At 37.5% G+C, this 144,179-nt stretch overlaps 8 protein-coding genes across 9 annotated transcripts in view; 1 reads left to right on the top strand and 7 right to left on the bottom strand.

The window, feature by feature from the left end:
* The window catches only part of arid3b (AT-rich interactive domain 3B), a 34,470-nt gene extending 27,688 nt beyond the window's left edge, over positions 1–6,782 (bottom strand). Inside the window, exons 1-2 of the mRNA XM_081355547.1 lie at positions 6,509–6,782; positions 4,238–4,918 (exon numbers count right to left, since the gene is read on the bottom strand). Coding sequence (XP_081211673.1) covers positions 4,238–4,918; positions 6,509–6,544 — 717 coding nt within the window. The 5' untranslated portion in view covers positions 6,545–6,782. The remainder of the gene's footprint in view (positions 1–4,237; positions 4,919–6,508) is intronic.
* A 1,265-nt stretch (positions 6,783–8,047) lies between these two features.
* On the bottom strand, positions 8,048–11,059 carry cox5aa (cytochrome c oxidase subunit 5Aa). The gene is made up of 5 exons (XM_081355774.1): positions 10,752–11,059; positions 9,609–9,725; positions 8,591–8,712; positions 8,307–8,435; positions 8,048–8,205 (listed from the first exon to the last, which is right to left on the bottom strand). Exons 1-4 carry the CDS (start codon positions 10,945–10,947, stop codon positions 8,322–8,324), a joined length of 549 nt encoding a protein of 182 aa, XP_081211900.1. The 5' UTR covers positions 10,948–11,059; the 3' UTR covers positions 8,048–8,205; positions 8,307–8,321.
* A 7,086-nt stretch (positions 11,060–18,145) lies between these two features.
* rpp25a (ribonuclease P/MRP subunit p25, a) lies at positions 18,146–18,832 on the bottom strand (the record flags this gene model as incomplete). Its single annotated transcript, XM_081355859.1, has 1 exon — positions 18,146–18,832. The coding sequence occupies one exon, from the start codon at positions 18,830–18,832 to the stop codon at positions 18,146–18,148; it is 687 nt and encodes a 228-aa protein (XP_081211985.1).
* A 7,385-nt stretch (positions 18,833–26,217) lies between these two features.
* Positions 26,218–40,227, bottom strand: parp6b (poly (ADP-ribose) polymerase family, member 6b). Of its 2 annotated transcripts, none has more exons than XR_014029438.1 (23): positions 39,986–40,227; positions 39,369–39,545; positions 39,050–39,127; positions 37,790–37,884; positions 37,328–37,388; positions 36,236–36,326; positions 36,092–36,158; positions 35,849–35,998; positions 35,351–35,489; positions 33,767–33,898; positions 33,511–33,606; positions 33,328–33,420; positions 32,278–32,403; positions 32,119–32,184; positions 31,789–31,856; positions 31,668–31,716; positions 31,465–31,577; positions 31,279–31,351; positions 31,108–31,177; positions 27,863–28,015; positions 27,634–27,697; positions 27,438–27,522; positions 26,218–26,970 (listed from the first exon to the last, which is right to left on the bottom strand). XR_014029438.1 is itself a non-coding variant. In XM_081356908.1 (23 exons), the coding sequence occupies exons 2-23, from the start codon at positions 39,411–39,413 to the stop codon at positions 26,874–26,876; spliced, it is 1,938 nt and encodes a 645-aa protein (XP_081213034.1). In that variant the 5' UTR covers positions 39,414–39,545; positions 39,986–40,227; the 3' UTR covers positions 26,218–26,873. The 2 variants fall into 2 exon arrangements, 1 of the variants encoding a protein (XP_081213034.1); XM_081356908.1 differs by having other exon boundaries at positions 27,936–28,015.
* A 6,828-nt stretch (positions 40,228–47,055) lies between these two features.
* Positions 47,056–65,009, top strand: pkmb (pyruvate kinase M1/2b). The gene is made up of 11 exons (XM_081355681.1): positions 47,056–47,157; positions 48,599–48,777; positions 48,869–48,960; positions 50,695–50,826; positions 50,923–51,109; positions 51,223–51,493; positions 56,289–56,439; positions 56,538–56,690; positions 59,569–59,735; positions 63,308–63,489; positions 64,490–65,009. The coding sequence occupies exons 2-11, from the start codon at positions 48,627–48,629 to the stop codon at positions 64,594–64,596; spliced, it is 1,593 nt and encodes a 530-aa protein (XP_081211807.1). The 5' UTR covers positions 47,056–47,157; positions 48,599–48,626; the 3' UTR covers positions 64,597–65,009.
* Positions 65,010–71,527: 6,518 nt separating this feature from the next.
* Positions 71,528–100,396, bottom strand: hcn4l (hyperpolarization activated cyclic nucleotide-gated potassium channel 4l). The gene is made up of 8 exons (XM_081355706.1): positions 99,804–100,396; positions 89,988–90,411; positions 87,803–87,964; positions 85,840–86,058; positions 80,638–80,784; positions 80,285–80,525; positions 73,830–73,994; positions 71,528–73,210 (listed from the first exon to the last, which is right to left on the bottom strand). Exons 1-8 carry the CDS (start codon positions 100,379–100,381, stop codon positions 71,643–71,645), a joined length of 3,504 nt encoding a protein of 1,167 aa, XP_081211832.1. The 5' UTR covers positions 100,382–100,396; the 3' UTR covers positions 71,528–71,642.
* Positions 100,397–103,804: 3,408 nt separating this feature from the next.
* On the bottom strand, positions 103,805–126,788 carry nptna (neuroplastin a). Its single transcript, XM_081355552.1, has 8 exons — positions 126,492–126,788; positions 120,672–120,846; positions 119,253–119,347; positions 114,568–114,701; positions 113,452–113,725; positions 107,489–107,510; positions 107,228–107,303; positions 103,805–104,741 (listed from the first exon to the last, which is right to left on the bottom strand). Exons 1-7 carry the CDS (start codon positions 126,562–126,564, stop codon positions 107,243–107,245), a joined length of 834 nt encoding a protein of 277 aa, XP_081211678.1. The 5' UTR covers positions 126,565–126,788; the 3' UTR covers positions 103,805–104,741; positions 107,228–107,242.
* Positions 126,789–136,440: 9,652 nt separating this feature from the next.
* On the bottom strand, positions 136,441–138,411 carry ugt5a5 (UDP glucuronosyltransferase 5 family, polypeptide A5). The gene has a single exon (XM_081356384.1). It carries the CDS (start codon positions 138,404–138,406, stop codon positions 136,829–136,831), a length of 1,578 nt encoding a protein of 525 aa, XP_081212510.1. The 5' UTR covers positions 138,407–138,411; the 3' UTR covers positions 136,441–136,828.
* Positions 138,412–144,179: the final 5,768 nt, after the last annotated feature.

The raw sequence follows: 144,179 nt of genomic DNA, 5'->3' as shown, positions 1-144,179 counted from the left end.
CCGCGAGCACCAGAGAAAGATTGGCAGACCTCGCGAGCGCATTAATGCCCGTAACGCGTTAGAGAAATAAGCTATGCCGTGCTAATAATGTACACCAGATGTACGTGCTAACATTTAGAGGGAACGTACAAGTGTGAGGCCATCAGGTCATTGAGAATTTATATGGAAAATCATTCCACTGCGACAGCAATATAATAAGAATTGATTGCAACCGGCTGGGTTGTATCTCGAGCGTGGGGGTGACATGTTGTCAAGGTGACGCTGACAGTTAAATAATGCAACAGTTCGACAAACAAGATTGTCCCCCGAACCCAAGGACAAATTTCCTGTTGTTAGTTTAGAAACACGCTTTTGGGGGAAGGGAAAACGTCAAGAGTGTGCAATCTAAAGCACTGCTGTCTTTTTGTTTATCCATACACATCACTTTTACCATAGTAAACCCAAGGAAGACAATGTATCCCAGTACATGTTGGGGAGCGAAAATGCAATTGGAAGCTTCAAAGTAAGGCTTGGAAGGGAATATTTCGGCCCCTAAAATAATAAACAGGTACTTGGTTAAAAGATTTTGCTAATTGCTGCCATATATTTCTCCTGACAAACGCAGAATCAAAGTAGCGGGGGTGTTTCTATTGACCCGATGCCTTTGATATGGTCATCATACTCACCAAATGGGAGGCCGTAACTCAAGGCACATGCGCGCTCCGACGTCAACTGAGCCTGATTAAAACTCCATTAATCACCCAAGATTACCATGCCGAGCTCCCTAAAAGGGGCATTGTGTCAGCTACCGCTAAAAACGCTAGGTTTAAAGGGCGCCGAGCTATCTGGACTAGCCTCAGCCATGTGTTCAATGAAAAGTTTAATGGCAGCCATTTGACCCCCTCACTGACTTGGAGATGATTTATTGAATTCAACGCTAGTAAACCTGAAAAACAAATAGGCAACAACAAAGCGCAGGAAGTAGAAATTACGATAGTAACATCCACAAGCTTCCCTCAAAAACCTGCAAAGTCCTTCCTCTTTGGAGATATTAAACAAAGCTGGCGTGAACTTCCCTTATCTACAAACTGCCAATTAACTCCCCCGTTTGCTAAGATTATGAGTAAACGCTGCTGCCAACTTTACACCCGACTACTGCGCTTTTATTAAAGGTGTTTACTGATTGACTAAGGCTTATCCATTTAAGTGTGAAAAGCTTCAAAAAGACAACCCCCCACCCTCATTTAGAAACGCCATTTGTGGCATCTGTTCTCTTTTGTGTAGTCAGTGCCATCAAACCAGTCTCTTCACATCCCCCCCACCATGCAATCTGATACTGTTACCACAGAGAGCATCATTAAATACTAAAGGACAGAAATAAAGACGGGTGGGACCAAAAAAAGAGGGTGGGGATGGGATTGAAGCCCTCAAGGTCTAAAACAGTTCTTATTAAATAAGCTCTTTTTTGCGTGCACTAAAATGTGACCAAAAATGTCTGGGTCGTCTCAAAAACATATGAGTAAAAAAAGAATTTATACTTAATTATTAGAATATATACTTAACAGTACATTAAACTTAAGGAGACAACGGACACATGTAGGATCAATAATTATTTTTTTAGGACAAATTTCTCATTACCGTAATGCATTTGACATTTTACTTTTACTATTTACATTATTTTTATTGATGTTTCTCATTACCACAATGTAGTATTTAAAAATAAATAAATTAGCATAAATTAAGAGCTATATAACAAATATTACCATCATTTATACATATACAATTCTAAAAATATTAAATTCTTTACATTACGGTAATGAAAATACAAAAACAATTTTATTTATGCATAACAGTAATGAGAATTTAGCGAGAACTGCTTAATTTTTATAGAAATAATGTAATAATGCAAAAAATCTTAATGGTTGTTAAAAGATCTTTATATTAAAGAAAAAATAAAATCATTTCTAGATGCTAACTTTTGATTTTGGAGTGACCTGGACATTTTCTTGACCGATTTCTTTGTGAAAACCCTTAAAACTGCACTAAACATGAAGTGACTCTATAAGCTCATTCACTAAACCCTTCCCTCTTAGTAATGAGGTATAAGTCCAACCATCAGCCTTTTCAGAGCACTGAATCTCCTATTGTTTCCTATACATGTGGACAAGCCTATATTTGAAAAGCAGTGTACAAGCCCTCAGACCACTACCCTCTATAAATACATATATAATGACATGGGTGTGATGAAAACATCACAGAGCTGCCTGTCAACACACAACCTTCCCAACCATCACTATAGTTTTACCAACTTGTGCTTCTTGTTACTGATATACCGCAAATAAAACCGCTTTGAACGTCAGTAACTGTCAATAAAACCATGTTGGATGTTTAGCGTAAAAACCCACGGTCATAACATCAAAGATAGCAACACTTACATAATTAAAATGGATGTACTACTACTAAATGCTGCTTTGGGGATTTCGATATATATAAATATATATGTTATTCAACGTAGTATAATAAAGAAGGGTAAATGGGCTTTGATTGAAAGCATGCCAAATATCAAGGGCTCAAGAAGCCATAAGAGTGAGCGTCTGAAATTAGAGCAATCCATTTTTCCCTGATTGATCGATCACTCAAGCGCAGCTGAGCAAACAAAGAGCTCAGACCTGAGGCCACTAAAATGGATGACAGCACTACAGGGAAATGTCTCACTCCATATTAAACCCACCGAGACAGTCTTCTGAAAGACGGCTTCATCCTATCATGATTGACGCGAGTGCTTTAAAAGCATAAAATTACGTTTACGAAAATTACGTCACACAATCATGAAAATGCCAAAGTAGTCTCATGTAGTTCCAAACCTGTATGACTTACTTTCTTCTGTGGAACAAAAAAGGATATTTTGAAGAATGTCCAATGTCCAACTTTGGACCCCATTGACTTTCATTGTATGGGCAAAAAGACATTTCTAAAATACCCATGTTCATCATAGGTTTGGAACAACATGAAGGTGAGTAAATGACGTCTGATTTTTATTTTATTTCTGATGAATAATCTCTTTAAATGCACTTATTAAGAGTCCCACATGCAATTGTCTAGTTTAGAAGATCTAAATCCTGCAAAATCTACACGTGTTAACTGTCAGGGCGGCTCTCCAACAGCATGCGCCTCTCTGACATTCTCCCACTTGTATTGCAACTTGACAGCGTGCCTCTCTGGTCACAGGCCAAGACAGCATCACTGCCAAGAGCTTGTTCTCAAGAAACACCAGCGGTAGGGGGAATGACAGAGGAAAGTGAGACGGCAAGAAGTGAGAGAGAATGAAAGCGCTCTCCTGTTGGGCCGCCTGCCAGAACGCCACACTTCAGGGATATCCAGGGACAAAAGCCTTATGTCAGGACAGAATTCCCTAAAGACTCGGGCTGAACAAACGGAGAAATTAACTGACAGGGTCGAAGGACCATGTCTGAGGGTACAGCTTGGCTCACAGCAGGACACTATTGACGATAAGGGAAGAGGAAGACAATAGCTTCAGAAAGAAGGAGAACGCAACAAGAAGAGCGAAAAGAGGCACAATTTCTTTTGTACACTTGGGAGAATGCATGTTCCTTTTGCGTTCAAGAAAACTGGAATTGGAATTGAATCTCAATTCTCATTACCATAATGCATTTGATATTTTCTTTTAATATTTCCAATGATGATTCCCATTATCACTGATTTTTAATGAATTTTTTTACTTAAATTGTATTAAAATTAGCATAAATTAAGGGCAGTATACCAAAGTACAACCAATTGTTTATAACTTGATTTAATAACATTACGGCAATAAAAATTCTGAAAAACTAGACTTTTTTATTTAACAAAATGTATTTCTTCTGACATTTTCTTGACTGATTTTGTGAAAATCTCCTCCCTAAATTACACTCAACATTGTTGTATGACGCTATAATCTTTCACTAAACCCTTACCTCTAAGTAACAGACAAATTCTTTTGTACACTTTCAGAACACACATTCCTGATGTGCTCAAGAAAACTTGATTAAATGTCCTATTCAGAGCCGAAAACATTTCAGTTGATTTTAGTGGTTTCACAGTTTTTGAACATGTAAAGACTCTTTACAATTCATCTTATGATCCGACTCTCCTCAAATAATGCAGTGCTGAATGAAAATATGCTGTATTGCTGCTTTTGTAGGTCAATGGTGAAAGAGTGAGAGAGAACACAATGACAAGAGATAGAAATATAAACGCAAACCTGTTTCAATGAGTCATCGAGGCTCCAATCGCCCAGTCCGTTTGGTGTGTTGAACGATTGTTGGTCGTTGAGGGAGTCTTCGGGTTCATCTTTCACCTTAGTGGTTGGTGACAGGGCACGTTTTTTAGCAGCGGAGGGCGAGGCGGCGTAGACGGCGTACGGATATGGAGGGACTCCGACAGCCGCTTGCTGAAGAGCAAGGCTTTGCCTCCTGAGGAACTCCAAGCCTTCGCTTTCCTCTTCTTCACTGCCGTCTTCTCCATCCATCATCATCTCGTCATCGTCATCTTCGTCCCCCTCGGAGCCTCTTCCCCTGTCCATCTCATCAGCGGCGTCCTCCTCGTGTACTAGGTCAGAGCTGGTTTTTATGGGCCCCCTGGCAGCTGGAGGCCCCTGGCCGCCTTTCAGCGCTCTGTCTCTGGAGTTTTTGCTGTAAAAATCAGGGGTTAATGGGGTGCCCTGGGCCCTAGCGGAGGCCATGATGGCTTGCTGTGCAGCCAGCTGTTGGGCGTACAGAATGTGGGCTTCCCTGAATTGTCTCTCCTTGCGCTCCATCTCCAGTTTAGCTTGTTGTTGTCTCTGGAGCTGCTCCATAACTGCCTCCAGTTTGACGCCAGCCGCACTTCCGAAAGCCGCCTGGGAAAATGCACTAGCCAGACTGCTGTCTTGAGACAAGCTGGGCTGGATTGTGGACAGAAGAAAATAAGTAAATTCATTCATTCTGTACACAAATTCTTTGTCAATTTCTTTGTCAACCCCAACCAACCAACCAACCAACCAAAAAAAAAAATAAAATTATATATAATATTTCTATTTTAAATAAATGCTGTAATTTTTTATTCATCAAAGAATCTTTAAAAAAGTATCACAGATTGTTAAGAAAAATTAAGCAGCACAATTGTTTCCAACATTGATAATAAATCAGCATATTAGAATGATTTCTGAAGAATCATGTGACACTGAAGACTGATGAAAATTCAGCTTTGCATCCCAGAAATAAATTATACTTGAAAGTATATTCAAATAGAAAACCATTATTTTTAATTGTAATAATATTTCACAATATTTCTGTTTTTTAATCAAATAAATGCAAGCTTGATGAGCATAAGAGGCTTCTTTCAAAAACATTAAAAATAGTTGTTTCCAAAGTTTGACCAGTACTGTAATTTAACTCAAATATATAATAATAAACACTAACTCACTTTCAAACGTTCAGTCACGTAACACAACTAATTTGTAAACAATCATATTCTACTTTTTTTTTTGCAACTTAAATTCTTTTAATTCGAATTAACAATATTTGCTTAATAGAAACGCATTAGAGTTCGAATTAAGGACAAATAAATACGCATTAAGAGCCGTAACGGGGTTGGCTAATAAATTCGATTAAAAAAAATGCGTAAACAAATAAGCAAAAACGACAGTACCCTAAAAAGGAATTCAATTTAATTTAATTTAATTTAAATGGAACATATACGTGTAAGCAAATCTTCACAACGAACGTGGCCCGGTCAGCCTTCGAAATTTCGAATTAATGTTTACAAGTATTTTAATTAGTGTTAACAGTATTCATGTCACAAAAGGATTAAAGTCGCATTCCGCAGCTCGCCTATTGCCCAGTAGGCCAACCTACCTTTGACCCCCCCCCAATACAGGCGACCAGTCTAGATTGTGGAACGACCGGATGTCCGGCCAAAACGGCGTCTCGCTTTACACTTTGTTAAATAAGTAATATTTATCCAAATCCAGTCGAGTTATGCTTTTACTTTATAACTAATCAAAGCATAGTTTGATAAGTGCGCGCAGTTACAGAAGATATTCAGAGCACAGTCGAATCATGGTTGCCAAAAAAGTATGGCGCTCTTCCAAAAACAATTAAGCTATTAAAAGAGAGTAGCCTACGAACACACGACGCAACAAAGTATCGCGTTCTAATGGAAACAAACGGAGATGTTTTTGACGAATTCGAATTCGGCAGCGCGCGAACTGAAACTTTAAAAACAAATAAACAGCACGAGTAGTAGTCTATCATCCCAAAAAAAAAAAAATCCTGATATCATGACGTGTACAATGTGGATTTTCGCTACATTTAATAGCTTGATCACTCACACGAAGGTAATTTAAATAAATATTGATTCATTGCGACTATGTTAGAAAATCTTAAATGCATACATGATACAATATTTTATTCGCTCGAGATCGGCTGATGAAATATTACAGTAGCTTATCAATACATTCAACAGGGCTCTGTGCCAACAGGACGGAACTCACCACTTGCGCTTTGCTGCTACTGGAATTGTCCACCATCACTCTTTTCCTAGATGAACCACTGTGCGTGTTTTGCTCAGCGCACCGAGTACGTGTGCATCCACCCGGACGTTTAATATCCCCTCTGATAAATCGGTAATAAACCTCTCGGTGTTCGCAGAGGGAGGGAAAAAAACACTCGACACTGGGGCCAGCCAAAGGGGAAACGCCTGACCTCACCTCCCGAACTGCGCGCTCAGGGACTCCCACAGTCCCCTCGACTTTTCCTCCTCCAGCCGGAGCCAATCCCCCCGCACATTCACGCACATTTAAATCCCGCCCCACTGGCTCGTGCAACAAGTTACTCTACGTTCTTACGTTTCCCTTATGCAAGCAGCCAAGTAAAATATTTATAGCACAAAACCGATAGGACTTAACATACACTTACGTGGCTATTTCATGGATCTAATATTAGGCTGTCATTTTTAATTTTAGACTCGAAATTCTGACCCCATCTTAGCTACGCATGAGCATACTATTTATTGAAGACCAAAATAAAAATAAATTCTCCGATGGAAAAAGTACGTTATACCTAAAGGCTTTTTGTGTATAGGCTACACCACAAGTTTTAATTGTAATTTTGACTTTTGATATATGATTTAAAGTTGAAAGCATACCTGCCGCGCCCTCTACCGATTCAAAACTGCTATAACGTTTACTATATAATTATAGTCTATGGTGATGGTGTCAAGCAGAAAAACAAAAATTGCTTACTAGTCACCTTATTTTTAACGTAAGGGCGCGTTCATGTTTACCTCGAATGTGCGAGGCTTCCGGTATCGGCCGCTTCCTGTTATTTTTTGGTACGAATTGTTCGTTATGCTGATTGTTGTTGGAAACTGGTACTTTTTTTATAATATTATTTTAAATGTATTATCATATGATATTCATAAACACTGGTTTGTAGCGCAAATTGTTTGACCGTTTACTGTTGTTTACCTATGGCGGCTAATGAATCGTAAGTCTTGCACATTCACCGGAAATAAGTTGCTTTCATTAAATTTAAAAATTCAGTAACATTTAACAGACTTGTGGATAGATTTTTCACTTTTGTGATTGATTATAACGATTTAAAGACACAAACAAACAAAACTACACTTTTAAAGGGATAGTGCACCCAAAAATGAATATTCTGTCATTTACTTACCCTCATGTTGTTCCAAACCTGTATGAGTTTCTGTTATGTGGAGCATAAAAGACGATATTTTGAAGAATGTTTATTACCAAACAGTTGATGGCCCCATTGACTTCCATAGTATTTTTTTTCCTTCATACTATAGTAAATGTAATGAAGTAAATGCCACAACTTTTGGCAACTGACATTCTTTAAAATGTCTTTTGTGTTCAGCATAAGAAAGAAATTCATACAGGTTTGGAACAACTTGAGGGTGAGTAAATGACAATTTTAATTTTTGGGCGAACTGTCCCTTTAAGTTAACAGTTAATACAGCAAGTCTGGAGCAAAGTCTGTGAGGCATCAGATAAAAACACAACAAGATCGAGTAAAGATAAATCTCCCTTTATTAGGTCCATCAATATTTTACAAGCAAAAGAACGTAATAAAGGCCAATTAAATATAACACAAACACCATTACACGAGGCAAAGACTTCAAGTACAGTGGTCTACTCGGTCCAGACAAGAGCAGCAGTCCTCTGGAAGACTGTAGGTGAAAAGGAAAGATACAATGGACATGTTCAATCAAATAAGGAAACACCTTGCACTTTCATAGAGGAACAATACATCCTGCATGCTAATACTCACCACAATCGCAGACATCTATGCTTTGTCAATGCCAAGTTCCTCTGGTGTAGGGATACCAAGCTCACTGAGGGTAGGCTGCAGCTCTTGGAGAACATAGGGGTAGATCTCTTTGTGTGGCCCAGATTTGTCCTGTGTAAAAGAAAAAGTAATGCATATGAGTACAATTTTACTTAAATTTGTAAAAGTATTTTTTTGTATTTTCAGAAAATCATGTTAAACACAATAATAAGAGTGAATAATGTCTCTGTGGTGTATTTTGCAGTTGTTCAGAGAGACTGAATGACCTTGACTGCCTCGAGAATGCGGATGGCACTGGCTAAATCGTCGAGCCTCCGACAGGCTTTCAGGGCTGCCTCCAGGATCTTTGGCTCAGGTACCAAGTCGTAACCGATCAAAGTGTTCATTCCTGAGGCAAAAAAATAACATTTTCAGACATTTACTCCACAGACACCAGATGGGTGTCATTCTGTTGACATTGTCTTCCTTACAACTTACACTTCCTTGTTCCAAAGATTTTCTAGGTTAAAGATAAATAGACGGTCGTAAATTTTTTATACTAACGGATCAAACTAAACCAGCTTTACAGGTTAGTAAACATTAAAAAGCAAACAAAAATGACAGGCTGTAACAACATAGATCCATTTGTTATGTGTAATTACGGAAACCTACTTGTATAATGGTGCATTATAGTTACAGAGTGATACAGCATTTATTCAAAAGAGAAATCTTTTCAAAAAGTATTAATTTCTTTCCAAAAAAAATATATATATATATATATAAAATACTAACCCCAAATGGCTGAATGGTAGTGCATATTGTTACAAAAGACTTCTATTTAAAATAAATGCTGTTCTTTTTATTTATAAAAGAATCCTGAAAAAAGTATCACAGGTTATAAAAAAATATTAAGCAACACAACTTTTTCCAACACTGATAATAAATCAGCATATTAGAATGATTTTTGAAGGACCATGTGACACTGAAGTCTGGATTAATGATGCTGAAAATACAGCTTTGCATCACAGGAATAAATGATGTTTTAAAGTATATTCAAACAGAAAACCATTATTTTATGTTGTAATAATATTTCACATTATTAGATTTTTTTCTGTATTTTTGATTAAAGAAATGCAGGCTTGATGAGCATAAAGACTTTTCAAAAACAGTAATGTTTCCACACTTTTGACCGGTACTGTGTGTGTGTGTGTGTGTGTGGATTTTAGATTGAACTTAAGGCCATTAAAAAATGTTCATGAGAGTAAATCCTCGCTTTAATGAGGTCGAAGCGCCTCAGTCACCCACCTTTCCTCAGCTCCCAAGCATCGATGTCCGGCTTGCTGAAGTAAGTGACCCAGCGGGCATCGAACTCTTCATCGGTCTCCTGTTTGCCATGGGAATAAGAACGAGCAGCTACCGAAGCTGTGAAAGTAAAACACCAGAGACGATCAGATCAGAAGAGACTTGATACACTAAATAAGTTAGAGAATGACATCCAGACAATAAAAACATTGCCGTCATGACCAATGGACGGTGTAGGTGTAAAAGGGCCATAATTCTCATAATAATGCTCTAAAAATTTAGTCTATGTATCAATGATTAAGAGCAACTTTTAATAGGGCAGTGAGATTTTGCATACAGGCCTTGTTCCAGCTGGAACTGGTCCAGTTCTCGTTTGACCTATGTTACCTTGTCCGATGGGGAAGTATGACAGTCCTAACTGTTTGCTAAAGAATGTCATGCAATAAATCCAACTGATATGCTAAAAATGAAATGCAAACTAGATGTTGTATGATGTGGTCTATATTCTGATGATACTATACTAGCATCGATTATGATCTGAGGTGTGGGCTCACATAGAGGTCAGTGTATTGTATCTAATAGAAAGTGCGGTTTTCACTGACGCAAGGTGAATGTATGCGTAACGTTATTCTTCATCTTAAGATGCAAGTCTTGCACGTAGCCACTGATATGATTAAACTGCTTCAAAGCAAAAAGTATAAACCACACAGCCTGTTTGCTATGTTTAAAACGCAGAGTGATCTTTCAAACTTCAAGTATTTAGCTATTAGACTTCCTGTTTCAACGAAAGCTCAGAATAATGTGTCAATCTAGGAAGCTTTCAGTTTGAGTGTGGCGTTTCCTCCGCGCGCTGGGCCGAAGCCTTGCTCTAGTGGGTCATTACAAGGACACTGTGAGAAAACATCTACAGGATTTAATAAATTACAGGGAAAAACACGATTATGAAATGGAAATGCTTTAATAAAAGCGATAAATGAGCGCGTGATAATAACCTCTAAAAGGTATAACCTTTCAAGCAAGGCACCGGTGCGGCTTCGGTTAGCTCATATGCTAAGCTACTTTCAAGGTGTTTCAGTTAACTCTGCCTCTTATATAGTTTTTTTCTATTAAAGATTTCATAAGTAATACGGCAAAATCTGCATTTACCTGTATATTGTGGCCGTGCCCTTGTTAAACTCCGAGCACCGGAGACTGAGGCTCGAAGGGCGGCTCTGAACATTGTGCGGAACACCGGCAAGCGCTGCACGAACTTGAAGAACGATACACGGGCTCGCGCTGCTGAGGCTACTTCAGATAGCAGACCTGCTAACACCATGCACGCGACTGTCACGTCACTGCGCATGCGCACTTCTTTGGCAATAAAGCAACGTATGGACTCTGTTCATGGTGAGGGGGTTAGCTAAAGAGGATTATAAAAAAGCATGAAGGACAAAAGATACATTTCTGTGTACAGTGACCACGCCTCTCTATGAGCTGTATCCAGTATAAACACAGTAATAAATTTAAACTCATGTCTTGTGCAGTATGAAAGCAATGTTTGATTCAATAAATGTATATTATTTTGTTATTTAATATGTTTATTCATATTTTAATTCATATTGAATAATGGATAACACAAAAAACATCTAAATTAAACAAAAACGTACAGCAGCTGCAATATTTTGCATTTATTGCATATATATAGAAGCAGTTTTTCATTACATATTTATAATTTAAATGATATTATATGCCGTCATTTGTAAACTTTTTTGTGCTATATTATGGCATTATTATCAAAGATTTTTTTTTTTTTTTTTGATCAACATAGTTAAGTTTCATTACATTTATAGATTTTACATTATAGAAGCATCTGTGTTTCCAAAATAGTTGTTCTCATCAGCAGGGGGCAGTATTACATTTCAGAACGTAAAACCCAGGTATAGTTAAAACTAAACTATAGGTAAAAACATTATTGTTACTTAATATATATATATACTTGCTGTTGGGTGAGCATCAAAATAAAGTGTTATCAGAAATTCATACAGGTTTTGAAAAACTTGAAGGTTAGTTAATTATGACAAAATGTTTGGGTGAACTATATACTGAATTATATACAAGAAACTTGATTAACAAATTAGTAAGTAATAGCGCTTAGTTGAATGTGCCAGTTAAGCTAATTAATAACTACATACCTCCCAGAGCATTACTAAGAACTAGTATATACAGGTTCATAATTAATGTGAATAATGCATAATGTATAATTAATTCTAAACTGAAGATCATGGTAACCCACTAGTAATTAATGACTCAAGTATTACCAAATCTTTCAGAAGGAATGACTAATTATTTGGAACAGTATTCTAAAGTGAAAAGCATAATGACTGAAGTCATATGCTTTTGAGTTTTTTGTAAGATTTTGGATAGTAATTCTTTCTGACGGATTTGGAAATCCTTGAGTCATGGTCAAGTCAAGTCAGTCAAGTCAAGTTTATTTATATAGCGCTTTTCACAACACAGGTTGTATCAAAGCAGCTTCACAGTAATAAATTAGAACAATACATCAATGTTTGTTTCTAGTGGAACGTCTACGTTTGGTAATGCTGATCAATAGTATCGTTGATTGATTAATTCAATTAAATATCCCCAAATATCCCCAACTGAGCAAGCCAAAGGCAACAGTGGCAAGGAACCGAAAAACTCCATCAGGTGACCTAATGGAGAAAAAAAAAAAAAACCTTGGGAGAACCCAGGCTCAGTCGGGGGCCAGTTCTCCTCTGGCGTTTATGAACTAGAGGTCGGATTTAACTGTAGGATTAAAAGTATTATATGAATGCCTGGCTGAAGAGATGCGTCTTTAATCTAGTTTTAAACTGGGAGAGCGAGTCTGAGCAACGAACAGTATCCGGAAGACTATTCCAGAGTTTTGGTGCTAAATGTGAAAATGCTCTCCCTCCTTTGGTGGACCTAGATATCCTAGGTATGACCAAAAGCCTCGAATTTAGTGACCTTAAAGAGCGCGATGGATTATAGGGCGATAGAAGATCCGTTAAATAGACTGGAGCTAAGCCGTTTAGGGCTTTATAAGTCAGTAGCAATACCTTGTAATTAATACGGGACTTTATAGGTAACCAATGTAGAGATGATAAAATCGGTGTTATATGATCATATTTTCTTGATCTAGTTAGAACTCTAGCGGCGGCATTTTGGACTAACTGTAGCTTGTTTATTGAGGATGCAGGACAACCGGCTAATAACGCATTACAGTAATCTAGTCTCGAGGTCATGAATGCATGAACTAACTTTTCTGCATCAGAAACAGATAGCATATTACGTAGCTTAGCAATGTTTCTAAGGTGGAAAAAGGCTGTTCTTGTAACATATGAAATATGATTTTCAAAAGACAGGTTGCAGTCTAATATAACACCCAGGTCTTTTACTGTAGAGGATGAAGTAACAGGACATCCTACTATGTTAAAGTTGTATTGTGAGAGGTTTTGTGGGTGGTTTTTTGAACCGATAAGTAGTACCTCTGTCTTGTCTGGATTTAATAAAAGAAAATTATGCGTCATCCAATCTTTTATATCTTTAACACACTCTGTCAATTTGGATAATTTTGCGTTTTCATCTGGCCGTGATGAAATATAGATTTGAGTGTCATCAGCATAACAATGGAAACTAATTCCATGTTTCCTTATAATATTTCCAAGTGGCAGCATATATATTGAGAATAATAGAGGGCCTAACACAGATCCCTGCGGCACTCCATAGTTTACTGGAGTTATGATAGATTTTTCTCCATTTAAATAAACAAAATGGTAGCGGTCAGATAAATACGATCTAAACCAGCTTAATGCTTGTCCTTGAACACCAGTATAATTTTGTAGTCGATCTAAGAGTATTGTATGATCTATAGTATCGAACGCAGCACTAAGATCAAGTAAAACTAATATTGAGATACAGCCTTGGTCAGAAGCTAAAAGTAAATCATTTGTGATTTTAACGAGTGCAGTTTCAGTGCTATGATGCGGCCTGAACCCAGACTGAAACTTTTCATAGGTGTCATTTTCTTGTAAAAAAGAGCCCAGTTGAACGGACACAATTTTTTCTAGTATTTTAGACATAAAAGGTAGATTTGAAATGGGTCTATAATTTACTAGATTATTCGGATCTAATTGTGGTTTCTTAATGAGAGGTTTTATAACTGCCAGTTTAAATGTTTTTGGAACATAACCTAAAGATAAAGACGAGTTAATAATATTGAGGAGAGGCTCTTCCACTACAGGTAACACTTCTTTCAATAATTTAGTTGGTATAGGATCTAGTAAACATGTTGTTGTTTTAGATGAAGTAAAAAGTTTATTTAACTCTTTTTGTTCTATAGTTGTAAAGCACTGTAATTGTTCTTGCGGGGTGATAATTGAGGCTGAATTATAAGGCGACGTTTACAATTGTGGTTCTGATGTTTTCTATTTTCTCAGTGAAGAACTTCATGAAATCATTACTACTAAACTGTAATGGAATATTTTGTTCAGGAGACATCTGTTTATTTGTTAGTCTCGCCACGGTGTTAAATAAGAACTTAGGATTGTTATGGTTGTTTTCTATTAGTTTGCGTAGATGCTCAGCCCTGGCCGCTTTTAGGGCCTTTTTATAACGTGACATACTGTCTTTCCATGCGATTCTAAAGACCTCTAAGTTGGTTTGTTTCCATTTACGCTCTAAATTACGGGTTTCTCTCTTTAGAACACGCGTAGTATTGTTGTACCATGGTGCTTTACTTTTCTCTCTGACCTTTTTTAATCTAATGGGCGCAACAATATCCAATGATCCAGAGAGAATGGTGCTCATAGTGCTAGTTAATTCCTCAAGTTCATCTGTTTGTTTGGGTTCACTGAGCAGCTGAGACAGATCCGATAAGCTGTTTGAAAAATGATCTATGGTGGATGGAAGGATTGTTCTGCCTAATCGATAACGCGGCGCAGCATGATATATTACAGGAGTACGTAATATGCAAGTTACCATGTAATGGTCAGTGACATCGTCACTTTGTGGAATGATATCTATATCGGTTGGATCGGTTCCATGTGATATAATTAAATCGAGTGTATGATTAAATCGATGAGTCGGTCCGGTAATGTTTTGCTTGACCCCAAAGGAGTTTAATAAATCAGTAAACGCAGCCCCTAACGCATCATTTTGATTATCTACATGGATATTAAAGTCTCCAATAATTAATGCTTTATCGAAGTTAACTAATAGGTCTGAGAGAAAATCTGCAAACTCTTTTAGGAAATCAGCGTAAGGCCCAGGCGGTCTATATACGGTAGCCAAGGCTAGAGATAATAGGGATGTTTTTCGAACATCTAAGAGCGTAACATTTAGTACAAGTACTTCAAATGAAATAAACTTATAACCCGTTTTCTGAGTAACATTGAGAAAATCTCTATAGATTGTTGCAACACCGCCGCCACGACCATTCAGACGGGGCTCATGCTTATAGGAGTATCCTGATGGAGTAGACTCATTTAGACCGAAATAATCATTTGGTTTAAGCCAGGTTTCAGTAAGGCAAAGTACATCGAAGCTATTATCTGTGACTATTTCATTTACAATAACTGCCTTAGGTGTGAGTGATCTAATGTTTAGAAGACCTAGCTTTAAAAATTGTTTTTGATTACCAATAGCAACATTTTCTGGTTTAATAACAATTAGATTTTTTCTAGATCCTGCAGTAGATTTATGATTTGATCTCACTAAACGAGGAATAGACACAGTTTCTATGCAATGTTCTACACTATTTATATCAGTTAAATTGGTGCAGCAGAGACTATGATTTGGACTTTTGGTTACTAGTCAAAAGGTATTTAACATTTTGGCGATGTTATCTGACAGAAGATCCGATCCGAATCTGCTTGGGTGTAAGCCATCAGCACGGTAAAGCCTAGGACGCTCCCAAAACAGATTCCAATTATTTACAAAGAGCAGTTTCTGCTCAGTGCACCATGACATTAACCATTCATTTAGCGCGAATAATCTACTAAACTTTTCATGACCTAGTCGGTACGTGGGAAGCGGTCCTGACACAATAATCGTTATATCAGGCGATGTGCCGCGTACCGTATCGATCAGATTCCTGAAGTCTTTCTTCAGAACCTCCGTCTGGCGCAGTCTGATGTCGGCCCCTCCCGCGTGCAGGACAACGGTTCCGACGCGCTCGTTCAGAATCTCGGGAACGTGAGCAGCGATTTCAGAAACACGAGCACCAGGAAAGCAGTGACTATGCACCTTACTTTTATTTAACGTAACGTGTACGTGTCGAACGATGGAATCGCCGATGATCACAGCATCGCGTTCTGTTTCGCGAAGAGGGGAGAAGCGGTTTTGTGTGGATATCTCGAAAACCGGGAGGGTCGGAGAGAGTTTTCTTGGTCTAGACCTGTCTCGCGTCTTCCGCTGCGGAAAAATCCAGGCTTCGTGATGGCATGTTGGAGCCGGAGTGAACGAGACCATGGCTGATCGCGACCTCGACGTTCGGGACCGATGTTGAGGAACGCACGGAGTAGACGAGGTCGGAGTCAGCGGGTTAGTAACGTTAATCTCTGATTTGTGTGCCTCGGCACGTGATGTTTCAAGAGCTAACCGCCGGTCTATCAGCTCGGCTTTTCTTACTAAAAGGTCGTGGATCTGTTTCTCAACAGCTTCCAGCTCAGACTGCACCGCGTGCAGCTCAAATGTGTCCTCACCTGCACCAAAAGGTAGACTACTTACATTTGATATATTCGCCATTTTAACAGATGGACAGTAAGTTAAGTTAGCAACGACGCTACCAGTGGTGCTATCAATATTAATACTAATTTATGGCTTAAGTCTTGGATATAATCCGTCTTTTCAGTGGTACGGGTGTAGAGTAGACGCACGATAGGCGAAAAAATGTTTGTTTGTAAATGAGTGCGGAGAAGACGCGTTCAGCCGTGATCCACGGACGTAACCTATAAGAGTATCCAGCGTTGGATCACTAGGCTTGAGACGCGTCTGCTCAACAATCCGCGTTATAACCATGAGGTGAGGAAAAGTAGAAAATGTTCGTTGTAAGTGAGTTTAAAGAGAAATCAAGAATTATAAATCAATCGATGGAGCTCCAAAGACAACAACGCGCTCAAACGCGACGCGATCATGGTAACCATGATCTTCACTCTAGCATACTAATTTGTGATTCCCAGTGTTGGGGGAAGTTACTTTTAAAAGTAATACATTACAAATTTGCGTTACTCCCTAAAAGAAGTAATCTGTTACGTTACTTTTGTGTTACTGTTTTCTCACCTGCTGGGCTTGCTTGTTTGTTTATAACAAAAATTAAATTTTTTGGCAAATATAAAGGCCCTTTCAGACCAAAAGTGAAACGAATAAGCCTCAGGCTGAAGATATGAATATGAACACTGATGTCTAAGATAGCGATCAAAATCAGCTTTTGATAGAAACTTGGTGCTTAAAATAACGCATTTATCGATTAGGCCTACATTGTTTCGCCACTAAGTGGCGACAAGTGACTGTTAAAAAATGTATTTGTTATTGAACCATTTATTCAAGAGAATGTAGTAGCCTAATGTATGATACTTCTGAAATAAAAGTCTGAAAGATGTGATGATTTGTTTTTGTAAATATGACTCATCTTATACATCATGTAGTCTGTATGTGTATGATTTAACTTTTCCCGATGGTCTAGTGTTAAAATTAATTGCAATATATTGCAAAATCGAATCGCAATACATATCGGCACCCAAGTATTGTGATAATATCGAATCGGGAGATAGGTGTATCGTCTCAGCCCTTGGATCATTGGAAGGTCAGCAACAAAGACAGAAGTAAAGTGAGATTAAATAGTGTATTTGTGTTAACATATTTATTGCAGGTTTGTGTAATATTATGAGTTTGCATTTCACTGTTTTCATTCATTTTGAGGAATGCTGAATGTATTTGTTCAAGTGAGATGAGAAAAGGCATGCTCATATTTAGTCTAGAACTACAATAACATCATGTTCACAGCGAACACAACGCTTCAGCACTTACCTATGATTTCTCTCAACATGTGGACAGGAGAGCTGTCAGTTTATAAATGGGAAAACAAAGTAACTTGCGTTACTTATTTGAAAAAGTAACTCAAGATATTTTGTTGTAAATTTATAAGTAATGAGTTACTTTAATAGTTATTTGAAAAAAAGTAATCAGATTATGTAACTCACGTTACTTGTAATGTGTTACCCCCGGTTACTCATTTAGAAGGATGTCGTAGCCTAACATTTGAGTCATTATGCAAAACCTTACACTGTCTTCAGTCATTACTAGAGTAAGAGTAAGAGTAAGAGTAAGAGAACTAGCCAATAAATTATTTGGTTTTATATTTTGGATGTAATTTAAACACAGACCATGTGGTAAAACTAACAAAATTACTTCATGCATTTTATCATTCAAATTACACATTCATATTTATTGCATCCTGATATGGCCAAGTTGTATGACAGTTATAAGCATGTAGCAAGTTATACACAAAATATACTTTTATATTAACATTTTTTAACTGGTTCCAAAGCTGCAATTTTGTCCTGTTCCAGAGCAGCTCTTTTAAGACTGGGAAGATCATGAGAACAAGGACTCGGTGGTCTTTTTTCTGGCTTTCCATTCCCTTGCGGTCCATCTGCCCATTTGCTTTCCTCTGAGAGAGTCTCGACTGGAGGCTGATATCCCGGCTCCTGCTGGTCCAGCGGTTCTTTGGACAGAAGAATACAAATGGAAGGAAGCGTTCTGCGTATGGTCATCTGAACCGGGTCGCTCTCCTGGCTCTCCCAAACCTCAGTCACTGTCCTGTACTGGAGCTTTGACACCTGGTGTAAGCCCTGCACTTTCCGTTTCATAATCTCCGCACAGGTGATGGTTTTGGTCACAGCCCGTCCCGTCCCACTGAACAGAACCTGCGACGTTGGAGACGCGTGCCCGTCGCCTTGAAACCGAGACATGGCAAAACCCAAAAGGTTCCTGATCTTGCTTCCTTCCTTCACACGCATTTCCAGCACCTCAGACGACAGTCCTGGGATTGGACATGGGATTGGTTCTCCAGTGGAACAGACCTTCCTGAATCCTTCTTGCTTTGGTTTGTTAGGAGATCCAGTAAAGTTTGTGGGATTCAGTTTAGAGGGTTGGATAGATGTGGTACAGGTAGATTGTGTGTTATCATGAAGCTCTCTGCCCGGCATAAACATATTTATAGGTTATTTATATGTTCTTGAGGCTGCAAAATTTAGTACCACTTGATAATATTTCCCAGAACTGAGTCCTAGCACTATTCTGTTCCAACATAAAAGAAATTGCACAAGCGTGAGGGAAAACAAATTATATGAAATGCTAATGTTCTGTTATTCCCAAAGCTCTGAACTGAATGACAAGGCAGTTGACTTGAAGAAAAGAAAAAAATCTGTTCTGTAAATCGAGAAAATTCATCAAAGCTGAAAGTGCTGAGTATCAGCAATTTCTCAGTCACTACCTTTGAAGCATATTTCAGTCTCTGTTAGAGGGGAGCTGTAACCAAACAAGGGGAAAACATGATGAATTCAGAGGCAAAACCACATTTAACATTTAACTAGCTCTATTTTGGGTATAATGTAATTTTTATCCAAACTTTCAAATATTGCATCAAAATTTTCAGCTTGTAGTTTATGGATGATTGATACCATGGACAGTATAAACAAATGTATTCAAAATAAATGTATTACACAAATAAAATAATCATTTTAAATAAAATAAAATTGCAAATAATAATTCTAAAATAAGAATCTAAGACAAAATCTGCTGAGTAGTAATAATGGAACAACAGTTTTAAAAAGTGATTTTCCACTATTATTTGCAACAGGATCTGCAGGATATAATCAAATATTTTTGTTATCAGAGACAATAGAAACAACTGTGCATCAAAACCACTCCTTTCCTGGTTAAAAAATGAACTTGATTTTCACAAGTCAACGAATTTGCGACAGCTGAATGTAACACTTTTGACAAGCCAAACATGTCAGAGTTACATGTAATTTAAGCTATACAAAATAAACTTTATTTCATAAAATAAGTATAAGTTATTATAAGTATATGTAAGTATAAGTATATGTAAGTATATTTAAGTATATATATATTTATAAGTTATTATTATAAGTTATTATAAGTATAAGTATAAATTTCTCGTCCAGGCCCTGGTCATTTCTAGGCTTGACTACTGCAATGCTCTTCTGGCTGGACTTCCATCATGTGCAACCAAACCTCTACAGATGATCCAGAACGCTGCAGCTCGTCTTGTCTTCAACAAGCCCAAGAGGGCACACGTCACTCCTCTGTTCATCTCTCTGCACTGGCTACCTCTCGCTGCTCGCATCAAGTTCAAGGCATTGACGCTTGCTTACAGATCTATCACAGGCTCAGCTCCCTCCTACTTTCACTCACTACTACGAGCCTACATCCCTACCAGAAGCCTACGCTCGGTCAACGAGCGACGTCTCGTGGTTCCATCACAGAAAGCCACAAAATCACTTTCCAGAACATTCACATTCACAGTTCCATGCTGGTGGAATGCTCTCCCCACCCTCATCCGGAATGCAGAATCCCTGACAACATTCAAAAGACAGCTGAAAACCCATCTCTTCCGTGAGCACTTAACCGCATAAAAAATAAATAAATAAAAATAAAAAAAAACTCCCCTTTCCCTCTAAAACCTCACTTATCGGGCCTATGCTACTCTGTATAATGCCTGAACTTCGTATCTTGAGCACTTCTTGCGTTGTTTTTGTTTTTTTGCCTCTTCATGATGACTCGCTTATTCTAGTCCTAATTTGTAAGTCGCCTTGGATAAAAGCGTCTGCTAAATGACTAAATGTGTAAATGTATAATGAACTACACAGAACGTCTCCAGTACATTTTAGAATTGCCCAAAAATCAAACATAGTTCAACCCTTATGCACGTTATCACGTCTGTCAAAAACTTAGGTTGGCTGTTGGAATATTGGAACTAAAAACATCGACATAAACACTCATGGGCATCAATCACTTCACCGAATACTTGCTGGCTAATAAATTAATAATTATTACCATAGGATCCATAATTTTTTTTTCATCCACATAATTTGAATATCACAACATCGAAGTCTGTCAAAAAATAACATGCACAAGACACTAGTATTTACGAGAAGCAGAAGTCCAGCGTGTACACGCATTTCCTGGAAAACCCACACTACCGGATGTTTTGAGTGTCATTGCTTTCTGAGAAGAGGAAGAAAATGGCGGCCTGAGTGACTTTCGGGCTGCATCCTAAATTTCACACTTCTCTACTATATAGTAGGTGAAAACAGTATGTGACAAAAGAAATATGTCCGAATTTACAGAACTCATAAAAGAGTAGGCAAAAAGTACCCGGATGACCTACTACTTCCAGTGAGATTCTGAAGTGTGCATACGATAGACACTTTAATATCCCATGAGGCCACAGGAGATTATTTGTGAATGGCAGTGAAGCGATGTAACTGATGCTGGTAGGTCACATGATAATGACAACATGGCGAATATAGTACATCCAGATTAAATTCATATTATATAGAACATACTTTTTCAGCAGTCATGAAGTAATTACTTATTCAAAGTGAGTACCTACTCAAGAGAGTATGCGATTTCGGACCCAGCCGCTGTCTGTCAGAGATGGTAACGTACGTAATTCATAACGCACACAAGTATAAATTTGAATGATCAGGGAAGTGAATGAAATACTTCCCACCATGCTAAAGAGAATAAATGCCAATCCAATTGAAAAACCTCACCGGGTTTGTGAACATCATCCAACACGTTGATCTTGAAATGAGTCCCTGTAGTCTTCCAATTTGACTCTCATATGCTGATGTAATATAATTTTGATTTGATTGAAATTTTTATAAAATGTAGTTTGATCACTATCCTCTCAGTTGTTAAAAAGATTAAGGCAATAATCAAAGTTTGATCAAATGTTGTTTAATATTCCAATAAAAGATGATACATTTTGAAATTTGTTACATTAAATTACCCCTTAGCAGATTTTGACTCATATAAGAAATAAAAAGAAATAATAATAATAAAGGCAATTGTATTTAGATATACAATTACACGCAATTAAACTAAAATGTGTATATAATACAAATTTAATTTAATAAATAAAATAATAATAATATAAAAGTCAAGCGTATTTAAACATGCAATTACACACAAATACAATAACTTTATGGAACAAGAACAAATTAACGTTGAATTGATTTAGAAGAAAACATCTAGTGATGCATTTACCTTTTTGCTCTTAGAACTCTCATAAACGTCCACTGTAAGGTGAAGTTCTGCATCTGTCACCGCGTTTCACCCTTGACGCCTGGTCATAATCTGAGACCTTTCGCATATTTACTCTTAAGTGGTGACTGCCACACTCCAGAATGTACTGAAGACCCAATCTGAGAGGTTGTGAGGGACATAGAGAGGGAGGAGGGCGGAGAGGCAAAAGATCTCTTAAAGACACAGTAACTGAGTCTGGCAAGTGCTCCGTGTAGAATTGAAAATTTCATCCTGGCAAATGCTTCCCCGAGTTCCCCGTTTAAAATCCTCAGTGTTTATGAAGTCCTGTCAATCAGCGCGTGTCTGTGGCTGATTAACATGTGTGACTGATTAAGACTGAGAGTTTTAAACACATCCTCCCATGCATGACGGCACAATCCAGCCAGTAAACAATTATCTATATAAGCACAGTTGACTTATGCCAGGAATCTGCTTTTAAATGTGGCTTTGGGCCAACTACTTATTGATGAAATTATGTTTGTATATAAAAAAACTAATGCTAAATTGATATAGCAACAACAAACTGCCATTTACCAAGTGAGGATTCATGGTGAACGTTAATGTCCGAAGGTGGCTGTTTCGTCGGTTCCATTTCATCGGTTCCATTTCTGCATCTATTCCCACTGTGGCTGCTGAACGCTCTCAAAGTGTTAGAGCCCCGAGGCTGTGATTTCAATCAGAGAAGAGGGCCACACGGTTCTGCTTGACAAAATACACAGTCTGTATCCTGAAGGGGAGCATCCAACATTCTAGAAACTGGGTTGACAGAAGGAAAGGCAAGCTTTCTGCTCAATGAGACGAGAAAGAGTAAAAAGCACAATTATACACTGTAAAATGTACAGTAAAATATATTTTATATGCAGTTAGATTGATGGAGGGTCTTAAAGTTTATCATAAGTTGCTTTTCCTGTAACTATATAGACAAGGTACAAAAACAAAACACCAACACTAAAATAATGCAGTAAAAATTCATGTAAAATCAAACAACATTAAACACTCCATTGCACATAACCGACAACAAAAATAATAAGAAATATAACTATAAAGAATTCGATACAAATGTGATTGTTCATGCAGTGATGTGTTTCTCCATAATTAAAAAAAATACAATTTCAAAAATATTGTGCTATAATGGTAAATATACTGTATTTTTAAAATATTATATTTTCATATGAAATATTATTTTTTTTTTCTTGAAAGAAACTGTTTTAACAATATTACACAGAGAAATTACTTGACAGGTTTTTTTTTTTATTAATAATTGAATATGTAGGCTATTAAATTATTAAAATATTGCTTATTAATATGCTACTTTACATTACAACATTAAACAGTAAAATGTACATAATAATAGCAATAATAATAAGGGAAAAACCCTTTAAAAAATCAATACAAATGTGATGGTTGATGCAGGGATGTTTTACTCTAAAATTATAATGCGATTTATAATTAAAAAAATATATTTTAAGAAGTATTTTACTTTAAAAGTATATATATATATATTGAATTTTAAAATATAACACAATTTCATATAGAATTATTTATGTTTACTTGTAAGAAACTGTTTTATCAATATTCTATAGCAAAATTACTACAACAGGTTATTATTAATAACAATATTTATTAAAAATATGTTACTAAATATACTTTACCATTTAGAGTTAAATATAAGGTTTTAAAAGATGATAAATTAAATAAAAGGATACATTTTGTCTTTTACAAAGCACAAATTATGAATTACTTATTATAATTTATACTTATATATATATATATATATATATATATATAATGTTTTTGTTTTTATAATTTTATTTCATTTGTGTGTGAGTTTTTTTTTTTTTTTTACAATTAAATAAATGTTTATCTTGCATATTTGGTTAGGTAAATATTTTTGCTGTAGCATTTTTACATTGTTTCCCACCAAATGAATGCTATTTTACAGTGTAAAAGGGTGGAAACATTTCAGTGAGTGTCTTTAAAGATGCTATAGGACCAGTTACAGATATGCTGGTGGTAAAACTGGGCCTTTCAAGTGCACTGCCAACCAGACGGTCTTATTTTAGTAAGCTCCCAGAACAGATAAAAGCGAACATGTTGACAATTACTGTTTCAATTACTTTATCAATCTCCATAGACGACACACACTCACAGCCGTTATCTGCCCGACAACAGAAACCAAGCCGCAGGGCCTCTCTAGCGGATTTCTTTGGAAGTCTTACTAATTTAATTAAAGGGAAATTAGGTCTCAAAGAGGAGCACTGCAGATTGCAACACCCCCAGGGAAATGAAGTCAGAATGAAGTTTGTTTAATGGTGTGAGGCGACTGAGTGGGGCTTCAGTGAGAACTTTGGTTAAAGAGGCAATCTCTTTTACAAAGGGATGAGAGGAATATTAAAGATTCGCTTTTTACTTCACGTCCGCTGGTGTGGAAGGAGAAATTGGGCGCCAGTCAAGAGCGTTTCAAAAACAAACTGTAACAGCAAGTTCCTCTGTAGCGAGAAATATGCAAGCTTGAAAACTGCCCGGGTAATTTTCTCGCTGATGAAAAAATGGAAAAGGGCTCCTTCATGCCTCACTTCCATTCTGGAACAGTTCTCCCTCACGGCTCAGTCCAAGTGCTTTCTGAACACGTTTTGCTGAGGGTGTCAGAACTACTCGAGCTGGATTGTATCGAGGTGTGTTCAGCCGTGATCTGCACTTGTACAACATTTGCGAGGGTCAAAGCATTCAAATGTGTCCCGAGAAAGATAATAACCACACACAGTGAAAAAGGGGAACAGAAGGACTAACAGAATAAAAAGTGGATCATTTAAACTAACATCGGGATGTGTCAGTAGTGATGTCTGCACTGGGAAAAAATAGTTGTTTCAACTTAAAAAAGTAAGTGTTCGTGCTGGCTTAAAAATTTTAAGTTTAGTCAACTCAAATATCCAAGTTGTCACTTAGTACAACTTCACATTTCAAGTCGACTAAACGTAAAATTTTAAGGCAGCACGAACACTTACTTTTAAGTGGAAACAACATTTATTTTACAGTGTAATTTAATGAAAGATGTGCCTAACATCAATCCATTTTGCACTGGTCCTGTCTACTAAAAGAAAACTTTAGAGTAAATGATAAAGAAAAATCATGTGCACATTATCATACAAAGCAGTTTTCGGAAGCCTACAAAGAAGAGGCAATTTAGTCAAAGTGGATAGGACAAATTAAAGCAAGTGACAAAAACAAGATGTTCCACTGCCTTTTTCAATGTTGTTATTCTAAAATAAGAAGAGAGAACAATTGTGTTTTATATGACATAGGCATCTTCAAAATAGAGAGATTGTGTTGGTTAATATATAAAATGACTGTTTTATATATCATTTTATATATTAACCAACACAATCTGGCCTATAACATTTTTGTATAGGACCTTAATGTAACCTATTCCTACAACGTAAAATACATACTTTAATATAATAACAATAATAATTTTTAATAATTGCACATTATAATTTTTCTAAATGCATTTTAATATGGGATGAATATTAAACAGTAAAGTTAACTTAATATTATATTATTATTAATATGTTGTATCACTTTTTTATTTATATAATAAATCATATATAAATAAAATAAAATAAAATACATAATTATAAGTAAATCTCTCTCTCTCTCTCTCTCTCTCTCTCTCTCTCTCACACACACACACACACACACACACGTATAATATACTTTGGGTATGGGGTCTCGGAGCAGATGCGGGGCTCATGTGGATGTAGTGCACTGTTATGAATTATTATGTGTTTCTGCTTCAGAGGAGAACAGACCCGCTGGCTAAACCGAGAAGTCAAAATGTCCTTTGGGACTTTGGCGCGATGCAACACACTATTAATTTTTTTAGGGGTCGTGACTCACAACAGATAACAGTATGACAACAGACCTAGCCTATTTATTTCTACCATTATGGGGACTTTCCATTGACATCTATGTTTTTAAAAAGTTATATGTATAGACTGTACACCAACAGTTTGCAGAAACGTTTTAGTTTAGACGTTATTCAGACCGTTTATAAACCGTTTTCATTGTTAGGGAATTTGAGAGGTCTTAAAGGGATAGTTCACCCAAAAATGTAATCACCATCATGTTGTTTTAAACCTGTATGAGTTTCTGAAATACAAAAATGGGCCGTTTGAAAAAGCATGACCCTCAGTCAGATTAGGTTAGCGTCTTCTCAAGTTTGACATCGACCAAAAATCATACCTTTCTCGTCTGTAATGTGTCATTACGTGTAGTTTATTGTCAGTCTTCTCCACTCGAAGCTCTCTGAAGAGTGAATGAGAACACGATGCCTTTATAGTGCACAGCACCAAACGTGAACATTTCATGTAAGAGGTTTAAGATCCATATAACAAGTGGCATCACAACATTCTCATGAAAATAAACTCAATCAACTGACGGATATGCTGCATTTCACTAGTAAACATACATTAAACAGGACCTGTAATCTCTAGTCTAGTGTTAGATGTAAATAGATGTAAACACTTCAAAATGGCAGGTTTATAGAATTAGAAGCCTTTCCTATTTCATTTCCAAGTTATTTTTATGCTTCTCTTTAGGCAATAGAGACCCCCAGTGGGCAAAATGGGAATTCATTTTTTTTTTTTCAACTGCTGTAAATTCAACAGCACTTCTCATTATGTAGAAAAAATGTAAAGCGAACATGACATAAATAGAGACTAAATTAAAAATCAAGAAAATGTTTTATCAAAAAAGTTACAAAAGGGGTTTCCGTTCTTTCCATGTAAAGACAAACTTGACTGGAGGTTAGCGTCATCAAAAACACCTAGTTTGAGGTAATTCTTTCCCATTTTCAGTTGATATGTTCCCTTGTAGAGTTTCTCAAAGCGTCACAGTGGTGAAACGGGTCAGTCAGGTCGATTGTCCTCCAATCACCCGCAATATCTCCTTCTGTATCCGGACGTCCTGTGTGTTTATGTTAGCATCTCCTACCTGACCGTCCTCGTACCTGAGGAATGAGACAAAGAACATGCTAAAGCGTAGACCCAGCAAACATAAATATGTTTTATGATTGTTTTGTTAATGTTCACATTAATATTTAAAAACGTTATATCTGAATGTTCTCTGAACGTTAAAAATATCCACATATTTAAATGTTTTAAAAACGCTTTTTCCCCCCTTCATTTTCTTCTTCTTTCTTCACTTTTATCGTTTATGGGATTGTTACTTTTTAATGTTCTCTGAACTTTCTTAAACAAGTAGTAACATTTCAGAAATGTCCAACAAAACGTTTCAGGTAAAAACGTTCCATGAATGTTCTATAAATTATGTTTCTTTGTGCTAATGTTTTGAGAAGTTTAATAAGACCAGATAACTTTGAACAAATGTTTTATTAAAAGGCGGCATGAAATCAAAATGGACAATTTGGTTTGACCATAAAAGTTAACCTCCCCTGTTAGCGGGGAAGATACTCACACAAAAAAGAACCGTGTGCAGACATGATCAGAAATCGGGCAGACCCAAATATTTCCATGTTTCTGTAGATCTTTGGATGTTATTACTGTTGAACAAAAATTAATAAGGCACTTTTAAAATGTTTACTATTAGTAAAAAATCTCTACAATGATTTGAATGACATAATTTGTATTTCCAGGTATTATAAACATCATACCCTCACACAGAGCAACGCAGTTCAGATTCCGACTCTGAAGAAACCTTGAATGTACGGGTCGACACTGCAAAAGAAAAATGACACATTTAACAGTGATACATACAATACAAGAAAGTAAGAAGTGTCTTTCTTGTAGCTGATAAACTAGCGATGTGAGTGCAATCCCAAAAGTGAACAAATAACACTTATATGACTCTGCTTATATTGTTTCCAATCAGGTTCGACTCACCTAATACGATTAACTACAGATTGCACCTGTAATACATCCGTATCAGTCCAATCTCCACAGATAGAGTTAATACCTGTAAGACAGTGTTGACCCGGTTGTAGTGCTGTACTAATTCCTCTTTAGTAGGCATGTGGTGCTGTCCTTTTCCCATTCCTGCACACAAATACAGCAGCATTAATTAACACTGCAGTAAAACATTCAAAATTATTTCAAATACTTCAGAAAAGTTTCCTCAAAAACATAATCTGGCAGTGGTATTGATGGTACTCGGATATAAAATCATAGTACAGAATGATTATCATGGGTGTTTGTTTCAGTTTTTGATGCCAAGGACCCTCAAAACGTATGATACCTTTGCGAGGGGCCTCCTCCTTAGAATATAAAGGCAGCTGTATATTTTAATACATGAAGATACATTTATGTGAGAAAACCATTTATTATGATACTATAAAGTGTCTATAATACAAAAAAACATGTTGTTTTCTAAATGACTTCAATCCCAAATTAATATAAATTATTTATAATTACTTTCTCTGACCTGTTTAAAAAATAAAAATAAGTTATTAATTTACATTTATTGTGATTAATCTCATAATCTGACCAGTTTCTATAGAAAATACAAATAATTTACATTTATTGTGAATAATCTCATAATCTGACCAGTTTCTACAGAAAATACAAATAAATGATATTTATTGTGATTAACCCTCAGACGGTCCTCGGTCATTTCTGACCGAAACATTTTCTGTTTTGAATTTCTAAAAATCACAGCTTCATCGGAATGTTATGAAACTTGGTGACTTTTATGGCATTAGGTATGTGAATACAAAAAAAAATTGAGGTCATGATCCGAGGATGCTAAGTGGTCGTAAAAAAAATAGTGACGATTTTGGTCTTCGGTCAAAAATGACCGACCCATAGGAAATGAATGGGAAATTGACAAAAAAAAAAAAATTATCCGAATTTTTGTGTGTACAATCTACAAATCGGCCTCAATCCTAAAAAAAAGTACACTGCTGTAAAGGGGTGACACTCTACAACATCAAGAGTACAAAAAAGACACACCCACCCACACACACAAACATACACACACACTTTTATACACATAAACACCAATAAATTTTGATTACAAAAAATCTGTTTTGAATTTTTAAAAATCACAGCTTCATTGGAATGTTACGAAACTTGGTGACTTATATGGGATTAGGTATGTGCACACACAAAAAAATTGAGGTCATGATTCGAGCATGCTAAGTGGTCGTAAAAAAAATAGTCACACTTGTGGTCTTCGGTCAAAAATGACCCCTATAGAAAATGAATGGGAAATTGAAAAATAAATAAAAAATAAATAAAAAAATAAATTAAAATTAATATTATTTTACAAAAAGTGTTATAATTGAATGAATTGCATTTTTTGTTACAAATTCTGTAAAAAAAAAAAAAGTAAATGTGTCCATAAACAGCTGGGGAATTCACATGCCTCTCCATAGAGAACTGTATAGATGCCATCTAGTGGTTACACCATGCTTCTACGCTTTCTCTCCATACTCTCACCAGATGGTGCTAATCTGCTTCAAACATTTTTTTTTGAAGGCCTAGACTCTATATTAAACTAAAATACTGCATAAATAAAAAATAAAAAAATACATATATTTATATAAATTTTTTTATTAATTTCAATGGCAAAAATAGACCATAAATATTGCATAAATATGAATAAATTCAATAAAATGATCTAAAATACAAAATTAAAAAGAATAAATATTATAGAACAAAAATAAATTGCATTGGTTTTACTGGGATGGAGGAAGTTTCATTTTTAGGCCTCCGGTCACTTCTGACCGGGAAGGCCCAGGATGTGACTCCGAAACGAACACCGTCTGAGGGTTAAGCTCATAATCGGACCAGTTTCTAAAGAAAATACAAATAAATTATATTTATTGTGAATAATCTCATAATCGGACCAGTTTCTAAAGAAAATACAACTAAATTATATTTATTGTGATTAATCTCATAATGTCTGACCAGTTTTTAAATTCTTAATATATATATATATATATATATATATATATATATATATATATATATATATATATATATATATATAATTGTTAATTTATATTTGTTTTGATTAAAGGGTTAGTTCACCCAAAAATGAAAATTATGTCATTAATGACTCACCCTCATGTTGTTCCAACCCCGTAAGACCTTCGTTCATCTTCGGAACACAGTTTAAGATATTTCAGATTTAGTCCGAGAGCTTTCTGTTCCTCCATTGAAAGTCAATGGACGGCATACTGTTGACGTCCAGAAAGGCAATACAGACATCATCAAAGTAGTCCATGTGACATCAGTGGCTCAATCTTAAGTTTATCAAGCGGCGAGAATACTTTTTGTGCGCAAAAAGTAAACAAAAATAACGACTTTATTCCACTATTCATTTCCTTCTCTCTGGGCCTCGAGCTATTTCAGGTAGTGTAACTGCGTAGCGCGTCTATGTTGTACGTCACACGTAGGCTCACTATTGGCCGACGCTGGTCATGTGTGATGCGTGTGACCTACAACACAGACGCGCTACGCAAAAACACTCCGTGAAATAGCTCGCGACAGTATGCCGTCCATTGACTTTCAATGGAGGAACAGAAAGCTCTCGGACTAAATCTAAAATATCTTAAACTGTGTTCCGAAGATGAACGGAGGTCTTACGGGCTTGGAACAACATGAGGGTGAGTCATTAATGACATAATTTTCATTTTTGGGTGAACTAACCCTTTAATCTCAATCTGATTTGTTTTTAGGAAAACAAAATTGTAGATATATTGTGATTAAACTAAAATAATAATAATAATAATATTAGTATAAATAATTTATATTTATGGTAATTAATCTGACCTATAATATCTGACCAGTTTTTTAGAAAATGATCAGTCGAAAATGTTAAATTATTGCATTATACATATTTAATTAGTATCTTAAGTTAACAATAACCTTGAAATATGTTTTTATTTCTCTCAAATTTTCTGTGGACCGCCTTGCAGCCCTGAAAAGTTCCTGGATCCTAGTTTGAAAATCCCCGAAGACCTAACTGGTATTATCATGGTGCATGTCTAGAAAATCAGGGTATTACCATGGTCCCTGTCCCAAATTGTCAAAATATGTCCAAAATGTCTCTGTCTCTCAAAATGTCCAAAACGATTAACTTTTCGATGCATATTTAAAAAAAATGTAGCACCAAAGACTCATACCTGAGTATCCAAATGAGATGCTGGAGATGGGGCTGAGGTAGATGCCCTTCCCATAGGCCGCCCCATGCAGCTTGTGTCAAAGAGAACAGGAAGAAATATTGGCCAAGGCCCAATATGCTAAGCAGGAAATCTGTGGTAGGGTAACACACTACATTGGGGTAACCGTGGTACCTGTAGTTTCGTGTAAGAGGCGTTTACAAGTCCATTTCGTAGAATGGAGTGCCAGTTTTCAATATGAGAACCACTGAAGATAAAAAAAAAACAGGGATTAGTCACAGAAAGTCAAGATTTTCATGTTGCTCCAGGCTGGTTTATGTTAGTGATCATGATATGATCTCATGCTAAACTGAAGCTCACTGAAAAGCGAACGTGCTGCCGTGGAGTTTTCGGGCGGTGCGAAAGCGGGCCTCTTTGGCAGGAGGACTGCTGAGGAGCAGGAACTGATGGGAGGTGTGCATGAACTTCAGTTGCTGGAAGCACAAAAACGGAGGAGTGAGACAGAGGACATAAAGGTTTAGTCACGCTGTTATTTGAGAGAAAATGTGATCAAACGCCCTTACCCTGCTGGAGGGGAGCTTGACAAAGTGAGACCTGTTGCTGGATATAATCCTGAGAAGAAAAAGAAGATTAAGGGTCATTACAATGACAGGAAAATGTCTGAGGAAACACAGCTTCACTCACCACTGTAGCAGAGGATGTGCAAGCGAGTCCATTTTGTCCATCTGTTTCTTTATTTCAACATAAGGGCCCTGTAAAATATTAGTTTAGGTGTCACTCATTTCCTTAACAAGGACTATGAACGGTCTATAAAATGTGAATGTTGATGTAGCAATTGTGAGTCACAGTCATAGCGCCAACAACTGGCAGAAGGAAGTGTGTCATAACAACAGGCTTTGAAATTGTCTTCTTATATTCACAGAATTGTTTCGAACTTGGTTAGAATAATGCCAAGACATGGATAATGTAAAATTACGTGTCTCAAATAGTGTTTGCATTTTACAAATGACTCACTTGTGTTATTTCTCGGATTGACGTGATGCTGTCTAATGCTCTCTGCAGCCGCTCGTAACTTCTTTTCTATAAGCGGGAAATGAACACAGTCATTCTAAACAGGAAATTCCCGAATTCTAAAAATGAAATTAGAAACGTTTTGTCTGGTAAAGAAGCTACCTTCGGATTGAAGGCCAGAGACTTGGGGTCATGAGGGTCAACGACAGAGGGGTAAGGGTCAAAGATAATGCTTTTACGGGCAGATTCAAGTGCAGCACGACACATTGCCACCAGCAGGTCCACTACCTGTATAAAACAGTAATATTGTGAAATATTATTAGATTTCAGAATAACTATTTTCTATTTACTGGTAAATATACGAGATGGTCCTCAATGCAGAGCATAAAATCCAGGGGGAGGAGTTGGATAAAATCCAACTCCTCCCACCTTACATATACCTAAACCTACCCGTCTCCACCCCCTGATCCCTAAACCCACCCCTAAACCTACCCATCTCCACCCCTAAACCTACCAATCTCCACCCCTTATATAAGATCCGACTCCTCCCCTCGGATCTTGTGTACTGCATTGAGGTGCTACTGAAATATACACTAAACGTAATTTATTCCTGTGATCAAAGCTGAATTTTCAGCATCATTACTCCAGTCTTCAGTGTCACATGATCCTTCAGAAATCATTCTAATTGCTGATTTGGTGCTCAGTTTTTAATAATTGTTCTTATTATTATGATTGTTGAAAACAGTGCTGCTTAATATTTTTGTGGAAACCGTGATACTTTTGAAAATTCAAAAGAACATTTATTTTAAATAGAAATCTTTTGTAACATTATAAATGTCTTTACTGTCACCTTTGATAAATGTAATGAATCCTTGCTGAATAAAATGATTAATTTCTTATTTAAAAAAAATTCTGAATGATCATGTGACACTAAAGACTGGAGTAATGATGCTGAAAATTCAGCTTTGACATCAAAAGAATAAACAACATTTTAAAATCTACTCAAATAGAAAATAGTTATTTTAAACTGTAATAATATTTGACAGTATCACTGTTTTCCTGTATTTTGATCAAATACTGTAAATGCAGACTTCTTTCAACAACATAAAAAACTTTTGACATAAAATTTGATATAAACCCATCTTATATAACAACAATAGAAGTCTATGGTATGGTATGGTTTGATTTAGCTAAGTGAAGTGTGTGTGATACCTCAGCTCCTGTGGCTACATCTTCTGCAGCTCCTGACATGACGCCCAGAGTGTTGAAGGAGAACACGCACAGTTCTCTCGTACAAACAGCAGGCTGAACGACACAATGAGAAAATAGATTGTGATGATAGTGATATGGACGTACCGGTGCATTTCAATGGAGATTTCCAAGTATGTGTTGTACCTTGAGCATGGAGCCGTTCTGAAAGACATGCTGTTCATCACAGACCACGCAATAATCGTTCAGAGTTGGGATCCTTTGTTCTGAGTACTTCAAAACCTAGAGGACAAAAGGTAAGTTGGATAATCAGGTTAAATAGTTTCATGAATAAAACAGCATGAACGAATACAAGAAATAAGACCAATTGCAATTCATTATGCAAATATTAGAAGTGTTATACATTTTAACGTAGCATGCATTGAATAATGTTGAGGTTTACCTGAACGAGGAAGCCGTACTCCAGGGTCGGGATGCTCTTGCAGTGCATGAGCGCTTGTGAGGAGAAGAAGAGTTGAATGAGCTGCCTGGTGGTGATGTGCACCGTGGATCTTGAGCCTGGGACGGCCACAGTCTGTTAAAAAAGCACTGCGTCAATCATTTGAGAGACAGTGTGTGTGTAGATATATATATACATACACACTTATATTCATATATATACCGGTATATATATATATATATATATATATATATGGGGTCAGAGAGAAAGTGATACTTTTATTCGGCAAGGATGCATTAAGTTGGACAAAAGTGACGACAATATAATAGATTTTAGTTCAAATAAATGCTTTTCTTTTGAACTTTCTATTGATCAAAGAATCCTGAAGTAAATGCATCACAGTTTCCATAAAAATATTAAGTATTAATTAGGGCTGTCAATCGATTATTTTTTTTTTAATCGCGATTAATCGCATGATTGTCATGAGTTAACTCGCGATTAATCGCACATTTTTTTTTTTTTTTAATGTACCTTAAATTAATACTTTTTAAGTTTGTAATACTCTAATCAACTGGGCATGGATAAATATGGATGCTTTATGCAAATGTATGTTTATTATTGAAACCATAATCAACATAGAGCATGAAGACGAGACATGTTTCAAAGGTCATATGTTTTTCAAAGAACTTGTTCATGTCTATTAGACACATGTAGAAAGAACAAAGAAATATCAGGTTCCCATTACTTCTCTTTCTTTGCACTGAGCAATTTACTAACACAAACATGTTTAGATTTTTGCATGACAGGGCAGCTCTTCTGAAAATGCTACAAGTACATTTATTATTTATTATTACATTATAGTTTGTCTCTCTCTGTGCCCATTTTGATGAAGCTAAATTCTCAATAAAACAGTTTTCATTGGTATATTTTACTGTTTCTGTTGTCAAACAACGAAATGAATTTGAAATAGTGAATGAAAAGCGAACCATTAAGACATAACCAGCTCTCCCTTCCAAGATGTTAATCTGCACAAAAATCCTGATAATCGAGCCGTCGTCTGATGAAATCAAATACACATAAAATAAAGACAATATCTGTGCTCTGATTTCGGCTATACTTGCAAGTAAAATTAGAGAAGCAACATAATATATGTGTTTAACTGAATTAAAGTATCCTCTCTCCAGAGAGAGCGAGAGAGAGAGAGGCGCGCGCGCGTGCTGGGAGAGCAGTACCGGCGGTACCGGTAGATTCTCAGAAACTAAATAAGGTTTGGGCGCTTTGTTGAAGGAAAAAAAAACGCTAAATGGTTCTGCAATGTCGCTAAGTTAGCAACACTGTGTATCTCCATTTCTCCAACTAGGTTTTAGGCCACGGGTCAAACAGAAAATACGCGCTGCGTTAATCGAGCGTTAAAAAAATTAGTGCCGTTAATATGATTTTGCGTTAACTCGTTAACACGCTAACTTTGACAGCCCTAGTATTAATATTAACATTTGTTTTCAAAATTGATAATATTAAGAAATGTTTCTGAAGGACATCAGGATACATATAGATTACATTATTATATGTAGGCATATTTAAACGCACTTGTCCAATTGGGTTGGAGGTGTGCAGATCTCCTTTGGTGCAGGACATAGAGCGGCTCATCAAGCGGGTCACTCTTAACTCTTGTCCTGCTGGCCTTGCTTTCACCCCAGGGCCCTGAATTAGAGGAACACTGGAGCACCTGGGGGGAAAAATAGCCGTTAACATGTAACACTGTTAATATTCCTATTAGGATATTTGGCACATATTTTTTACTCTCTGGATCAGTGGTTCTCAACCTTTTTTACTCCAAGGTCCCCCTTCTTCTCCAAATCAATACTGCAAGCGGTTCTATGAATATGCAAATTAGTCCCGCCTCCACTCACTCACACCAGCTCAGAGATCCGCTCTTTGTTGATCACACGTTGACTTGATTGGTTACAAGGTAACTTGTGAACTTTTTTTTTTAAATATTATCTCGCGGTTCCTCTTGGATGATCACTGAGGCTAGTGAGCCGAGCCCCCTCGGGTTGAGAACCACTAGATTGGATCTTATCTTACTTGGTTATTGGTGAGAAGATGCTGAGTCCAGCTCTGAACTTCTTGATGGTTCCTCCAGCCTTAAACCAGCTGTGTCTCTTCCTCTGTTGTGCGTTCAGGAACTCGTTGCTGAGATGTCTCCATTGATTAGATACAAAAGTGCTGAGAATTCTGGGAGAAGACATCAATATTTGTTGGTGTAATCATTACCGAGGCATATGCAGTATGTCAGTTTGGACAAAACAGAATAGAAACACAGCTCACCTTTTAAGCTGCACCCCAAGGCAGAAACCATCTTTACAAGTTGGCTGGAACACCTCCACAGTGGGTTCTTAAAGAGGTGGAGATGCTGTCAGCGGATTTAAGTTGAGTCACTTCCAGTCTTTTGTAACTAAAATAGTTACTCACCTGGTCCATCCAGATACTGGGAGAGGGAGAAACGAAGGCGTAAAATGATTGGCTCTGTTCTACTGACCTTCCATGCTGATGCCACCTCCTCCTGCAGAATGCAAACATTATTTTAGTAGCATTGAGATACTATTAAAGATTTTTTTATATGTTGAATTTTGTATTTTAATTTTTGAATTTTCCATTTTCATTTTGAGTTAAAATTTTAGTATTTTAGTATAGTGTTTTTTATTTATTGATTATTATTTCAGTTTTAATTTGAATTATTTTAGTATATCAAGCTAAGCTCAATGAAAATGTTGAATTGGGAACTAGCTGTAATGAAATAAGTTTTTTATATTTTATTTTTGTTAATGTTTATTTTATTTCAAGTAACAAAAGTAATTTTTATGGTTTTAGTTTTAGTTAAAGTTAACTATAATAGCCCTGAGTAGGGGATGTGAACTTTTTCCTACAGTGCTATGCATAAGTTTAGACACCCATGCTAAAGTTGACTAAAAAGAGGAATAAAAAATCATCTTTTGGAAATTGAACTTAATGCCTTAATTAAAAAAATTAGGAAAAATCCAACCTTTAAGGACACCAATGCAAATCAAACCAGCTATTAGGCTAACTGAAATAAAACCATGCCAATCTCTAGGTATGGTGAAGGCTATGTGATGATGTGGGGCTATTTTAATTCCAAAGGCCAAGGGAACTTTATCAGGATGCATAGTATCCTGGATCCATGAAGTAACTGGCCTTTAAAAATAAAAATCTGCCTGCCTCTATGGGAATTTAACATAGGGGTGTCCAGACTTATGCACCCTGTATTTTAAGGAAGAACATTTATTTATTTACGATACATTATTCATTCACAAAGAAAATTGGTGTCCTTAAAGGTTTGATTTTTCCTATTTTTTTTTTAATTAAGGCATTAAGTTCAATTTCCAAAACATGATTTTTTATTCCTCTTTTTAGTCAACTTTAGCATGGGTGTCTAAACTTATGCATAGCACTGTACGTGATGGTGCATTTCTGCCCTTTTTCAAATGGCTCATTTGGAATATGTTAAATATGGAAATTATTAAAGTAAGTTCCAAAAGCTCTTACATCCAGGAAGCTGACATTAATGTGGAGGTCAATGTCCACATCGTCAATGGTCTCATACTCCCTGAAATAAAGAGAGCACGTAAAAACTCCACAGTTACATTTGATGGTGAACATTTTGTGGACAGAGGCTTCCCAAACCAAGCACTGTAAAAAATGTGGCTGCAATTAGTTATAACAACTTAAAATTTGTTGAGATAACTTAAATATCCAACTTAACTAAACTAAACTAAAGTTAACTAAACTTAATATTTTTAGTCAAGCATGAACACAGACTTTTTAAAGTTGAAACAACGCATTATTTCTTAATCACAGCAATCAATTTTTACAGTGTAATAATATAATAAAATGACCTCAAACACAGTAGAAATGACATGATCCTCATATACAAGCTTAGTTGATTTCCTTTTATTCCCATGTTAGCAGTTCATGGGACTTGTTGAAGCTTCGTGGGTCAAAATGTACCTGACAAAAACGGCACTTTCAGAATAGATGTCCTTCACTGCACCAACATCGATGTCCAGCTGCGGGTGTCGACTCAGGTCAGTGGCATAATGACCCTGCATAGAAACTTGTGTTAGCATAAGAGTCATCTACAATGTACAAGGATACATTTCATGTCTATTGATGATAATAAATATAAGTAATACAAATAAAAAGTTTTATTTTATGACAATAACCCTGTACTAAACGAAAAACTGTTATTTTAAATGCATTATTTTAAGAGCCCTCTTGTTTTATTCCAATAATGTATCTAAAATAACGTCATGTCAAGGAGTATATTAATAAACTATCAACTATGTTGGGTACATTGTTATGGTTTGCGATATATATTTATGTTATATATATTTATTTCAGTTCAAATATATGTTCAAATGACGTTAACCTGACCAAGAAAATAGCATGTGGTTGGCCAGACAAGGCCTGCAATTGAAATTATGAGTCAAAATGGTGAAATTGTCAACTATGCGACCTATAAACCTGTAGAGCCAATTCTTATATAACATATACTGTCCTGGCTCTATGTGATTATGTCCACTGTTGATAATGAATTGTTTGCCATAAATTGGTTTTTATTATTACATTATCCACACAGGTTGGAGTTTTGCATAACATTACCGAAATCATCTTTAAGGCATATTTATGATGAAAAAAAGTTCCTGTCCTTAATGACTGTGCTGCGGATATCACATGAATATTTGCAAAAAAAAAAAAAAAATCCAAAGTGTAGCACTTAATCAGAGTGTGTAGTCTACAGCTAGATCTGACAGGGAAACCATTCTTTCATTTGTAATATCAAAATTATGTTGGCTTGCAGTTATGTTACATTGATGCTGAACTAAAAAACCAATAGTCATTTTACTGTTTTAGGAGCTCAACCAAGTGAAAATAATGTCCCGAACAATACGTTCATTTGTTATTCATTAAGAGAGGACAGTTACTGAAAAACTGGAGCCATCTGCTGCTCCTCATACTAGGGAGCCGCCTTTAAACCTACACTAATCCCCTGAAAACCCCACAATGCACTTTGGTAACACCAATGCACTCTACATTCAGCCACTGACGAATGTAGATGAGCAAAATGAACAAATTATAGATAAAATACATGTAGATAGATCTATAAATACATGAATAAATGAACAAAACTAGCTTTGTTGACTAATTTAGCTAATTAGCTTCAGATTTAGCATGAGTTTCTAATAGATTGTTTGGTAATATGCTAACCTGGGCGCCGTAGATGAAATCCTCACCATCGCTGTCACCATCCGAGTCCTCGTCGCTCCAGAATTGCTCACCGATGCTCTGAAAAAGTTATCAGGGGTCAATCACAGCTAATTTCCCCTGTGAAGCACTAATTCATTACCCATCCCCCATTCATTAGACACTGAATAGCCCTTATCAGTCAGTCAGTAATCTACTCAACGAGGTGAGTGTGTCAGTAGGGCAGCCTACATCTTAGATCATCCGCTTGGTCTGGTTAAGTCAAGGCATGTTATTTGCGTACAGTGCGTTAGATAATGGTTAGCATGTTTGTTTTCCCTACCATGCTGTTCATAGATGCTGCTCTAGTGAGTTTCCTCTGCCACATTCATCCATTCCAGCTAAGTGTGGTTTGGCTAGGCTGGGATTTGTTTGGGAAGTCAACGCAGGTTGAACAAAGCCGACTGAAGGGCTGTGCTCATTTATTGGGGTCCATTAGCAAAGTCATCTCCATGGCAGTCTGTGACAGCACAATTCAAGAGTGGTAATTCATTAAACATCCATTTAGAGTTAATTTGTGTCACCACACATTGACTTATGTGTGGTGCACATTACAAAACACTTAAAATGTGATTGCATGCACGTATTTTATATGGAGGATTACATTTATTGATTTATTTTTAATATATTTTTTATATCGAATACAGTATTTTTAAATAAAGTAATTCTAATAATCAATAATGTAGACACTGTAAAAGTCCATTGTTTCTGTTCTTTACAGACGTCTTGTGTTTGTTAATTATCCTGTACACCTGTTGGATGTTCTGATGTTTTCTTTAAACAATAAATGAATGAACTAAAATATGAATGAATACAACATAATATGAGCACAATCCATAAAATATTAAACATATTACATTTGCAGTAGTTCTGCACTGTAAAAGAAAATTCCAGTCTTACCTCTTGAAGACAAGGCAGATGCTTTAAACCAGGTTTGTATGGCATAACCTTAACAAAACATCCCAAAATGCTCTACACCAGGAAGCGTGTGTATATATAGTGAGTTGGCTGACACAAAGAGTCTTAATTAGAAATGAGTACCCCTATTGTCTAGCGTTACTGTCTCTCATCTGGCTCCACTCATGGCTTGTTTTCTCGCTGTCTCCGCTGTCTGCTTTCTCCCTGACAACACACGACAGCTCGGGCATGCTCAGTGTGTGCCGTCCGGGTCATGAGACCGGCAGCTGACAGCCAGTGTGTAGTAGCAGGAGAGGAGGGGAGGGGGTGAGCTGAAAAGACATGGCTGGTAGATCATGGAACGGAAGATCAAATACAACCCCCTGCGTGCCCATGACCTTATATTTTCATCTCTTAATGCATGCTGTGTTATACACACACGTGTGAGTGTGTGTCATTCATTTAACAAAGGGCAGATCTGTTGCTTTTATTCTGTTCTATTCTATTGTGCTGAGTTGTTTTCTATTCTAAATTCTATTCTATTTGGTTCTATTCTATTGTATTATTCTATTCAGTTTTTTATGGCATGTTAAGTTCTATTCTTTATGGCAAGTTAAATTCAATTTTGTGCTCTGTTATATTTTGTTATTTTCTGGTGTGTTGAGTTCTATTCTATTGTGTTTTATTGTATTTAATTCATTCTATTCCTTTTCTTATAAATTCGTTTTGTTTCTTTTGTGGTGTGTTGAGTTCTGTTGTATTGTGTTAAGTTTAATTCTATCCTATCATACTCATTTGAGTTTTGTTCTAATCTGTGCTTGTGTGTTGAGTTCTGTTGTGTTGACTTGTGGTATCTCTGTTCTATTTTATTTTTTCTGTGCTGTTCTTGAAGTTGAGTTCTATTTAATTGTGTTCTTTTCTAGTTAGTTATTTTATGGTGTGGTAAATTCTGTTCTATAATGTTTTATTATATTTAGTTCATTTGTGTGTTAAGTTGCGTGCTATTGTGTTCTATTTTATTGTGTTGTTTTATTCTATTCCATTATTTTGTAGTTAAATTCAATTTTGCATTCTGCTCTTTTTGTGGTGTGTTGGGATCTACTCTATTGTTTTTATTATATTCTGTTCTTTTATTGAGTGATATGTTCTATTATGTTGTGTTCTAGTCTATTGTGTTGTGTTTCATTCTATGCTATTTTTTGTGCTCCATTTTGTGCTTTGTTATATTTTGTTCTTTTCTGGTGTGTTGAGTTATATTCTATTGCTTTTTTTCTATTCTGTTTTATGGCTTGTTAAGTTCTATTCTATTGTGTTCTATTCTAGTGTGTTGAGTTGTATTTTATTCTATTCTTTCCTCTGTGGTGAGGTAAATTCTATTCTCTGTTCTGTTTTGTTGTTTTGTGGTGTTTTGAGTTGAGTTCTATCGTATTGTGTTCAGTTTAATTCTCCTGTCCTATTCAATTGAGTTGTGTTTTTATCTGTTATTCTGTGGTGTGTTGAGTTATATTGTGTTGACTTGTGTCTATTCTATTGGTTTTTTTTTTGTTGGTATGTCGAGATCTGTTCTATTTTTTCTGTTCTGTTTTTCTGTGAAGAGTTGAGTTCTATTTGATTCTGTGTTCTTTTCTTGTCTGTTCCTTTACTGTGTGGTAAAAAAATTCTATTTTGTTTTATTACATTGTTGAATTCTATTCTATGTTCTTTTTTGGTCTTCTGTGGTGAGTTATATTCTTTTTTATTTTGTTGTGTTCTCTTCTATTTTGTTGAGTTGTGTTTTATTTTTTAAGTTGGCAGTTTTTATTATATTCCAAAATATTGAGAAACACAGGAACTCATGAAGGGATAACAGCGAACCACATAAATCATAAACGAGAACCGCCAAGGGACTAAAATAAACAGGGAGTATAAATACAAGGCGAACATAATGAGAGACAGGTGCAAATCATAAGTAACCATAGAAACAAACAACCATATAATCAGTAATCAAAGCGGAGAGACAGTAACTAATGGAAAAAAAAACAGAATATCAAAGAAAGGGTCAATAACGTAAACTTTATTTTTTATTCTATTAAATTCCATTCTGTTTTATGTTCTATTCTATTCTATTGTGTTATGTTGTATTTGAATCTGTTGAGTTGTGTTCAATTCTATTTGTTCTATTATGTTGTGTTTTGTTTGTTGTTCAATTGAATTCTATGGCATATCACTGGGCATTAGTATTACACTTAAAATGAATAGGCTGCCAAAACTATTGTACATGGACAAGCGCTACATTTTACAGCAATCATGTTTGGAAGATTATGAATTATAAAAGATTATAAAATATTTAGATGAATTATCCTTGAGGGCCTCAACCCTCAACAAATCATACCTTCCTGTTCCAGGTATGTTAAGCTGCTCAACAAAGTCATTTTCATAATTTATAATTTTAACAAGAACTTTGAGTGGATAAAAATAGGTTACTTCATGACAGTACCTCATCATTTAGTCATTATGGCGGGTGGGGAACAACACAGGAGATCTGAAGGAGATGGATGGCGGTGGAGACATGCGAGAGAGATGGAGAGAGGCCCAAATAACTGTAGAGAGCAAACTGTGCAAAAGAGATCATGACACACAAACACTTAATCTGTCAACAGTCTGACCCGTCCCATTTGTATCATGTTCACGTTACACTAGGGGTGTTTTCCGTTGACATACATCTGTAGCTACAGATGGTATCACAATCATTGCTTTGCAAAAAAAAAAAGTAAAAAAAAAAAAAAAAGTAAAAATATTTTACAGTTTATGTCATATATTTTGTAACTATTGCAGCCTACTATAGCAATTACAATATCGAGGTAACATGGTTTGTGTGTTTTACCCATCTCAGACACAACATCCTGACCTTAATCTGTAATTATCGTCTCAGACACCTGGTAATGTTGGTCTTAAAGCAGGTACTGCAGAAATAACATTAACAACTGCATAGTCGCTGTGGACACTACAGACACACCACAAAGTAGTCTATTTGGATACTTTTAAGTCACAATTAAAATGTTAAAGGGGCTATATGTAAGAATTTTCATGTTTTACTCACTTTTTTATTGTCAACCTGTGAACAGCTTAAACAACAATACATTCCTCGACTTCCTAGGTTGCCTATGAGGCTGATTTTTTGTGTGTGGAGGACTCGTCGGGGTGTTTTTGCCAGGAAAATCAAAAGGATGTGACGTTTACGCGCGCAACCGAGCTTCCCTGTTTGTTCTGACACATAAAATGAAATCTTATGAAGGTAATATGATGTCGTAAAGAATCACATGTGCAGGGTAAGATTTGTGAAAGTGTACAAGATTGCAAGTGTAAATACAATTTCAATCCAATAACGTTAACGCCAGCTCGAAATTCAGTATTAACTCATATAGTCAGCCTAATGGTGCACAGCTTATTAATCATGATTTATTTATTTATGTACCATGTATGTGTGCATTAAAAATTTCGGCAACAAGAACGATGCTGAGCCAAATTAAGATAAAGATGTGTTCTGGCGACTGGCATGTTTATTGACCCAATCAGATAAGAGTAAACCGAGAGTCAGCGAGAAGCTCATTTGATTGGCTACATGATGAAGGTGGACCCGCCCTCCTCTTCGTTCTTGCAAAACTCAGTGAGTGAGAGAATCATGCCAAATCTGTAAGTGCAGGTAAAAGAAAGAAGCAACTGTACAAATCTGGTTATTTCGCGAACCTTTTTTGCGGGAAAAATGGAAGTCAGAAGAATACAGATCATATTTATTTTGCGTAAACATGAAGCTGCAGTTTCGCAATACATGCATTACACTTACGAATAACAGTAAAGTGCTGCAAATATTTTTTTTCTTACACTTGAAAGGCAATATACACCTTTACAAAACTTCTCTTGCACACGCAAATTTTATTTATGCTTGCAATCTTATGTACACTTTCACAAATCTTACCCTGCACATGTGATTATTTATGGCATCATATTACCTTCATACCTTTAAATGTTTAATCCGACTCTTTCTGGTCAGAAAGTCTGTTTTTCAAATAAATGCCACATGGTTTTATATTTTAGGATATTTTAATGCAATGTCATTTCTATATTTTAAGTGTGGCTTATACTTGTATTAGCCAATGTACTGCATGTGAATGTTCTGGTTGTGCATATGTATTTTATTATCTATTTATTATCACATAAAGTTTAACCAATATATTTGATTTTCTGTTACACAATTAACAATAGGATTAAGAAGCAGTAATACTATTTAAAATCCTAAAAATGTTCCAGAAAATTTTATATATTAAATAACTAAATGTTATTACTATAAATAATTAAATACAAAAATAATTACAGTAATAATATAAATAAAATAATTGCATTAAAATTAACTGGATGCCTCAACAGTTCTCACCAGCAATTTGTCTTGTGTCAAGACTGCTTTATGTTGAATGAAACAGCACATACATACGTCACTGCGCATGCACTAAAACGAGGACAACAAACCTTATTTCCCAACGTCTGGGGATACTAAAGAATAAAGCTGTGTAGAAACAGAGTATAGAGAAAATAACTACAGGACAAACTGTTCCACAAGAGCAGTGCTGACTGCTGTAGATGAGACTGTGTAAGTATGGGTGTGCCTTGCGTGCAGGATGTTTAAATATGACCTAATAGAGACAGGAGACACTTTTCCATGGAGTTAGCCTGATGGTTTTTATATTGTCCACTAGAGGGAGGTATGTTCAGACTCATTTGGTCTCTAATAAAAATAATATAAAAGAAAAGAAAAATCAGATTACACATTTGACCACAGAATGTTCTCAAAGAAAGCAAATCTTTCTGACAATTAGTATACATATATATATATTTATTACATGGCTTGGCTGAATTCCAATATAGAATGCGGTCTGTTATTTCTTTATAACAGACCGCTGCGAAGTATAACAGACCGTTGCCATGAAAAACAGCGCGTTGCTATGGACGCGGAACGGACTATTTTCTTTAGCGGAAGCAATACAATCGTTTTTAAATCAATAACCCCTTTTTAAATCAATAATTCGCGGCAAATTATTTATTTATTTTGTAGGTAGCCATGTAATAAGCGGGATAATGTATAGTGAGCCGGTTGTTATAGTGAATAACAACCCCTTCAGGCTGATTCAAGATCCCTCCGCTTCGCGTCGGGATCCCGTTCAGCCTGTCGGGGTTGTTATTCACTATAACAACCGGCTCACTATACATTATCCCTTACATATATTTTATAGAAAATATTTATTTTGTATATTGGCCCATTAATATCCCTCACTTTCCAATGAATTTGACAGTTATGTTAATAATAATAATTTTCAATAATTAATTATTGACTGAATTGAATTTAAAGGTACACTATGTAACTATAATATAATATAGTCACATATAATATAAACACTTATAATAGGCTTACCATACTGAATCAGGGTAAGACAAAATCACGTTTTAGAAGAAGGATTGATGATGTGTTGACTCATTATTTAAATGTTGTCAATTTTGAACAAAAAATGTTACATGGTGTAAGTTTAAATGATATTTACAATTTTAAATATATACCTCAATAAGTAATGTTCATGCTCAGATGCTAAATGTCTTCTAATACAGCGCAAAATCACCAGTACGCGGTGCTTGTTAAGTCCATATGAAACTGCAAACCTAATTTAGACCAAAGTGCAAACCTAAAGAAATCCCATACCTATAGTTGTACATTCCTTATATGCATTTTTGGATCGGTCGATGGACCGTTCAAAGATTTTCGAATGCCAATGGTAAAGGGTTTCCTTGAGAAATGTTCTCCCTATGACAGGGAGAACATGTTGTACCAGTGAACAGAATTGGACTGTGCATGATTGCTAAGATGTTTGGTTGCCTTGAAGCTGTAATTTTGGCTTTAAAGTTGATTTGTTGTATTCCAGTTCTGATGTTAGTTGATGTCATGCATACTGTAAGTGTAAACAAAACAAATATTCACATTTAGAATTTAGTACTACAATATCTCTCACATGCATCCGTCTGTGCTTGCAGTTACAGCCTTCTTTAGGAGTGAATAAAAAGATAGACAATTGTAGAAAACATGATTTTGCATAAAACCAAAACAAAGAACATTTGGTAAAGTTGGCATGAAACGGAAGGTGCGATAGTGTTTTTTTTCCCTATTGTGATGTATACCTGAGTGAAACGTAAGTGATTTTGATTAAAGATGAGGGCACATGAATAAATAATGATGTGCACGGATAAATATTTATAATAAATCATACAAAATAAGAATTGTCAATTTTGATTTAACGGTGACTTTAAAGCAGGTAGAATTAGTTACACCTGAACTAATTTTAGACAGGAAGTTATGGATTTTTAAAGGTCACCCATAGGCCTAGTGTTACCATCTATCCATCAACTTGAAGGGTAAGTATGTGTAGTGAATTTAATGACAGAGTAATTATGACAATACACACAATATTTGGATATAATATATGCAAAACTTCAGATGATCTGACCTTTCCTGATCTGTGGAAATGGCAAACAGAGTGATGAGCAAGCCTTTCTATCATTGGCATCAAAGTTTCAGCTGTAGGCCTTGAGCTATTATTAGCACTCCAGATGCCAGTAATGGCTGGTATTTATGAAATGACATGAAGGAGTGGTGAGGGTGTTGGGGGACAGTCATGTCTACTGTTCTTTTCATTGAGTGAAACACGATCATACAATACTTAAAACAGCAATTCAAAATCAAAATGGCATGCAAAATTAAAATTTTACAATATGGGAATTTGAATTCATGCGATAATGTGCTTTTTGTTCGTTAAATCCCAAAATGAAAACATCAAACTTACTTCTTCAGATGACGGTCTCAAGTTCATTCCTGTTAACTTGCAGGTGGCGTCTGATTAACTAAATTCGCTCAAGATGAAATAACACCTAATACATAACAGAAGTATATATATAAAAAATATATATCGTATTATTAATATTATTAATGAAATCATATGCGCTACATTGAAAATACCGAACTATAATATCCATCCGATCCTGTCGGAAGAACACGCAGAGCTGTGGGAAGTAGTGCCGGTCAGTTCAGACTGGATAAGTTCAGACAGTGACTGTGATAGAAATCAGAAGTTCTGACCTGCAGGCGTTCATCTTCTGAGGTAGGAGGACAGAGGATTTAAACAGCGAAGATCAAACTCACTAGATGCTTATTACGACCTGAAAACACGCTTTAAATAAACGGAGACGTTTTAGCCTCTAAAATAAACATTTATTTGAACCATTCCATAAATATAATTAGAAATAAATATATTTTTTACACGTAATTACAGGCTCATTTGGGAGATATGGTTATTCATTGACAAATTACGCACTTAGTTCATTGATTTATAAAATATGTTTAGTCAAAACTTTAGCATATTCTGATTTTGATTGATATTTGATGTTTATTTTAGGCTATATATTTTAAAAATATATATTTTTTATATTAGGCTATTTCAATATATTATTGGCTGGTTATTGTACATTATAACATTATTTAATATGTAAGTCCATTAACAATAATGATAATGATGATTATGATTATTTTTTAATTTGACAAGTTGTCTTTTTTTCCATGAGATCACTGTTTGCTGGAATGTGTGTGCAGTCTTGCATTTAAACCCACTCTTCCTTTTTGGCTCAGGCAGAGCTGCCAGTGGCTCTCATTTACTCTTCGTGTAACTTGTGGGTTAAACATAAGAGAAACATATAACACCAAATACAAGTAAAGTTGATTAGTAAAATAGGGTTTGTGTTCTCCTGTAGACTGGTTGACTGATCTTTTCTTCAACTAACCTGCTACAGAAGTTATAAAACCAAATCATATGATAGCTATGTGCAAGGATCAGAATTATATTTGTCATTATTATCTGAAAATCTTGCTTTTCAAACTCCTAATTGTAGTGATTGTGCATTTGTAGTGAAATTAAAATCTTAAAAGTATATTTTTTTTAATAAACTTTACTTGCAGATAATATAAATGAAATAAAATTGTTGATGTTGACTAACATACTAAAGCACATGTACATTTTACGTGAAACATTTCAAATGTACTGAACTGCAACTTCATCAATACAGATGTGTAATGTAATACATGGCATACAAGTTTCAATAGAAATGACATTAAGTATATTTTAGAATACAATTAGAATTATAAAATTCCATATGAAGATGTACTTAAGTCCTACTTAAGTGGGTCTAAAAAGCACTCTTAAGTTCAACTAATGTCATTTTATATAAATGTACACTTTAATACATTTGCATTTAATTACAATTAGCATGCAACTAAGTGTCAAAAACAAACATTCACACAAGTATATTCTTTTAATGTATATTATTTTTGTAATAAGTTCTTAAAAGTATTCTAAAGTGTACTTCTTTTTCACAAGGGCAATCTTGTTTGAAATTGTGGTGGGAAATTGTTGCAGCTTGGACATCTTGTCCTTTTGTGTTCCACAGAAAAAAGAAAGTCAAAGTGGTTTCGAGGGATAATAAAAAGCTCAATATAATCAGTGTCTTTACATAAGCCACCCAAACATGCTTTGTCCATGTTTCTTCCAGGACTTTCCAAGCAGTTGCAGCTCCAGCCATGTCTCAGACGAAGACTACGGGCTCCGCCTTCATTCAGCAGCAGCAGATGCACGCTGCTATGGCAGAAACCTTCCTGGAGCACCTGTGCCTGCTGGACATCGACTCTGAAGCTACAGTGTCTCGCAACACAGGCATCGTCTGCACCATCGGTTAGAGGACCACATTAGGAAGTTCTTAATGCAAATTGTCCCTCAAAATGTTAAGGAAAAGTTTCCAATATTTTGTTTTTTCTTAATGCAGGACCTGCTTCCCGATCTGTGGAGACACTAAGGGAGATGATCAAGACCGGCATGAACATTGCACGTATGAACTTCTCCCACGGAACTCACGAGGTACATGATCGCAGTCTATTAATCTTGTAATAAGCAGTCTATTAATCTTAATTATTAATATATTAATAAGATTTCTTCAAAAGTCTCTCATCCCCTTTACGTCCGTACCATCGTAGATCCTCTGTTATTGTGGCATTTCCCACGTGCCTCTTCAAATGTCAGAAGTTGTAAGCTGATCTTGTCAGCCGCTCTGTCTGTCTGCTAAGTACATTGAGTAGAGTCATGTTGGGCTCAAGCCAGAGCATGAGTTTAGACTGCTCTGACCTCTCCCTTTTAAAAGTCATGGCTTTTTACCTTTTTCTGCATGGCACCTTTACTACAGATTACTATATCATCAAGTGATGCAGTAGATATTTCCATCTCAGGGCTTCAGAGGGTCAGAAGCTCTTGTTGCTTTTTATAAAGTTGCTTCTAGTATATGACAGGTAAGTGTGAGCGCACAGTTCATTGAAAGGTCCAATTCACAAAAGTCTAACCTTTCACTGTAAACAAGTAAAACAATTGTAAGTGGGGGGAAATCTCATTATGAAATAAATGTTCTTCTCTTATACACATTGGCCACAATTAATGGGATCTTTTATTCAATATTTTTACACTCTCCTCTTCAGTCTTCTATAGGGTTCAGGTCCTTAATTTTGTGCTCAGTGACACATTTTTGTGTTGATTTTTGTATTGGTTCATTGTCCTGATGGAAGATCCAAAAATGGTCCATTATACGATTTCTAGCAGAGGTATTTGCTAGAATCCATGATGCCATGGATCTGAACATGATGTCCAGGAACTCCGGCAAAAAAAAAGGCCCACAATATTAAATATCCAGCATTTTATATAACTGTGGGCAAGGGGTACACACGATTAGTTTTAATATTTGTTAATATCAAATTTTGGACCTGAGGTCTCTGTAAATTTAACAAATTTAACCTGAGATCACTGTAAATTATTTCAAATTCATAAACTATAGCAATACGAAACTGTCCTTGTTTTATTGAACTCTGTATTGCATTTGTTACTCATTGAAATAATAACTTTTTGTTGTTAATATAATGTTGTTATATAGCATTGTTACAGTTAGCCATAAGTGACTGTCTTGTTTTTTGCCTACACACATTCTGTAATGAAAGGGATCGCAACCAAAATATTGACTGAACTATCAATAAAGCTGTCAGACCATTCATATTTATTCACTGAGTTCAGAAGCAGTCAAATGTTTCTGTGGGGTCCTTGGAAACATAACCTGTCTCTCCCTGATTCTATATATACCTCTCTGTCTCTGCGATTGGACAGACAGGACAGAGACTATCATGGCGATTAAATGGTAGACTTTACTGCAAAGACATGTTCACTTTGTTCTTTTTATTTTGCATTCGGTAGAGTTCTACGGTTCTCAGAGCTCATGCTGTCAATCGATAAAAGCAAGAATAAAAATGTAAAAAACTAAATATCCGTCCTCCTGGACGTCAAGTTGAAGTTGGTAAATGTTTTTAAATGTTTCTAAAGGAGTGTTCGTGAACAAAACATGGTCTCATATATAGATCAGGTCACCTGGATGGCATGATGAAGAAGTGCTGGCTTGAGAATATAGAGTATTATATATTTTTTTAACTTAACCAAATTGGCCACTATTGTATGTTCTTCTTGTTAATGCTTATAAATTACCTCTCTTATGCTAACTTAAAGTTAATATTTAAAACCCTTGACACTTAATTTGACAGTACATAACGTTTTTTCATGCAGTACCATGCTGAAACCATCAAGAATGTCCGTGAAGCCACTGAGAGTTTTGGAGCTGGTAGCATTGAGTACAGACCTGTGGCCATTGCCCTAGATACCAAAGGCCCTGAGATCAGGACCGGACTCATTAAGGGCGTAAGTATAGCGTCTCATTTTATGATGTCCTTTTCAATATTAGAAACTCTGTAATAGATCTATAGGTCTAATTTATCATGTATGTGGTTTCTTCAGAGTGGCACTGAGGAGGTCAAGCTTGATAAAGGTAACATCATTAAGCTCACTCTGGATGACAAGTTCATGAACAACTGCGATGAGAAAACCCTGTGGTTGGACTACAAGAACATCACAAAGGTGGTGGAGATGGGCAGCCATATTTTTGTAGATGATGGTCTTATTTCACTCAAGGTTAAGGAAATTGGTGAGTTCCAATTCGAAGCTGACTTCAAGTTCAAACCTTTAGCACATAATAAAAGTGATACATCATGGGAGGACTGCCAAATTTCAATGTGTTAACATAGTTAAATGTTCCAGGTTCTGATTTCCTGAACTGCGAGATTGAGAACGGAGGCATGTTGGGCAGCAAGAAAGGCGTGAACCTGCCCGGGGCCAGTGTTGACCTGCCCGCAGTGTCTGAGAAGGACATTCAGGACCTTCAGTTTGGTGTGGAGCAGGGCGTCGACATGGTTTTTGCCTCCTTCATCCGCAAGGCTGCTGACGTGCAAGCTGTCAGGAAGGTGCTCGGAGAGAAAGGCAAGGATATCAGGATCATCAGCAAGCTGGAGAACCATGAGGGTGTACGCAAGTGAGTGATAATATAAATAATATTAAATAATAAAAATAAATAAATAAATTACATATATATATATATATATATATATATATATATTAGGGATGCACCGATATGAAAATGTTGTCCGATACGATAATCGATAATTCTTTATATTTGAAAGCCGATAACCGATTATAAAAAAAATGTATATTATTTTTGAGAGCATGATTACAAAAACAAAAGTTTCATCATTAAAATCCCTGTCCCAAGCACACAATTATAATGTTCTCATTATAATTTTATGTATCCGATATGATAGCACATGTTGCACTTAAAGGGATACTTCACCACTGGAAAGATGCATGTGTATTTAAAATAGGTCATTTATGCAGAAGAAATGTGAAATCATTTTTGAATTTGGAGCTTTCTAGACTAAGAAAAGCCAGAAAATGTATTTTTGGCTTATGTGGATGAAAAACAACAACTCCCAGAATGCACTTGCTTCGCTGCCCTACGAGGCCACTCCCAAGCCACGCCTACCAGTAAGAGAGGGCATTTGAAAACAACAAAGCTAAGCTACTAGCGAGTCTCCTTGATGAGTTTGCCCTGGATTTCGAGATCGCCCAAAATGTCCGGGATTTGGCTTTTGCGTTTTACAGTCGCCATTCATCATGTTTACTGTGGCGAGCAGGACAAGGCTGAGGGGCGCGGGAGAACGGCGCGAGGCCGGTGGCGTCATTACTGAGACGCACCGGTCTCGCATCTCTCACGGAGGAGTGGGAATTTTCTTAGCAATGTTAAAACGCACATCAACCGATCACTTGTTTAGCGTTCATGTAAACACTACATTCAGATTCACCAATCGGAATGAATTCAGCTAGATTGAAACAAAAGGTGTGCATGTAAACAATGAATGGCGAAAAGCAAAAGCCGAATCCCGGACATTTTGGACGATCTCGACGGCTGGACATGTCCGGGAAAAAGAGGATGGCATTGAAAATCAAACGCACTGGCACTGATCTGTGATAGGTCTGTTAGCGCATTAGGTCCAACCCCCTATGGGCGGGTTTGAAAGGGTGGGAACTAGTGCTTGTAGTCTCAACAGAAATCCGCCCCTCTTACACTTCCTCCGACAATGACGCAAAATTACGATTTTTGCGTCATTGTGGGAGGAAGTGTAAGAGGTAAATACGGATTTCTCCCGTCTCACGGGAAAATGAGAGAGTGTTGCACGACCATTCAATAGTATGACTGGGTTTCTAACAATGCAAAGCTTAATGCAAATGGGTGGAGTGTTCGTTTAACTGTATCTTCCTTTTTTGAAGTGATTCCAATCATATTTCAAGCAATTCAAAACTATCATGGCGAACAGTCCGCATCAGAAGTGTCTCATCCGAAGCTTTTATATATCGGCCAAATTTTCTTATCAGGCCAATAATGATAACATTAAAAATCAATGCATCAAAGAATGCAGAAAGAAAATATATCCTGGTTTTCACAAAAATATAAAGCAGCACAACCGTTTTCAACATTGATAATAACTAGATGTACCGCATCGCGGTACAAAATATGACCGCCGCTCAGGCCTGCACTGGCTTTCCACAAAAATAAATGACGTGGAGTAATTTGGCTGTATTGCGTGTTTATGTATATACCTAAAAAAAGTAATAGTATGTGCATGTCTGTCTGTGTGTGTGTGTGTGTGTGTGTGTGTGTGTATGTGTGTGTCTGTGTGTGTGTGTGTGTGTGTGTGTGTCTGTGCGTGTATGTATGTGTGCGTACATGTGTGCGCGTGTGTGTTTGTGTGTGTGTGTCTGTGCATGTGGATTTGTATGTGTGTGTATGGGTGTGTGTCTGTGCGTGTGGATGTCAGTGTGTGTGCATGCTTGCGTTTGTTTGTATTCCTGCATGTGTGTGTGTGACAGTATCATCCTAAACCAGCAACCCTTCGCTCAACACCACCATCTACAGGCCGATGAGTGTACAGTCACTAAATGTGCACATAAATGAATTTATTTTATACCCCCCCCATGGATGAAATTCTACAAAACTATACCCCCAGAGGATGTCAAGTTAATCATACACATGAAATATGGTGCAGTTCTGAACATCTCCACTGAAGATAGGGGCGATTAAAGCAGAATAATATTGCATTTTCATTTTTTATGGGAGGGGCGCAAATCACAAATGAGTGATTATGGGCTAGGTTGATGTGGGCCCTTAAGAGCAACATACCATAACAATTACAAATGTTTACAATTACAAATTACAAAGCAATAACAAATGCATTTTTTTTGGGTTTGGGGGGGCCCAGCGCGGGGGGGGGGGGGGGGAGTGGCCCCCGGGAACCAAACGAAATTTTTCCGTAGAAGTCTAGTGGGGCTACATGCTCACCAAATTTCATGTTCCCCGGTGTTTCGGTGTCCCTGGTATCGTTGACGAAAAATTTACGGGGGCCCCAGCGCAGGGGGGGGGGGGAAGTGGCCCCCGGGGACCAAACGAAATTTTTCCATAAAAGTCTAGTAGACCAACATACCATAAAAATTTCTTCATCCTCGGTGCCACGGTTCAGGTAGTTATTTAGGAAAAACTGCATTTTTTGGGGTTTGGGGGGGCGCGGGGGGGGAGTGGCCCCCGGGGACCAAACGAAATTTTTCCGTAGAAGTGTAGTGGGGCTACATGCCCACCAAATTTCATATTCCCCGGTGCTTCGGTGTCCCTGGTATCGTTGACGAAAAATTTACGGGGGCCCCAGCGCGGGGGGGGGAAGTGGCCCCCGGGGACCAAACAAAAATTTTCCGTAAAAGTCTAGTAGACCAACATACCATAAAAATTTCTTCATCGTCGGTGCCACGGTTCAGGTAGTTATTTAGGAAAAACTGCATTTTTTTGGTTTTGGGGGGGCCCAGCGCGGGGGGGGAGTGGCCCCCGGGGACCAAACGAAATTTTTCCGTAGAAGTCTAGTGGGGCTACATGCCCACCAAATTTCATGTTCCCCGGTGTTTCGGTGTCCCTGGTATCGTTGACGAAAAATTTACGGGGGCCCCAGCGCGGAGGGGGAATTGGCCTCCGGGGACCAAACGAAATTTTTCCGTAAAAGTCTAGTAGACCAACATACCATAAAAATTTCTTCATCCTCGGTGCCACGGTTCAGGTAGTTATTTAGGAAAAACTGCATTTTTTTGGTTTTGGGGGGGGCCAGCGCGGGGGGGGAGTGGCCCCCGGGGACCAAACGAAATTTTTCCGTAGAAGTCTAGTGGGGCTACATGCCCACCAAATTTCATGTTCCCCGGTGCTTCGGTGTCCCTGGTATCGTTGACGAAAAATTTACGGGGGCCCCAGCGCGGGGGGGGGGGAGTGGCCCCCGGGGACCAAACGAAATTTTTCCGTAAAAGTCTAGTAGACAAACATACCATAAAAATTTCTTCATCCTCGGTGCCACGGTTCAGGTAGTTATTTAGGAAAAACTGCATTTTTTTTGGGTTAAGGGGGGCCCAGCGCGGGGGGGGGAGTGGCCCCCGGGGACCAAACGAAATTTTTCCGTAGAAGTCTAGTGGGGCTACATGCCCACCAAATTTCATGTTCCCCGGTGCTTCGGTGTCCCTGGTATCGTTGACGAAAAATTTACGGGGGCCCCAGCGCAGGGGGGGGGAGTGGCCCCCGGGGACCAAACGAAATTTTTCCGTAAAAGTCTAGTAGACCAACATACCATAAAAATTTCTTCATCCTCGGTGCCACGGTTCAGGTAGTTATTTAGGAAAAACTGCATTTTTTTTGGGTTAAGGGGGGCCCAGCGCGGGGGGGGGGGGGGGAGTGGCCCCCGGGGACCAAACGAAATTTTTCCTTAGAAGTCTAGTGGGGCTACATGCCCACCAAATTTCATGTTCCCCGGTGTTTCGGTGTCCCTGGTATCGTTGACGAAAAATTTAAGGGGGCCCCAGCGCGGGGGGGGGGAAGTGGCCCCCGGGGACCAAACGAAATTTTTCCGTAAAAGTCTAGTAGACCAACATACCATAAAAATTTCTTCATTCTCGGTGCCACGGTTCAGGTAGTTATTTAGGAAAAACTGCATTTTTTGGGGTTTGGGGGGGCCCAGCGCGGGGGGGGAATGGCCCCCGGGGACCAAACGAAATTTTTCCTTAGAAGTCTAGTGGGGCTACATGCCCACCAAATTTCATGTTCCCCGGTGCTTCGGTGTCCCTGGTATCGTTGACGAAAAATTCAGTAAGGTGACGGGAAAAAAAAAAAAAAAAAACTTTGACAATCCCTATATGACCGCTTTCGCTAGCTACGCTAGCGGCGGTCATAATAAGAAATGTTTCTTGAGCAGCAAACCAGCATAGGATCATGTGACACTGAAGACTGGAGTGATGATATTGAAAATTCAGCTTTGCATCACGGGAATAAATTACATTTTAAAATATATTCACATAGAAAACAGTTATTGTAAATATATTCACAATATGTTAATTGGAATTTATTTGATTACAAAAAGTGCAAGAAAACAAACAAACCTCAATTTAAGTGAGTGTAACGGTAATGATTTGTTCTATTTTGGTTTCATTTTACTCTGTTTGCTTGTGTTCATTATCAGTAGTTAATCATCCCACACCTCTTTCTGTTGTTCCAATTAGCTCCCTGTTATTTAAACCCTGAGTTCTCTATAGTGCTTTGTCCTGGATTGTTTGTGTTATGTTGATATGCTACCTGTTCCCTGAGCCAGTTTGCTCTATGAATCCTGATCTTTGTGCGTTTCGCTACAACCACCCATGCAAGGTTACAGTGAGTTTGTTGCTCTGATTATTTCTTTATATCTTTATTTGTGTAGGTTTGATGAGATCCTGGAGGCTAGCGATGGTATCATGGTTGCCCGTGGAGATCTGGGTATTGAGATCCCTACTGAAAAGGTGTTCCTGGCTCAGAAGATGATGATTGGTCGTTGCAACAGGATTGGGAAACCAATCATATGCGCCACACAGGTTAGGACTGATACCATGCAGAAGCAAGTTAGCCGGCTCAGTTCAGCGAGCATGAATTGACGAGTTGTTCATCCACCGATTTTCTCTTCGACTGACAGATGCTTGAGAGCATGATAAAGAAGCCCCGACCCACCCGCGCCGAGAGCAGCGATGTGGCCAATGCCGTGCTCGACGGTGCCGACTGTATCATGCTGAGTGGAGAGACCGCAAAGGGACAATACCCAATTGAGTCTGTGCACATACAGCATCAGGTATGATCAAGAGCGCCCCCTTCTGGCTGTGCCCTGACTGGTGCCTAATAAGTGTGGCAATGCTAATATTCTGATAACATACTGTAAGTTTAGCATGCTAAGCAAAACATTCATGTAGTCTTACCCCAAACCTCTTAACTCTAGAAGCACAGCTAGCAAAACTAAACAGTAGCTTAATGCTATTGCTGTAACTGTACTGACTACATGTGCAATTAACAATTACTCTTATGAAAAAGAAATACAGTTTAACATACTTTTTAAGTTCTTGTTATTATGGAAATAATATGCTTTAAAAGAATATACTTAAGTTCACCCAAAAATGAAAATTCTGTCATTAATTACTCGCCCTCATGTCGTTCCAAACCCATAAGACTTTTTTTCATCTTCTGAACACAAATGAAGATATTTTTGACGAAATCCGAGAGCTTTCTGACCCCGCTATATACAGCAATGTTGTTACCACTTTCAAGGACCAGAAAGGTAGTAAAGACATTGTTAAAATAGTCCACGTGACTACAGTGGTTCAACCTTAATGTTATGAAGCGACGAGAATACTTTTTGTGTGCAATTATCATTATCAAAATTATAATCAAGTACTTTAAATGTGCTTTAGTATGTTAGTCATCACATCAAAATAAGTGTTTAACACAATGATTTAAAATGTTTTAAAGTAAAACGTTTCATTTGACATCATCACAAAGTGCACTTTTTAAAAGTGTACTTGAGTGTGATAAGAAACAGTCATGAAAGTGTGCTCTCACACTTAAGTGGCCTTTTATTTCATTAATATTACATTACCTGCAAGTACCGTTTTTTTAAAAATATACTTTTTAGATTTGAAGTACACTACAAGGGCACAATTAAGTGCACTTTTTTTTCCGCAAGAGTATGTTAGCCTACCAGGATTTGTGCTTTGACCAGTGGCGTTTTCTTGCGGAGGCCAAGGGAAGCCAGGCTTCCTCACTTTTTCAGAATATAATCGTCATTTAATAAACACTTTTGTTTTCACAGTTTACGTAATCCTTCTGTCATCTCCTCATCGTCTCTCTTCATTCATTACTGAGTGTTTTATGATGTGTAAAACAGCGCCCCTATAAAAGTGACATGGTGAATGAGCGTTGAAAACATGGTACTGCACCCTGTGTCTGTGAGGAGGCCAGGCTGAGTTGGCATCCCTTGATAGAAAAAAAAAAGAATGATTAACCAATCAGGTGACGCTATTGTCACGACACTGCTCCCCTGTGATTGGTCAGGACAGTGTCAAGGGAAGCCATGAACTTGTTGGCATCAGGCCAATCACATCACGTTATCATCGTCAATGAATGAATGAATGAAATAGCGGAAGATTTGTGGTTTTGTGCCCATCTTTTTAATTCCTTTATTTATTGACCATACACTCAAAACAAAACAAAGACACATTTAAATGTAAGCCTTACAAACAACCTTTTCACACGTAAGTTTTTCAAGGCGACCGTTATTGATCGTAGTATCACTTTATGGTTCCCATGGAGACGCGTCTTTCATTGCTTGTCACACCGCAGGCACAATAGCGCTGAATGATCAGCTTTTATTTCCTTTTTTTATTCAAAATTTCACAAATTTATTAGCTATAGCAGGATATATCTGATATTCCGATTGTCAAATATGTGCAAGAGGATGTGTTTTGTTGTTCAAACACCTTTATAACAATCGCGTTAGTTGAGCTGTATGCGCAACATATTTTAGGTATCTACGTGCTCAAAGTGTTGGATTGTAACAAGCGTAAGTCCCGGTAAGATGATGCTGGGCGCTCTAATAGTTCATCCAAATAGCAACATATAAATGCTGGTAACGTATGATTTTCTGCCCCCACCCCTTAAAACACACAGCTTAGAGGTTGTGTCTTAATTGGCTTCCTCAGAAATTTTCCCCACGCCACGCCACTGGCTTTGACATGCTTGTTTCTGTGCCATTTGTAGTTATAAGGATCTGCAACACGCTAGACAGTTCCAGCTTCTTCGTTCACTATCAAAAGTTCCTTATCAAATTTACCAGCTATCAACGTTTTAATCATTATCAAACGGATTACATTTCCATCAACAAAAGTATTCTGGTGGTATCATGATACCAATGAGGGTATCAGATGCTAATACTGTGATCTATACTATGACAGAACACTAAGGACAAGATTTACGCAAGGCGTGGACAGGGTTATTTTTGCAGCTGATCTTATTACATATGCATTTGTAGGAGTTTCCCATTCAGACGAAAAATGTATGGGAGGAGAGTATTTAAATGAATCATGCAAGGTGATTCACTAAAGTTTGCTCTCGTTAATTTACTAGTATTTGCGGCATTATTTAACGGCCAAAAAAAGCACATGGAGTTTTTCCACTCCCAATGGCTCTTTTGTGGAATTGCGCTCTAACGCTAATTTAGCCTGTTTAGTAAATCTGGCCCTAAAGGTCTAGCCACATTTACGAAATTTGGGCGACAAAGACGTCCATTGTCTGTTATTCTAGTCATGCACGAAACACCACTCACATGGAAGTCAAATTCAAACCAACCAGCTCTCTGTTACGCGTTGAATTTGCATGAAAAACATGAATCCGAATGCGAAATCTGCGTGGGTATATCTTTCTCTTTCACTTGAAATTCCTGATTAAGTGTATTCCAGTTAAAATGACTATTAAAATGTATTCATTTATTTTATCCATTTTCAAAATTCCAAAATTTAACCATATTATGAATGTGAAATCTATTAAATTCCTATTAAATTACTGGATTTCACTGAACAACAGTAACATGACCACACCTATAGTCAGAGCTGCATTAGCTTGACAATAGAATAATATGGTTCTTGTATCCTCATTTGTGTCCTCATTTTTTGTTGCGTCAGATCGCCCGTGAAGCAGAGGGCGCTATGTTCCACAGGCAGTTGTTCGAAGAGCTTCGTCGTACTTCCCATCTGACCCGTGACCCCACAGAGTCCGTGGCCATTGGTGCAGTGGAAGCCTCCTTCAAGTGCTGTGCCAGTGCCATCATCGTCCTCACCAAGACTGGCAGGTCAGAGACACACTTTAAAACCCTAAAGTCTTACAGTGGCATTTACACACACACACATGGATCTAATATTAGGTATGGTAACCTCAACTCAGTGTTGTGCACATGAGCTAAAGAATGTAAAACGTATGAATGCAAATGCTTTGTAGTATGCACCTCTTCTTATGCCATTTTAAGAGAGATTTTGCTTCCTCTTAAAACACATAACTTCATTTGAACAGTTGTGTAGAGTTAGTTAGCCACATTAAAGAGTCTCTGTCTCTTTGTCATTCTCATACATTATCCGATTTGCCTTGTGGCTGATCGAAATGCATCTCGTTGCGCTAAGCGAGACAGTCTGACCTTTGCAGGCCTGAACCTTGACATTTCATAGGCTAATTTAAACTCCTTATTCACTTGTCCCGCAGTAGGTTGCAGAGAGGCAAAAGTGCACACACTCACTGGGGCTTTTATACAGGAGTACGTGTTTTAGTCAGACTCCAACCAGAGGAGATTCAATTTCAAACAAGCATTTGAATTATATCTATTTATTGCACGGCTATCTGGAATATTTGATTCTGATTGGTCAGTTGCATCATGTTGTCTAGTATTTTGTATAATAGTTGCTAAACTGTATAATTGACAGTGGTACACTTCAGGTTTATAGGGTTAATGCTACTATTTAATATTGTCACATGTATGTTCTTCTGGTTTGGTTTATTTCTAATTCCTGTACCTGTTTTCTGTTTCTGTGGTTATTAATGGTTACTGATGAGTTACTCACCTGTTCGCTGTTACGTTGATTAGCCTCCCTTGTGTATTTAAGTAGCCTAGAAATCTAGACGCACCCTAGCGGCAGCAAATGTAATTTGCAGCCAGGGTCGTCTTGCAACTCTCCGTTGGCTTGTGAGCTAGAAAAAACAAACTCTAGTCAGGCCAATCACATCGTGTATAGAGTCGGTGGGCGGGCTTAACATAATGAAAGCATATTTGCAACGGTTCCATGTGAATTCCCTGCTACTTGAAAACAAAGAAGATGGCTGCTGCTGCTGGCGAACAGCAGTCTTTCAAATCGGCTTTGGCCGTGACTCTGGAAGACTTGGAGTTAAGCTTTTCTTTGAGAAAAGAACAAAGAACGGCACTGAATTCATTCTTAAAAAAGGAAGATGTGTTCTGAGTTTTGCCGACCGGATACGGCAAAAGTTGAATCTATCAAATGGTTGGTTGAAGCGCTATCCTATTGCGTGCAGAGGGAATTTTTGAAAGACAACCATTTATCCCGCCCCTCGGATTGAGCCCTGCCAATGGTGTTCCCAGACCCAACATCTTGATGTGGGTCTGGCTTGTCAGGCTAGTATTGAAGCCCTGTGTTCTCTTAGTTCTTTGTTTGGTATTGTACATGTTGCTTGCATTTAAGTGGTTGTGTATAATTTCCTGTTCCTTTTGGATTTATTGATTAAAGACTGTTTCTTGAATTTTCCTGCACCGTGTAATTATTATAAGAACGCAAAACAAACCAACAAAAAATTGACTTACCAGCAGTCCGCCTAATCTTCTTAGATCAGGTGCAGCATAACCTCGAGGATCACACAATAGACTTTTTAGACCTGGCGCCTCCCGGTGATGGTCCTTGAGGGACAATGGCAACATTTGTGGAGTGGGTGCTGCTGAGCTGCGGCTCCCCATTCACCGTCTACCCAGCTGAGGAGGACATCACCAGCCCCACTCCAGACCCAGAGCGCAGCCAGTCTTCAGCCTTGCCACCTATGAACCAAGAACCTGAGCCCACCGTAGACTGGGAGAACGAGCCCACCACAAAGACAGAGCTGAAAACTGAGGCCGTCTTCGTCCTGCATCCCGAGCCCCACAGAGAGCCTGACCAGGTGCGTGAGCCGGCAAAACCGTCCGTTCAAGTGGGCATCCTCGTGGAGTATGAGGGCATGGATGAGAGCCCTGCCTATTCTCCCGCTGCTGAGAGGGAGCTGTGCCAGGTCTACATAGAATGTTTTGAGGAATTGGAGGAGGTTATTCCACTAAGTCTCCTGTCATCGCTTGTCCCACCCAGCGCCAAGTCTCCTGCATCTCTGATGGTCCCACCTAGCCTCCCTCTCCCACCTCCTCTACCAAGCCAAAGCAAGCCAGTCCTCTGGCCCCGCCTCCGCTGGTTTCCTACAGTTCTTCGGCTTTTCCTCTGTTTTCTCCATTCTGCTGCGTGAATCCACCTTGGGCCTTCCGGTCTCCAGCTTCGCCTTGGCAAATGGGGATCCCATGAGTCTGCCGAGCTCATCACTCCACTTTGGCCCTGCCAACCAGTCGGCTACGTCATGGATTCTCCGTCCCTCTGCTCCACCTGGGACTGTCGTCCTTATGACTCCACAGAGCTCCCTCGTCCCTCCGGCTCCACCTGGGTCAGTCATCACTCTGCCTACGCCACAGACTTCCGGGCCTTTGGCTGCACCTCATTCCTCGGGCTCCGCCGTGGTCCATTGTACTTTGTATGTGCACATGCGCATTTAATTTTTGTTGCAGTAATTAGTTTATCCAAAAGGTGGCAACCGTGCCCTGGGGGCGTCGATTCACAAGGTAGTTGAAGAAAAACTGCATCAACAGAACAAACCGAAATGCACGCAAGCTACAGCGACAATGAAGGCCTACATAGACGGGAGATTGTGCGAAGAGGTTAGAAAGTACCCTCATTTGTACAACTCAAAAGAATTCAAAGATATTTACATGGGTTGTACTTACTTAAAACTGCTTGTGTCGAACGCCTGTTTATGCTTACGAGTCAAATAAAGTATACTTTGCAAGGCTGTGCGTTCCACTGTGTAAAAAACAAAGTATCCTTTCTGCTTCAGTCCTCTGACACCCTACGGTGCAAGGACACACCTTCTGGGAGGGGGGGACTAATGTCACGTGTATGTTCTGTTTTGGTTTAGTTCTAGTTCTAGTTCTAGTTCCTGTACCTGTTTCCTTTGTTCCCATTTTCCTGCCACTAATCTGTTTCTGTGGTTGCTGATTTGAGTTACTCACCTGTTCGCTGTTACGTTGATTAGCCTCCCTTGTGTATTTAAGCCCTGTGTTCTCTTAGTTCTTTGTTTGGTGTTGTACATGTCAGTTGCGTTTATGTAGTTGTGTATTATTTCCTGTTCCACCTGTTGCTGACATGTATGTTTTACATTTTAAACTATTAAAATACATGCATCTTATGTCCTCATTTTATGTCCTAATAAGAACAATTGAACACAGTCGTGTTCTATTAGCAAATTAAAATCTCATGTAATGGGAGCTCATTTTAAAGGGAGACTCCATGACTTATAATATTATTAGCTCTTTAAAATGAATAATTGGAATTCATATTAATAATGTTAATTATTTATTTATTACACATGAATACAAATATTTATTATTAATTTTAATATTTAATAAGAAAAAGAATTTATGACATCATCGTGGTTGAATCTTAAAAGAAGAAGAATTTGAATAATAATATTATCATTAAGAATCAATTTATTGAGATATAATTTATTATTATTTCTTCTTTTATAATTCTGTCTTAATATTTTGTGTTAAACTTCGACCTGTCTATGTCTCCTCAGGTCTGCCCAGCTGCTTTCCAGATACAGGCCACGTGCTCCTATCATGGCAGTGACCCGTAACGGCCAGACATCTCGGCAGCTGCACCTGTATCGCAGCATCATCCCCATCCTCTATACCAAGCCTGCTAATGATGTATGGGCTGAGGATGTGGATCTACGTGTCAGCTTCGCCCTGGAAATCGGTAATGAGACATCTAGACAAATCTAGTACTTCATCTAGTGTGACACTAACAGATGCACATTGATTTAGTCTTTAGTCACATACCGAGCTGGTTACCTTTTACAGGGATGCAAGTAGGGAAAATCACTTGATCACTAAGAGTTGCCAAAAGAATATATAAATATACGTGAATTTCAGAACCCATGAAATTTGCTGGAGTGCAGTTTTCTGATTTGACATATTTACATATTTAAAGGAATTTGAGGCTTTTTTTTTCCATAGTCAATACAATACAGTTTACACAAAACCATAATTTGTTGCTTGTTATTGCTAATCAAAGGTAGACAATGACATTTTTCTTCTAGAGATCATTTAATTAGAGAAAATTGAGTGCATACGCCCCTGAGTGCAAGATGATTATTCTATTATCGCAGACAAGAATATCAATACCGAATATACATTTAGTTAAATTTAATGTTAAATTCACTATTGTTTTATACATAATTGTTCTATAGTCTAGTCAGTATTTAATGCATTTAATTACATCAGAAGTAACTGTAATTAAATTACAGAAAAATTAAGAGTAATCCCTTACTTTTTTCAAGGGAAAAGTAAATAAATTATAGTAATTAATTACTTAAATGCATTACACCCATAAAGCTATGAAACTATAACTATAAAGTTTCAATATTTGCCTATAAATCTGTGTCAACTCAGAGGAACGATCATTGGACATTAGAACGTTTTTTTTTTCTCCAGCTGATGAAGAATAAGAACATTTACACTCAAACAGAATTAACTGACTTTAAACAGCTTGCGTGTGAAAGGCCTCAAAGCTAAAGCTAAAAGCTAGCATGTAGCCTATTTAGTAAAAGTCACAAACTGCAATTTAACATGCAATTAGTAAATCATGTGTAATTAGATGTGGTCAAGAGTGTTTGATATCCATATATCAGACACTAAATCCATTTACCTTTGTACATGTAGGCCTACTTGTTTACACCCTCCATTTTGATTTTCAGGTAAGACCCGGAAGTACTTCAAGTCTGGCGACGTTATCATCGTTGTCACAGGCTGGCGCCCAGGATCTGGCTACACCAACACCATGCGCATTGTTGTGGTGCCTTGAGCGCAACCTCATGAACTGTAAACCCAATATATTTTTACATGAAAACAGCTGTTCATCCTCCAAACAAGATATTCAAGTCCCAAAAATAGACTTGTGGTGTTGTTCACATGCTTTAAATTCCCATCAAACTCATGTTATGTTGAGGAGATCCTTTTAATCCCTTTTCATCCCACTGCAAAATTATTTTCATCAGAACTGTACTGTATGTGTTTACAGTGAAACTTTTGAGTATCCTGAATTTATTAATGTACTGTGGAATTCCATTATTTTCCCTGTATGTTTTTTCTCTCTCTTTGAAACAGCTTATCGTTTTGTAAATGTTGTGGTTTCACATAAGGCAATATTGGCAAAGGCAAATATCCCAATAACGCCACCTCGTGGGCTAAATTTAAAATACAGAATCTCGACAATTAGGTCAGTCCAATGTCATTTCTCTGTGTTGTTGATGTGTTTATACTTCTAAATAGCACCTCATGCAAAGTAATATCAAATATTTTTAGAGAAATTATATTGAATTGTTGGCTACATGCTTATGTGATTGTGATTAGAAAGTTCTGGGTTTATTTGGCTATCAAGGTCTGTACTCAATTAGCTGTAATATTAAATAAATTACCTGAGAGAAAAAGAAAGGTAATTTAATAATGCATTGGCTTTAGACAGTGACCACTAGGGGTCAGTGTGTAATTGGACACCCAAGGCGCATTATTAAAAACAAAACATGTAAAACGTTCATAATTTAATCATTTAATTTATCTGGCTGGTGCTAAATAGCGACAACTAATACCCTGAATATTCCACCGGGAGGAGGGTGCTGGAAAAAAGAAAAAAGGACGGTCTAAATAAAAACGTATCTTCTGTGCAGGAGCCATTCGGTTGCAGAGTGAGTCAGCAGTCCTGATGCGCAATTAAAAATTACACAGTAACTTTTCAAACTTTCTCAAGGGCCAACAATGAGGGGAAACTTCAGAGCATCAGGTTTCACTGCAGACTAGGGATCCATTTGGAATTAATGTAAGGGGATCACGCTGTAATAGCAGGGCTTGCAGTCTGGGTGTACCTTGGCTGCACTGTCAGAGTGACAGGGATCAGCTGGTCAATTTGTATGCAAATAGGGTGAGGCTTAGCCAGGCTTTGATTTGCCAGCAGGGCTCGCTGACATCAAGCCGTTATGAGTGGAATTCTTACGAAGCATCAGCGCCCGAGCGGGACAAAGTATAAACACCATTTCAGCCTTTGGTTTGTTCTTTACAAGCCCTGTGGAGGATAATGGTGCTCTGTTTCGCGATGATACTGATAGGGGTTAAACAGTCCAGTTGAGTGGGGGATGGAGAGCAAGACAGTGGGAGATTGATCCACTACTGCTATCTCAGTTCCCCACTGGAGCTACATCGAGTGTCAGAAGCGCTGGAAAGGCTCAATAAGTGGGAGAAACAGCAGTGTGGATTTTCAAGGACACGACCTTGTGATTCTCTCGTTCTGTGGTAGTGTTACAGAAGCCGTAGGCTGTGCTCGACTCGAGATGATGCATGAATGCGAGAATTGCATTAGGGCTGTCGATTAAACATTTTGAGTCGAAATAATTACATTTCATTTATTAACATTAATAATAATTAAAATATTAAAGTAGGCTATACAATATCAATATTCACTTTATTTTTCAACAGGGAAGTACTGCTTCTGAATGTGCAAGACCGATTCATCTGCTTGTTAAAGGAACACTCCGACTTTTTGATACTTTAGCTTGTTCACAGTATCCCCCAGAGTTAGATAAGTCCATACATACCTTTTTCATTTTCTGTGCGTTCTGTAAGTGTTATTTGACGCACCCACCGCTAGCCTAGCTTAGCACAAAGACTGGATGTAAATGGATAAGGTAGCATACTAATCCCAATAAGTGACAAAATAATGCAAACATTTTCCTATTTACATGTTGTGATCTGTATAGTCACAGCGTGTACAAATAACAAGGCTATATGAGACAGAGACCATTTTTAATCGTTTAAATACTGGGAACTATATTCTCACTAGGCGTAGGAGCACAGCTACTTGGGCGGAGTGGCTACTTGGGCGGAGTGATTAGCGCAGCACACGAGACGCCCTGTGAGGAGCAGAGAGTTCGCTCAGAGTTGGAGTAATAGAGTCAGCAATTACTAGATAGTAAATTTATAGTTTACAATCATGGGTGTTCGCTGTATCTTGTCTTACAGCTTCCAAAGTTTGTAACTCCTCGTCTGTGTATTCTGGCTCAAAACTATATGGTTCTGGATCTTGGTTTGATACCCAGTAAAATTCCTCTGACAATTCCTCAAAGTCAGCCATGATCACGAGTCACGTTCGCTACTAGCTAGTTAGTCATGTTTGTTTTGTTTACGGAACCATCAACAGGGCGTCTCGTGTGCTGCGCTAATCACTCCGCCCAAGTAGCTGTGCTCCTACGCCTAGTGAGAATATAGTTCCCAGTATTTAAACGATTAAAAATGGTCTCTGTCTCATATAGCCTTGTTATTTGTACACGCTGTGACTATACAGATCACAACATGTAAATAGGAAAATGTTTGCATTATTTTGTCACTTATTGGGATTAGTATGCTACCTTATCCATTTACATCCAGTCTTTGTGCTAAGCTAGGCTAGCGGTGGGTGCGTCAAATAACACTTACAGAACGCACAGAAATGAAAAAGGTATGACTTATCTAACTCTGGGGGATACTGTGAATAAGCTAAAGTCCCAAAAAGTCGGAGTGTTCCTTTAAAGTCACCATGAAATCAAAATGGACAATTCTTATTTTTTATGGAATATTGCAGCATTTGTTGTAAATGATATATCCGTGCACACCATTATTTATTTATTTATTTAAATCATGTGCCCTCATAACTTTCCCTCCTTTTTGCAGCATCATCTCTGCTCTGATGACGTGTTTGTTGGCGCGAGGGCGGGGCAACCTGTCACTCACATGAGATTGACCAATAGAAAACTACAACTATCTAATCAATTCCCAATGGACAAAATCAAGTCCTCTCTTTTTTCTTGTTTGAGAAGTTGTTTCACTGGGATATACGTCACAAAAGAGAAAGACTATCGCAACTTCTGTTTCATCCCAACGTGCCACAGTTTCTGGGTCCAAACAGAACAAGCGTTGCTTATGTGAGTTGTGTCCTAATTCGCATACTTATGCACTATTCTATGCTGTTTTGTAATATAGATAAATAGTGCGAGTAGTGTTACACTGAACATTTCAAATAGAAAAAGTAGTACACTTTAAATATCCAGATGATGCGCTTAATTAAACGAAAAAACAGTGTGTAATGATGGACACTTTATGCACTCAACTGTCGAAACTTAGCGGAGGAGGAGGGCTCCTATGTTGAATGACTAAATAACCTTATAAAATTCATACACTACACAGATGAGTGCATAGTGCACTAGTATAGTGTACAAGTGCAGTGTGTAATTTGGGACGCAACGATACTCTGTAATAACGAAAAATCATTACCCTAACCTTAATCTCCATACCGAAATCTCAGATGGCCAGATAGTCATTCATCTTTTATGAATCCTTAAAATATTGGTGCCTGAGACATCATGAGCCAGGAGACTGAGGTGTACACACAGTCTTTAAAAGCTTGGCTTAAATGTATGAATATTAGCCTAGAAATCTAGACGCACCCTAGCGGCAGCAAAATGTATTTTGCAGCCATGCAGTCTAGCAACTCTCCATTGACTTTCGAGCTGCAAAAACCTAAATTGGGTCAGGCCAATCACATTGTGTATAGAGTAGGCGGGACGGGCTTAACATAATGACGACAGAGTTGCTACGGTTACCTGCCACTTGAAAACAAAGAATGGCGGCTGCTGGCGAACATCTTTCGAATCGGCTTTGTCCGCGACTCTGGAGGACTTGGAGTTAGGTTTTTCTTTGAGAAAAGAGCAAAGAACGGCACTTAAGTCATTCTTAAAAAAAAGAAGATGTGTTCGTAGTTTTGCCGGCCAGATAGGGCAAAAATAAACTAGCTCCGCTGTTGGGAAAACGCTCTGGTTGGTTGAAGCACTGTCCTATTGCGTGCAGAGGGAATTTGAAAGACAGCCGTTTATCCCGCCCCTCGGATTGAGCCGTGTCTATGGTGAGTTGCCAGACCTAACATCTTGATGTAGGTCTGGCTTGCCAGGCTATATGAATATAGGATTCATAAACGACTGTTAAGAGAGTATTCTCAATTGAAATGAGTAAAGGCTTGGACCCGGAAACTGTTCTTACATGACAACTTTACAAATCAATAGGTAAATAATTTGAGATAACTATAGTACATTAAAATAATATAACAAATACCCGTTTTGTTTGCAACATCAAGGAACTTGACAGACTCTTTTTGTACAGCTAAAATAACTGGAAGCCACTCTTACAACAACAAAAAAAAAGGTAGGTATTGTTTGTTGTATTTAATATCATTGAAAGTTAAATGAATGTGGTATCATTAACAGCCCTGATACAAATATAATAAAATATGGGGAGGAGTTTTACTCAAGATGGTACATGGTCAGGAAGAAAGAAAGATAAACAAAGGTCATAATAACACAGACTTAACAAAGGAAAACAATATAATTTAATTATTTTTTTTACAATTATTTATCAATTACCAGTTGAAATGAAATATCATATAGCTATACTCATGAATATTCGTACATACATGATTATTCAGTATTCATGATGAACATTATATTCTGTAATATTTTGATTCTGAAGCAAGTTAGTCATATTACATATCGTTACTAAATATCATTATAATGAAGATAAAGTGAAACACTGACAAAATATGGCAAGTTCGCAATCTTCCAACTTCAAAAGAGAGGGGGGAAAAAAGGCTGTAATTGTTCAAAACGTGAAAATATTGCACTATGTTTGTGAATTCGGAAAGGGACATATTGAAGCTGTTTAAGATGGAAGAACAATTTGTTTTTTGATGAATTGAAAGTGCACTGTAGACGGATGCATAATGACACAACTTGTTCATCGTGGATATGCCATATGGCTTAACCATTTTGCCATACAGTGACTATAAATACTGTTTTGAACTATTACAATTTTTTACCCAAAATGACATCCTTTATGAACTCATAGGCCATCCATACGTGACCACCTCTTAATAATGTCAGGCTGTCTGTAATGACGTTGGTGGGGTGAAAATGCTACTGTATAACAATCATTAATGATACCTCACTTTGGTTATGATAAACAATAAATGCACAGAATATTATAAAATGCTACAACATAAATGCACAGTAAAGCACGCATACACTCACACTCAGACCTGAAAAAGAGAAACATTACAGTGTAATGCATTGTGTGCTCTGTAATACTAACAAAAAGCTCTTTGATGCTTCGATATTTAACTCATTCATTTTCAACATCACATATACCACTCTCATTTGCATTTTGCCTTGCAATTTTATCCAACTTCAATGCAGGGAACAATGTTAACTTGAAACAAATCAGGCTCAGAAAATTCAAATAATGATATGATAATCAAATGCATATTGCAAGAATGGAACAGAATTAAGTGGAAGGACCGAGTGTTGCATAATGACAGTATCCGTAGACTGATGGTGACAGTATATAGATTATGAATATATAGATTAACAAAACAAACACATACACAATAAATAGATATATACATAGACGTATTATAAAATCATATAAATTATACAATATATAATAACCTGGGACAAAGCAGGGAATTTTCATGATCAACCTGTGTAAGCTTTGCTCAAAAGGAAGGACATTTAGAAAAATACTATTCCTCCTTTTATCGCTAAGCTAACTATTGTGTTAGCAGAGTTATTTTATGTTAGTATGCTGTACCTCTGCTGCAATGTTTCTCAAATGGTCAAAAATGTTAAATTTCACAGATATGAAATATAATACATACATACTAACCAAAACATGAATTGCACAACTAGAAAACATATGCAACCTCATGCAAATTGTGGGGTATAGACAAAATGTGCATTTTAACAGATGCCAAATGGAAGTCAAAATATACAAACCAAAATCTAAGATGACTTATGTAACTCATAAGCTTTGGTAACTGCAGTGGGCTCTTTTTTTATAACTGTGTCGTATTGGTTGTGTCACTGCCATTGACAGTCATCCAGTATGTTTTGTTTGACAGGAAGAAAGCTGCAATTTACAGTTCAACCTCTGTGCACGTACAAAAACCAAGCATACAGTTTTATTGCTTAAGTACTGCACAAATTCACATACAAAGCGCATACAAAATGATTGCAAAACATTCTTAATGTTCTCGGTTCTGTTGTGGAAGTGAGGGTGTAATTCCCTGCATGGTGTCCAGACACTAAGGCAGTATTGTTACAAAAAGGAAAGGCCATAGATACTGAGCAGTACCTCTTTGTCAGCAAGAAGGTATGGGGTCAAGGTCAAGCGGAAAGATCTTACTAGGTCTAAATAATTGGGAGGTTGAGGGCTAGGTTTGATTGTGCATGTGTGTATGTTTGTGTGCATCTCTGTGTTATATCTGTGCCAGTGCCACCTGCCCGGAGAGACCTGTACGACGTGTTCTTTCACAGTGACAGATGATGCCCGACTGATGAAGTGCGACGGACGAATGTAGCTTTGCTTCCCTGACCCAGCATAATTCCCTTCTTTAAAAAGAGCACACTATTATAACATTACAATAGCAATCGCACGCTCACACGTACACACAATCACAAACATACATACATCCTTTAGAATTATTACTTTGAAGTAACTTTTTTTTTTGGAAGTCATAATTTGCATATCCCTATACAGTCTTATCATCAGACAATAATATTGCAAAAATTACTGACAGAACATGGAAGACAAATTTAAGTCCCACCGTAATTTTTCTGTCAGTTTTTAGTCCATTTCTTCGTTTGGCATAACAAATAGGGAAGTCATTGGACCAATACAAAATCCAAGTAGATGAACATACACCCTCCCTCTCTGGTGAGAAATGTCACAAATGTCAAAAAATGTTGCTCACTCATTGCAGGAGGGTGCAGACCATTCTCACAAGTTCGATGGGAGTTTTGGATGCAAGCTTGGTGTCCCAGGGGTGGACCTATCACTAGACCCATGGGCTGGTGACCCACCTGAGGACCCAGTCTGAGTTATAGACAACTTTGAAGTTTGTCTAGATAGGACAACATGACCAGGTATTGAGCTAAATGGTTTCATAATCGGAGGTGGTGAATGTAGAGGTGAGTAACCTGAAGCCGATCCTCGGTGATGGGATAAGTCTGGCGGTTCTGGTCCTCTTCCAACTAACTTGGACTTTTCAGGTAGTCCTGGGATGGGGAGGGACATGGAAATGGTGGTTAAGTCTTGTGAAGGTAGGTCAACTAGAGATCCACCCCTCTGTCTTGTTTGAGGTGGTGGTGGAAAGAGTGTCTGAGGGGTTAGGAGTGAGCTTTGGGATCCAGAGATGCTAGCAGGGTTGCTGTGCATGGACATCCTCGTCTTCTCCACTGTAGGACTCTGGCACGTGGGACTCCAAGCTGAAGGTGTGCTACATGGGGACACATTTCCGGACCCATATTGTGCAAGGGAAGCAAGAGCAGATGGTTCTTGGGAAAGCTGGGAAAGAACATCTGGCTGTAGACCAATCTGAGTGTGCTGGGATGGGACTTGTTGGGATGGGATGGGACTTGTTGGACTCTGGACTTGTTCAAGAATGCTCCTTGAGCAGATAGGGGACTCTGTTACAGGAGACTGGGAGGCTGTCCTTTTAACTTTATTCAAGTCTTGACTTGGTTTTGTTGGTTGAGGATTTGGCTGAGCTGAATGCAGTTGGGTCAGGATGGGACTTACGGAGTGCGCTATCAAAGGAGTAAGGGTGGATGTAGGGGGAACTGATAGCTGGACAGCCTCCCCTCCAACTGCTCCTTGTTGGAAGAAACCACGAAGTGATGCAGCAATGCTGGGGAAAGAGGCCTGAGGAAGTTGTGGTTGAGAATGAAGCTGGGCAATACTGAAGTCTTTGGACCCGTGGGAGACAAGGGGTCTATGAGGGTAGGAGGAAGACTCTGTGATGCTGGAGGTGGTGGTGGTGACAGTTGTTGTGATGGTGGATGGCAGAGAGCTGGAGGACGGTGGTGGAGGTGTGGAGGTAGATGATCTCTCGGCCCTGAGTGTGTCCAGAATTGGGGTCTCTATACAAGAGCTGAACTGTGAGCTGGTTGACGAGGAGCCACCAAATGCAGCAGCGCCCGAAAGTGCAGTTGGGAACCTTTTTACATATCCTGGCTGGTCTTTCAGCGAGCCAAGCAGCGGGACAGGGGGTCGGAAGAGGGAATGGGGCAAATGGGGGTGGCGAGTCAGGGCAATGGCTACGGAAGTGGTTGCTGCGGCAGCTTGTAGTGGAGCCTGAATAAGAGGTGCCCAGATGACGGGGGTGTGGGAAGATGGAGTCTGTGCTGGGTGAGGAGCTGGGGGAGGTGTCTGCATGAGGTGGGCACAATGGGCCATATCCCTGTCGTGCTGCACAATCTGCTGGATGATCTCGTTTTCTTGGTAGTTCAGAACTCCGGAATTAAGATCCCGTTGGACCTTGTGCTGGAGGACAGAGTTTTTCTTTCCTGTGAGGACAAAAAGGAAGACAGAAAAGCATGGATAACAAACTCAATAATGTAGTTTGACTTAAACTTTAAAGCAAGAAAAATGTAGGGCTGGGGAAATTAACATGTTTATTTCATGCGATTAATCTGGAATTGTTCCTTTGATTGCTTCACCCTCTACTTGGATACTTCAGATGGCAATTCCAGAGCTAATCCGTGGAAATTAATCCACATGAATCAAAATGAAATCAAAATGGATCAAAGTTACTGGTCTTAGTCAAAAGGCAAAGAAAGATGCATATATAGTTCATGCCTACAGGATCACTAGAAACTTCTAGGCAGGTATGTTAGAGCTAACCTCTGCAGGCAAGTGGCCATACAGGAGCAGGTTTGGACACCCCTGACTTAAGCCATATGGGTTGTTCGATAAATGTTAACCAATAGCCAAAAAAAAAAAATTCTTATTGAATATCCTGTTTCAGATTATGATACAACACATTATGCAAGTATAAAGGGTTGCGAACTGCAAAATTGACAAAAGCAAGGGACAAGATGTGACCGCTTATTAAACTCTCCACTCTTCAAGGACATCTCAGAGCAGCTGTGAAAAACATAAGCCTGTTGAACTGACAGCTCTCACCTATGCGGTCAAGGCGATCTAGGGCTACGGTCTCAAAGGCGCGTCGCATCATAGGGTACTCCTCCAACACCTCGTTGAAATGGTCCACAGAGAGCGAGTACAGACGACAGTATGTGTCTGCTCTGACGCTGGCTGTTCTTCTGCCTCGAGTCAGCAAACAGATCTCTGTGGACATTTTGCAACATGAGGCAAATGAAAACCACACAGGAAGAACATGTATCCTAAGAGCAACCATGTGGAAAGAACATGCACAATTTTACAAGTATATGCGTTTATGTATGTTAATAATAGAATGAATGAATGAAGAGTAAATGAATGCATGATTGGGTATACCCTAGTATCCACCCCCTAACTGACCATTAAACATAAATGTCTTCAGCCTATGTTTAGAGCACTCCAGCACTATTAATGTGCATAAATCCACAATGGTGGGAACCATGAATTAAATATACTTGCTATGACTCAGACTTTATATAGTTTGAGCCTGTTTTTTTTTAAATGGTCTTTTTTAATCTGCACCCAGAACATTAAAATACAATTTTGACAGCTTAAAGTTGTACTCAGCCATCATCTGTCCAGTCAGATCACAGAGTAAAAGCTGTATTTGAAACGCAGAGGAAATTTCTAAGCGACAGACAAGCAGGAGTTTGAGGAGAAGACACAGGGGACTGTCAACACTAATGTGGTAATTGAGTGTTCCCAGTCAGTATCTCACCTTCAAACCCAAGAAATACAGTTTTACTGCTTTCCCAAAAGTTCACTGACTAGATCATAGCATTTTTAAAACCTAAAAAACGTGAATGTGTATGGTTTTCTGTACAGTTAAAAACGCTAAGCACCGTTAGCCATTTTGGACTTAGCCACTAAACTGCATGAATTAGATCCCGTTTTTTTCTTCTTGTTTTAAGCTTAAATCTAACAGTTAGGTTAAAGGGATAGTTCACTTTGAAATTAAATTTTGGTATGTTTTAGCTTACCTCAAGGGCATCCAAGATGTAGGTGTCTTTTTTTCCGCAGTAGTTTCAATTTTTATATTTTTAGGTCAAACCGTTCTTGTCTGTCAGTCATATAATGCAGGTCTATGGTCACTGTCTCAAAGAGCATGCACAGAGTCCAAATTAAAACAATTCTCCATCGTCCAAATTAAACAATTCCCCATCGTAAGTACACATTGATGGCCTAAGACACGAAACGAGCGGTTTGTGTGAGAAAACGAACAGTATTTATATCGTTTTTAGCTCTTATACACAGACACGTCCAAGTGATCTGAGGGCGCGCGCGCATCCTGGTGTGTGACGTGTACGCAGACTGGTGCATAGATATATACACTAGATGTCGCCTTGTCTACGGCAGTTCATTGGAACGAATGTCTTTAAGGCGACATCTAGCAATACTAATACTGTTCGTTTTCTCACACAAACCGCTCGTTTCGTGTCTTAGGCCATCAATGTGTACTTACGATGGGGAATTGTTTAATTTGGACGATGGGGAATTGGTTTAATTTGGACTCTGTGCATGCTCTTTGAGACAGTGACCATAGACCTGCATTATATGACTGACAGACAAGAACGGTTTGACCTAAAAATATCAAAATTTAAACTACTGCGGAAAAAAAGACACCTACATCTTGGATGCCCTTGAGGTAAGCTAAAACATACCAAAATTTAATTTCAAAGTGAACTAGGCCTATCCCTTTAATGCTTAAAGCAAGCATTGGCAATTTGCCAATGGTATAACAAAATAAACCTAATTAAAAATATATTCTCTGAAAACAGGTTGCTGAATGGACAATGTAGCATGTGCTCAGGTTCATTTTGGCTGTTGGTCTGTCACAGAAACAAAGTTTTATTGCTCAAGACAGACACTCATTTCAATGATCTGTTAGTAGTAGTAGTAGTGAGTGATATTCCAAATATAGCAGCTTATACCACTTATCAAGATTATTAAGAAGACATTTTTAAATGCTTGCATTTGTGCAGCTGATATTTCTGATGGGTGCTGAAGAATAATAATACTATGGGGATAAATGACGTGCTGTTGGTCATTCAAGAACCTGAAATAAGAGGTGGTGTTGTTTGGGTAAGACAGAGGGGTAGAACAGGCTGTAGAGATTAATTTCACTCTCTTTTTCACTGTCTAGTCATCATGGCCAGAGTCATAAAGAACACGCTGCCAAAGAGCCATTCCATCAGAACACACACATTCACAAACACACATCCTGAGAGGGGGCATGAGGCTCGGGGAAAGATGGAAAAACAGAATTAAAGAATGAATGACATAAAAATACAAAGACAACATGTTACCACGATAATACCGTGTTTTTTTTACCGCTTTTCTTTTACTGTATAAATTATAAAATATGAATATGGGAATCATATAGTACCATGAGATATTTGCTGTGATTTCCTTTTCGATTTGACTTAAGATACTTTTACACAAACGTGGAAAAATTGGATTAGAAATGCAAAAATATAGTTAATAAATCAATTAGTTTATAGGGTCAGTAATAATTTTAACGTTTTTGACAATGTATAATGCTCAGCAAGCCTGCATTTATTTCATCAAAATACAGTAAAAACAGTAATATTGTGAAATATTATTAAAATATATATATATTTAGGGCCCGAGCACCGATGGTGAGAGGACCCTATTGTTTTTGCTCCGTTTATTATTATTATTCTTCTCCAAAGTGAATCGCTTTTTAGAGGGCCTAAACATGCTCGAAAACTCATGAAACTTTGCACACGCTTCAGAAGTGGTGAAAATTTACGTGTGATAGGGTTTTCAGAATTGGGGGGGGCAAATTCGGTAAATTATTGCCCCCACATTTTGCCCCGGCTCCTGGTTTCACGTACAGGTATGAAATTTGGTACATACATGTAATGACCCAATACCTACAGAAAAGTCTCTTGGAGCATAGCCCTAAACACAACAGGAAGTGAGCTATTTTGAACTTCCTCCTGGATTTTGGGCATTTTTCGTAATTTCCTGATGTTGTACTTTAACGAACTCCTCCTACAGATTTGATCTGATACTCTTCAAATTTGGTGAGTGTAATCTTAAGGCCTTTGTGACGTTAAATTGCGAAGATCTAGAGTTTTCGTCGAAGGGTGTGCCCTCGGCGGCCTGACAAACATCTATCTATAAATTACAGGAACGTCTGTCTGTCTGTCTGTCTGTGTGTGTGTGTGTCTGTTCCTCGCATATCTCTCGAACCGTTAGTCCGATTGATTTCAAACTCGACAGGTGTCTCGCCACGGGCACGAGTAAGTGCAGTGCCAAGTTTGACATTGTTTGGATGAGAAATGCAAAAGATATCGTTAAATATATCATTTTTAGAAGGTTGTGGTTTAAAAATAAACATTCTGACATTAGAGAGTTGTATCGGTCAAAGAAGCCCCAAGAAGGTTGTGGTTTAAAAATAAACATTCTGACATAAACACTCAGTCAGCTACACTGTTTACTTCTGAATATTATAGTTTGGTTCCCGAACGTGATAAATCCATCTATCTATAAATTACAGAAACGTCCGTCTGTCTGTCTGTGTGTTATTCGCATATCTCTCGAATGTGAGATAACCACTAAATGTGTGAAAACCACTATTTTCTGTTTCAAACTTTCACATAGCATCTTTAGGTTATAACAACATTGAAAATCAAAATCTGGATTTGAATTTTTTAAGATTTATTATAAAAACGGATTATTTTTTCCCAAAAATGCAATAAATTCATGACTTTTTTTTTTTTTTTCAAAATGCTATTAATCCATTGAATCAATATAAAGTTATTTTTGATCATATTGCCATCGCAAGAAATATCTCCTGAACTTTTTTGACGGCGATCAGCTCACAAAAACTGATTTTGCACGGGCACTTTGCACTGCTCCCTGAATCGAGGTGCTTATTCATTTGTGGATGTAAACTGAATCTGTAAGTCAGCTATGCTGTTAGTGTTTACTTCTGAATATTATATTTCATTCTGGTGCGCTTAACGTTGTCGCTACTGTGTAATAATAGCCTATGCTATTCACCAACTAAACATATCCTATTCAATGCGTTCACAGTCTCTTTCACGGGCATCATTTGTAGTTGCCTATTCACAAACTGTTTGCTCAAGCATAGCGTTTTCTCGGAGTTCACTGTGTGCTTTTTACCATGCACAAATAAAAATGTCACTGAACTTTTGCTGTGTAATTGTAACAATGAGCACACACCAAACCAACAATTACTAAAAACACACACAAAAACTGATTTTGCACGGGCATTTTTTGCACTAGTTCACCCAATTTCGGCCTTTTGGTGATATATGCATGATCAGATAAGTTCAATATTAATGTTGCTTGCAGTTCTGATGTTGCTAGGCAACCACAGACAGCCTGCAGTAACTCAGGCATACAATTTTCAATCTGCCACAAACTTCACATGTTTGATAAGAGTCCTGTCCTGAACACATGCCAATGCTCATTATGATTATAGCAATAGCACCACCTGCTGGTAGCAGGAAGTGTGGCAAATACAAAACGTGCTCGAAAAATCATGAAACTTTGCACACGCTTCAGAAGTGGTGACAATTTACGTGTGATGTGGTTTTAAAAATTGGGTGGGGCAAAATGGCTTACTTATTGCCCCTACATTTTGCCCCGGCTCGACGTTTCACGTACAGGTATGAAATTTGGTACACACATGTAAAGACCCAATACCTACAAAAAAGTCTCTTGGAGCATAGCCCTAAACACAACAGGAAGTCAGTTATTTTGAACTTCCTGTCAGATTTTGGGCAGTTTTTGCCATTTCCTGATGTTGTACTTTAACAAACTCCTCCTACAGTTTTGATCTGATCCTCTTCAAATTTGGTGAGTGTAATCTTAAGGCCTTTCCTAAAGGTGCCGGGTGGCGGTGGCAGGGGTGCGAGGGCCCTTTTCATCGCTGCTTGCAGCTTTAATTTTTAAATATAATTTAAAATGTCATTTATTCCTGTGATGCAAAGCTGAATTTTCAGCATCATTACTCCAGTCTTCAGTGTCACATGATCCTTCAGATATCATTCTAATATGCTGATTTTCTGCTCAAGAAACATTTCATTTCATTTTAAATACAGTTAAAATATTTTGTAAACTATGATACATTTTTTTCAGTATTCTCTGATGAATAGAACATTCAAAAGAACAGTATTTGAAATACTTTTGTAACATTCTAAATGCATTTACTGTAACTTATGATCAATTTAATGCATCCTTGCTGAATAATAATATTAATTTATTAAAAAAAAAAATCAAACTGACCTCAAACTTTTGAATGGTACTGTACATATTTATAGTTATGCGTGCTATTTCACATTAAATTTTTCTTGAAATAAAAAAACAGTAGGTAGTTTACAGTATATACTTTGCAGTGTGTTTGCAGTATTGCATTCTCAACTAAACCCGATAGACAAGAGAAAGAACAGATGACATATGGGGACTAGGTGAGCTTGGTACTAGGCCACAATCCAGCCTCCTCTTCCTTTTTGCACTTTCACACAGGGTTTATGGGAAAAGAGATTATGAGCGGCTTGTTGAACATGTAATGACCTCAAACGAGCCCGGGCAGAAGGGAAGGGTTTTTTTCCGAAAATATGATGACATTTTTTTTCTTGACTAAATCTGCAGCTCACTGATAGCACAAACTACTTAGTTGTGATCCCAGAATCACACAGGAGACAGTAATAGAGTTTTTAATGGCACAGAACGCCAGGAAAGAAAGAGGCTAGCCTGCATACGGAGACCAGGTGGCGTATAATTTATTTCTAAATATTTGCATCACCCTCATTTTTCCTCAGAAAATAGAGAATGTTGATTTGTTTGTTAGACTCACCATTTGCATACAAGGTAAACTTTAATGTGAATAAATAGTTTTTTGTCATTTTTGCAATTGTTAAAGGCATTTTATAATGGACATTGGACAACATAAATGATACCTTCACAAATGCAAAAATTAAAAACAGAAAATGTACAAGACAAGAAAACATGCACATCTATGTGGATTCATACAATGGTAATTGTAATGAGAAAAACTGCTGCGAACCGTCTCTGATGACAAAGCTCAACTCAAACTGTTATCTTCGCCTCCTTCCTCAATCTTGTGAGGAAAATTAATTTCATGAATGGTTAACTTATGCTGGGTGAGGAATTTCCCCAGGCTCCAAAAGCATGGCCATTCACTGATTTGGTTCCCTTGGAGAACCAGCCGATAACACTGAAGAACACAGTGGTACCAGCCTGAACATTAAGCATATAAAACCTCTCTAATAAAAACACAAACTTATTTGCTGTAACTCCATCAACATTAGTTTCTAAGAGAATCCATACCAAGCGACATTTCAAAGCCATCATCATATACATATTAATAAACATGTAAAGGTTGCATCAAACCACCCAATCAGACCACAAACATCTAGCTGATATCAGTGTTCACTTACCTCCGAAGTAAGACCCATCCGAGATCTTTGTCTCTTTGCTGCCCTTCGTCAGGACAGTTAGTACACCGTGTTGGATGAAATACATCTTCTTTCCGACGGTCCCCTCTTTGATAATGTAATCTCCTGGCTGGAACACCTCGAAACGTAGCTTTGTTAGCATGGAGGTCACAAAGTTGGGATCTGCGTTGGCAAACAACGGCATGGTGGCCACAAGCTTTCGACAGTTAAAACTGATGATTTCCTGTAAACAAAAAAATAGAGTATAGCAAAATAGGTGGATAGGACTGTTCAATACTAGAATACAAGTAATGGAATAAAAGTATACGCTAAGTGTCTTGTTTTTTACTACTAACCTCTCTGAGCGGCTCATTTAGTTCTCCCAGAATGCTCTCCTCGTCAAACATCTTGCCCTGATAGCGATGCTCATAGTAATCATGGATCCTCTGCCGCATGTCTGCAGGAAGTTTGTGGAAGGACATGTATTGCTCCACCTGTTTGTACTGCACAAATGACACATACACTATATTTATTAGCCTGAATATTACACAATTATCTACACATGTTTAGCAACAGAAAAAAAAAGGAATGTGGATGCTAATGAGATCATTTGGAACCATTCTGATGGGATTTATGGCTCTTTGAGGGGATCCGGATCTTGGCGATCCGTTCCTTTCAAAGAGCCGTTCAAAAGAACGGCTCTTTTGGCTCTTTTTAAATATTTAGTCAGTTTTAAGAAGCCATCTTGGGGGCATCTCAGTTTATCCTGGAAATAATCAATGGAAATGTCTACATACAGTCCACTATTACTGACTTGGCACTGAGACAGAGAGGCACTCGCACGTGTTTTTTTATTTTTTATTTTTTTTAACTGGAGTAAGCATGTGACGGCAGCGTGCACAAGTCATGGCTCCGCTCCTACCCAATGACAGAGGCATGCAGGTTTTTTTTCCACTGGAGTACTCACGTGAAGGATGCGTGCACAACTATCATCATGCTGTTATGCAGTAGCACCCCTGCGCTGGGTGCGCCCCTCCCCCTATAACTGTTCTGTCTCGCGGAGGAGCTAATTTGTGTGCATCTGTGTGAAACACGCATAGGAAAAAAAGAACGACAGAAAGAACGGCTCCCATCATTCATGTTTATGAGCCGTTCAAAAGAATCGGTTCGTTCGCGAACGTCACAACTCTACTCTTTAAGGACAATAGTGGGATCAAATATGAAACCAAATAACATCAACACGTAAAGACTAAAAAAATATTTAACATAAATGAATAAATAAATAAAAAGATGAAACAGAGAAATGTCAGTTTATCCAATAGGATCTTATTTGAATCTTATTGTTTCCAAATCAAATAAATTCTATTAGCATTCATTTACTATTTATTTTCTAGCAATCTAATTTATATGGGACATTTGTTTGGCATACAAAACAAAACACACAACAAAACAAAAAACAAAACACAAAAGCAAAGCAAAGCAAAACAGCAAAACAAAACAAAACACAAAGCAAAGCAAAAAACAAACAAAAAGCAAAACAAAAGAAAGCAAAACAAAACACACAGCAAAACAAAACAAAAAGCAAATCAAAACAAAACACAGAAAAACAAAGCAAAACGAAACAAAAAACCAAACCTACTTTCTGAATATAAAAAGGCTTGTTCATTATCACTTACCAAAAAAATAAAAAAAATCTTTTTGTAACATCACAATCCTTTGCATATGCACTATAGTAGTAGGTGTATGGTAATGTCAAGGTACTATAATATTGCCATCTGATACCATCACTTTACTATGGTACTGTCATTTCTTTTTTAAAGGATCACAGTCCAATATTTAGTGCTAAAGTCTTGTCATGTATGATTTTATGGTTTGGTGTAAACAGCATTTAAACCCTCCTTAAGCCTGGTTTATACTCGACGCGTCCGCACAAGTGCGAAGGTGCGCGCGGCAAAAATGACGTAATCGCGGTGTGGGCGGTCGCGCGCGTTGGTTGCGCAAGGGCCCATTTCGCCTGGCGGTGTGCACGGCAGATTTTGTAACAACGCGCGCGGCGCCGCATCCGAAGATGAACGACTTCGAGCCGAATCTGGCCGAGCTCGAACTTCTCACCACACCAGCACCCAGTTTGCACGTCTAAATTAGTTGCTTACATTTAAAAAAATAGCATTCAATAGCATAAAAAGTATTTTTAGTGAACATAAAGGTCCATGTTTAATAATAATGTCCACGAAACCTAATGAAATGTTTAGTGAAATTAGAAAATATGTTAGAGATTGTTAATTTAGTTATATTGTATACACATTCTCATATCCATATATTTTGTTTTATTGTCACGAGTAATAATCTCAGGGTTTACTGGGTTTTACACGATTGTTTTTGTAGTGTGGCATGGTGGTGGTGTACTAAAATAAACATTGTCACGTGTATAGCTTTCTTCTTCTCACCGCTGATTCCTGATGGTTTAGAGGACAATTACTCGAGTCGCCCCCTATCGTTTCACAGAATAGTACAACGGCGAGCGCGTCAAGTATAAACGCCTCGTCCGTCTGCGGACTCGCGCTGCGGAGCCAGGCGAAAGTATAACCAAGGCTTTAGACCCTGAGGCAACTACAGGGTCTCTAGTCTCTAACTACACAGTTACTGATAAATAAATATTGACCAAATGTCTTGCAAAACAATAGCTTGGTCAGTGTAACAGTCCAGCTCCATATTTACGCCAGTCTTCCCAGGCTCCATTTGCAAAGCCAGGCAGTGTTTTCACATCAGCGGCCATCTCCCCATTTATCATTGTCTTTCTATTTGTCTCTCTCTCCATGCCTGTCTCTTTGACTTCAAGGAAAGGACGTACAGTATTGATAGGGTTTATTTTACCCACGATCCCCTTGTACTGTCTCTTTGTCATTTCATTTGTGTCTTCGAAACTGGCAGAGAGCGTCTGCAACACTGCGGCTCGGCGACGTTACGCCGCATGGCTCTCTGCCTCTGCTGTCCTTTCTAATAAACTTTGTTCTGTCACTAGCCATTTTGCTTTCTCTCTCCCGCTTCCATGAACTCCTGTCTCGGCTGTCGACGGTAGCAGGTTCCAATGTGCCCTTCACCACATGCTAATGTTCCTGCCATGTCAGCTGTGAACATCTCACTGGCGGAGGCACACTTGGTCTCTCCGAGTGGCTCTTCTATTATCATATTCAAGGGCAGGGGACAAAGCCAGCAGGATGAGTTCAAACAACAGGAAATAATGTCACGCAATACAGTTAGGTTTCAACTGCGGAGACCGGCGAGGGTGTGAAGCCGCTCGCAGAAGTCCCAGCGTAAGGCAAGCATGACTCACGGTGTTCGGGGAGAAAAAAAAAAAAAAAGTGTGTCATTGGAATTTGTCCTTTTTCTGGAAATGGATGCTGGTAATCGCATTGACACTGAGGAGAGATATTAAATCGGAGTGTTGAAGCCCAAATACAGCAGGTAATGAAATCGCCAGCTAAGTTCACTGGACAAATTGATAACTTCAGTCATTTTTATCCCTGTTGAACTCTCCCTAACCTAATCTTTCTCTCTCTCCCGGTCTCTCACTTCTGGTCGTGTTTATGCGGAGCTTCAAAACCCTTTCAAACAGATGTGGAGAGGAACTCTAAATTATGTACTGTGAAACCATAATCAAAACCGTTGGCCATCATGTGTTGGGTTTTCAAGAAAACAAAACACAAGAAAGAGCCGTATCCTTTCCAGAAGGGAACCGCACATCAATACAGGCTCCTGTATCAACAATGCAAGTTGCCACGACAACTGCAGTCGGGCTGAATTGACTTGAATCTTTTAACGCAGCAGAGGTCAAAGCACTTGTATTTTCTTCTCATAGAAAATGACAACAGTTCAATTACCACTCCAGCACACTTACAGACACGATAAAACCGCGGATTGATCACTGCAGAGGTCAGAAGCCTCCACGACTCGCCGCTCAAAACTCAGGAACCCTCGTCGGTTTTTCTAATTTTAAACGAGACTTCAAATGCATTCTCGGATCTCGGAGTGGGGACATTTTAGTCTGCTGGGAAACCTTTACAATGCTCAACAAAGTGGGAAACAGCAGCTGGCCACCCTCATTAAAATGATCTCTGCCTTAATTGCTGGCTTACCAATTAATATTGCATTTTTGGGGGTTTTCCATTAGTATACATTATCCAATACAGGAGACAGCAACATGTTCCTTCATAACTCATGAACTGCTAACCAACATTATTTCATTTGGTATAGGAAATAGTTATATGTCCAAAAAATAAATGCACCATCAACAGAGTAACGAGAGCAAGTAATCTGATTACTTTTTTCAAGTAGGCAAAGTAACGGATTACTTTTTCAAATAAGTAACGCAAGTTACTTTGTTTTCCCATTTATTGACTAACAGCTTTCCTGTCCCCATGTTGAGAGAAATCATGAGTAAGTGCAGAAGCGTTGTGAGTGCTGTGTGAACATGATGTTATTGTAGTTTTAGACTAAAGGCAAGATTTACTAAACAGGGCAATTTAGCGTTAGAGCGCAATTCCACAAAAGCACAGATGAGAACGGAAAGTTCTGCACGTGATCTACTGACGATACGCAAATTAATGAACAGTTATTTTTGATCAACTAAATGCAGCCTTAAAAAAAAAAACATTTAAAAATACCACTGATCCCATATCCTATACTCCATATATGATGTTATTAATATTATATTACTTTTACTTTATATTTAAATATATGAACATATACATATGTAAATTATATAAATAATAACCATAGCATAATTTATATAATTGGATATTATCTATTGATATACTATTTAATTAAAGGTGCATTGCGCAACATTTCATGTTAAAAATATCCGTTTTTCTAACCCATACATGCTTAAACAATTGCCTGATGGGCTGAATGAGCCCTTCTCTGATCACTGCGATTGCCTCTATAATCCTGTACAGTAAAATAAATAAGAGGGATTCGGGTCGGAATTTGAGACTGGGCGTGACGTCATGCGCGTTCATTTGCAGTGTTGCAGTTTCGCTTGTCGCCAGAGGGGGCATAGTTCTGCAAAAACTCAGAGACTTGCGCAATGCACCTTTAATAAAATATAATATTATTACATTTTATTCTATTTTTAACTAATATTCAAGATGCGTTTAAGCTAATATTTAAGATGCATTTACAATTTCATTTCTTTTTAATTTAATTCACAACTAAGAAACTATAATTATAAATACTGTTACAATGGTCCCAACTTGATAAAATGCTAATGGCAGCAATAGCGAACATTAGAACTTTAGAAACATTTGACGAACAAATAAAATCGATAAAAACTGGGTTTCAAGGGCATCAAAAAAGTATAATTTCTCACATTTTTTCACAAACTTTACAGAGCATGTGTCATCATTAGCATATTTATGAGCAAAGAGATGTAGTGTTGCAGTTTCCCAAAGCTCCCCTTTATTACATTATTCTGTGATAAAAAAGATAATTTTACATCGCAATGCAGCACACTTTATCTCAGAGCAACTGATTTTATCACCTCCTCTTTTTTTACTAACCTTCTCCTGGTACTGCCTGCGTGAGGAGTCCAGTGACTGAATGAGGGCGGTGGCGTGGCCCACAAACATGGCATAGCAGGTTGCGCCCACGATCATGCTGAGGATGGTCAGCCACACATCCGTCATGCCCACGGGAGGGTACATGCCATACCCGATACACAGCATGTGGCTCATGGCCTTAAACAGGGCATAAGAGTACTGCTGACCCCATGTGTCATTCTGTGAGGGAAGAGAGAAAGGGAGCGATGGACAGAGAGAGAGAGAGAGAGAGAGCGGGAAAGAGATAAAGAGAAAAAAGAACCGAAATTAAAGCATGAATATAATTATAGCATGAAAGACATCAATTGTGATTGAAAGCAAAAGAAATAGGAGAGACGGTGAAAGAGGGACAAAACGTGTCGTGAAGGGACAAAGGTACGAACCAATGAGAGGGAGAGGAGAGAAAATAAGATTGAGGATGACAGAATGTGAGAGAAAGAGCGCAAGGGAGTGTTAGACTGGAAAAAAAGAGACTGTTTCTATATATTTCTGACAGGACTCAGAAGGAGCCGGAGTAAAGGCCAGAGAGAGAGGGAGTGAGGGAAATATCATGTCCTTTAGCAGAAGGGTCATTGCGAACGCTGCACACGCTTTCTTGATATCAGAAGATGGAGGAAAGCAGAAGGTAATGTTTTACAAATGCAAATGAAGCACAGTCGTGGACAGTATTCGTTTTTTCAGGCCTGGCATTTTTGGGACAAATACTTATCATGCAAGTCCAGGAAATGATGCAGCTGGCCTTATTTCAGTCAAAAACATTAATTTATAAATATTAGTTCAATATGCAAGCCAGTTCCAGTCTGCCCCAGAAGGAAAAATATGAAAAAGTAATTACGACCTTTTAAGTTCACATAACTTAATTTTTTCAATTACACATGAAGTTTATTTACTTAATTTTAAGGCAACGGGTTTCCTCACTTTTTTAAGTCAAATTATCAATTTTTACAGTGTTGTAATTTTGACCTTGTTTGTCATAATTACTTTATTTCGTACAAAATGTGGCTTTATATTTCTAACAATTTCTTTTTTTCCTAATTGCATCTTTATTTCTCATACTTGTGACTATTTCATGTAATTGCAACATAATTTCCCATAATAGCAACATTATTTCTCATCATTCTGACTTTTGCTTATTCATATTTCACAATGTGGCTTTATATCATGAAAAATTGCAACAATTTATTTTAATTTACGACTCCATTTCATTTGATTCCAACTTTGTTTCTTGTAATTGTGATTTTATGTTCCACGACGTGGCTTTATCTAAACCTGACTTTTTATCTCATAAATGCCACTTTATTTCACATAATGTGGCATTTTATCTTGCTAATTTTGACTTTCTTTTAAATGTGACTTTATACAGTATCTACCCATTGTGACTATATTTCACAATCTGACAACTTATCTTGCAATTGTGACTTTTCTTCTCATAATTGCAACTTTCTACTGCCAATACATACACAACACACCGCTGTGAGCAAGTAAGACATGCTGCTGCTGCTGTACAATATAACGTACATGAATTACCAGTAGCAGATCTATACAGGTGGAGCTGGGGAGGTGGAGGGTTTCTGAAAGTGCTCTGCAACTGCTACAGCAAATGCTGACTAAGTATTTGAAAGTTGAGCAGAGAGCTCATTGGCTACTGATATAGCAGGAACCAATCGGCTGTGCCGTATAGAGAATGATGTGATTGTAAGAAGATTGAGTCAAGGACCTATAAGCCATTTAGAGTTTCATGGCAGAACTTTGTATTTCTCAGTGTAAACTTCTTCTCACAATTACCCTTTTATGTTTTTACTCTGAGGCAGAAACAGACTTCCATAATTCAAAATATTCCATACAGGTAATTTTTTCAGAATGTGGATATCGGAATGAATGAAATTCTGCACATGGAAAACTTGGATCGGCCCTTCGCACTTACCACCATTTTGTTTTTGGCCACCCAGCAGTCTGAAGGGAAATCCTGCAGCATGGGCACCAGGAACTGCAAGCATCCGTCCCAGTGGCACAGCAACAGCATCATTCCAATGAGATTCACAATGCGCACCATGGCACTAGCCAGGTCATAGGTCATGTGAAAAATCTAAAGGAAAAAGAGGTCAGAGATGTGCGACCATGATGGCAGAACTAGAATATACCGTATTGGGTCACAATTAAGACTTAATCCTCACTCAGTTCTAGGCCACATTGTCCTTAAGCTGGTTTTTAGCAGCAAAACGCTTGGCTTGTGGACTATTACATAAGGTACTGTATCTTTTCCGCTAATGTCACTAATAGTTCCTAGGAGATCAGTGGGAGGCCAAATAAGAGGCTGATGTTACCCACAATCCATAACGGCAGCAATACACCACCCCCCAGTGGACAAAAAGGCGGTGTTCCCAAATAGCAGTAATTAAAGTGCGAAATCCAATAGATTTCCATTAACTCGCAAGGTTGAGGTCTGATAGGGTTGAGCGATCGAAGCAATTAAAGGGTCATGGTGCACGCTTTTAACTTTGCCATGGACAAACAATGGGTAGGTTGAGTAACACGCAATTGTGGCTAATTGCAGCTTGAATTAGAAGCAGCTATTTTTTGGCAGAGCTAAAATTAAATCCACGTGATGGCAAAACAACCCTTGAGTTTCAGATACGAGAGTGAAGTTAATGTGATTTTCTGTCCATTATTGCTGGCCGTGACTTTAACAAGTAGGGTGTGTTCCTGGATCAACACTGGTTGGTCCTAGAACAACATTTCCATTAGCCATTTTATTAGGTCACTATTAAGGCCAATTCACATGGCACAGACAGAAGCCGACCAACAGAAACAGATCATTTGTTGGGTTTTGTCGGATAAGTGTGTTACTCCTGTTTTCGCCAGTTGAACATTGTCGGGTCGTGGATTGTCTGAGAAGGGACTGTAATCTGGTGATTGTTCACATTGGTCGGCATATGTCGGTACAGTGTGAAATGGTCTTTAGAGGCTTGAACAATAATGATATCTGTTACCAATCATTTAGTTAAAAGAAGAGTCCATCCAAAACTTAATTTCTGCCATCATTTACATGTTGTTCCAAACCTAAAGGTGTCACATAGTCTCCTATCTTCACCTAGGCTGCATTTATTTGACCAAAATACAGTAAAAACAGTAATATTGTGAAATATTATTACAATTTAAAATGAATCTACTTTAAAATGTAATTTATTCCTGTGATGGTAAAGTTTCAGCATCATTCCTCCAGTCTTCATTGTCACCAATTGATCACTTCAGAAATCATTCTAATATTATTATCAAAGTTGAAAACAGTAAGGATGTACTGATATGAAAATTTGGGTCGATATCGATAATTCTTCATATTTAAAAGCTGATAACCGATGTACTGGCTGATAAATCTAAATCAGCTTTCAGCTGAAGGAGATAATCCATTAATTATTGGATTTAATATATCGGCCAAATTTTTTTTATCAGGGCGATAGCATTAAAAATGAACATGTCATCCGCTACCGATATGGGGGCCGATATATCGTACATTCCTGGAAAACAGTTGTGCTGCTTAATATTTTTGAGGAAAACCTTGATACAGAATTCTTTGAAAAATAGAAAGAATATATTTTTTAATAGAAATTTTGTAACATTATTAACGTCTTTACTGTCACTTGAAATTTTTAATTTATGATGTAGTTTATGCTGAATTATTAATTTCTTGTAAGAAAAAAATAATAATCCCACTGACACAAAACTTTTGAACAGTAGTGTATAAAGCAGTATTTTTGGTACTTTTTTGTCATTTTAGAGCTCAACAACCCAAATCCCCTTTCTTCATGACTTTATAACAACATGAGGGTGAGTAAATGATGGCAGAATTTTCATTCCAAGTCAAAAAACATTCCTTTAATGGTTTACATTATGGTTACAGTTGTGTTTAGGGAATGAGTAAATTCATTTGACAGAAATATTGCTTCAGGACCACCAAAAGAAACCACAGCTAGCTCCATTATTAGTATGGGAATATCAAACAAGGTTAATATCACAGTTCATTTTCTTTTCAACATTTACAAGCCACGAGAAAAGGTGTTTATTTGCAATAGATATGCTACAATCTAAAAGTCTACACAGGTGCATCTTACCTCCTCCCATTGGTGGATGTATCTAATGAGTCTGGACAATCTCAGTAGCCGAAGCAGACTGAGTATTTTAGTGAAACGCACAATCCTCAACGCTCGTGCCGTCTTGTAGAAGTCAGAGTCGATTCGTGTCTCCACAATGAGGAAGATGTAATCCACAGGGATGGAAGAGATGAAATCCACAGCGAACCAGCTTCGAAGGTACTTCACCTTGATCTGCTGAGGGTCCAGGATGATTTCCGTGCTGTCTTCCTTGACGATCCCGGTGCGGAAGTTCAGCACCAAGTCAACCAGGAAAAATGTGTCAGAGACCACGTTAAAGACTATCCAGGCGGGGGTGTGTTCATCTTTAAAGAAGGTGATGCCTACGGGGATGATGATCAAGTTGCCCACCATCAAGAGGAGCATGATCAGGTCCCAGTAGAACCTAGAGGACAAAAGACAAAGTGTTTATTTAATGACTTAGGAACAGAAGAGTCTAAAATTACCTTTTGAGCCATTACCGATTAGGCAATTAAAGATTATAAATTACAAATATAGCTGCGAGCAGCAATTGTCGGGGTTCATGCGGATTGAGTACTTACAGCACATGCGTAAAAAGATATTATGTTTAATTTAGCAAGCCTGTAACCATCTCAATCATAGATGGAAATGGCCATTTACAGCCTATACAGGAAATTTACCATAGGAAATATATGGATTTAAAGTTATTTAACGGTTAACAATAATTCATTGGCCGATGGCTGACATGTTTTTTGAGATACGGCAATGTACGCATATACAATTATGGCAGCTCGTACCAGTTTTCAAGTCAATCGGACTAGCTGTGAAGTAGTTATAGCCGTTTTCATGTTTTTTCCTGTTATAGCGCCACCAATTGGCCAGTCGCCATGTCCTCTTCAACTCGACCACAGAATGAGCTCTTACATAGCTGCACCGAGTTTGGTGAAAATACTTCATTCTGTTCACGAGTTACAGCCATTTTAGTAAAAGTGGCTCCTCCCACTTCGAACGTTTTGGCTAAGCGCTTGAACCCCTAATTAAATGCCTATTTTTATTACCGGTAAATACTTGTTGAATTCTCTTTAACATACAGACAGACATGCTCAGAAACACTTAAGACCAACTAGCAAGCTCAGACAGAACTGGAAAGCATGTAGCTCTGTAGTTTAACTGATGCGCCAGGGAATAATTGATGAGATGCATGCCTTGAAAGCACTGTTAGTGGCTTTGGGTAAATGCATCTGCCAAATGCATAGATCTAATCGCCTGCCATCATTTCCTCAAAATAAGCATTATGATGTTAGCAATCACAAACACTAATCTAAAAACCGTACTCAGGATTCCTTGAGAACGCTTCATGAACACACGCTCATGACTGACTGACGCTGGAAATGGCTGGCTGTCTGGTTGGGCTATTACTTCTCATTTATGGATGAGTTCCCTGTTTGGTAATTGGATGTGTCATACGTATGTAAATGAAAGTGGCTGGAAGACATCCAGGAGACCTCCTCTGGCAAGACCGCCATTTCATCAATAAAAGATCTGCTCGGTGAAACATTTACACAAAAATAAGCCACCATAATTGCTGAACGCTGAATAATTACCCCAATGGCCTTTACATGCCAAAATTAGTCTTTTTTTGGGTTGCTTCTAATATTTCATGCTATTTTACAGCATTTCCCTGCCTCTTTTCCCCCTGTGCAAATATTCTTTTACATCATTTGATATACACCACAAACTTAAGTCGTTGATTAGCCTTCTTCATTTATAGCGTGGTAGAGAGCTATATAGTTGGTTAATAAATTCCAGTCCTTTGCTGCGGAGTTGTAATTAAGCAGGAATCGATCACACAGAGGGTTGGTAAACCGTCCAGCTCGGTATAGATTGCAATGAGAGAACAAGGCTCTCAGCATTTCAGAGTTGTCCAGTGGGATTAGGTGTTGTTTGACACCACAGACAAGACAAAAAACATTCAGTTCGATTTTAGACTTGGCCCTTATATTTGTGTATAAATAGGTCACAATGTTTTCTTCAGTGACAAATTGCTTGCGAAAAGCAGATTAACCATGATCTCACACAGTATCAGATCATGACTGAAGGTTACTTATCAGCAATCACATTAGTGTAAATAACCATAAACGCATAAAAAAGCTAAGTTTTGTTTCACGGATAGTTATGTGTCAGTTAAAACAAAAAATAATTGGGGTTTTGATAGATTTTAGTCCAGTAATCCATATGGTAAAAATATAAAATCAAAAAAAATTCTCTCAAAGTTATGATAAAAATGTTCACCCAGTAATGTTAATAGAATGTTTGTTCAATGTTATGTGGTCTCTAATAACGTTAGCACAAACATGTTATTTATACATCGTTCAGGGAACATTTTAGTTCGTCTAACGTTTTTTTTAATGTTACTACTTGTTTCAGACATTAAGAGAACATTCAAAAGTAATGTTCCCATAATTTTTGCAAAATTTTTAATTTTATGTTTTTTTTTTTTACATTTAAAAACTGAACGTTTTGAACGTTCAGGGAACATTCAGACATAACGTTTTCATAACATTAGCAAAACGTTCTTAGAAAATACTTTTATTAGCTGGGTTCTTGTAGCCTGACTACGTCAGACTTCGTACTTCCGCTCAATTTCATTTCGCTTCTGTACTCAGACAGCGTCATAGCTTTCCGTTTTCCTCCGGCCTGAAAACAGCCGGGCCAATCAACGAACAGAGGGCGGGCTGAGAGCCGTGACGTAGACGCTGATTGTACCGTGGATGCGTAGATTTACTTCACATAATCTGCAAAAGTCGTTCACAGCCATGTTCACTCCGGTATTTCGCTCGATGGTTTTTGTTTTCGCATCATACATGTGTTTACAGTGGAAGTTAGATGCGGCTGAGCATGCGCATAACACACGCCATAACCAAACGTTATGTGATTGGCTTACGGATAACCAATGATTTTAAACTTCAGACAAGCGACCCCCGCGAGAGAGAAAACACTTCTCTATTATGCCATTCCAGACTCTGTCTACGAAGCAAAGCGAAGTAGCAGAGTTTGGTATTACCAGGCTAGGGTTCTTGTACAAAACATGTAAAAATATATGTGAAAAAAATATATGAAAAATGCTCATCCTGCACTACACAAATTTGTCCAATTAAATTCTCCCAATGACAATGGCTCTACACTGTAAAAAATGATATGATCAATAAGTTATGACAACATATGTTTTCATATTGCTTTAATAAGTTAACTTTTTTTATAAGTTAAACAAGATTCAACTCATTTTTTTTAAGTCAGTATAATGTAATTTAAGTTGAAATTACTTAAACATCCAAGTTGATTGTAAAAAAAGTTGCTGCCTTCAATTAAGTGCAGTGTAAAACAACCTTCAATTGACCAGCAACTAGCAGCTTATTACCTAGCATAACCTACAAAAATGTAAAAATAAAAGCCTTATGATATATGCCACTCAAACTTACTGTTTTAAATGCATCCTCACAGCAACAAAAACTGTGCTTTGCCTGTAAATCTATTTCAAGGAGTTTTTAAATAAATCAGCAGCACTTAGAATAGAATAGATGAAGTATCTGAAAAAAAAAGCTAATATTATATGCTGCTCCTCTGGCAAGATAATACTATAATCACATCTATGTTAAATACCTACATTTAAATGTAATCTATCAAATCTGGGTTTAATCAAATGGAAAAATACTACTTCTGCACTTCTGCGTTGCATTTTACATTGCTTGAAATGAGCTTTGGTAGAGATTAAACAAGAACAAACCATCTATAGGAAGTGTCACTAAATCTGCCAGATTATTCTCAGACAGTTTTCAGATTATAAAGGATTTGCCATTGACATTTAGCCTTGGACAGATGCTCCAGTGGTCAAAGCAGTCAGTAGGCAAAAAGAAGAAATACAGCAACATGTGCTGAACTGTGTACCATACACATGCAAGGACTAAATGTGATGTACCAATACCGTACCAAGTTTTAAAACTATATAAATGTAGTGATTAAATTATTTAACAAAACATACATTTATATAAAATAAAATAAATTAATGTTACGGATACGGAAGGAAGAAGTGCGGCGAGGACCGAATTACAGCGGTTTTATTTAAACAAACACAACGAAGATCATCCAAACCAGGCAAATGTCCAAACAAGAAAAACTAATTCAGACAAGGTAGAAGAAGACAAACGCAACAGCTTTCCAACACGGCTGCGCCCAAAATCACACTCTCTGGAGTAGTAACTTATTCTGAACAAGTAATTCACGACCGCTAAAAAAAGTATGTTCTATATAGTATGAATGTGTTTAGTATGAATGTAATCTGGACTCACTACATTCGCCATGTTGTCATTATCATGTGACCTACCAGCATCTGTTGCGTCACTTCACTGTTATTCATAAATCCTCTCCGGTGGCCTCATGGGATAGTAAAGTGTCCATCGTAGGGAAACTTCAGAATCTCGTCGGAAGAAGAAGGCCATCCGGTTACTTTTTGCCTACTCTTTTATGAATAATGTGAATTCAAACATACTTCTTTTGCCACATATTGTTTTTCGCCAACTATATTGTAGGGAAGTATGCGATTTCGGATGCCGACTTCAACTGACAACAGACTTCTGAAACACAGGGGTATATATACACAGGATAACAAGAGGCTAACTAGAAACAGGTGATAATAATCAATCACTATGAAAATAAACAAGAGTAACCATGAAGATAAACAAGGCAGCAATGCAAACAAAAGCGAACAGAAACTAAACACAGGAAGTGAAACAGCAAAACAATAGGAAAAGAGAATACACTTTAACATAAGAGTCCTTGAACAGAAATCAAAGGAGGACATAACACTTATATAAAATTAATAAAAATGTAGTTGAAACAAAACTATTCATTTTAAAAAATATGAATACAACACTACATTATAATAATTCCTATTCAATACCAAGACCACTTCACAGAATTCTACACAGTCCCCAGAGCTTGTGCGTTTGTTAATTAAATATTTTAATAAATGATATATTTTTCCATGTTTAAACCAAATTTTTTCCTACAAAATAAGCACGGAAATTGGAAGGAAAAACAACAACAACAAACAGATTCTGCCTGGGCCTACCAATTAGTTGGTAATCTCTTCATTTCATATCACATCACATCACAGTATTTTCTTGGTCCACTTAATCTCAGGATTATATTATATCCTGTAAGCTTCCATCATGTGTGTATTAGCCTTTGCACTGCCTATATGCAACATTAATATGCAGTTGTCAACCCACACTGTTACTGTATTGGGAATATCCAACTTTAGTATCGCTGTAACCACATTATAGACGTTATTCTCTTCTCAATTCCCATGTGTGAACAAGTGATATATCAAATAAGAACATACACTATAAACAACCAGAAAACACAAGAGGCAGTCTTCAATGTCAATTGCGAGAAATGTGGGCCTATACTCTAAAATGGATAAAATACCAGCTTGGAAAAGTGGAGATAGTTCTGCGAAAAGGTCTAGCATTGTTTCATTGTTTGTGTGACATTAAGCTTTGATTCCCCTTCATTTTGAAGTCGTATGGATCTTTAACAACCCTATTTAGGCTAAAAATCAACTAACAGATGAGAGTCACTGTTAAATGACAGCAGTGGGAACACATTTCATCCAAACAAAAGCCTTTGCAATAATCAGCTTTCTGTTACAATCTGCCAAAAATACACTCTCCATTCTCCTTCTCTCTATCTGTTGCTGCTTAGCATATTATGAGTCCTAATTGTCTTTCCCAATCCCCATCCCTCCAATTGTGATGATCTCTCTGTGGAATCTGTGTCAACTCTACTCACCAGATCTAGCCATCATCCCGAACGCTCTGCACCAGAGCTCAACCAGTCGCTCTGGCCGCTGGAGTTCCCTGCAGAAAGCTAATGTGTTGGGTACATAATAATAGGTTTATGCAAGCCATGATTCACTTGGGTGGCTGTCATGCAGCCGTCATGCAAAAGAGTAAAATGAATACAGACAGCCTAAAGGGTGTTTCTTCAACTATGGCCGCTTTTGGCCTTGTGAAAGTGAACTCAACCCAGACCTACAACACACTCACTTTAGTTCTGTCATGGCAACTCTCTGAGTGTATTGGCATGGTAATGGATATGACAATGTTGATATGTTTGGTCTTGGCGGAATAGATATTTTACGCTGGTGCTGCTGTTATTGCTGCCGCTGCAGAGCAAGTACAGGACTTGCTACTGTAAATACATACACAACACACTGCTGTGAGCAAGTAAGACAGGCTGCTGCTGCTATACAATATAGCGTACATAAATTACCAGTAGCAGATCTATACAGGTGGAGCTGGGGAGGTGGAGGGTTTCTGAAAACTCACTGCAACTGCTACAGCAAATGCTGACTAAAGGGCAACTTTTTGAGCAATGTTGCTGGGCAATCTTGCCGAGCGATTGTATTTGAAAGTTGAGCAGAGAGCTCATTGGCTACTGATACAGCAGGAACCAATCAGCTATGCCCTATAGAGAGTGATGTGATTTGGAGTGCTGTCAGTACAGAGAACAACGACAAAAATCGGTGTTGTCTACACCGTGTTATCCTCTTTTTAAAATTTGCACCCTGTTGACTTAAATGGGGCAAGTTTTAAACCTGCTTTTAGCCTCTTAACATCCTTGATGTGTCATTACAAGTGTACCAGCCAATGTGAGTGATTCCTTCAGAGTGAACACGGGTGAATCTGACTGCAGTAGATGTGAAAGATATGAATAAAAATGAAGTTAATTCAGCCAGCGCTCATACCTGTATTTACATCCTGTTTTCGGTCGAAGTCCACAGTAATCGATTGTCGAGTTCACGCGCATAGGTTTAGTTACCTATGATCACGCGCGTGAACTCGACAATCGACTGTTGTCGTTGTTCTCTGTACTGACAGCACTCCAAATTTACAAAAAAATGAGCTCAATGTTAAAATTGACCGGAGTTCTCCTTTAAGGACCTATGAGCCTGCGCCATTTTGATCATTAAAATGATCAAACTTATAATTCACAAACTCCCAAATGTCTTTATCACAGAGACACAATGCTTTTATGAACAAATCAAATAAGTTTTCATAATAAATGTTAACATTATATGGCTATTGGTCTAAATGAGGAAGATATTTTGAAGAATGTTGGTAACCAAACAGTTGACTTCCATAGTATTTTTTTTTGGATGGAAGGCAATGAGGTCCAGCAACTGTTTGGTTACCCATATCCTTCAAAATATCTTTTGTGTTCGGCAGAAGAAAGAAATTCATACAGGTTTGGAACAACTTGAGGGTGAGTACAGAGGGATAATTTTCATTTCAAAAATATTATAGAATACAAGTTATTGGATATTGTTCATTGCATTTCATTTCTTAGCCAATTAAAGGCAAGAGATACGATAATATAAATGTAAAACCTGACAATTGGACAAAGATCAGAAAAAAACTGTATTACATTTGACATTTCTGTCCTTGAAATAGTTCTTGAAATAGATATGATATGTTGTTTATTTTATATATATTATAATATAAATATGTTAGCTTTAAAAAAAGCAACCTCTGGGATACATAAGTGCACAATGTTGAAGAAACACATATGAATGGCTTGAGCACAGATATCCACATCTACTCCAGTAATATACTTAGTGCATAATTAAAAAAAGAAGTGTTTGCTCTGTTAGTTCTCTTAAGATGAGTGGTGACGGAGGATTTTTTTATCTCATGTGAGAGAGCAGTGCTTTCGTTCTCCAATGAAGCTAATGGAGAAATGATGTGATGCACCATATTGTTCAGCAGAAAATTATATATCCTACGCTTTGCAAATGCACTGCAGAACAGAGCTGCTCTGTGGTGATTCATTAAAAAAGCACGTCTCTTTGCATCCCTTATTCCAGAAACCCTTGAACACTGACGCTAACCTTCCACCCCCTCTCAACAGCCTCCCGCAACATTCTGACACTCTCTTCTCATTTTCTGCATCAACCAGGTGATGCAATCAGCAAATGGAACTCCTTGCATCGCCCGTCCCCTTCCCAAACAGTGCTGAGGGGAGGAAGGTCAGAGAGCACGAGGAGAGAGGGATGTAGCAAGTGCAAGAGGAAGGAGACAAGGGCAAATGTGAAGATGACACCTGAAAATGGCAAACGACTAAGGACGTTACCTCTTGCCGCTGTGTTTTTTTGGTACACAACAGGTCTCGCTGAAATAACATTTCTCTTAAAAATAAAGGTTTTTTAATGGCATTGATGGTTTCATGAACATCCATGGAACCATTTGCACAAAAGGTTCTTCAGATTATTAAAAATTAGAAGAGTGGCTCTTTTAAGAATAGAAAAATTGTTCTTATGGCGTAGCTGCAAAAAAACAACTATATTTTCAAGAGTTTTCAGTCAGACGACATGCATTTTGGATGGTTTTGCAAGTACAAATGCCACTGAAGTTAAAGAGAAACACTCTAAAAATCCATAAAAATAGATCCCAGTGTAATGTGTTAATATGGAATTTTCTGTATTGATTTTTCACAGGTGTTTGTTTTACTCATATTCTGAACTACGCATTGCATTGTGATGTGTTTTAGCGTTAACTACATAAAAACAAAATGAACAGAATGAAAATTCTGTTATCATTTACTCACCCATGTTGTCCCAAACCCGTATGACTTTATACAAATGTATGTCTTGGAACAGAAAGGAAGATTGTTTTTTTGTCCATACAAAGTCAATGGGGTCCAAACAAATCAAAAAATGGTTTTGTTTGGACCCCATTGACTTTCATTGTATGAACAAAAGCAGTTGTTAAAAATATCTTCTTCTTTGAAGAAGAAGTCATACAGGTTTGGAACGACACGAGGGTGATTAAATGACGGCAGAATTTTCATCTCTGATGAAGCTGTTGATTCAAAATCCACCTTTTGAAACGAAAACTCTGTTTTCGAATCTATCCGGATTAGCCAAAATCCAACTTTGCATTAGCACAACCCTGACTTACGTCTTTCATTTCAACTGATATCCAAAACAATGTGGCAATATCTCATTAGGAGCGCACAACTGCTCGGGCTTACACGCCATCATGACTGTGCGAAGGCCATGTGGTCCATTTCAGCTACCTGACTGTTAGTATACTGCCCCCTCCAACTAAGACCGTACAGCCACACCGACCAGAGTGCCATTAAATAAATTGTGTTGTCGTAATCCTCTCTGATGTTTGCTCCCAATAATGCCTGTCATCATGTTAACCCATTTTGATCACCCTATTTCCCGGCCTGAGCAGAACGGACAACTCTGTTTGAGTGAAAACAGCAGAGTTGCATGAGAACAACACAAATCTAAATATGATTGTGTGACTTATTTCAATGCAGTAAAGTGAGAGATTAGGGACAGCTCACTTCTGTGATTGGTGCAGTTAAAGTTTCACACAAGGAGTGCCAAAACAATCACAAAAACTCATAGGCACGGAGACAGGTGGCGTTGGTGACACGGTTTGCCCTTGCATTTTGTGTTCTGGCAATGTGGATGGTATCAATGTCATTCCAACAGGAAAGTGGTGAATATGACCAAGTGAAGGCAGCAGAATGGGCCTGGTTTTAATATCCTCAGCAAGCTCAAGGACACAGAAAGACGTTTTAGAAAACAAAACTATTAAGAAATACATTAAAAGGAGATGTATTTGATCTGCTCAGACGTGTGAGCAAACCACAAAATCACTTTCATTTTGGAGAGCTCCTTGCTAGGGGCCTGATGGCAGTGAGAACATTTGCACAGACAATAATTTGACAGTGGATTACCTGAAGTCACTGTATGGGTGAATGATCCAAAAGCCTGCAGATTTGACCCGTTCTTGCTCGCGCTCCACTGCCTTCTCGCTCCCGAACATTCGAAGCGAGAACTTGTTGACTCCCGGTTGAAGCATCGCTCCAAACTGCCTGTGCATAAAGCCCGCCTGGTACAACCTCTCATCGTCCGGCAGGATCTGATCGATACCCTCCAACTTTACGAAAGTCGACTGTTCTTCAGACGGCGCTTGCTGTGCCCCGTCGCCGCGACCGCCCTGCGCGCCCTGGGTCTCCCCAGGTCCGGTGTGCTCCAAGGGACCTTCATCCTCGGGGCTCGCATCCCCGATGAGCCGCCTCTGCTCCGCCAGATCCGCGTCTGAAGCATGTCGACTGGTGATGGAAGAGAGGCTGCCCCTGAACCTCCGGCAGTCCCCGTTCACGTTGGTTCTGAAGGGTCTCCCCACATCGGTCTCCGCGTCTCCGCTCTTGGCCTCGCTGACACCTTTAGAGCTCCCCGTGGAGGGAAAATGCTTCATCTTGACACTTTTCCTCCGAGTGTCCTTGTCGCTGTCTTCGCCGTCTCGAGTCATTGCACCCTTGTATCCAAACTGATGTGGTAAGCTATAGAGTCGTTTGCGCATGGAAGAATGCATTGTGATCGACCACCTTAACAGAACAAATGACAGTCGGTATCATCTGAGAAGAGACGGAGGCAGGAAAATAGGTCGTAAAAAATATGAATGCACATATATGCATCCCGCTGCATCTGTAATACTAAACACTGATCCCGAGAGCGCAGAATCAAAGCGCGCACACTGGATGCGGGAAGACGGACGGACGTGTCTGAACGGGAAACAATTTGACGCGCGTCTCAATGACAAATCATAGCACCTCCTTTTCAAATTACTCTTGAAACAGCACTTACGAAGCCCCCGGCCATTGACACATCAGTAATCCAATGTGCAAAAGATGTCCAGTTCAGATGTGGTAACGTGCATGGGGATGGATAATCTATTGCGTTGCCATAGAAGCGCAGACAGCAAATAAGCACGCACCACCGAAACAGACTGTTAGGGGTGTTGCAAAAAAAAAACAACAAAAAAAAAAAAAAACACGGCATGACATTGCCTGTCTTCAGCAAATGATTTACTGATGTGTATTTTCGCCAAACAATAACATAAAAAAAATCTGAATGGCAAAAGTAACGTTTTACGTCATTCAGTGTAGACTAATAGGCTACATTATGAATGGAAAAGAATTAGGTATTGTTCCATGCTAACAGTAGGTAGCCTATTGTTTATCAAATGTCTTAACGAAGAAGTCCAAACAAAAAAGTATTATTCGTTTTACATAATTATTCACGCAATTCAACAGCTTTTTCAAACGTTTCAGTATCGGACGTATAATTGACACAACACATCACTTTATTGTATTTAGATTATTCACATTACACAACAAATTGATAAAATGAACTTTAGTTTAAATTTAAAAATGTCTTCAGATCAGATTGTTTTTTTAATTGAATATTGCAGTAGCCTGTTTATTATTAAATATATATATATATTTATCCATGCACTGATGCACATAATTATTTTTTGAATTCACATGCCATTGTTATCATTAATCAGAATAACTTCCTCTCCCTCTCGCAACATCTCTTCTCTGATGACGTGTTTACTGGCACGAGGGCGGGACAATCTGTCATTCACATAAAATCAACCAATAGCAAACCGCAACCATCCAATCAATTTCCGACGAGGACTATCGCAACTTCCGTTTCAAGCCGACTTTAAGGTAGTTGATGGTTACTTGGGATGCCAGAATACAATTTTGGGTTGCACGACAAACCTGAAACGATTGCGCCCTGAAAATTACTAACAGATATTGCGCTGAAGGTCGCTGAATAATTCGCACACTATATTCATATTCAGGTACTTAGTTTGGTAGAGTTTTATGAAGAAGATGCGATGAGACAGTATTGCGCTCATCAGGTTTGGTCATATAGGCTGTAGCATATTGCTGTCAAATCGATTAATCGCATCGAACATAAACGTTTTTGTTTATAAAATATATGTGACACACACACACACATTTATTATAAAGAAAAATGTTTATGTTAGATGCGATTAATCGCGATTAATCGTTTTGACAGCAGTAACTTATAATATATAATCAGATTTTTTTTTTTTTTTTGCTAGCTGACAGCTTTCAGGTTTTGTTTATTCAGGTTTGGTGTAGCTGGTGGACAAGTAAAGTAAAGCTGCCTGAATAGTTGCTGACTGTTTATATAAAGAGGACAACAGCTATGATATTCTTTGATGGGTCTTATGACACATCAGTGTAATGAATTAACAAAGAGGAGCATAATAAGGGCATCGCAGCCACAACATGTAACAGTCAATACATATAATTATTCTTATGAGTAATACAATTATCTGATCTGACATATTCAAGCCATTGATTATGTTAAATATATCCATGTTATGGCATGTTTCATGTTCAAAAACGACAGCAGAAAGCCCTCATTTCAAAACAGCTGTGCTTCAGCTAATGTTTTTTACTGTGCAGTCCAGATACAACATAACATGTCAGATGGTGAAGTCAGGGCACCAAGTGATATGATGAAACTAGATACTGAGAGAATAATGGCACTATAATCCGTAAGCGCCTGGGCAAAGACAGCTCTCTGCCTTTTGAGCAGAAAATGCATTGTGACAAACACTGCCTTTCCAGGAATCATCCATCCCTATGGAGAAACGGCTGTGAGATTATTCTGTTTGGATGTGATTCATGTGTGTGTGTGTGTGTGTGTGTCATATGTAGCCTGCTGTCTGAATACAACTCAGTCAGCTAATTTCCCCGTATAGATTTATAATGTACAGGTCACATTTATTAGCTAATGAGATTTTAAAAAAGTTGTATTTTACACACTGTAAAAATGATTATTGGTTTAACTTAAAAAAGTAAGTTACCTGCATGGTTGCTTTAAATTTTGAGTTCATTGAAATACATGTTTTATTGCATGTGTTAATGCAATGTAGGATATTGGTTTATTCAACAGAAACATAAAATATTAAGTTATCTGAACCACATTATCTAAGTTGTAATGACAAATAGTGAAAATATATATTTTTTTTGTGTAGTAATGTGCTAAATAAAACATAAAATGCATATTTACACCATGCACAGACATGTGGTTTGAATTGAAAAGCTAATTATGAGAGTAGATGATAAAACTTATGTAAATGGTATCTCCAAATACAGTTGCACAGCTCATTGTTGTTGAGTGGAAACAAACATTCAAGCGTTTGGAGGGTCTCAAGTTTCAGCTTTGGTCAGCAATGCCCCCCTCTGGTGCACAGACATATTTGTTTTAGGACTGCAGGCGTAACAGTGCCAAGCCTATGCTAGGATGATTCAAAAATTAATTAAATAAATAAAAAACCTTGAAATACATAAACACCCACACAAAGATGTTAATACTTAAGCAGATGGTATCTAAACAATGCAGTATTCTGCACTTTTAGCTTGCAAAATTCTATATACACTGAACCATAGACTGAAAAAATACGCACTGAACATTTTTTTTACTCAGATATTGCTAGTAAATTTCATATACGATTACAAAAAAGGGGAAGCAACAATTTAAATTAAACTTGAAATTTTCTTGGGGTTCTAGACTCAAATTTAAAGAAACCTTATGCCAAAAATTTTCTATATAAGGAAAAATGTCTTATGATTGCATAATACTTTAATGTTAAACAGGTTATTTAAAAAAATTCTAGTGATAAAGTAAAGTAAAATTTTATTTTAAATTAAAATTATTAAAACTAAAATTATGATGGGAACAATTCTATATATGAGGAGCCTGACAGAACCCTTTTAGATTCTATATCCTTTTCTTCAAATGTCCTTGTTTGCTAGTTTATCATGTAGGATTTATATAATCAAATTTACATAAACCTGTGTTAAAATAAACAAGGCATCATGTTATAAAAGAGGACAACGCATTTGACTTTAGATATTTTAATTGTTAAAAATGACTGTATATGCCTTGGTCAATTGAGATAATATTAATTTCTCTTCACATTCTGAATTAGTAGACCTTTTATATGCGTAAGGAGCTCATGCAGTGACGTATTAAATCATGTGGATTGTTTTTCATGGTCTAAACAGTGCACTCTGCTAACTTATAATATTAAAGCTTAATTATACACAACCAAAAGCTAAAAAGTTGGTTCTACTGTATGTATAGATATTGCATAGAATAAAAGCCATGCTGTATACTATGCATACATAAAAAGCAATCAGAGAAGATAAGGTACATAAGTATAAAATGAAGTCACTGGTTTGCGAGAATATTATTTGAAGAGATAAGTGCATCAGTATGAAGAACATTCAGATATCTATAGATATTTCAAGTGATTTCATACATCAATGTATAATACATGTACAAATTAAACATTGCAGGAGACTTTGCAAAGCCCTTAATTGATACGATTGATTGATAGAATCGTATGCCACCGTACCGTAACGTGATAATCTGTACAAAAACGGTCATACCAGAATCATGGTGGCGTATTTGCGATAAGATAAAGGCTTGCTTGAACAGAAGTCATTCATAAATACACAAACGAAAAAAAAAAGCCTGTATCAAACAGTAGAATATCTTGCATGCAATTATTATTTTTGTACTTTTGCCTGACATGGAAAAAAAGTTGACTCGAATGAAAGAGATTCTAAAGAAAACGCAACACAATCATGCAAGAAAATGTTCAGAATCAGGTTCCGTTCTGTTCTCACGTCCTCCTCACACCAGATTTATAAGGCATGCCTCGGGTGCTCATTCATTCCAGTCTTCCATTTAACTCCTCCACCTTTCATTTGTTTACCAATGCGCTGAACCGTTCATGAGAAATGTTCATATGGTCATGATGTGAATGTCTTTATCTGTAAACAAGAAACAGAAGTGAAAAAGTTTGGTTAATAATGTGGGGTTTTCAGAAGAGTAACTGTCGCGAGTGGTTGCAATATGAAGTTTTAATGAGGATAATACAAATAATACTCAGACAGGCAGGCAGGGCAACACACACAATGTAAAGTAGACCAAATGCTGAAGGACAGTGAGGGAAGTAGTGACTCAAATAAGATCATTAATGACGTGCACCTGAACAGAATTAACTAATAACAGTAGTCATAGAAGGAGTGGTGGGAAAATCAAACAAAGGAACACATGATGTGAATGAAAACAAACTAAAAGTCCATGAGAAGTAAAGCCGGGTTCACACTGTACGATTTTGGCCACGATTTGGCCGTCTGAGACACATTTTTGCAAATCCTAAAAGATTCCTCTGATCCTGGGCTATATATACACACACACACACATATATATATATATATATATATATATATATATATATATATATATATATATATATATATACACATATATATATATATACAGTGAGGAAAATAAGTATTTGAACACCCTGCTATTTTGCACGTTCTCCCACTTAGAAATCATGGAGAGGTCTGAAATTGTCATCGTAGGTGCATGTCCACTGTGAGAGACATAATCTAAAAAAAAAAATCCAGAAATCACAATATATGATTTTTTAACTATTTATTTGTATGATACAGCTGCAAATAAGTATTTGAACACCTGAGAAAATCAATGTTAATATTTGGTACAGTAGCCTTTGTTTGCAATTACAGAGGTCAAACGTTTCCTGTAGTTTTTGTAGTTCACCAGGTTTGCACACACTACAGGAGGGATTTTGGCCCACTCCTCCACACAGATCTTCTCTAGATCAGTCAGGTTTCTGGGCTGTCGCTGAGAAACACGGAGTTTGAGCTCCCTCCAAAGATTCTCTATTGGGTTTAGGTCTGGAGACTGGCTAGGCCACGCCAGAACCTTGATATGCTTCTTACAGAGCCACTCCTTGGTTATCCTGGCTGTGAGTTTCGGGTCATTGTCATGTTGGAAGACCCAGCCTCGACCCATCTTCAATGCTCTAACTGAGGGAAGGAGGTTGTTCCCCAAAATCTCGCAATACATGGCCCCGGTCATCCTCTCCTTAATACAGTGCAGTCGCCCTGTCCCATGTGCAGAAAAACACCCCCAAAGCATAATGCTACCACCCCCATGCTTCACAGTAGGGATGGTGTTCTTGGGATGGTACTCATCATTCTTCTTCCTCCAAACACGTTTAGTGGAATTATGACCAAAAAGTTCTATTTTGGTCTCATCTGACCACATGACTTTCTCCCATGATCATCCAAATGGTCATTGGCAAACTTAAGACGGGCCTTGACATGTGCTGGTTTAAGCAGGGGAACCTTCCGTGCCATGCAAGATTTCAAGCCATGACGTCTTAGTGTATTACCAACAGTAACCTTGGAAACGGTGGTCCCAGCTCTTTTCAGGTCATTGACCAGCTCCTCCCGTGTAGTTCTGGGCTGATTTCTCACCTTTCTTAGGATCATTGAGACCCCACGAGGTGAGATCTTGCATGGAGCCCCAGTCCGCAGGAGATTGACAGTCATGTTTAGCTTCTTCCATTTTCTAATGATTGCTCCAACAGTGGACCTTTTTTCACCAAGCTGCTTGGCAATTTCCCCGTAGCCCTTTCCAGCCTTGTGGAGGTGTACAATTTTGTCTCTAGTGTCTTTGGACAGCTCTTTGGTCTTGGCCATGTTAGTAGTTGGATTCTTACTGATTGTATGGGGTGGACAGGTGTCTTTATGCAGCTAACGACCTCAAACAGGTGCATCTAATTTAGGATAATAAATGGAGTGGAGGTGGACATTTTAAAGGCAGACTAACAGGTCTTTGAGGGTCAGAATTCTAGCTGATAGACAGGTGTTCAAATACTTATTTGCAGCTGTATCATACAAATAAATAGTTAAAAAATCATAAATTGTGATCTCTGGATTTTTTTTTTTAGATTATGTCTCTCACAGTGGACATGCACCTACGATGACAATTTCAGACCCCTCCATGATTTCCAAGTGGGAGAACTTGCAAAATAGCAGGGTGTTCAAATACTTATTTTCCTCACTGTATATATCCTGTGCTGTCAAATCAATTAATCGTGATTAATCGCATCTAACATAAAAGTTTTTGTAAAAAAAAAAAAAAGTTTTCACACAACCATATGTTTGCATATATATATAAATATACTGTATATGTGTACATGTATATATGTATATATATGTACATACATATACACACAAATATATATAAATATAATATACTGTATATACACACGTTATATAAACAAAAACTTTGAAGATAGATGCGATTAATTGCGATTAATCACTAATATATATATTTGAACATGAAGCAAAACATTTTTTTGCTACTATAACCACAGTTTATAACATTGTTTAGAGTTCAACTGATATGAATATGCTCAGTGTAACTGAATACTGACCTTGTAATGATCAAATCAATTTGTATTTCTCTGACGTAGGTTTTTATCTTTGTGGTTGTTGGTGGAATTAGTTTTCCTTGAGGGTGAGATCATAAAGATGAGTCAGTGTGAGTGCCATATGACAAAATGAAGTTACACCAGTATATAATTACATTTCCTTATGCACTTCACATTCTGTATAAATTACACATATGCTGTCATCACTTATCCAGGACAGTTGCATCATACCAATTCTTATTTAAATGTAAATCTGATACTTACACTGGGCCTGTTGGTTCGTCATCTGAATGGGAAGCAAAACAAAGACCATTTTAGTTCGAGGCAGCAATGCTTCCAGCTGGCACAGTATTCACATTATTGAATGAATTCTGTAAACCGACTGAATTTAGCTATAGGCCTAAACAACAACTCAATTCTATATTGTCTTTCAATATATAAGTTATTGTTGCGCAGTAGAATTTCACAGAACAAAACTTCACTCCTTCAGCACTGGTGTGAGTAATTAGAGTACAACATCAGAGAAGAAATACACATATCACTTAAAGGGATAGTTCACCCAAAAATGAAAATTCTGTCATCATTTACTCCCTCATGTTGTTCCAAACCTGTATGATTTCCTTTCTTCTGCTAAACACAAAAGAAGATATTTTAAAGAAGGTTGGTAATTAAACAGTTGCTGGTCCCCATTGACATCCATAGTATTTTTTTTTTCTACTATGGAAGTCAATGGGGTCCATCAGTCGTTTGGTTACCGACTTTCTTCAAAATATCTTCTTTTGTGTTTAGCAGAAGAAAGAAAGTCATACAGGTTTGGAACAACATGAGGGAGAGTAAATGATGACAGAATTTTCATTTTTGGGTGAACTATTCCTTTAAATAGCTCTAAAATGGATAAAACTTGATGTTACATTCATGCATCATCTTTCTTTAATTTATGTAATGCATTATATATATATATATATATATATATATATATATATATATATATATATATATATATATATATATACATACATATATATGTATGCACATATATAGCTTTTCTAAAAGATGATAATTGAAAGGTGAAAATGAAGTAAAATCTCATGCATGTCAACATGAATACATTTAAAGAGACTCCAGTGAAGAGGAATTACAGATAAGCGAAGGTCATTTGAAGGTTAAACAGCATCAGACATCATTCTCATGATGAAGGCAAAATAAAAACCGATTTCAGCCTAATTCAAACAAGACATATACAAACCAAAGTATAGGGCAACAGAGAATATGTGCAATAGGTTCACTCAAGCTGCATGCAGGTCTGTCACTTACCAGTGTTTTAGGTTGAGCCATTCAGAGAGAAAGAAATGAGTTAACGTTGTAAATTCTTAATGACAGGTACGTCCTCTCATATTAAACTCAAAAAGTGTGATTTAATTTGCTAAATGAATGCTGCAGTGATTCACAAATTACTAAAACACTTACACAAAACATGCAGATAAACCAAATAAGGCTGAAACTGAATACTGAATTTATACACCTTATATTGTATTTGTACATAATGTGCCCGCCCACATCCACGAACAATTTACAACATTAAACACTCTTATAAAACAAAAAGCATAAATTGGTTGTTTCTGGGTTATTTGTCCATGGCGATGAAATCAATACCGAGGGAAACCACTAGGTGGCGATGCTGGACAGGCAAAATCCCAGAACGTCACTCACTATATCTGAAGACGTTAGCTGTGTCCAGTTTGTTTGAAAATATCGACTGATACTTATTAAATGTACGAAATAACTAATATAATTCGACCCGAAAGCTAAATCATTTGCTTTAAGCAGGCTTTAAACGTACAAATTAGTCGTTTTATATAAAGTCCCGTCTGTAAATTTACTGGCTTGCAGCAATACTTGACGGTTTTGTTTTCCCTCGCAATGCATTGTAGGTGAGCACTAAAGTGGTGTGGGAGTGGGACTACACCTCCACGCGCATCAATAATTCACTGCCCACTACTACCGACACACCACACCACAGAGTCATATTTTTCTTGCATATCAGATTAGTGTCCAGATGACCTAACACCGGTGCCCTACAGGAAAAGAACGAAGAGTATGTATGTGTGTGTTTGGTGTGAATGGCATCAGACTGAATTATTAAGAGTCCAGGTCAGGATCACATAACAAAGTGAGTTAAAGGTCATGTGACGCAGTGCGAGAAAACTAGGTAAGAACTGTATACGATGTAAAGGATGCTTATCTTCCTTTAAATACATTTAATTTGTAAATAAATATTACCTAGAGACTACTGTTAGGCTATATGGGGTTGGTATGATGTTTCAACTTTTTTGAAACAAGTACTTTGCAACCAGGCTGCATTTATTTGCTTTTAACCCTTTCATGCATGAATTATGATAACCTCAGTCAGGATTTTTTTTCCTGCGTTTTTATTGCTCTTAGGGCATGAAAAACAAGAATTGATTTTTATTTTATTTTTTTATAAATTTTTCAAAGAGATCTTCAGATGTCCACTTGAGTGGACAGCATGCGGTTATGGTTTAAAGGTGCCATATGTCATGTCTGGCAAAAAAAAATCAAGTCATACTCCACATTCCATACCAGATGGGGGCAGTATACCTCCAGAAAGTGAATTGGTCTATGCTCCGCCCCTACCTTCTTAGCTGCACATATACAAGTTAAAATAGGGACAACATCTATTTAGAGTGTTACGCTGCCCGCCTGAAGCTAATTTAGCAGCATATATCAAGTTTGATTTTCATTAGCAATACCACTTCTAGCTAAGTTATCATTAGTCACCAAAAAACATTCGGTCTCATTACACCTTGCAATGTTTTCCGTTACGTTTCGTGCGTCCAGGGTGTGTAAAGCAGAAGCAGCCTGGCCAGCGGCGGAGTATGCGCGATCCGTGAGTGCTGAAGACGCTCTGCACGGCTTTGATGGGTGCGCAGGAGGACACAAATGGGCGGCGACAGCTTCTTCCAGTGGCGGGAGCTTTTTCCTCAGCGCCGTCAACAGATAGAGCGTTACTAAAACTGTATACACCGCCGCCGACTTGAGCTGCAAAGAAGCTCTGGCCGCCCTGTCAAGGACGCTTGTCAAAAAGTACGGGGAAACTTGACCGCTCTGAATATAGTGAGTGAGTGCGCGCGCGCGCGGCCGGGGCTCGCTCTCTCTCTCTCTGCTAGTTCTTAGAGGCAGAAGAGCGCGTGCGCGCTTAAAATGTCATATTTTGGTATGATCGTTCACCCGCCAGTGTGGCGGATAGCTTTTTGAGATTTTATTTGTGCTTCAGAGCGCGGTTTTTTCCCTGCAGCGGGTGGTGGTAGGGGTCTCTTGCCAAGGGCTTCAGCCATCCTTCCGCTCTCTTCCCTGAACTGAAATGTAGTAGTGGGCTGTACTTTCCACATCAGGTTCAAGTACGCCCACAAGCCGTGCGAGTTATTCGTGTATTGCATGTTTGGCTGGTGGTTATGTTGCCCGTATACCGCCTCCCATGGCCGAAACTGGTATTACGACACCTGTCGGGCCGTGGCTAGTAATGCTAATGCTAATTAAGGTTGATATCTCTGCAGCACTATAACTTGACATTTTTTTAATGACATCATCGCCCTTATTTCTTCTCATTCTTTTGATGTGTGTAGCTCATTTTTGGGATATTTTTACCTCAATTGTTACATATGGCACCTTTAAACTGAAGATATACTGTATTAAATATAAGACAATAATCAAACAGATAAAGTATGTGAATTTAACAAACTAATCAATACAATTATATCAAATCATGTGAAAACTATAAAATATATACAAAAAATATGAATGCGAAATACTGCAAAGTATTCATACAACTTCATACAAGTTGCACTTCGCGTATCTTTGATATCAGAACATGAGGACGTGACTCCATCAGAATTTTCTATAGCCTGTCAAAGGTACAACTGTGGAAACCACTCAGATGCTCCCTCCAGTGCACCAGAGTATGGACATTTACCCTTATTAGCTGATCATTCTGATTATGTTCAAGATGGACATGCACATTTCTATCATAGCCCTCCTCTGAGAAAACCTAGCGATACGTTTTTTCAATCTCATCTGAAATGATCAGCGTTGGGGGTAACGCATTACAAGTAACATGCATAACGCATTTAGATGACTTTTTTGATGTTACAAGTAATGTGTTACAAGTAACATGCATTACGTAATCAGATTTGTTTATTATGTTACGAGTAATGTATTGTAACATGCATTACCTAATCAGATTACTTTTTGATCTAACAAGTAATTAACTACAAGTAATGTGCATTACCTAATCAGATTACTTTTTGATGTAACGAGTAAAGAAACGCATTACAAGTAACATGCATTACGTAATCAGATTACTTTTTGATGTTGAGTAAAGAAACGCATTACAAGTAACATGCATTACGTAATCAGATTACTTTTTGATGTTATGAGTAAAGAAACGCATTACAATAACGCGCATTACATAATCAGATTACTTTTTGATGTTATGAGTAAGGAAACGCATTACAAGTAACATGCATTACGTAATCAGATTACTTTTTGATGTTATGAGTAAAGAAACGCATTACAAGTAACATGCATTACGTAATCAGATTACTTTTTGATGTTATGAGTAAAGAAACGCATTACAAGTAACATGCATCACATAATCAGATTACTTTTTGATGTTATGAGAAAAAAAGCGCATTACAATAATGTGCATTATGAAATCAGATTACTTTTTGATCTAACAAGTAAAGTAATGCATTACAAGTGTCATACATTATGTAATCACATGACTTTTTTCGATGCCAATGACAATTACATTCTAATAATACAAATACATTTATTTACAGTAAAAAAAGTCACTGCAGATTAAGTTTTTAAGTTTTAAGTTTCAAAAACAATATTCACATTATAATTATGAATTGTAGCTGAAATATAGCAATTGATGCATGACGTCCACTACAGTGGACATGTAATTAATCAGAGTTTTCTCTCAATCTAAAATCAAAACTTGGAAGATTTTACTGTGATATGACTCATTAGATATTGCTTGATGCTGCAATATTTTTTTTTACCTACAACAGTCTCCTAGGATAGAAGGAATGGGTGGATATTCCGGAGCAACTTGGCATGTCTGACTGACCCTTGGCCATCTTGGTTTGGAGGGGGAAAAATCGAAACACAACAGCTTTCCACTTGGTTGCAATGTATAGGATGATGCACCAGGGTCCAATGAAGAGATTGATGTGCAACTTTGCCATAAAAACCCGTGCAAATTCAAGAAAATGCTTTTTTAATAGCTGTCCACTGTAGTGACCACTATGCGTGAAAGGGTTAAAATGTAATTTATTCTTGTGATGGCAAAGCTGAATTTTCAGTGTCACATTACCCTTCAGAAATCATTCTAATATGATGATTTGGTGCTAAAGAAACATTTATTATTATTATTAATGTTGAAAAACAGTTGTGCTGCTTCATATTTTTTCATATTCATTTTATTTTAAAATTAATGAATGATATCTGCAATACATTCATGTTGGTTCTGTTCTGTTTACCTTAAGGGGGTTATGGATGCGCAGGAAGTTCTTGCCCAGAACAGAACCATACCACCAATCGTACCAACCCCAAAGTGTATAACTTTAATATTTATAAATTATATTTATTTAAAGGAAGATAAGCATCCTTTACAATACATCGTATACAGTTCTTACCTAGTTTTCTCTCACTGCGTCACAAGACCTTTAACTCAAGTTTATGGAACACTTTGTGATGTGATCCTGAACTGGACTCTTAATAATTCAGTCTTATGCCATCCAGACCAAACACACACACACATGCTCGTCATTCTTTTCCTGTTTGTATTGTATATAGCAGCCTCAAAGAATATTTGAACTCTTAAGTCACAATTAAAAATGGTTAAATGTCGAGGGGTTAGATGTAAAATACCAAACCAAGTGGCATATTTTCTCAGAAATAACTTTCAGAGCCAATTTTCCAAGTAATTTTTGTCTTAAATTTGAACAACATATCTTAATTTGATGTTTTGTTCATCACATTTCTGCGTATCTTAAGTGTGCAAATAATTTTTGGGCACACTGTTGGTCTATATATTGGCACTATATTAGGCAAACTGTGGTTGGGACGGTCATGTTTCAAATAAATATCAGCCTAGCATCAGTAGTTCATATTGAGACAGCAACCCACCCTTTTAAACTCACCGTCAGGCATATCATCGGGCTTCTTGCGCTTCTCGTAGATGACGATGATCAGCACCAGGATGATGATCTCGGCGAGGACGCCCAGGAGGGGCCACAGGGGGGCCAGGTAGCTCCTGACCCGAAGGACTGACGTCATGGAGGCGGAGCTGATGGTGTTGGTCGCGTTGCACTCGTACTCTCCGGGGTCAGACGTGAGGTCGAGGTTAATGATGGACAGCTCGGTGTAGCCATCCCTGCTGCTGATGAAGAAGCGGCGAGAGGAGTTGTCGATTTCCTGAGTGATTGATGGAGTGGGAGGAAAAAACAGTGACAGATGAGGAGAGGTGAAAGACGGGGGAAGGAAAGCCACTGATTATTTGCTATTTCTGATTGAAAAAATACTTTTTCATCAAATGATAAATGCTTAAAGATAAAGTAACAGAAACTACATTTAAAGGGATAGTTCATACAGGTAAGCCTACTGTATCATATTCAAATTTCTAAGGCCTCAAAATGATCAACATGATCCAAAAATATTTGTTTGCTGTGAAATCTTAACTGATTTTTATAAAGTAAACAAGAATAGCTTTTTTTTTTTTTTAAAGAAAAATCATGTTTAAATGTATCAAATATGATACATCAGGCTTGTTTTATTTGTAAAAATTTCTCAATCATCATTGTGTTGCATTCCCACAATACATATGACAGAGATTTGATTATAAAACTGATATTTATATGCATTTTATGTAAGTATCTCATTGATTTACATTATATCAGAATTTCATCTTACTTATAGGCCATAAAAATAGCAGCATCTGCACCAAATTGCATATTTTTTTCCCGGTTTGTTCCTCCTCAAGTATGAGCTCCATATTCTCACTATATCATACTATGTGAGCCATAAAAGCCTGTTGCATCAAATATGATTCTTGACAACAACAACAACAACAACAACAACAAAATTACATTTTGCTTAAAGATTCATCTTTTTTCAAATAGATTTTTAAGATTATTTTTTAATATTTCAGGCTTTACAGAGTTAAAATGACATGAGGGTAAATTCTTTTTTTTGAACTATCCTTTTAAATCTACCAAACAGCTGATCTTAGATTCACTCTTATGTAAAAATGACCATACCATGTTTGATCCGCTGTCGAGTTTACGCCAGGTCCACTGGGGATAAGGATAACCCACAGATTTGCAGTAGAGGACGGCTGTCTCACCCTCATTCTTATTCTCACTGCGCTTGTGCCCCGTGATGTCTGGTGCAGCTATGAGAGGAGAGCAGAAGGACAGTGAGTCCTTCAGTATCGCAACAGATTTCATTGCAGAAACCTTATTAAGCATTGTGATCTTCAATCACTGTGTGGATGTTTATTCTTGTGCACATTTTCAATGTCATTTTGTGTGGTAAATATAGCATAAAGCAGGGCGGGGTGTCCAATCCTGCTCCTAGAGGGTCACTGTCCTGCAGAGTTCAGCTCCAACCACAATTAAACACACCTGAACCAGCGAATCAAGGTCTTACTAGGTATACTAGAAAGTTCCTGGCTGGAGTGTTGAGGCAAGTTGGAGCTAAACTCTTCAGGACAGTGGCCCTCCAGGAGCAGGATTGGACACCCCTGGCTTAAAGCTAGTGGCGGATCAGGAAATGTCAAGAAATACACCCAGATTGCCCAAACAAATGGGAATCAACCAAGAACTTAAGTCCACAGCAATTTGACATGCTGCCACACAAGCGGATATGGATGTTAGGTTAGGGTTATGCGTTAGGGTTCGGGTTAGTAGAATAAGTTGACATGAGCAGAGATGCATGATATATCGGCCACCATATGTTCATTTTTAAAGTCATCATTATTGGCCTGATAAGAACATTTGGCAGATATATTAAAGCCGATAATTAATGGATTTTTTCCTTAAGCTGAGACACTTCAGATGCACACTGTTCGCCATGATGGTTTTGAATTGCTTGAAATATGATTGGAAAAATACAGTTAATGCAACATGTGCAGTGCAATTCTGTCATATATAGGCAATACAATTATAATGAGAACATTATAATTGTGTGCTTGGGACATGGCTTTTAATGGTGAAACTTTGGGTTTAGATTTATCGGCCAATATATCGGTCATTTGCTTTCAAATATAAAGAATTATCGGTTATCGGTATCGACCAAAATGTTAATATTGGTGCATCCCTAGACACGAGGTTGCAAAGTTAAAGAGTCAGTAGAATGTCTGTTGAAGAGCATCACAATAAAGAGTTAGCAGATATTAAGCAGACAGTCTTCTAATACTCTAATGACAGTGAAATGTACAGTAGTTGCAAAGTTACTTACAGTTAGTAGGATTTCTAAACCATCGAAACAAAGTGTTCCCATTTATTTTGCTGACAGATTTTTTGAATTCAGAGTTTTACAATGAATTCAAGCTGACATTTATCCAGTGACTTTGGTGTTGCAAGCACCACGCTTTACCAGTCGAGCTACAGTGAAATTACTGATACATTCATTCCCAATTTAAATTCTATAAAATTAAGTTAAGCGTGAAGTGCTGGCTCAAGATCTCATTGATTTATTTAAAAAGCACAAAAGACAAATGAATAAGCCTATAGGGATGCACTGATATTATTCCAAGAAACTATGATGTTGTGACCAAATACCATCAACTGTCAGACAAAAATTCTATACTGTTTAAAAAAAAAAAAAAAAATCGATAATTTTAAATGATACAAATAACATTATAATGTGCAGTTGCAGAATGAAAAATTAAATATATTTATTTCAATTATTAGTGTTTTCAAATATGAACTTTAAATGGCGAGAAATCTAAGGAAATCAACTGAGCATGAACAATTAAATATCAAAATTTGACCCATATCTATTCAATATTATCAGACAAATGAATGATTACTGATATGGTACCGATATACTGTGCATTCCTAAAATTAGACTTAATAATATAATACAATTTTGAGATATTTAAAATTGAGATAATACTGTATATACTACCTAGAATATACTATATAGAATTTTTTTGAAAGAAATGAATACTGTTACATAATAAATTACATTTTAAAATATATTAAAATAGAAAACAGTTATTTCAACTGTAATAATATTTCACAATATTACTGTTTAACTTTATTTTACTTGATTAAATAAATGCAGCCTTGGTGAGCATAAAAGAATGTCAAATACTGACCGCAAACTTTTGAACGATATTTGCTCTCGTCACTGACATATTAAATCTAATCATGTGATAATATCTCAAGGACATGTAAAAATATATACACTGAATATATGGGGCCATAATAAGATGATTCACAATCTCAAAGGATTAATCACTGAAACCAACAGAGTGTTGAAGCATTAGCATCAAAAGAAAAATATATCATTCATAATATGCCAAGTACCCCCACAAATACGCTTGTAAATCATCTCCACATTTTGTGATTCAAAAGTCAAATGACGAATCAGGACAGGAGATTTTTTAAAGGTTAATTCAGTCTAAATGACAGCAAATACCTCAGTTAAGAGACACACAGAGAGAGAAAGAGTGGCAGATTTACATCCCCACCCCCTCAGACATGCAGGCCACCATCTGGTGCCTTTGAGCTGACCGCAGGATAACCAGAGAGAGGTGACCAGGCCACGCTTAAACCGCATGGCACTTTACCAGCTGCTGATCTCTAACACACAAACCAAACAGCCTGCTAGCTTTAAAGGCCATTATTAAACACATGATCACAAGGAGATCTGGGCTGGCTGGCATTTTGCTTTACACCCACTGCTGATTTGAGGCCTTAGAAATTACCCAGTAATAACAAAACAAAAATGCTCTATATATTATGATGGGGCCAAACATGAAATATTTGTATAAAATCTGAATATATATATATATAAATGATTTACATTTATATATATAAGACTCAGACATATAACTATAGGATTATATGTATATTCAGATTTGTATCTATAAACCCTGCTGAGAAATTCGGCATAAATTAGAATGAATTCCATGTTTGTCCAGGCTGGTTTATTCTAGTATAGTGCTGGGCTAGCTGGTGGATCAGCAAGTCATGCTGTTCCTAAATATAAATTCAGATTTTATATCATTATTTCCTCTTTAGCCCTTTATAATATACACAGATGAGCTAAAACATTATGACCTACTGCCTAATATGCTGTTGGTCCTCCACGTGCTGCCAAAACAGCTCCGACCTGCTGAAGAATGGACTCTACAAGACCCCTGAAGGTGTCCTGTGGTCTCTGATTTCAGCAGGAGATCCTTAATGTCCGGTAGGTTGCGATGTGGAGCCGCCGCGGATCAAACCTGTTGGTTCAGCACATCCCACAGATCCTCAATTGGATTGGAGGCTTGTCCTTCCACCGGCTTGTCGTCCTCCCACAGTGCATCCTGGTACCATCACGGTAAACGGTGCACACGTACACGGCCGTCCAAGTGATGTAAAAGAAAACGAGACTCATCTGACCAGGCGTTCTTCTTCCTCTGCTTCAAGGTCCAGTTCTGACGCTCGCGTGCCCATTGTAGCCGCTTTCAACGGTGGTCATCATAGGCACTCTGATTGGTCTGTGTCTACGCAGCTGTGTTGTGACACATTCATCTCATAATCATCAGTTACATTTACACAGAGAATCTTCTGTTGGCTCGGACCAGACGGGACAGCCTCCGTTTCCCTCGTTCATTAATTAGCCTTTGGCGTCCAACACCCTGTCTCTGGTCTGTGGTTCATCCCTCCTCGGACACTGTTGGTAAATTCTCAGCACTGCTGACCGGGAGAAACCCACAAGTCGTTTCAGAGATACTCTGATCCAGTCGAAATGCCATAACAATTTGGCCCTTGGCAAAGTCACTCAGATCTTTATTCCTGCTCATTTCTCCTGCATCCAACATGTTGATTATGAGAACTGATTGTTTGTTACCATCTAATCTACCCAGACCTTAATATGTGGCTTTGTTAGGAGATGATCAATGATATTCACTTCACCTGTGACTTCTCATAATAATAAAACTAAAACCATTTTTAAAAAATGAAATAAAATAAGTAATTAACAGTAATAAAATTAAATAAAATATAAAACACAAAATTTCTTATTTTAATTTTAGTTCAACTTGATGTACTAAAATAACAAAAAATTAATAAAAACTATCTAGACATATTAAAAGACAGAACCGATTAAAATGCACAACAAAATTACTGATACTTTCACTCAAATTATAATAAAAACTGATAGAAAATATTAATAAAAACTATAATATTATCTCAGTGACACTAAAATAAAACAGCTGTATACTACTAAAATGCTACTATTTGGTATTTTTCATTAAAAAAAATTATATTAGCATAACATTTTAAGTAAAAAAATTGACATTATTGTATTTTTATTATTATTATTAAAAAATACTACTGCTACTAAATATGCAGTTGTTGTTTTTATTATTATCCAAATATTACAAATGAATTACTTATTTTTATTATTATAATTGTTATTAATACTTTTCAGATATTGCTAATTATATAATCAAATAATACTAATTATTAAGATTACAAACAATGTATTCACATTCACCTGCCTATAGTGAACAAAAACCTGGATGTCTTTACCGCTCAACTAACCAAGCTCACAATCATGCTGTCATGGCCTTTGTTAGTGTGACTCAGCATGTGTTGTGTGGAGGAGATGGAAAGACAGGTTTAAAATGTTATGTTGACAAACCATCTGAAAATCAAACTCGCTGTGATACTAGAAAGAAACCACGGACCATTTAATTTCTGTGTGTATTTTGTGGGCATCTTACCTTTTACCTCAATGGTGGCATTAGCTTGGGGTGCCGAATCAAATGTGTACACGCACATATATTCGCCCGCATCATCTGCCCTCGGTTTATTAATTCTGTGTAAAAGATAAAACACTTTTCATTTATAAAACCTACCTTCAGATAGAATGGTATTCAGTACTTTGGAGTAATAAATGAGCAATCAGAATACATAACACACCCACATGTAGAGAAAACACAAATGCAGATTAACTGTTAGCTGTACTAGTGTGCCTGTATGGTTAGTAGATTAGATTAGGAGTCAGGCAGAGAGATTAGCAACACGTGTTGGTAGAGAGAAAGGCCTTGCTCAGGATTTAGACCATTGCAGAGCAGTGCAGCATCAACAGACAGTGAGCCAAGGCTTGACAGTCACTGAGATAATGCATTTACAAAACAAAGGCCAACTCGAGTAATGCAAATGACTACGTTTTTAACACCTAGAAGTCTATATTGCTATATTTTGATCTGATAGTGGCATAGAATGATATTAAAGTCAGTGTTTCTGCACTAAATGTACTGCATTGATTAAATAATCTATTATTAAATAATGTAGATTTTTCAGTTTATCTAGTGTTAAATTAAATAATATTTTTTAAATAAAAAAGGTTTCAAAATCACCTCTATTTTAAAATTCTGAAATCTACAGAGACAAACAGAGACTGTTGATTCATTAATGTATGCGCTATACATTGTGTAAAATAACACATGCTTGATGTGGCAAAATGGTCACGTGAAAAAATATGTTTAATCACAATATACAATAATATTGCATTAATAAAAGTAAAATTAAAAGTATTATTATAATATTTAATCATATTATTTTTATATACATAATTAAAAATGAAGTACCATTTAATTTAATGGTTCAAACTCAAAAAGTATTTTATTAGGCAATGAAATAGTTAGCATCCATATAAAACTACTTGGTAAAAATTATAATCCCACACTTGATTAAAATATACCAATATGCACACAGTGTGTGTGTGTGTGTGTATTGATGTATATGTATATATGAATATATATATATATATATATACTTAACAAATATATAATTACATTATTTATAATATATAAAACCTGTATATATATATATATATATATATATATATATATATTAGTTTTTGTTAATATTTTGGAAAAGATTTTATATTTATATATATATATATATATATATATATATATATATATATATATATACACACACATAAAATATAAATTACATTATTTATAATATGTAAAACCTGTTTATATATATAAATATACAAAATCTTATTCAAAATCTTAACAAAAACTATAATAGTATATTAATGACATTAATTGAATGAATTATTATTTTATAAATTTCATATCATAATGTTTCAGACTCAATGCTCACAAATGTCCAGTAACAGCCCCTACCTGTACTCTGTGTTCTTGGCTTCGCTCCTTGTTTCTTCGATTTCCTCCCCATTTTTCATCCAGAAGCTCTCGCGGTGGGTGTTTTGGGAAACTGTAAGGTTGCACTGAAGCGTGATTGGTGGGATGTGGTAACCCCCGGGTATAATCATGTGATCCGATGAATCGATTGATGGTTCTGAAAATACAGATGCGTCGGTCAAGGCCAGAGAAATACTACATCACATTGATTGAAGGCGACGGGGACCTATATATATATATGTGTGTGTGTGTGTGTGTGTGTGTGTGTGTGTGTGTGTCTGGAAGAGTGGGAGAGGAAAATAAATATGCGGGATGAAGCTGTATATACAGTATAGCGACCAGCAAAGGAATCACTGAGCTTTTCCAAGCAGCTCTTTTTTATGCTACTTTGTGTAAATGGATTAATAGTCTCACATGTGAATCATATGATATTCAAAGCTCACTATTAAAATTATGAATTTCATACAATTATAAAAATTATAGAATTATAAAGAATTATAAAAAACATCTCATATAATAAGCGGTTATGGACATTATGATACGATTTTTAATCATACAAAATAATTTTCCTTTATTTCATACACTATCCAGTGGGGTCCAAAAGTCTGAGACCACAGTTGTGTCACATACGAACAACAATGTATTAAAAACGGATACGTTTTTCCTTTGCATTTTTCGTGTACAGACGACAACATTGTCAAAAGGATCCCGTTCACACGGATCTGTGAAAAAAACGCTGCTGAACATGTAATACACACGTGCATAATGTCACCGTTTTCACAAATTCTAGTTTTTGTAGTTTACACAGAGATGATAACAGTATCGTTTTCAAAAACTTGCACTTTGAAACACGTTTTCAAAAGTTTGTGTTTTCTGGCTCCAAAACCACTGTTGTCGTGTAAATTAACTTTTTTTTTTCTCGCAATTGCGTGGTATAGGCCTAAACGGGCAGTTGCGAGTTATAAAGTCCCACAAAAGAAAAAAAAGTCAGAATTGTGAGATAAAATGTCGTAATTACCTTTTAATTTGTTTTATTCCGTGGCAGAAACAATCTTCCATGATTTAAGTTTAAGATAATACATTCAAATAATATGGTAAGAAATACCAGTTTGCAATTTAAGCAACATAAAGCTGTTTTGTACAGCTAAAAATAACTGGAAGTGAATGACACCAGAAGCCAGACACATTCAATATATACATTAGCAATAAAGTGGTCTCAGACTTTTGGACTCCACTGTATATCATATATGATCCAGGCCTATAGTATGATTAGTATTGGCATTGGTCATTGACAAAACACATCTCAGTTAAATACTACTGTACCTTACCAGATTCCATGGATTCCTTGGAACAGAAACTGATTGTCATAATCAACATAAAGAAAGCAACCTTGAAATATCTCAATAAGGAGGACAAGGACATTTGACAACAAAAATAGGTCACTCACTGCCTGTATGTAGCAGCTACAAGCTACTAGTGATCTAATAGGAATGGTGCTCTAACCGTTTTGTGGTCCGGATGAGTAAGGAGGAGGAAAAGGGAATACAGCAAATATTAATCATGGCACTACGCTAAATGTAGGTAAAATCAAGGGGGCGGGTGGTTTATTTCGGCCACACCACTAGCAGGGACAGTTAACTCACTCTGCAACACCGTAACTGTTGCCTGGGCTCGAATCCAGGTAGTGGACGGATTCTGGCGCAAATCGTTACGCCGCGGGTCGTTACTGGCTCTGCACTCATAAATCCCAGAATCCTCGATGGTGACGCGAGTGACAGCTAACACGCTTACACCATTGACGCCGTACGCGGTGTTGATGGACACGCGTTGCCTGCGCGCGCCATCCCACAACTGGAAGAAGTTGTCGGCCCTGTTCACCTCGGCGTACCACCACTGGATCTCAGGTGTGGGCTTCCCCACAACATCACAGTACAGCTCAAAGGTGTCGCCCGTCAGCTTAGTCTCAGAGAGGGGGGACTTTACAAACCCCGCTGAGGGGCGGCACAGAGACGGGAAGACAGGAAAAACGTAACAAATAAAGAGATGGGAGTGGGGAGGTAAAGGACAGTGAAAGGGCAGTGGGTGGAAAAAAGAAAACATAAAAGATTAAACTCAAATTACGAACCAAAAGTGCAATGAGAAATTAATCATTTAACAACTGATCCATGAGAACGTGCAAAAAAAGTCACCATGTGCAAAGTGAAAGATCCTGCACTGCACAGAAGTGTCATTTACTCGTGTATCTTTAGAGGAAATTAAACTGGGTCAGGGGCCTGATCTATATTTGATCTTTTTTCCATGTCGAAGTACTGATTACTTCACCCCAAAATTGAAATGATCCCATAATGTACTCACCCTCAAGCCATCCTAGGTGTATATGACTTTTTTTCTCTCCAGCCAAACACAATCAGAGTTATATTAAATATTATCCTAGCTCTTCCCAGCTTTGTAATGCCATTGAATAGTGTCTGAGATTTTGAAGCACTAAAAAGCACAAAAACCACATAAGTGAAGCCAGAAGCCAGTGATTATAGTTTATAAAGTTATAAATATGGATATTTTTCTTAGAAAAACCCATCGCTTCACTTTCCGAAGGCCTTAATTTACCTCTTGAAGCCGTATGGACTACTTTTATGATGAATGGATGGATGCGCTTTTTGGAGCTTCAAAAACTCAAATAGGCTACTATTCAATGCCATTACAAAGCTTGGAAGAGCAAGGATATTTTTCAATATAACGCCGATTGTGTTTGGCTGAAAGAAGAAATTTACACATAGGATGGTTTGAGGGTGAGTAAATTATAGGATCATTTTCATTTTTGGGGGAACTATTCCTTTCATTTCTGGTCGATGCTGAAAAGCCAATAAGTAATTTTCATTGTATGGCTGACAACTAAATAAATGGCGTAAATAATTCTATATTATTTTGTCTAAAAAAATCTAAATATATACACACAGTATAGCTTTCAAAAGTTTGGGGTCAGTAAGACTTTTAATCTTTTTGAAAGAAGTCTCTTATGCTCACCAAGGCTGCATTAATTTGATCAAAAATACAGTAAAACAGTAATATTGTGAAATAGGATTACAATTTAAAATATCAGTTTTCTATTTGAATATATTTTAAAATGCAATTTATTCCTGTGATCAAAGCTGAATTTTCAGCATCATTACTCCAGTCTTCAGTGTCACATGATCCTTCAGAAATCATTCTAATATGATGATTTGCTGCACAAGAAACATTTCTTATTATTATCAATGTTGAAATCAGTTGTGCTGCTTGATATTTGTGTGGAAATCATGATCCATTGTTTTCAGGATTCTTTGATGAATCAAAAGAGCAGCATTTATTTAATGCAGATAAAGCAGAGTTTCTTCCACAGAAAGACACTAAGTGCACAGCTGTGAACGGTGCCGTTGGCAATCTCTGTGCAATCTCACTAATCATGTGGGTATGTGCTGATGGACAGGCGGTTTCCACAGAAGCGCAGATGAGAAGGTATACTATAGGCCTTTTAGCCCACCATACCCTCGTTAACTGCTGTCTAAATTGATTGCATTTAAAGATATGAAGCCTCGCAAAGTGTTAACAGTCATATGATGTAGTAAGTATTTGTTGTGTGCAACTTAGGAGCAAAACTGAAAGAAATCATCATTGTAAACAGCAACAAAATGTTTGTGCTAGGAAGAACATATCAATAGAACATATCAATTATGTATGCAGAGAGGCTTTTTGATTGTTGCATTGTATGATCTTAACATTAGTTATACACACAGCAATCTACTGCTGATTCTGTTGTGATATAAAACAATAATTTACGAATGAGAAATAAAGCAGGACCATATATGATTTTTACATCTAAACCATGAAAACTATGTTACAGACTTTTTCAATGTAAGTGCATCTAAGCTTGAGGAGCAAATGGACTTGTAGTTACTGTATATGTGGACAGGCTTGTATGCTTGTATTGCATACAAATAACTAGTGCACTAAAATTAGAAGCAAAAACCTTGTTAGCCTGAAGGCATCAAGCGCTGTTGTGCTTTTATGCCTGTAATGCAAAAACATCTATGCCAAAATGATCCATTTGATCAAATGTGTCTGTGTGCGTGTGCTCACATTTGTACCGAGAGATAAAAAGCGTGTGAGTGAGATGAAAGGAAAAGTGTCAGGTTTGATCTTCATATGAGCTTATGGCTCCTCACAAACAGGCAATGGGCTACAACCAAAAATGGGCCCCAGATCTGTTCTGAGAACAGCAACAATGCTAATTGCAAATTCTAAATCGCAACTATATAATCGTGATAAATAGGCTTATCTACCTCTAAAAATTAAGAAAACATTCAGTTGTTGACATAGCCTAAAGGATTTTGACACACATTTATTTGTTGTATGTTATAATCTAGTCGAATTTGGCAGAGGTCAACTAGAAAAGTTGTGCGACAACATGAAAGAAACATGCAAGACGGAAGAAAATATGATCCAGATTAAAAACTAAAAAGGTTCGCTTGAATATGTTGGGTCTATACGCTGTAAAAATATATTGTTGGTTTAACTTAAAAAAGTAAGTAACATGGCTGCCTTAGAATTTTGAGTTCGTTGAAATTAAAAATTTGAGTTAATTCAATGAAGGAGATCACTCAAAATATGTTATCTGAACTACATAAATTATCTAAGTTGATTTGACAAAAGAAAAAATGTTGTGATGATAAATCATGACAGTATGTTTTATAAAATGCGATGAGTTGCAAATGAATATCCAACTTAAGCAAAACCAGTTGAGAATCGGTTCATGACATCAACTCAGCTTAATTAACACATTTTTCCTACAGGATGTCTGTTATAGGTATTAATTCATAACATTTATATGTTAAAGGTGTATGCATTATTTAAACGCAGTAGCCTAGGCTAATGCATGGCCAGGAGATGAAAGGAGATCGGACGGGCTCATGTGTTACCGCTCATTATCTGAGCGCGTCCATGACGTCACAATGCACCGCGGTGCTCCTCCATTAAGACTTTAACGGGTCCGCGCGCACGGGGAGGACGGGCATTAACGCCATGCATACCGCTACTGCATCGGCTCTATAAATAGAAACATGCAGCAGAATGGACTGCTGCTATTTACGGCGCTGCAGAGGACCGGTGCTTAAAGAGGGGGTAGGCTATACCTGCCTCTACCGTTATATTTGACGAGCGAGTTAGCGTGCAAAAGGATCGGTTTGCGTTGAAAGAACAAACGGGAACATGAGAAGAATTCCTGAGTCATTAGATTGGCCGCATGCAAATCAAGCACAAGTGCGAAACACAGTCCTGCATTCTGATCGTTCCGCGTTTGGGTTTGTGACAAGCAGCCGATGACCCATCTAAGCACATCCAAATCTGGAAAGGGAATCTTTTCTAAGAGAGTCATAATCACAGTCACAAATAGACGCTCCCTGTGGGACAAGTAAACAAATATTACAACGTAACCTTTTAGCATGAAGTAGAATGGCGAGCTGTTTTTAAGCACGTGAGACATAAACTGCTCTTTTAATGCGGAATGCAGTGCGCTTTGCCATTTAAACGCACAAGGACGCATTTTCTTAAATATTTAATACACACAAATGTCATCTTACTCAACCCGAGCGGCTATTTAGTTTTGAGTATTCCCAAATGCAATGCTGAGGATTGGTGAGACTCGAGTTTATCCCGTGCGCTCGAGGCAAATTGCACCTGCACGTTCCGCAACCGTTTCCCTATCAAGAAAGCCTTCATAATCTGCGATGAAACGGTTCTTTAAACGGAACACATGAAAGTCCTTACCGTTCTCAGCGGAGCCCGAATGCAGCATCAAGACCCCGAATAATATCACCAACGGATTCCCCGCGTAAGACATTTTGTGGGTCGCCTGGCTACCTGGGATATGTGTGGAGGGATGCAGAGGAGAGGGATAAGAGGGCTGTCGAGGAGGATGTGAGTGAGTGAGTGAGTGAGTGGAGAGGGAGCTGCTACAATGACGAGGCGACCCTGGATGGAGCTCGAATCGGGTCACGTAAAAAGCCCGTCGCCTAGCAATAGCGAGCGCGGTAAGTAGATGCGCCGCTACACTTACATCCGGTTTAAAGCAAGGCTCGTGAAGACGATGGCGCTGTCCTCTTAACCGATTTAAGCCCACCGGCAACTATAGTTGCCGCAGTGTATAGTTGTGGCAGTGTATAGTTGTGTATAGTTGTCATTTTCCTTTTGTAAGTATTTTTCTAGATGTTATCCATGTTTTATGTCTCAATGACATTCAAGCAAACAACCAAAGGATAAAAAAAGGTAAGCTATTCACTTCCTTCCTGTCATATGAGCAGAGGTGGGTATCCAAAAACTGTACTCAAGTAAAAGTACAAGTACTTATAGAAATATTTACTCAAAGTAAAAGTAAAAGTAATCATTTTAATAGTTACTTGAGTAAGAGTAAAAAGTATCCAATGAAAAAACTACTCAGCTAGCTATTACTTAGGCTCATATATAGGCCTATATATATATATATATATATATATATATATATATATATATATATATATATATATATATATATATATATATATATATATTTGTTTGTATAATAGTAACTTATACAACTACATTTGGATTATTAGACTATGTCGAAATAAAGTGACTGCAGAGTTTTGCATTCACATTACTGCACACATTACTGCGGGATGGGGAGTGTTCATTTCATAAACTGTGAACAATGGTAGTTTATTTAATGTATAAATTGACGTATATGTCAAAAAAACGGGTAATGTCATACTTTGTATATGATGCATTTGCAGATTTGCTTTCACTGACTGTAGGCTGGTCCACGGCCATTTCATCTAACGCTCTTGATGTTCTTAAATCTTCCTGTTACGACTCCGAGTCGAGTGTGAATTGAAAGCGCTTCAGACGATTCAGTGAGTGCAGGAAACTGAACAGATCATTCAAACTGATTCGCGAACCGATTTAGACAGATCTGCCAACTTGTTTGATTAAGTCTTTGAACAGAATCGACTCAAAAGAGTGATTCATTTGCGAATTGAGCATCGGTCATGCCCAGAAAAAAAGATACAGCGCGCTTGGTATAAACTATCCCAGATAGCACACATACATCAAGGAGACGTCTATTTGATGTGCGTGTTTACATCTGGAAGATGTATTTTTTAGAGTGTTTGCTCATCTGCAATACGTCTATAGGACGTTTCCTGTCAGATGTCAAATAGACATTTAGAAGATGTCTTTAAGATGTAATGATTTAGAATGTATGTTAAACTGACATCTTAAAGATGTCTATCAGATGTTAGTAAACAGCAGATGCTTTCCAGATGAAGCGATCTTTAACAGACATCTTGCAGACGTACGTGTGCTGTCTATTTACCAACATGTATTGCATTAAAATAAAGTAACGAGAGAAACGTCGCCCAACCCTCCTAGGCAAACCCTCCTAAAGAAAGGTCATTTTCATGTTACTAATAAGTATTTGTTGACATATAAATATATATATATATATATATATATATATATATATATATATATATATATACATAATCATGAGGGTCTCTAGAATCATCCAAACAAAACAAATCTTATAAGAGATCCATAGTTTTTTGTATACTTAGTCAAAAGTCCAAGCGGCAACTATGGCAAATGCCTTGTAAGTACATATATCATGGGAAAATGAGGTATACTGTGTTAATAGGTTAATAAATCAAGGTTATTGATCTTGTTTAGTGCATAAACATAACTTAACCATTTAAATGACATCTCTACTGTTCATACATTTTCTGTATGCACTGTTATTTTTGTTGTTTGCCATTTTATTTTATTTTTTTATATATAGATATAATTTTATCTTCATTCTATTTATTTGTATTTATTTAGTTTCATTTAACTTTTTGATACACAATGCCCTGTTATGGCTGCACTTTGTTCTGCACTGTGTTCCACAACTTTAACCCTTTTGCGCTGTTTGTTTGCAGTTTACAGTCGGGCTGTTTGGGGTCTCAGAGACCCCAGGCAAATAAATTTTTTTTTTTTAAACATTGTAATTTTACTCAGTTTATTAATGTTTTTACTCCACTTTTGGACATTTTTACTCCACAAAATTCATATAAATAAATTACAAAATATATTTAAAAAATAGGTTTTTATAAAAAAGTGACAGTGAATGGTTGTTTTTGTTTTGAAGTCCATACAAGTGCATCTATCCATCATAAAAGTGCTTTAAACTGCCCCGGGGGGTTAATAAAGGCCTTCTGAAGCGAAGCGATGTGTTTGTGTAAGTCAAGTGTCACGGTTGTTCTTATGATCGTTTGGACCAATCATAAGAACCTTGAATATATTAGATCTGCTAAAAGACTCAACTCCAGGCAGGCTTGGTGGGCACTTTTTTTCGGACGTTTTGACTTTTCTCTTTCGTACAGTCCGGGGTCCAAAAACATCAAACCCGATTCCTTATCTTGTATTTTTGATCCATCCGAACTCCCGAGTGCATTTTGCCCGAGAAGGTAGTTATCTCCATACTCATATGGGAGGTCGAATCGAAGGTCAAGACGGCCTTAGAAGGGGTAACGCCTCCGCCCGGTTGTCCACCGAGTCGATTGTTTGTTCCGGAGGGGTTACGGTTCGAGGTTATTCGATGGGGATTTTTTCATCACTCTCCTGCCCTCAAATGGCATGACGGTTGTTTTAACCGTAGTGGACCGGTTCTCGAAGGCGGCACATTTCATTCCCTTGCCCAAATTACCCTCAGCCAAGGAGACAGCGGTGACTGTAATTGATCACGTCTTTCGGTTACATGGCCTACCGATGGACGTGGTTTCCGACAGGGGTTTCTAATTTGTGTCCAAATTTTGGCAAGAGTTTTGTAGGTTATTAGGAGCTACAGTCAGTCTGTCTTCGGGTTATCATCCCCAGAGCAATGGTCAGACCGAGCGAGCCAACCAAGATTTGGAGAGAATGTTGCGATGTTTGGTATCCAAGAATCCTTCATCCTGGAGCCAACAACTGTCTATGGTTGAGTACGCACATAACTCGTTACCAGTGTCATCCACGGGCCTCTCTCCGTTTGAGTGTAGTCTAGTCTAGTCTCCTCCAATTTTTCAGAGTCTGGAATCAGAGGTCGCGGTCCCCTCCGCTCACGCCTTCATCCAGAGGTGCCACTGCACATGGACCAGAGCCCGTGAGACTCTGCTCCAGGTGGGGGCGCACACTAAGGCTAAGACCGATCGCCACCGGTCAAGGCCTCCCGTATACGTCGTGGGTCAAAAAGTGTGGCTTTCTACCAAGAACATTCCACTCCGTTCCGTTTCCAACAAGTTAGCTCCCAAATTTATTGGCCTGTTCCCTGTTACCAAAATTATTAGTTCGGTGACAGTCCGACTCAAACTTCCTCCGGCGTACAGGAGAATTCATACCGCCTTTCAGCCTGTGTTTTATTCTCACATTAATCCGCCGGCCCCGGTTCCCCCGCCGCCGCGACTCGTAGATGGGGAACCTACGTATTCCGTAAATCATATTCTGGACTCGAGACGGAGAGGACGCGGTTTCCAGTACTTGGTGGACTGGGAAGGTTACGGTCTGGAGGAGAGAAGTTGGGTACCTGCTAGGGACATCCTGGATCACTCCCTTATCGATGATTACAATCGGCAAGTACGTTCATCTGGGAACGCCAGGAGGTGTTCCTAGGAGGGAGGGTACTGTCACGGTTGTTAGATCCGTTGTCTTACCCTTGTCTTGTGTCTGTGTATATGTGTGTGTGTGTGTCTCGTTTACGCTGATTGTTTCATGTGGGCGTTACCGCTGATTGATCCTCATCAGCGCCAGCTGCATCCCATCTAGCCAGCCTACTTAATGCCTTGTCTTTCGTCAGATCGTTGTCTAAGCTTCCCGTGTCCGTGCCTGTTCCTGTGTTCCTTGTCTTCCCATTTCTCTCTCTGGATTCTGGATTCTTCTGTCACGATCTCACCACTGGTACATCACTCATCACTCTCCGAGGATCGCCCATCTCAGTCCCTGCGTCACCGCTCTCCTGCTGTCTGCTGCGTGCTATCAGCTGTTCACCACCTGATGTTCCACGTTTTCCTGAGTTTCTTCCTGAGTGAACTTTGTTCAATAAAGAGTCTTTTTACTTGCAATTGCTTCCGCCTATACTTAAAGGGTCATTTCACCCATTTGAACATTGTTTTTTATTTAAAGTGGGTCATATATGTAGTCGAAATGTAAAATAATTTTTGAATTTGGTGCCTTCGTGACCGAGAAAAGACAAAAAATAACTTCAGAACGCATTTGTATGAAAGACAACAACTCCCACAATGCACCACATTGCACAGCTCCGCAAGCCACTCCCACTAATCCAGAAAGCGCATATCTGCCTATAAGAGAAATCACTCTTCCGTCTACAAGGCTAGCTACCACCAGAGCTTGAAATTCATTTCACATTCACACAAAATGTCTAGTTAGTTGGCGAACTCATATAGTGCATTACTCCTCGTTTGTATTTCTTTTGAAAAGGTGAATTATTGCATGGTACCTGGATGTTCAGTCAGAACATATGCGGTGCGAAACTAGGATAGTTCACAACACAAACGTCCGTGTCCTCGTCTGATTCAGAGATTTCGTCCAGGAGAAATTGTCATCGTTGAAATTCTTTGCCGCAGACGGACTCTATCTCTGTGTTCATAGCGGTTCGTTGCTGCATAGTGAGATCACCGGCGCCACCAGTCCGCCCTAACTCGAGCCAGTCCGGGCTCCTCGTCCGCGGCAGGCAGGTCTTCTGCCTCGGCTGCTCTTCGCTATAATGCGGCTTGTAAAGGTAGCCACAAACACCTGATTCAAGCATCAGACTTCCGAAATCCTCTTCCTCTAGTCTATATCATATTGAGCACTCTCCTCCGCTATTGTCATAACTGTACATCTGTCTCCACAGCGCCTGTTAGCTTAGCTTCAAACAAGATGGAGGATATTGCTTTCAGTTTCAGAGAGTAAAGTCCCACCCACTGATCTGTAATAGGTCTGTAGCGTGAGCGCGCCCCACCCTGGGAAAGATGAGAAACTAGTGTCTGTAGTCTTAACAGAAATCCCCCCCTCTAACACTTCCTCCTACAATGACGCAAAATGACGATTTTTGCGTCATTGTAGGAGGAAGTGTAAGAGGTAAATAACAGATTTCTCCCGTCTCAGGGGAAAATGAGAGAGTGTTGCACGACCATTCAATAGAATGACTGGGTTTCTAACAATGCAAAGCTTAATGCAAATGGGTGAAGTGTCCCTTTAACATAACAGAAAGACAAAGATCCATATTTAACACGTAACAAAGTAAAATTCTAGCTTCCGGCCAAACGCAGTCTACTTACGTCTAGAGCACAACTTGCGTAACTTAAGACGTTGGAAGTAGAGTAGTGCGTCATGGCGTAGCGTAAATATCAGCAGTGCGTCGCATTACTCGCGTTAGTTGCGCTTTAAAGTAAAAAAAACAAACAGTTTTTGTTATGTAAAATTCACGTTATACATTTCTAAATTTCATTTATGGGGATAACATGGATAATTTGACATGGTTTAGTGTAAGATTTTTGCCCATCTTTTGGAAAATGCAGTTTTAAAAGTAAAAAAAAAAAAATCACTTTAACCAGTAGATGGCTGCAGAGCTCTAAAACTACTAAATGTTTAAAACTAAAAACTAAACTAATCTTTTTAAGTTTTTCCAGTTAGATTCATTTCTACATATTATGAAATCACACTTATAACAATAAAAGTTACTTTTTGTCAAAGTTTAGCAGTTTTTGTACTGAAAAAAAATCAGTTTTTCAATAATGTTACATTATGATTAGAATCAAACCTGATCGGGATGTTACAAAGAGTTTTTAGAGTTTATCATTTATTTCAAACATCTGTTTTTCATATAATTCTACAAATTGAATCTAATTTCTGTGTGCTGTGTTGTTTCTGATTTTGAGGATGACTTTTGTCCATTGACAAAATTAATTTGATTCTAATCATAATAATTGAAAACAGATTTTTTTTCAGTACAAACCGAAACTTTGGCAAAAAGTAACTTTTATTGTTATAATTGTGATTTCATAATATGTAGATATGAATACAACTGGAAAAACTTGTGAAAAGATGTCTTTCAGTTAGTCAAATAGCAAATAGCGTAGCTCTGCAGCCATCTACTGGTTAAAGTGATAATTTATTACTTTTAAAACTGCATTTTCCAAAAGATGGGCAAAAATCTTACACTAAACCATGTCAAATTATCCATGTTATCCCCATAAATGAAAGTTAGAAATGTGGGTCAAAAAGACCCCGAACAGCGCACAAGGGTTAAGACAAATGGATTTGTTGTTTGTTGTGTTTTCATATTCAAGAGATTATAAGATGCAGCTTTTTTGGGTTCAGATCAAATGTTCCTCGAATTGTATACATAATACATTTGTTTATGAATAAAGATTGATCTGTTGAAAGCAATTATTTTGAGATAGGTGCCAAATATTCTCCTCCTATTCATATTTGACATTGAGGGGGTGCATACAACATATTTGCCCACCGGCAGCTATAGTTGCCGCACATTCAAATATGATTTCCAAGAAAAAAACAAAAACCTGGGGAAAATAAATGCAGAACATGTTCACATAGGACACTATTAACACGACTGTATGCATGAAACCATTCAGAAAAATTTGGGCATCAAATTCGCATATACACCCTTAAAAATAAAGGTTCTTTACACTAAGAAAAAGGGTTCTTGTAAAGAACGGTTAAGTGAAAGATTCTTTGGGGAACCCAAAATGCATCACTGCAAAACACCCCTTTTTAACCTTTATGGAGGTCTTCAGGGGGTTTGTGGAGAAAATTGTCTTGTTTGTTCAGTAGACCTATTTTAGTTTTAAATCTTAATTTGCTCAGTTAGTTAGAAAATTGTTAATTTATGTAAGTTATGCGAGTTCATTTACGTACATTGTTGATTTATGTAAGTTAGGCCTACCTGGTTGCCTTAACATTTTGAGTTCATTGAAATAAAAAATTTGAGTTACTACAATGAAGGAAATTGGTTTAATGATTAGAAACTAAATATTATGTTATCTGAACCACATTAATTATCTAAGTTGATTTGACAAAAGATACAAAGTTAACAAATCATAAAAATATATTTTTTAAAGTGTGGTGGTGACAACTGGCAACTGTGGCCCGAGATTTACCATGAAAATAGAGTGCTGGCAATGCATATAATATCAGTTTCTAACTGGCCTATAAATTTACATAATGTAAATATACCAACCTGATTTTTAATCTGAATCTGTCTGGCACTGTAAAATGTATTGAGAATAACACAAGTGTGGAAGGTCACAAGATGAATCAAAGTTTAAAATAGTCCTCAATTAAACGCAACATAAAACACTCAAACGTAATAGACAACAAGAATAAAAAGTAAAGAAATGTGATGGTTTGTGGAAGGAAAAGTGGCGATGGTCTTTTGTCCATAAACAGGCTAATATAGCTTTTCATGCATTTTCAAAACAAAACAATTTCAACAGTATTGTACAGCAAATGTGTGCATTGCTTTGTTAAATATAATATAAATGTGCTGTCCTTAAATTATGATTATTCTTTCTACTTAAAAAGCATTTTTTACAATATTAGATACAGGAAAATTACATGTTGTATTTTTAAAACATGTTAGGTAACTCACCAGCTTTTAGCAAGTATTTATTCAGTACAATTAAATGAACTATACAGTATTAAATAGTTTGTGAATATGAGATGAATGTATGAAAATAAGGTGGCACATCTATTTTGTGATATTAACTTTTCGCACCAGATGTAGTCGTTTAAAAAAAAAACAGATATTGATGGGATCATGGGACATTGCTGTAAACAGTTTCACAACACCCTTGCTGCAACAAACCATCTTTTAGGAAAACATGAATTTAAATATTTCTATATAGCCTACTTGTTCTGTATAGGAAACCTGCCACAAAAATAAAAAATCTTATAACAGTAAGAGTTTATTATTCTTTTTTAATCAACATATTAAACACTAGTCCATTATTGCCACACACTGACATGCCTTTCCTAAACAAACAGTTCTCATCTTGACAGTTTACTGCCATCTATTGGACAATGCATGTACATATCATGTATATATATATCACGTACAACGAACGCATTTCCTTCATTCCCTGGGGATTAATGTTAATGTTATCAGAATATGAATGTAAAAAATGCTATAGTAAAAACATGTTTATTGTTTAACTGTATTTTGCATAAAGTATTTTGTAAACTATGGCATAGCAAAAATAGACAATTGTGCTCTTTGAACCAATCCACCTACATTATAAACAAAAGCATCAAGAAACAACTATCTTCAATACTTAAACATCAGCATTCTATTATTCACTTGTGTCTCTCACATTGCACTCTAGTTTGTGATTGTTTGCACTTGTACCCTACTGAGTGGGCAAACATGGCACTTCATGTCATGCGCAAGCTGTTCACACTGGCTCTAAATAGATAGTGTGATATCTATGTATACATAAACATCAAGTTTCAGCGGTTTATATGGATGCATGAAAATTGATTCCTTAAAAACTGACACATCCCACACAAGCGATGTTAAACAAGTGTTGGAAATACCAGAAATGCCCAGAAATGCCAACACATAAGTTTCAGTTCACCTTGGTTTCCACTTCTGTATTCGGTGTAGCTTGCTGTCTGATTCATACTTCTGTTTTGCTCCCCTTCTCATCTTTCCCACAACAGATGAAATGTGCATGTGTTCAGAAATACACACGAAGGAAAATGCAAAGTTGCAAATAATGTTTTTAAGCTTACGCTCATATGCAATCTATATCCTTTAAAGAATTAAGAATTAATTCATTCATTTGTTATATTTTAATTGGCATTTTGGGGCGTGATTTCATTTAAACTGATCAACTAATGTCTGTTTTCACCAATACTGAATGTATTATGATAAAAAATATCTAGAGGAAATTGATCAATGAAAAATGAAAAGAACAAAGTACCAGTTCAGTGATGCTGATGATGCCTCTGGTGTTCTTCCAGCATATGATTACTGTTGCTATTAAAACAGCAATGTGTCATTTGCATATCATTTGCACATCATTTGCACTCTCAGATATGAGCACATGTCCTTCTGACAAGGTCGAGCAACAGGAAGCATGTTCGATTTATTTTTTTATATGACTCACAACCACCCAAAACAGTTTGACAAAGTAATAATGATATTTATTTATTAAATGAACATAGTAAAAAAAAGTTGCTGCCTTAAAATTAAGTACAATCAACTTGGATATTTAAGTAATTTCAACTTAAATCACATCAAACTGACTTTAAAAGAATGAGTTGAATCTTGTATAACATAAAAAAGTTGAAAATTGCTTAACTTATGAGTAAAAGCAATGTAAAACATATGTTGCCATAACTTATTGATCATATCATTTTACAGTGAATGAATAAATGAATGAGTAAATAAATAAATAAAGTCACACATTTCTGTATATGCTTAATGTGCAGGCCATACAGATACAGATTTAATTATTTTATATATATAATTCCAGCCTTAGGTGTGAAAATAATTATAAAAAATAGCCTTCAATATATTTTTAGTTCTCATTAAAATGTATACTTAGAAATATTAGATTTAAGATTTAAAATTTGCTGTCTTAAAAACACTGGTATTTACACCAGGAAATGGAAATGAATTACAACAAGAAAAAAATGTAAACCACAAAGAACAGTTTATTTCATATTGTTGCATCATTCAAGTCTCTCTCTCTCTCTCTCTCTCTCTCTCTATATATATATATAGCGAGAGAGAGAGAGAGAGAGAGAGAGAGGATTCAATCATTTTATAGTGATAAATTATATAGTACGTTTTTTTTTCCCCTTTTTAGTAAGAATAGTTCAGCTATATCATATTGAGCTCACGTCTAATGACTATTATGATGTATTTGTGGCAGCATTGTGATTTTAATTTCTCAATGAAAACTAGAATAAATGAGCATGGTAAAAAGATGAATTTTAAAATGAAATGTACATGTTTTCATGTATCATTTTACAACTTTCCAAGAAAATATTGAGACATTTCGGTCGTGAGACTTGAGCTAAGTATTCAATCACTCAAATTTAATTTTCTTTTTAAATGCTACTTTAAAACAAAGATATTTTATGATAGAGTAAATCACAAAACAAAACAGCCCAAATATCATCAAAAGAGTCCAAATAACATCTATAGAGTAGTACTCAATCCAGGACATTCTGAAAGACTGTGTTCGTAAATGAGGGGCTCCTCTATTCCTCATGACAAACTCAATCCAGAAGACGGCACGATCAAGAGGTTTCATTGGCTGGTCGTGATGCAGTCTGGACAGTCTCTGCATGTTCTCTCTGTAAGATGGGTTATGCAGAACCTCTTTTAATGCCTCTAGAAACACATTCCTGTCCAGAGTCGCAATATCTACAATCTTTGCTGTTCCCTTTGCTTGCATCCTGGAGAGATTGTCTGGCTGATCAAACACTAATGGTAGACCCAAAATGGGAATCCCATGATAGATGGCTTCCTGAATTCCATTGGTGCCTCCATGTGTTATAAACACTTTAGTTTGAGGATGTCCAAGCAGGTCATTCTGAGGGAGCCAGTCCAAAAGTAATGTATTATCACCAATGTTGACAGGTCGAGGTCCAGTGTGTCTCCAAATTATTTTTTGAGGCAGTCTGGCAAAAGCGGCAGCAATTTCCTCTGTGATGTCTTGTGGAAGATGACTAAAAAGAGTTCCTAGGGACATGACAATGACTCCATGCTCTCCTGAGCTCTGCACAAACTCCTCAAGATCAGCTGGAAGCGACTTAGCTGGTTTACACTGGAAGCCGCCCATATAGACGATATTGGGCATTGTGGGTCGTGGAAACTCAAACGTAAAGTCATTTCTCATGAGCCAGATGTCGGCATCCCGAAGAAGGTTTTTGTAGTTGATTTCTGATCCAAAGTATTTGTTGCAGAAGGACTGGTAGTGTGAGGTGACAAACCTGGCTTTGTGATAAAGCAAAAACAAGTATCCCATTAGGTTCTGCACTCGTTGAGCAAACGTCATCTTATCAGTCAGCTCTACTCCTGGTATAGGAACATACGACAGAGGTGAAGGAGCTATTTCGTAATGTGCTTCTCCATGCATCGTCCAACGGACATTTAGCACAAGAGGGAGGGCAAGACGATGGGCCAGGAAAATTCCACCTCCAAAAGCCGGATCTGTCAGAACCAGGTCATACTTTGCGGTATGAAGTGAATCCATTAAGTCTTTATTTTCAAATATTTTTCCCATGAAGGCAAGTTGATTGCAATGCATCTCTTCAAATACCGTTCCAACCTCGGAGGTCAATGCGAGGTGAGTCCAGATGGACATCTTTTCTCTTCTGATGACCAGAATGTGTCTTGTAAAAGCATCAAGCAGCTCCTTTTCAATGCCACCGCTATTAGAAACAGTGATGGAGGTGTAGAAAGGAGACTCTTCTTTGATATACCAGCTGTTGGAGGCTCTAAGCACCGTCACGTTGTGACCTCGTGAATGTAATTCCTCGATCAGGACCTTCATGTTCACCCAGTGACTTCCATCCAGTGGAAAAACTAACACTTTACCTCCTAACACTTGAGATAATATGCTCAAGAATGTTAGCAAAGTGACAGGGAGGTAATGCATCTTTGTTTTTAACCTTTTATGAAAGAAAGTTACAAAACATTTCAGTTACACACAATATGCCAACACTTATTATAATTGTTTAGGATAAATAAAGGTAATCTGCTTCACTTACCACACGAGCATGTGACTGACCGGGTAAGTTCCTCACTGCATTCCACTACTAAAATGGTGTGAAACAAGCCCTGCCCAGCTAATACGTGCAAAACGCATTGGGAGTGCACATGTGGAAGTTAACACCATTCCTCTCTGCACACAAAACATGTCTAAACTTGATATTATTCTGAGAGGTGCATTGTTTTAGAAGCTTCTAAACCTCTACCGACTAAATACAATAGCTTATTAATCCACAACAACAAACTTTTTGACGCCAATACAGTTTTTCCTAATCTTCCTATCTTAGTGTTAACCAATGAGACAAAAGCATCAGTGAAAAGCTTAAGATGAAATATATGCTTCTTATGAAAACACAAATCATAATTGATATTTCATGGAAATGACACTGAACTTTTAGGAATAAAATGACAAAAACTATTTATGGTAAAACAAGGATACACTGTTGGATGTTACACAAAGTAAACTAGTGAGAGAACGATGCTTGTTAGAGCCATCTTGATTTTCTTTGAAAATATTTGTAAAACATTCTTATATTTAATCTATTTATCTCAAGAATCACCATATGTATTAGGAACTCACTTATCCTAATTGAAATGTACTTGGTGTTCCAACACTAGATGGCGATTAGGAGTAGCATACTTACTAATTTGGGCCCAATCATTTAAACTTGTTCCAAATAAAAATTATGTAATAATAATAATAATAATAATAATAATAATAATAATAATTGCATCATAATAAGTGTATTGTGATTGTCAAAACATTGGTAACTAAACAGAATTTCATAAGTTACAATCAATGTTTACATGGGTTAGGCCTACTGTTTTCTTAGTGCTTGATACACATTTGACGATTTCAATTTGATTCCGGTCTTGATTCAATATTCATTTGGAAATATCATGTAGGCTACAGGATAGCTACATGTTAATTTTTCTCAGGAAAAAAATCTCTCAAATAGCCTAATGCTGTAAACGTTCACATAAGTAGGCTGGACAGCATATTAAATGTTAAAATTAACAAATCAAATGAATGTGATTTAGCGTTATTATTATTCACAATAATAACGTTATAGTAGGCCTAGGCTATTTTAATGATATAAGTAAAAATATAACTAGAAAAGTGCATTTCCGGAGGAACTGCAAAGTGTGCTTGCTCTGGTGCGGTTCACTAACGTTAGCAGGTAGTGGATAAGGGTGCGTTGAAGTTTGCTTGATGTGAGAATTTCAACAATAGTACTTTTTTCAAGATTGTGCATATAAAGGCCAAACAGCGTTATCCATGTTGTTGCGATTGCATCGCTAAGCTAATAGTGAAACTGATAGCGTTCTTCATTTAATTACAATATGAGGACTGACGGTAGGCTATAAAAAACAGCGTTTCTGTGTAGGTGATGACAGTCTTCATTTACTTTATCCAATAAGCCAATACAAAACTTACCCAGCTGTTCTGTGGTTGAGTGTTCCCTTTGATTAGGAACAAATTTACTATCTCAAATTAAGGTCAACCGTAATTAGCGATGCTTTGATTGCTGCTGTCAAGATGGTTGTCATCACCTACACAGAAACGCTGATTTTTATAGCCTACCATCAGTCCTCATATTGTAATTAAATGAAGAACGCTATCAGTTTCACTAGCTTACTCTAGCGATGCAATCGCAAAACATGGATAACGCTGTTTGGCCTTGCCTAACTTTATATGACATATGTGCCATATGCTAGAGTTACACATCCCGTTGCCATTTCAGGGCTTGAATTTCGGTGCGGGAATGTGGGGATTGCGCATTTACATGAATAAGCAAAATGCTTTTTAATGCCCCGCGGAAACCCTGGCTGATCATAGCTGTACAGGGCGCCTTATTATTTTTCATCTCCATAAATATATATAGTAGTAAAGCTAATGCAAGGGCTAGAAATCTATTAATCTTTTGCTGATACTTCCTTGTCATCATGGCGATCGGAGTTCACGGTTGCATAGCAACGACAGACGCCACGAGAGGGGGCCAAGATGGCGCCTGTGTGAGTCGTGTTGTTAGTTGCTCTTAAGCGTTTACGTGCAATTCTTGACCTAACCTGTCCTCATGTGAATAAAATCGGTAAGCTACTAACTATTACAAGTTAAGAACCCTTACAACGGAATTTTTCTTGATGATGGATGTTTCCTGTACGCACTTTCATGGAAATTAACCTGTAGGCCTATGCTATTTGAGAAGTGACTGCTTTTTCCATCGGTTATAACAATTCGGTCTCGTCATAAAATTTATTTTCCTCATCGCAACATGGAAGACGCTTTAGCAGTAAAACGTGTGCATGATTACACGCCACCTGTGCAGGCGGATAAATCTGCTCTTTCAACGTTACCTGATACTCCGACCAAGAGCCCACAATCGAAGATGCGACGACATACTACAGAGCCATCAAATGCTGTTCTCTTGGAAGCAATTGAGAAACTAGGGAAAAAACAAGACGATTTTTTGGAGAAATTAACGGCAATTGAACACTCTGTCTCCTGTAACTCAAGCCGCATCGTTGAACTTGGAACTAAAATGGACGCGATCTCCGACAAGGCCGATCTTGCCGTTACAAACTCCAGTGTGGTGAAGGATCAAGTTACATCGCTAAAGACCGAAAACAAACAGCTTTGGGAAAAGCTGGATGAATTGGAGGCGTACAAAAGACGGTGGAACTTAAGGATAGCTGGTATCCCTGAAGAGGAAGGTGAGAATGTAAAGATGGCTGTGATGGAAATATTGCGCTTTGTTTCACCATCTCTAGCAGATGTTCTCCAGTCTTCCATCGATGTGGCCCACAGGCTTGGAAAGAAAGGGCTCACTCAGCCTCGTCGTATTATTGTGCAGTTCATCTCTCGCACGCACCGTGACCTCATCTGGGCCGACGCAAAGCGTTCCGAAATTCTCAAACAAAAGAATATCAGGATAACGGAGGACTTAACACAACGCGCAAGAGATGCTCGAAACAAACTGTGGCCACTCGTGAACCAAGCTAGACAGGAAGGTAAACGTGCAGGGTTTCAGGGTTCAGCTGCCATCATCGACGGGAAGAAAATTACAGTTGACAACATATAAGTGACTCTTTACCGTGTCTCTGACATTCTGCGAGGTTTCTCATCCTCATGGAACTTATTTCTTGTTAGGGTTCCAACCGAGATTAGAGAAATGTTAAACTTGTTCTTACTACAGTGAGGAGGTCTGGATAAGTGTTGCACTCACTTTTTTTCTACTTCCATTCAGAAGTTTTAGTTTTATTTACTAAACAATAGATTTTGGTTACACGTTCTTGGTGTTTATTTCATGTCATTTAGGTTGAAATGTTTTTCACTCAATGTTAGGGGAATCCGAGACTTAACCAAACGTAAAGCTTTATTTCTTTTCTGTAAATCGAAATGTAGAGATGTCTATTTTTTACAAGAAACGCATTCAGTTGTGAAAGATGAAAGTTTCTGGTCGAACCAGTGGGGGAGTAAAATTATCTACTGTCATGGTTCCAATAATTCTGCTGGGGTTATGATTTTATTTAATCAGCACTTTAATTACACTGTACTTGAATCACATTGTTCAAATGAAGGAAGATGGTTAATTATTGTTATCCAGTTTGGGGAAAACATTGTTACTCTAGGAAATGTATATGGCTTTAACAGATCCAGTCTTAATAGTTGTCTCTTTACAGATTTAACCTCCAAGTTAATTTCTTTAAAAGCAAAATACCCATCTGCATCACTAATTATGGGTGGGGACTTTAATGAGGCTCCTGATTTATGCTATGATAGATTTCCTCCAAAATATGGCACTACTACTGTTAACAAAATAATTAGTGATATATGTTCCACTCTCTCTTTGGTAGATATTCATAGATTCTTACATAATGATTCTTCCCCTTCCTTCACTTGGTTTAAGCCTGATTTGACACAAAAATCACGTATTGATTTTTGGTTAATATCTGATAATCTGATTTCTTCTGTTAAATCATGTTCTATTTCCAATGCACCTTTAACTGATCATGCAGGTATCGAGTTAGAAATTTCTGACGTTAATTATAACTTATTTAGGAAACCAGGGTATTGGAAATTGAATAGCTCTTTATTAAACAATTCTGATTATTGTTTGGGTATTAAAGGCATAATTGATTCTTTTACAAAAAATACTAATATTTCTTATACCTTAAACTGGGAATTGTTTAAATATGAGTGTCGAAAGTTCTCTATAAAATTTAGCAAAGATCTTTTAAAGTCCAAACGATTACAATTTGAAATTATATTGAAAGAAATTAACCGCATTACTTGTCTTGCCAATCCAAATGATGCAGAGAAAGAAAGTTTATACCTATTAAGAGAAAAATTAGACTCCTTTTATATAGAAAAGGCTAAAGGGGCCTTCATTAGATCTAGGGCCAAATGGCTAGAAGCCGGCGAAAAAAACTCTGCATACTTTTTTAATTTGGAAAAAAAACGAGCTGAACTAAAAAAAATTTCCTCTTTGTATATTGACAACACTCTTATATCAGATGACAAAATAATTTCAAAATTTGTTTCAGATTTTTACCAAAAATTATATACTTCATCTTTTAATCCTGATTCAAGTGATTTATTTTTTAACAAGATACAACCTTACATTCCTAGTATAAGCATAAACAGCAAAAACCTTTGTGAAGAGGAGATATCATTGAAAGAATTAGATGATATCATTAAAAAAACACCTTTTAACAAAAGCCCAGGACCTGATGGTTTACCGTTTGAGTTTTACAGATGTTTTTGGGAAGAAATTAGAGAGTTTATTTTGAATGTGTTTAATGAGTGTGCAGCAAATGGAGAACTTACAGAATCTATGAAACAGGGAGTAATAACACTAGTTCCAAAACCAAATAAAGACGTTTTGCATTTAGATAACTGGCGCCCAATCACACTGCTTAACTCGGATTACAAATTGTTAGCATCTCTATATGCCAATAGGTTAAAACCATGCTTGGAGGAAATCATATCTGTCACACAGTCTGGATTTATGAAGGGAAGAAATATTTCAAACAATATTAGACTGGTTTTAGACCTTTTAGATTATTCAGATTTAGTAAATGAGGAAGCTCTTATTTTGTTTTTAGATTTTTGTAAGGCTTTCGATACAGTAGAGCACAATTTCATGTATCAAGCTCTTTATCATTTTGGTTTTGGCCCAACTTTTACAAAAATGATGCACACATTCTATAATAATATCTCAAGTAGTGTTTCTTTATCCAGTGGTACGTCTTCTCGTTTTGGTATCCAAAGAGGAATTAGACAGGGATGCCCTATTTCCCCATTTTTATTTTTATTAGTAGCCGAAACTTTGAATCTTTACACTCTGCATTGCTCTCAAGTTAAAGGTATTGAGATAGGAGATTTCACTTTAACTATTAGTCAACTTGCTGATGACACTTGTTTATTTTTGAAAAACAAAGATCAGGTCCCTGTTATTTTGGAGGCACTTAAATTGTTCTCTGATGCCTCAGGTCTATCTGTGAATCAATCTAAGAGTGAGATTATGGCTGTACATCAAATTGGAGACTCAAGTATATCTGGAATACAGGTTAAACAATTAGTCAGATACTTGGGTATTGTAATTAGTAAATCAGACACAGAGAGACTAACAGAGAATTTTTTTCAAAGATTACAA

The sequence above is a fragment of the Scardinius erythrophthalmus genome, assembly GCF_964197995.2.
Source record: "Scardinius erythrophthalmus genome assembly, chromosome: 24".
Lineage (NCBI taxonomy): Eukaryota > Metazoa > Chordata > Actinopteri > Cypriniformes > Leuciscidae > Scardinius > Scardinius erythrophthalmus.
Note: the sequence above shows the minus strand (reverse complement) of the source record. Positions and strands in the feature narration are given on the sequence as shown.

What these genes read in the sequence shown, in the direction of transcription:
- parp6b (XM_081356908.1), bottom strand. Translation starts at nt 39,413, where the DNA reads ATGTGGCAGAGGAAACTCACTAGAGCAGCATCTATGAACAGCATG. An exon ending in CAGCATCTATGAACAGCATG is followed by an intron (nt 39,128 to 39,368) that starts GTAGGGAAAACA and finishes TAACTTTTTCAG; the next exon opens with AGCATCGGTGAGCAATTCTG. An exon ending in GCACATCCTCTGCTACAGTG is followed by an intron (nt 31,717 to 31,788) that starts GTGAGTGAAGCT and finishes TTTTCTTCTCAG; the next exon opens with GATTATATCCAGCAACAGGT.
- hcn4l (XM_081355706.1), bottom strand. Translation starts at nt 100,381, where the DNA reads ATGACTCGAGACGGCGAAGACAGCGACAAGGACACTCGGAGGAAAAGT. An exon ending in CACCCATACAGTGACTTCAG is followed by an intron (nt 90,412 to 99,803) that starts GTAATCCACTGT and finishes TTTGTCCTCTAG; the next exon opens with GTTCTACTGGGACCTGATCA. An exon ending in ACATCCACCAATGGGAGGAG is followed by an intron (nt 87,965 to 89,987) that starts GTAAGATGCACC and finishes TTTTTCCTTTAG; the next exon opens with ATTTTTCACATGACCTATGA.
- nptna (XM_081355552.1), bottom strand. Translation starts at nt 126,564, where the DNA reads ATGTCTTACGCGGGGAATCCGTTGGTGATATTATTCGGGGTCTTGATG. An exon ending in TTCGGGCTCCGCTGAGAACG is followed by an intron (nt 120,847 to 126,491) that starts GTAAGGACTTTC and finishes CTGTATTTTCAG; the next exon opens with AACCATCAATCGATTCATCG. An exon ending in GCCAAGAACACAGAGTACAG is followed by an intron (nt 119,348 to 120,671) that starts GTAGGGGCTGTT and finishes TCTTTTACACAG; the next exon opens with AATTAATAAACCGAGGGCAG.
- pkmb (XM_081355681.1), top strand. Translation starts at nt 48,627, where the DNA reads ATGTCTCAGACGAAGACTACGGGCTCCGCCTTCATTCAGCAGCAGCAG. An exon ending in ACTCAAGGTTAAGGAAATTG is followed by an intron (nt 51,110 to 51,222) that starts GTGAGTTCCAAT and finishes TAAATGTTCCAG; the next exon opens with GTTCTGATTTCCTGAACTGC. An exon ending in CTGTGCACATACAGCATCAG is followed by an intron (nt 56,691 to 59,568) that starts GTATGATCAAGA and finishes TTGTTGCGTCAG; the next exon opens with ATCGCCCGTGAAGCAGAGGG.
- cox5aa (XM_081355774.1), bottom strand. Translation starts at nt 10,947, where the DNA reads ATGCGCAGTGACGTGACAGTCGCGTGCATGGTGTTAGCAGGTCTGCTA. An exon ending in GGCACGGCCACAATATACAG is followed by an intron (nt 9,726 to 10,751) that starts GTAAATGCAGAT and finishes TTACTTTCACAG; the next exon opens with CTTCGGTAGCTGCTCGTTCT. An exon ending in TGCTTGGGAGCTGAGGAAAG is followed by an intron (nt 8,713 to 9,608) that starts GTGGGTGACTGA and finishes TTTTTGCCTCAG; the next exon opens with GAATGAACACTTTGATCGGT.
- ugt5a5 (XM_081356384.1), bottom strand. Translation starts at nt 138,406, where the DNA reads ATGCATTACCTCCCTGTCACTTTGCTAACATTCTTGAGCATATTATCT.